Source organism: Blennius ocellaris (genome assembly GCF_963422515.1).
Source record: "Blennius ocellaris genome assembly, chromosome: 19".
In the NCBI taxonomy this organism is placed as follows: domain Eukaryota; kingdom Metazoa; phylum Chordata; class Actinopteri; order Blenniiformes; family Blenniidae; genus Blennius; species Blennius ocellaris.
Window position 1 is genome coordinate 17604357 of NC_137668.1, and position 144179 is coordinate 17748535.

At 41.7% G+C, this 144179-nt stretch overlaps 8 protein-coding genes across 8 annotated transcripts in view; 5 read left to right on the top strand and 3 right to left on the bottom strand.

Moving 5' to 3' along the window:
• LOC308144122 (regulator of G-protein signaling 20-like) overlaps window positions 1-3760 on the top strand; it is a gene marked incomplete at its 3' end in the record, with an annotated part of 5228 nt that extends 1468 nt beyond the window's left edge. The window contains exons 3-5 of the mRNA XM_080515169.1: window positions 2289-2372; window positions 2480-2714; window positions 3566-3760. Of these exons, the coding sequence (XP_080371295.1) occupies window positions 2289-2372; window positions 2480-2714; window positions 3566-3760 (514 nt within the window). The remainder of the gene's footprint in view (window positions 1-2288; window positions 2373-2479; window positions 2715-3565) is intronic.
• A 168-nt stretch (window positions 3761-3928) lies between these two features.
• Window positions 3929-10032, bottom strand: LOC308143839 (acyl-protein thioesterase 1-like). Its single transcript, XM_080514765.1, has 9 exons — window positions 9768-10032; window positions 9583-9614; window positions 9412-9477; window positions 8619-8666; window positions 8468-8538; window positions 8292-8365; window positions 7239-7340; window positions 6881-7057; window positions 3929-5373 (listed from the first exon to the last, which is right to left on the bottom strand). The coding sequence occupies exons 1-9, from the start codon at window positions 9834-9836 to the stop codon at window positions 5314-5316; spliced, it is 699 nt and encodes a 232-aa protein (XP_080370891.1). The 5' UTR covers window positions 9837-10032; the 3' UTR covers window positions 3929-5313.
• Window positions 10033-11397: 1365 nt separating this feature from the next.
• Window positions 11398-14248, top strand: mrpl15 (mitochondrial ribosomal protein L15). Its single transcript, XM_080515464.1, has 5 exons — window positions 11398-11548; window positions 11647-11804; window positions 12423-12588; window positions 13581-13704; window positions 13799-14248. Exons 1-5 carry the CDS (start codon window positions 11444-11446, stop codon window positions 14134-14136), a joined length of 891 nt encoding a protein of 296 aa, XP_080371590.1. The 5' UTR covers window positions 11398-11443; the 3' UTR covers window positions 14137-14248.
• Window positions 14249-44326: 30078 nt separating this feature from the next.
• Window positions 44327-46413, top strand: LOC308144041 (transcription factor Sox-17-alpha-like). The gene is made up of 2 exons (XM_080515046.1): window positions 44327-44830; window positions 45197-46413. Exons 1-2 carry the CDS (start codon window positions 44533-44535, stop codon window positions 46108-46110), a joined length of 1212 nt encoding a protein of 403 aa, XP_080371172.1. The 5' UTR covers window positions 44327-44532; the 3' UTR covers window positions 46111-46413.
• Window positions 46414-64290: 17877 nt separating this feature from the next.
• LOC308143885 (uncharacterized protein) lies at window positions 64291-72326 on the top strand (the record flags this gene model as incomplete). The annotated part of the gene is made up of 6 exons (XM_080514827.1): window positions 64291-64932; window positions 65324-65465; window positions 65861-66555; window positions 69232-69760; window positions 70187-72109; window positions 72316-72326. The coding sequence occupies 6 exons, from the start codon at window positions 64291-64293 to the stop codon at window positions 72324-72326; spliced, it is 3942 nt and encodes a 1313-aa protein (XP_080370953.1).
• Window positions 72327-73897: 1571 nt separating this feature from the next.
• Window positions 73898-85626, bottom strand: LOC308144337 (uncharacterized protein). The gene is made up of 10 exons (XM_080515434.1): window positions 85586-85626; window positions 78381-85005; window positions 78191-78290; window positions 77940-78021; window positions 77742-77850; window positions 76901-77032; window positions 75813-75902; window positions 75580-75723; window positions 75290-75474; window positions 73898-75189 (listed from the first exon to the last, which is right to left on the bottom strand). Exons 2-10 carry the CDS (start codon window positions 85002-85004, stop codon window positions 75021-75023), a joined length of 7635 nt encoding a protein of 2544 aa, XP_080371560.1. The 5' UTR covers window position 85005; window positions 85586-85626; the 3' UTR covers window positions 73898-75020.
• A 1424-nt stretch (window positions 85627-87050) lies between these two features.
• Window positions 87051-105375, bottom strand: vps41 (VPS41 subunit of HOPS complex). The gene is given in 30 exon segments (XM_080514754.1): window positions 87051-87333; window positions 87442-87521; window positions 87623-87667; window positions 87761-87860; window positions 88116-88252; window positions 88368-88508; window positions 88580-88634; window positions 88707-88844; window positions 88926-88976; window positions 89071-89112; window positions 89204-89348; window positions 89724-89851; window positions 89974-90066; window positions 90196-90277; window positions 91506-91624; window positions 91723-91838; window positions 91989-92118; window positions 92195-92292; window positions 93089-93155; window positions 93248-93394; window positions 93476-93595; window positions 95133-95198; window positions 96691-96753; window positions 97807-97881; window positions 99854-99907; window positions 99909-99932; window positions 101483-101574; window positions 101577-101589; window positions 104855-104893; window positions 105203-105375. Coding segments are annotated over 30 exon segments (2562 nt in total). The 5' UTR covers window positions 105224-105375; the 3' UTR covers window positions 87051-87252.
• A 2035-nt stretch (window positions 105376-107410) lies between these two features.
• The window catches only part of pou6f2 (POU class 6 homeobox 2), a gene marked incomplete at its 3' end in the record, with an annotated part of 73242 nt that continues 36473 nt past the window's right edge, over window positions 107411-144179 (top strand). Inside the window, exons 1-4 of the mRNA XM_080514946.1 lie at window positions 107411-107454; window positions 113252-113440; window positions 127597-127694; window positions 134254-134473. Of these exons, the coding sequence (XP_080371072.1) occupies window positions 107442-107454; window positions 113252-113440; window positions 127597-127694; window positions 134254-134473 (520 nt within the window). The 5' untranslated portion in view covers window positions 107411-107441. The remainder of the gene's footprint in view (window positions 107455-113251; window positions 113441-127596; window positions 127695-134253; window positions 134474-144179) is intronic.

The following is a 144179-nucleotide window of genomic DNA, read 5'->3' on the forward strand; positions in this document are numbered from 1 at the left end:
TGCCAGTTTATTCTGTAATCACTTTGTACTAGATGTATTTGATCTCCTTATTAAAGTGTTGTGTGTCAGTTAAATGCAGGGGAATTAGCAGAGGGGCCTCATGGAAAGTGCAGACTGCATCATCGACGGCGTGAGACACACAGGTCCTTTTTACTCACTGGTTGTAGTGTGGCTGGGGAGAATCACATGTTGGTGGCATCAAATGAAATCTTTAAACACTGAAGTTGGTAGGTTTTGGTTTTAAACAATACATACAAAGTACAAGAAAATACAACCTCAATGTACAATGTAGTGTCGGTGGAAATAATTCAGCTATTGATTGGAAACCCATTAATCCACTGAAGCGAATGAGGCTCCAAAAATGTAGTTAGAATACATAACTTAATAATAAAAGTCAGTGAACAGTGATGCACAATGCATTAGTGCAAGGGCTAAACACTGGATCAATCAGAACTAAAACAGCAGAATGGTCCTTTAGAAACACTGACACATATTCTAATCTAATCCAATGGAACAGTTATGATGATCACATTATAATTATGAATTATATAAACGTTGTGTTGTTTTTTTTTAACTACATTAATATGAGTGTATTTCGTCATTCATTCCAATTCAGTGGTGTTGCACAGCTGTGTGCATTTTGGAATGTATGTAACATCAAGCATGTTTTATCGATGTAAAATCAATTCTCACATTCTCATATAATGGCTTACTCTGTAAAGAGTTTGCATCTTCTCCCTGTGTGTTGGGTCGTCTGGTTGTCTCTGGTTCGCCCAGTGTCAGTGGGGTCCTGCCACCTGTGACCTGTAATTGGATAAAACTGTCTCGAGGATGGATTTCTGAAATAGAAACAAACAAATCAGTCAACTAATTGTGCAAGATTTAGCCATGAGTGAAACACAAAGATCCTTATCTTGTGTTTGTAGCGACTCGGCAGCATCTTTTCGACTTCATCCTCCCACTCCTGCAGAAGCGCCTCTGCCCACACAATCATCCCAGAAAAACACTCTCTTCTTGGTCCCGTGACCTGCGCTGGCCCTCATTGGATGGAGGCCTCTGGAGGGTTTCAACCTGTTTTGGAATTATCCAGCGCCTGTTTCCTCCGGGGACAAGCCAGTGTGTATCGAGCAGCGTGCGGATGTGTTAAGTCACTCCGTTGGGGATGAGTAATACGTTTTGCCTCTGCATCTATATGAATTCAATTTAATGACTGCACGGCTCCAGTGGCCGCATTCCCACGTGGCCCGTTCTCATGGCGGACTCTCACCTGAACCAATTAAGTCTGCAGCCAGCTGCTACTTCAGGTATCAGGAACATTTTAATTACGCACACTGGATCCCCTCAGGACGAGGTGGACAGTTGACATACTTTATTATTTGCCTAAAGCGTTCCCGATGGATCGGCTTGAATCTGCTGGGGGTTGTTCTGTCATTTCACACGTGTTATAAACAGCTTATGCTATAATGTAATGTAGGGCAATAGCTGTGTGATTGGTCGTACCTGCACTGCATACATTGTATATCTAATGTTTGATATTAATGAAAGCCTATGCATTATGCTATAAATGTAATTTTGTATAGGTTTCAAAATGTTCTTGTTGTCAACAAAGAGTGACAGACAGAGCCAGGACTGCACTTTAAGGTAAAACAAAGTCTCCAAACCGCACAAAAAGAAGCTTAATATGAAGTTACTGAGTGTATTTTTAGTTTATTTGTTGCAGGCAATTGCAGAAGCAGCTTTCCTACTGTGTAAAAAGTCAAGGCCGCAAATAGTTTTCCAATTCTGGTGTGAAAAAACTTGACCTGCGGCATAAGAGCCTTGAATTTGACCAAATGATGTGAAACCGCTAAATATGGTTTTGGCTACCATCTGCACTCGACTTCTTGTGTTGTGGTCAGATGGGAATGAATCATTTTAACCAATTGGAAACGTCTGGTTAAAAAATAATAAAATCCTGCGACCAGATAAATAAATTAAATAAAGAGGTGGGAAAGTTGCATCCTATTGGATGTCGAAACAATTCGCCATATTAAAATGCCAGAATACTTTGAGGCATATAGCAATTTATCAATACTCCAGTTCATTAAATGTGATTTGTCAGTCGGTATTTTTAGCTCGGAAGAGGTGACCTCAAGAGATCCTGAAGCTATTTAAAATGCTCAGCTGCAGTTTTCAGGTGGCAAAGCTGAACCCAGATGACAAGCAACTTAAAAAGCAATCGTGATCAAAGCTAAAAGCTAAACTCTCATCCTGGTTTTTTTTTGTTGTTGTTGTATTTTTCCCCACAGTCTGACTGTTCGGAGTGAAGACGAAACAATACAGAGGTCCATGTTTGAGCACAGGACAGAAGGAACCGCTAATTGTGAAGAAAGGTAATAGTGACACCTCCTCCAACACAAAGCTTTTTGAATCTTATTCTTATTTTGAAAAAAATATTTAAATAATAAACCTGTGTATACACTCCTGTTTCATTTCCAAGCCCAAAGCCCACGGAGGACGACGCGCGCTCATGGGCGATTTCGTTTGAAAAGGTGATGAAAAGTGCAGCCGGCCGAAGCTGCTTCAGGCAGTTCCTGAGGACAGAGTTCAGCGAGGAGAACATGATGTTCTGGCTCGCCTGCGAGGAGCTCAAAAAGGAGACAAACAAGACTGTGGTGGAAGAAAAAGTCCGTCAAATATACGAGGACTTCATCTCCATCCTTTCCCCTAAAGAGGTGAGCCACTCAGGCACCTTATTGACTCAAAAAGTATTTTATTGTTAAAAAGTGGAGCTGAATACAATAGATAAATCAAGGGTTGTCGGAAAGGTTTGGGACATTATCATGGTCCTATGCAGATTGATTGTCTTGTGCTGGTTTTATCCACATTCCAACTCATTTCTGGCCGTTTTCTTACCTTGACGTTTATTCAGGGCAGATTCACTGGTGAGCTCGAGCCTCCTCCTGGTCAACACTCTATGTTATCTGTTGAAATATCTCTATTGCAGTCGAGCATAAAATATTGCCCTCTGGCAGTGATTAAACCAACTTTACTAAGAAACTAAAATACAAATATTTGATGTGTTTTGTCCAGTTCACCAAGAGCTACCCGAATGCATTTAAACTTCACATCTTGATGTTGTGTTCGTCATAAAATGACCAAATAATGGAGATGTTTTATGAACACCCAATTTAAGATTGTGAAAAGATTTTCTTTATGTTTCGATGATAGCGCCGCTGTAGCACACATCATAATACATGATCATTTATCGCTTCAGAACAGAGGCACAATTTGTTAACTGTGGGGGATCGCCATAGCAGATCATGTTATCCACTCAATTTTATTCCAGAAAAATCCACATTTGGACTCAAATGCAGTTCTCATTTGACATGAGGCACATTTCTGTGCAGCTCCATATGGACTTTTGTTGCAATCTGAATTGAAACGTAAAAAAAAAAAAGATTTTTGAATAATTCCCAAGCTGATTTTCCTGTATTGTTGCATTTTAATTGAAATTGCTGCAGACGATCCCACGAGGTGTTGCTTCACTATATGTGTTCGGACTTAACGGTTCCTCCGTCTCCAGGTCAGTCTGGATTCCCGCGTTCGCGAGGTGATAAACCGCAACATGCTGGAGCCGACCTCGCACACGTTCGACGACGCCCAGCAACAGATCTACACGCTGATGCAGAGAGACTCGTACCCCCGCTTCATAAACTCGTCTGCGTACACGGATCTGATGAAGGACCTGGAGGAGCCTCCGCCTCCCACCGAGCCATGAAAGACTCTCCACTGCCACCACGATTAGCTTTCCGGCGCATGCATCCCACCCGACGGAGTTTTGTGTTCATGTTGGAGTCCTACTATTTAGAGAAAGACAAGACAGGAAAAAAAAAAAAAAAAACACTCCGTAAAACCGGTCTTTATCCAGCTGTAACTGGTGTTTATTTACCTACGATTAGCTTACCAAAACCCCCGGACAGACAAGAACAAATGCTTGGTTCGGCATCAGTTCCTTGTTGGGAAACATATCTATATTTTTATATATTCCCTAGCGCTTGACATTGCACTTTTCTACCTTGTTTAATGAGGGAAAGCATGTATCTGTGAGCACTGCATTTGTATTTAGGTATATTGTGAGCCTTAATGCATATCCAGTCCTTGTAGAGACTAGTAGGTTTTATTTAACGGTAACTTAAGGAGAAGGAAAGTGCCTTGGAATAAGATCTTCTACACTTCGCACCTTCGCTCGAACATGAAAAGGTGCGATGAGGACTTCACATGTTGGTGCTTTCAGCTCTTCTCAAAGATTCAAGTTTTTACAACTCGACGAGCTGATACCACGAAATAGATCTTGTCTGTGTGTTCTAATACTGTGATATTAGTCATATATTTAATTCTAAGCAAAACAGGGAACAATTAACTGAAGACATGACCATGACCACTGATATATTTGTGTATTTAAAGAGGACTTTGTGTGAAATAGCTGTTTGAATTCTCACAGATTAAATAAAAGCACAATCATATGTTGTTTTTGCAGTCTTGTGTCATGAACAGTCGCACAATATCTGGCTCTTTATGATAAAATTCATTACTGGATAGGTTTCATACATAATTTGCATAATACACTTCAAATCTTGAATGAAGTAATTTTGTGCACATTAGGCCATTAAAAAAGAAAGAAAACCCTTTCTGGGCTTCCTGTTTAAAATGCTAAAAATGGATCACGTGTTGCTGTTGCTTGCTTACTACTCAACAAATTCAATATCCTATTAATATATTTACATTTAAACAAACTGAAATAGCAGCAAACAAAAAAAATCCAAAAAGCTTGAAGCAACAGATATTTGGCAATGGCGCTTGATAAAATGCCACTTTACACACTAATTCCCTTGTTTCATCACTAGTACACAAAAGCATCAGTAATTAAAAAAAAAAAAAATTAACAACAGGCCATTTATTGTGAGACAGTAGGTATTAGATCATGATGTGTAGCCCTAATTAGTCATAATACATACTATTCCTGCAAGAAATGGCTTGTCGCAGTGGCATTTATCTTTACAATCGAGCATCTAATGTCACTCTACTGTAGCACTGAGGGTCGTGTGGCTCCAGCTCAGGATGCAGCATCGTCTCCGTCGTGCCTCCCCCGGCAGGAGGGAGGGGAGGAAGGGAGACACTTAGCACCCCCGGGTATTATCCAAATCTATGAGTAGCAGCGTAGTTTTAGTGTCAAGTAAAGTCAGTGGTCCTGGAGTCCACGCAGTCTCGCGCCGAGTGAAACCCCGAAGGACCGATGGTGCTGAGCGGGCGAGCTGGCGGGCGCTGTGCAGCTCATTCATCGCTGATGGGCGGAAGCTGCTTCTCGATGAATCGCTTGATATCCACCATTTCCTGCAGAAAGCACATAATACTGCCAATTACTGCCTCGCAGAAACAAAGTCGCAGCTTCACACCAACGTCCACGCTGATAAATGGAGTGATGACAGCGAAAGAGAAAGTTATTAAATGTTTTGGCCAAGAGCGATCACTAATATTGTCATAACGTGTTGAGAATTTTTTTTTTTTTTCTTTTTCTCGTGGATAGGATTTTCCTACATAGAAATAGATAAATGAATATTCACAGCTCGGGCAATAGCTATTGAAACAACTTGTTATATGTTTTATGGGAAGAAAAGTACAATATGTGCCTATAATTCAAGTGCACTTACATTTTTACTCATTGTAGATTTAACTTTTTTTTATCTATAGCACATTTTCTAGACCAGACTCAACATCCACCTTTTAGCACACATAACAAAACTCTACAGTTCCCAACTTAAAACACAATAAGAATTCTGTGTGCCATCAGTTTACTCCGGTCCTGACGATACAAATGCCGCTTCGTGTTGTGTGTGACCTAACCCTAACCCAATGTTTAAGTTACTAAGCTTAGAGCAACAGTATCACACAGTCAACATAGATTAAAAAAAAATACTTTAGCTGCACTGAATGTTCTTTACAACCCTGATCTGCTTTACGATAAAGGTGACAGTATATATTTTCTCTTTCATTAAAAAATGCGAACAACATTAAAAGGCACTGTTGCGTGAGGTACATTGAGACAATATGACAATGTAAAGTCTTGAGTTATGTGCTTTGCGACATAAGTGGCCTTTGATAAACACAATAAAACCACTTCAACCTCAAGTCTGCAAGGAGATTTAATACAAACGAAAGAGGTTTCAGCTGTCAAGTGCTTCAGTAATTGATGAGTTGGTTAATAACCTTTTTTATAAACCAATCTGTTCTAGCAGCTACCACAGTGTGGCAGTAATGATCCACCTGTGGCTGTCAAACTCTTTACAGAGTAAGCCATTATATGAGAATGTGAGAATTGATTTTACATCGATAAAACATGCTAGATGTTACATGAATTCCAAAATGCACACAGCTGTGCAACACCACTGGATTGGAATGAATGACGAAATACACTCATATTAATGTAGTTAAAAAAAAACAACACATCTGTCAGCACAGCAGGAGAAGCAACGAACAGCCAATCATTAGCCTTGTTTTGCTTCGCTGATGAAAGATCCAAGAAACAGAAGACAAGAGATACATAAGAGAAAACCTGACGAAAGAAGTCATCCAAAGTGTGGAGCACTTCACATTAAATCCACAAAAAAAACAAAAAACACGTGTGACCTTCAAACTGAGGCAGCAGTTTATATTTGTGTCCAATTACTGCTCATTAAGGATCAATGAAGCTCGTGACATTTGAAGGTCGATCCAGACGCGTTGCACTAACGAGAATGAACTTGAGGATCAACCTGAACTCAAAGCACCCCCAGCGCGCCGCCGTCAGAGCAGCGCTAAAAGTCACATCTATACAGACGTGACTGTCCCCACACCCACTCACCTCGGGGCAGGCGCTGTGAGGTAGACCCCGATAGGACTTGAAGGTGACGTTGGCAGGATTGACGAGGGTCTTCATCTTCTCGGCTGTCTGGCTGCCAAACACAAAGGGGACCAGAGGGTCTGCGTCGCCGTGGCACTGGAGGACGTGCATGTCCTTGTTCGGGCTGTTGGCAGAGGCCTGAGAACAGAGGAGATTAGGATTATTCTTCTTATCTAATTATCACAGATTATAAGGTGGCCGCGGGATAGCGCCGCAGCTCTGTAATTGCACACAGGTTTCATAGCCGTCCAAACTGAACCATTTCACCGCTAAAACTCTAGAGAAGTGCGGAGGCAGGCTGGTCCGCTCCAGCTGTTACCTGAGGGAAGGAGTTGCGGAGAGGGAGCCAGCAGCTCAGAGCGACCACTCCAGCAAGCTTCTGCTGAGTCGTCAGAGCCGTGTAGAGAGACAACGCTCCACCCTGGAAAACACAAACCGATCTTATACCACCAACAACCTCAATCGCATCTACCAACAGTAAAAGTAGCCCCTGCTGATTTAACAGAAGCTACCTATTGAACACCCAAGGCTCATAGCTGTCGGAAATGTGGAAAGTAAATGAAAGCGTTTCCAAGAATATTTGTGGGATTTACCGATTTGTTGATTAAAGATCTCAAGAGCAAAGTGCACACAGTGTTGGAGTACACAGCTCAACACTGCCCCCACAGGTCATCCGTGGTATTACTCTGTTTGCTATGCATCCATAAGCTCCCTGGATATACAGCAATTCGGCTGCATTTGACACAATTGTCTTGGAATGAAATGAATGAACTGTCGTGCTCAGTGAAATACCTTCAGTCTTTAACTTAGTACAAAAAAATGAAAAGTACACCATGTGCAATTTGATTCTAAATCTATATTCAGCTAAAAACGGGTTTGTGATGATTATGTAATATCACAATCACAGTAGTCCGTTCTATTTAGTAAGAGTTTTAATTTGTGCAAAAACGCTTTAATGAAACAAACCATATGTCAACATCAGTTTCCACCCTGTCAGTGTTGACTGTTGCTGTTTGTATTGATGTTTCCGGTCCTCCTCCGACTGCTCTGGTTCAGCATTCCAATGAGCATCTTTTAATAATAACATTCCGCATTTTGTTTCAAAGCTGAACAGCAACAGCACCAGTGTGGGCACATTCTGGTATAGAGCCAAACAACTTGGAGGAGGCAGTTTGACAGCTTTGCAGCACACTGCCAGAATAGCTTTAAGAAATTGAGAGGAAGCGCAAATAAAATGCCAATCAGAGAAATTAGGACATACATCATCGAAGAGTTGTGATTTTGACAGCTCTATGCATAGAACTGTGACTCACAGATTAAAAAAAAAAAAAACAGTTATGTAACATATCAGCTGTTCAGACGCCACACTTACCTGTGAAAAACCACCCAGCAGGATTCTGTGTGAAGGTATCCCATTCTTCACTTCTTGGTCTATCAAGGCTTTAACTGCAGCGAAATAGAAAAAACATGTGCTCAGAGCAGAGAGAGAGAGAACGAGGCCGCGCATTCCCGACTTGGGCTCAGATCGACACGATTTCACAGACGTACTGTTCTCTGAAGCTCTCTTAATACCACTCTCATCTTCGTTTGCGTCTGGCCTCAGCCCGTAGATATCAAACCTGAACGTTGACAAATGAAGGTCAGTGTTTTTTTTTTTGTCATTGTGAGCGCCACACAGACCTTAAATATCCTCACTCACCAAGAAGGCATGGACATCCGCATGTTCAGGGTCACAGGCATTGTGGGACTGAAATCAAAAGATGGACAACGTCAAAGTGTTACAGAGCTGCACAAAGCAAAACGGGTCAAACGCATTTTCACGCCCTCGAGTTGCTTTCTCGCAGAAACCAGGACATTCAGTGCTTGGCTGTTCAGATCTGGAGACCTTGACTTAAGCTGCGTCAACAACTATAGATCAAGTTTCAAGATAATCAACTGAATAATTAAAACAACTGTACATTTCATTTCAATACAACTAAATGTCTTTGAAATTGCATTACAGTGCCTTTTTGTTGTTGTATTACTTTTAAGGCATATTTGAAAATCTGTCCTTTTTATACTTGCGCTTCTTAATAAGGGGCCTGTACCAAGATACCTAATCAAATGGGTTCGGGTTCAGGTTTTTCTTTCATAACAAGAATATTGTCAATATGGTGAATGGAGTTCACAGAAATAGCCCTTTCCTGGCCATGCAAGAAGCTCAGCCACTTGGAGCAGTTTGGGGTTTAGTGCCTTGCTCATGTGCACCTTAACATGCAGACATATGGGGAATCAAACCTCTCTACCAACTGAGCCATTGCTCTGGGGCGAGAATGCTGACCTTAAATCTAAACTATCCGATGAAGCATTGTGTTTTGATTTTTGAGAGATGCACACTTGGTTTGCATTAAGTAACTGCCCTGGATTTTTCCTTGCGTGGCGTATGACTAAAAAGAAAATATAGCACCTCCAGACTTTATAAAACTTCCCTCAGATGTGGTGTACACACTTACGCATGAGGGCAGATGTATTTCACATGTGGTATCCTGATGCCCGCAAAAGCTTCTGCCCAGCCATGCCTACAAGACACAGGAAAACAAGAAAATGTTTAAAAGCGGTCTTCAATCATGCCAAGCACTCATGTTATCTGAAAGAGAGGAGAAACCAGGACGGACTGGACATACCCTGTGTCACCAAGGCCGTGCAGAAATATGACCTGAAATACATAAAGGCACCTATTTTACACAGGTGGGGCTCACGTGCGATTGCTGTTCTTTTCTGAACCGAGCTTTTATTGCCTGGAGGAGTCAGTGGAAGCTTTTGTGACAAACTTGACAAAAGCGTGCAGCGTGCATGCTGAATAACTCACCGCTGCGGTGGCTTTCCGGGCAGCAGGCACAATGGCAGGTAGGGGCGCTGACATGTTGTTGCCGCACATACAGCGCGAGACAGCGGGTGTGTACCGAGAAGTCAGCTCCTCACTTCAATCTGTGTCGATACTGAAAAGGCTGGACCCCGGACCGACGGTGGATGATGAAGAATCACCTTCTTCCGTCTGTGCTTCTTTTCTTAGTAGAAGTTGAAATGTGTGTGATCGATAACACACACTCTCACTCGCACCGACGCACGGCCGGATCACCCTACACCTAACACCGCTCTGACCAGCAGCGCCGAAACGCTCTGGAGCTTCGCCCCCTACCCGCCACCTGATTGGCTCTCACCGAGGGATGTCAACAAATACGAATCAGTCATTGGTTGGAAGGAATGTCAATCAATGCCGCTCTGATGACAAATGCTTCAGAACGGAGGTGTCAGTCATTTTCGTCCAAAGGCGTTGTACTGTAAAACCTCTTTTGAGGAGAACCAGATCAAAACAATTATAGTATAATGATAATAAATAACCACTTTTCCTAAACGTTCCTTTGTTTTTTCTTTCTATTTTTGAGGAATCCAGATATTTTGAACAACTTGAAACTTCTTTTTCAAAAATTTCACATGAAATCCTGTTTGCATAGAGAGTTCCACCAGAAAATCACTCCCATTCAACAGCTTTTGATGCCGATGACATTTCATTAATTTTTGGAACCGATACTCATAACAGCTATCAGAACTGATCATGCTGAAAACTTTGAAATAATTTGTGATGCAGGCATTTTTCAGTCGGGGTGCAATCCTTTTTCGTTGAGTGTAATAGCGTCCATAGAGTTGCTATTGTGACTTATGAAATAAAATACACTCATGGACATCTTCACACTTCCAAAAACAATTGATCAAATAACTTCTCTTCAATGTGAATATAAGTAAATGCTAATCAGCACAAAATGGCAAACATCTTTAATCAAATGGGTAAAGTTGAAGTCATAAGGTTGTTAAAAGTTATCATACTTGACCTTTGAGCATTAAAGTTGTCTTAAATCAGTTTCTAGCCCTGAAAATTACTTTATTTTTAGGCGCAGTCATTTCTCGGCACCACTTGTCGACTGGATAAGGCCCACGCTCCCTGTGTTTGATCACCTTGCTTTACTGTAGAGTGAGGGTTAGGGTTACTAACCCTGCTTTACTGTAACAGTTGTAGGATTTAGTAAATGTAGACAATTTGCCAATCATATTAATATAAGAAATGACCTTGTTTATTTAAAAAAAAAACACACACCATTATTTCCTTCATATTGAAGAAGGTCAGCACATTAGAATCTGTTCTGTAAAATCTATTGAAATGTTATAATTCATTAAAAAAAAGAATTATCACATTAAATCCGCATAATTCTGAGACATTTTAGTTACTTGACAAAAACAGGTCATCTTGATAATACGATTATCAAACAATGACCACAACCATTATTTCTATTTTAAATGATTCAAAAGAAAACTTTATGTCACTTTATTATCGCTACAATACTAAAACATTTGTGAAAACTGATAAAAACAAACCAAAAAACGTGAAACATTACCCCTCTCAATCAGAAATCTACTTCCGGTGTCCTGGCGTGTCACGTGACTTCCGTGTCCTTGGTTTGCTAACTTTGACATGTGAACATCAGAAACATGTCTTTCCCTAAAAAACCCGGCGGTAAAGCGTTGGACGTTTTGCAAGCTCTGCCGAGAATAACTTTGGCCAACCTGCGTCCTGAACCGGGAGCTCGGAAGGCGGTGAGTTTCAGCGGGGTTTCTATTTATTTGGACTTTAGCATCAGGCTGCTAACGATGCTAGCTGCGACATGGTGGTCTGAATGGGTTTTGCGTTGTAGAACAAACGACGAGGCAGAGGGCAGCACGGGGGCAACAAAAGCGGCCGAGGACACACGGGACAGCGGCAGAGAGGAACCCGGCCCCGGCTGGGCTTCGAAGGGGGGCACACTCCTTTTTATCTGTCCATCCCGAAATATGGATTCAATGAAGGGCACAGGTACGAAACTGACTACAGTGTTGCCCATGTCTTAAACCAACATGTTTTCACAAACAAGTCCACAGTATGAACTTGGTTTTACTGTTGTGCCTCCATGAACGCCTGATATTTCACTTTATTAGATACCAGTCACATGTAATGCATCTCCTGATGCTGCAAAAGACGGCTAAAATATAACTTGACACCACAGAGGCTGTGCAGATTCCTCATTATATTTTCTATTCATTACTCGTCGATCTATCTGCTTTTACTCTGCGCTGGAGTCAGGAAAACTGGTGTTTGAGAAAGCCTACACATGCATGTGAAGACCATGCAAACTCCACATTAGAAACACCCTGCCAGTATTTACATCCTGGTAGGCGAGAGCACTCACCTCTCTATCACCATGCTGTTCAGGATTTATATTTCAATGTCATACATTTAAATATTTCTCTTGTTCTCGCATTTTGTTTTTCTGACTTTGTTGTCTCTTTTTGGATTCTTTTATAATGCCTTTTTTTCTATCCAGTGCTGATCTCAGTGTCTTTCTCCATCATCTCGATGCATCAAACGTCTTTTGAGGCTTTTTCTAAATGAACATGACCGACTTTTCAATGTGTTTTTCTTGTCCCTCCTCAGTCGCCGTCCTCAGTATAAGCCTCTGACACTGAAGCGGCTGCAGTACTTGATCGATCTTGGCCGACTGGACACGACTCAGCCCATAGACCTGACCCAGCTGGTCAATGGAAGAGGAGTGACCATCCAGCCTCTGAAGAGGGACTATGGAGTCCAGCTCGTTGATGAGGTGATCACTTCATGTTTAGCATAGAGACTTATGAGAGAATGAAAAGACTGTATTCTCATTTTTATAGCTTATGCGTGTTAAAACGGTCTTTTGTTAAACAATAACTGCTCCATACATTCAGTGTCAATGAGATTAAAAAGGGCTGATGTATTATTACTGTCCTGCAAATATGTCAGGAGCAAATATGTTTCTCTCTTTGAAAGATGCAACAAAGTGCTTCATAGGAACTATTATTATGCAAGTTAAATGCTGACTTCAGTTCCTTGACTTTGCTGTGAGAAGTTTTTGGGTTTTATTTTTGTTTTTTCAGAAGTAGCAACTTGTTGTATTGTGCAGATCTCGAAGTGTTCCCTGATTGAATACTTCCTTGTATTTTCCACCTTGTTGTTTTTTTTGCATAACATGTACATAACCGCACCATTGTCATTTTGTTTTTGTTTCATCAAGTTCCTGTCGACAGGATACAGCATATGTTGTGTACCATTTCTATTCAGGTGTCAAACATTTATTCATGTTTCAAATGGCTGATGTACTCCTTTTCATATCAATCTTTTTAATGTAAAACAAAACATTAGAAATACATCTGAACATAATATTGAGAGGAACCTGAGCCTGATGGTGGATGTTGATGTCATTGTGTCATCACAAAAAAACTACAAATAATCTTAAAATGAAAGCAAGTTTAGTTTTTTTGTTTCCCCACCAAGGACAGAAAATTAGTCTCATTATTTCTCAAGATATGTTAAAAATCATCCTGCTTTCTTCTTATAAGAATGTGTAATACTCATAAGAGTAAAAATGACTTAAGACCAACATTTCTAAATAAATTATAGGACAATGTTTCTTTTGACTGCTCCACCTCTCAAGTCTGACGATGATCGTTCTTGTACCACCAGATGGCGCCACCTGACTACCGTCACTGTGCCTGACACAGATGATGTAACCTATTATTTTGCACAAGGTTCTGACAGAATCTGTTTCTCCTGTTCCAGGGCGCTGACATTTTTGCAGCAAAAATCAACATTGAGGTTCAGAGGGCGAGTGAAGGAGCCATCGCTGCTATTGAAAGGAATGGCGGCGTCATTACCACCAGCTTCTACGACGCGCTGAGTCTTGGTAACTAATGAGTCATAGATCTTACTCTCTCATCCACCTGGTAGGAGTTTAATCTCAAGTGTCTCAAGGCTTGAAAATATTCTCAATTTCACAGATATACTCATCAAGCCCATCCCGTTCTTCACACGCGGGCAGCCCATCCCGAAGCGCATGCTCCCGAGAGAGGACATGGTCCGGTACTACACAGCTGCTGAAAACCGGGGTTACTTGGCAGACCCGGAAAAAATCCAGCAGGCCCGGCTCGCCCTGGCTCAGAAGTACGGTTATACTCTGCCGGACATTTCAAAGGATGAACTGTATCACATGCTGGCCATGAGGAAGGATGCTCGACAGATCTTCTTTGGCCTGGCTCCAGGCTGGGTTGTTAACATGTCAGAGAAGAAGATTCTCAAACCAACAGATGAAAAACTGATTGAATATTACAGTTCCTAGTAGAAGAAATAGTATGTGTATTGTGATCGTTGTGAAAATACTGGAAGATATTCTCATTTTATATGAAAAAACGCTTTCTGTGTGCAGTCATTAAACTTTATCCTGAAAACTACACTGGAGAAATCAATGTTGAAGAAAAATATATTTATATGAATTTCAAACTTTTTTCATTGAGGTTAGTACAACTCAAACTGCTTCACATGAGTATAAAATGATCACAAAGAAACAATGAAAGTTTTGGGTGGCCTTTATTGGTACATTTTATAATTAGTAATATTGAGAGGAAGAAAAATAAATGACAAAAAAAAACCTTGCAATAAGTAAAGGTAAAATGCAATGAAAATAAAACTTTTTATATATGGAGTAAAATATACAAATAAAAGACAGTAAAATAAAAAGCAATAAAATAAATGCCTTTATTAAATGCAAAGTCAATAGCCAAGGTTCAGAGCAATGATTTAAGTTTTTTGGTACGTTAAGTAAACGTATACCAGTTTCTGTGCATTGTGCGAGTATTTTCAAGTGACTGACGTCCGGCAGACTCGTGTCGAAGCACAAGCGGCCCGTGCTGCATAATGGAAGGAACGTGAACTGTAACAGGTGAGGGGGAAATAAGGAAAATAAGATAACTCAAAGAATGAAAACAGGAAACAGATGCCTGGTGATGTGTGTTACTTGTGAAATGGGTTTCCTAGGCCCTAGAAGGGGAGTTTGAAATTAGTCATGGGCAGCTGTATCCTGGTGTAGACGTTCAAAAGATCCCTCACAGCCCCCTCCCCGAACCCCCACAACCCCCCTCCTCTTGGAATACAATCACAGGCAAACACATATGTTTGACTTTGCCCAGTTGTGCTTCAGAGACATCAAAATAATAATGTGTTATAATTGCCATACATTTTCATGTCAAATCTCACTTTCATGTGTACACCTCTCCGTGCAAAGATTTAGTGCCAGTTTGCACACGAGCAGAGGCATGGTCTTGTATCTGAACTCAGGATTACGCTCGTGTTTATTTTCTAAAGTCCAAATGGCACACTCACTATAAATAACTTGGTATTTCACGCAGATATTGTCTTAAGGGAGGCTGCCATACAATTTGCGCTGGTATAAAAACACTTTATCAAAGGAAGCATATGTTTGCGTGTGTGTGTGTGTGTGTGTGTGTGCGTGTGTGTGTGTGTGCGTGTGTGCGTGTGTGCGTGTGCGCACGAGACCCCAAGCATTGTGTTGCTATGAAATCACCTCTGCCATGTCAGGTCTTTATTATGCAAGAATTACAAAAAAGAAAACGCGAGTGATGCTCTAAACAACTTCCAAAATGTACGCCAAGAATAGTTTTGAATTTGGTTTATCTTGGAAAAACTAAACAATTCCAAGGTGAAATCCCTTCAGTATTAGTGGTCTGCTATAATTTGTTACACTTTGGTCAAAGGTTCCACTTTGATGACTTTGCTTACGGTTCCCTGAGTGTTTTCCTGAATCTCTTGAGTGTCCAATAAACTGCAAGAGTCGTGGATACATACACAACTCGGCCCTGCCAGGAAAACCAGCCCAAATCCTTACAGCATAATACTTTAAATAAATCACGCCACAGGAAAGAAACAGCACAATCACTGTTTATGGCAGAACTACAGTGCTTATCTTCAAAGCAGCAGATCCTTTTGAATTTCTAGCAGGTCTCAGACGAGCAGCGGCGGAGAAAAGCAGTGTGGGCTGAAAAGTTTTGCAGTAATGCTGCTGGACGTTTGCATATAGACGTATAGAGAGGCAAGAAGAGGGATTTGCTTCACGGCTTTAAGGAAGGTGTTTATGTGGATTCTCCTTCAAATAATCTAGTGTCTGACCAGTTCACACTATTCAGTTCAGACATCCAGGCCCGCCGGAGTCGAGATGGGCAGATTATTTAAAGGAGCCGCTTCTGACTGGTTTGAGGAGAGACACTCAGCGTGTCTCACAAGTTTTGGCCGAGTTTTAAATAATGATTAGGGCTAATTGGGCTACATGCGGGCCTTTTTCTCCTCCGTCTGCAGAGGACAGACGTGTGGCAGAAGTCTGGGATCGAGATTGGATTTACACAATGAGTCACGGGGAGCTGGAAGGCAGAGTTGACAGAAATGGCCTGCTGTGGCACCAAGGCCTCCGAAGCTCAGCTGTGTGGGCGCTAAAAGATGTGGAAGATGTATTCAGTCCTGTAGATAAGACTCTTATCAGTGTGGCGCACAATTCTTCATTTACAAAGAAAAGTGCTGTTTTAAGGTAGTCTGGGTCTGAGCTGGGCTGCTCGGTAGACAAATGCAACGCAATTAGAAGCAGTCTGATTACAGTTGAGGGTGGAAATACACGAGACTGAGAATTCAATGGGCATGCATCAAACACGGCCATCAACCCCAAAACAAACGGGATTGTTTCAAACAATTGAAGATTTCAGCCGGTGATTATTGTCACCGTTCAAAAATGTGTCATTTCTTTATTAATAAATCTGTCCTGGAGTCCCGAAAGCTGAAAATAATACCAGAGCAAAGGGCTTTCAAATGCAGCTGTTTATATAAACCGGTGAGGCAGAAGCACATGGCTTGACTATTGTCAAATGTAAAAAAAAAAAAGGACAAAAAAAAGTAGTGCTGCTGTTTGGGACGTAACACCGCCTGAGCCCGGATGGTTAAAGTCTGAGCTGTGTTTGAAGTCTGGGTGAGCGCGCCCTGTTATCTGAGCTCAGAGGTGGGGGCATCATTGTGTTCTGTTAATGAGGCTGCATTAAGCCTGTCTACACCAGGGGGCATGTAATCCTCTCAGGTGGCCTGACGTAGGGCTGGGCCGGGCAGGGCGCTATTTACACGAGAAGTGTGGGGCGGTTCGCACTCGGGGCTCCGCAGGCCTCGGTCTACTGTTGAATGTGACCAAACATGTGATTAAGATGTGAAGGCGGTGGTGGGGGCATGGGTCCCTGCATTGAATGGGTCTGATAGAGTATATCTTGATGCTGGCCTGCTGTGCCCATACAATACAGCACAATGCAATACAGTCCCTCGCTGCGACGATCGCGGTCACCTGAGACAACAGTATTATATCCTCTTCACACTTTCCAGCCATGAAACAATGCAGCTCTTTGTGAACGGGCCACTGTAGGATAAGGTCGGTGTGATGGCACCAAAAGCTTGAAGGGATACTGCGCTTCCCCGTCAGAGGTCAAGACACAGGCCACTATCCCGAAGGCTTCCTCGTCCTTCTGTCCTTCAAATAATAGTAAAATATCCATGATGATGATCCACGAGTAAATCCACGAAACCAAAAGTCGCCTGTTATATCTCCGAATATATCCAACATCCAGGCGGGATACCGACCAGAGCTCCGGTCATGCTCTCCCGTCACGATGTATTCCTGCAGGTCCCGAGTGAAAAGCTCTACCTGTGCCACCTCAGCTGTCACTGGTCCAAAGTGAGGAGGAAGAGAGGAGCGTCCCATATATGAGCTCTGTTCGGTACAATGGCACATTGTGATCAGAAAGCCACAGACAATCCCCATTCAGACAGCATAGTGGCCATTCACCTGCCTATTTGGACATGAGACAATGCACTGATACCGAGCTGACGCCTCACCGAGGGATTTAGCAACGGTGACCGGATTAAAGGGCATGTTCTCAGCTGTTATTCAATAAAGTCCATGGTTGAAGTGATAAATCGGTGATATTTAATCGTAAGTATTTCTATGAGATAAACACAAAAAAAGTTTGTGGGAGCTTACTGGCATTATAGGCACTTACCTAAACTAATATATTTCTGAAACCACATCAACTCTTCATTTATCATCTGTCCATCTTTTTTCCAACCACACAGTGAGAGGAGATCCCACAAAGGTCGCCAGGCCATCGCAGTGAAAACACAAAACAAAAAAACTCACTCACAACCGCCACACTTACAGTCAAATTGGTGTCACTAATTAACCCCAAGGCTTGTTATTTAATTGCAGGAAGAAAGTAGCTGATGACACTCTGAGCATGCACGGGGAGGACATGCAAATCTAAAGCCACATAAACATTAACCACAGTATTGGCAAAATGTGACAAGGTCTCTTGCATAAATATAGATACAATATGCCTCACAAGTATGCCGTCATAAAGATAGGAGACACACACGCACACACAAAACGAAACTAACGTTATTGTATTCACGCTGTGTCGTTCAAGCTAATTGATTAAATCCATTAGTGCTTTTCAGAGCGCAGCAAGACGTGCGTCCCGTTTCACACTGTGGATGTGGATTCCCCCCCCCCCCCCCCCCCCCCCCCCCCTCTCTCTCTCTCTCACACACACACACACACACACACACACACACACACACACACACTCACACTCACACTTCTCTCATCTACTGCTGGATTCATTGTTCAATATTCAATGCGCCCCCATAACTTCTATTTTGTGGTTTGTCGTCAACCTGCTTTTAATGTTTCATCTTCCGCTCAAAGTTCCTATGAGCTGCTCAGTTCCAACCAACAGAGAGGAAGGTGGAGGCGAAAAGACACAGATTTAATCATCCCTGCCTGAAATATCAACATCATAAATTGTTATTGAAAAATGAAACTTCCTGAAACAAACAGACGTTTATTTGACGGGTCAGTACTAAGAGCACAGTGAAAATAATGTACTTGTTCATTTTCCTATTTGTTAAACTTTGATTTGGAAAAAATCTGATCTTGAAACACAGATTTGCTCAGGTTTTGCAAATCAACTTTTTTTTTTCAAATGTATTTGTTTTATTCGAGCTTTCACTTTATTCACTCTCCTATTTATGTTGTTCTTAATCGCTTTGTTCTAATGTATTTAATTTAATTACGTTGTAGTTGTAGTAGTAGCAGTAGTAGTACTAATACATTAAGCACTAGTAGAAGAACTGCCGCAAAAATAGCTTCAGTCATGGTTAAAATAAATAAATAAATAAATAAATAAATAAATGATTCAAAACATGCTTAGTTAATTTAGGGCGAATTTATGTATTTTGGGACACTTTTCTCAATTACGGAGAGGTAGAGGTGTTTTGGTCTTGGAATGAAAATGAAATGACATTTTCAAGGCGACCATGATCAAAATTGAGAAGAAACGATTCCAATAGTGTTCCTTCCATTTAATGTTTGAGTAATTTTGGACTCAGATTGTCAAAGGTTGATATATTGCAGTATGATCAGATGGACAGATGTTCTCGGTTTTCCATGAGTTATGCTGAATTTGCCTATAATTTCGAAAGTTCGTTGGTTGAGTCGGTTGGTTTGGTTGCAGGTAGAATGTAACAATGTATCGTGTGCGATGTGTCGTTGATATCATAAAAAAAAAAAAAAAAAAAAACTTTATTATTAACTTTAATAGCTTGACGCTGATTGATTATCATCAAGCCAAAGCTCAAACTTATTATGCCATGAACTTGTAAATATGCATAGAACATGATTTTTCTTTTTTACTGTGTTGTAAGGTCTTATGTTATAATCATTTTTTAAATTACTGCCAACTTTGTATATTGTTCCTTTAACACTTCACGGAGCAAGTGTGCATATCTGCTAACTTCTTCATTTCTTCATGTGTCTTTGGAACTAACAATTTTAAATGAATGACAACCATATAATACAATAATTTTCAAAAAGATGCAGCTTGTGTGACATTTCTAGAATTTTTTAAACATGACAGGTATACTTCTCAAATATTGACACGCACCTTTGCTTTTTATAAGATCCTACCCCAAATAACTCGATATTAAAATGCCATATTTAATCAAAGTGCCCATAACATATGTGAAGATACATTTGAGAGAAAGTGCTCAATCCCTGTTACATATAATGCATTAAATCTGAGTACAAAAGTTCCGACAATTGAATTGATGTAAACTTCACTATGTTTTCTCTTTTGTTCTTTTCCAATCTGATGAATTGCTCATAAGTTTATTTTTCTTGTTTGATCTTCAGGAGATGAGTTCATCATGCCCCTTTCAATCTAAGCCCATCAGTTCTTTTGTGTAGAGCAAACACTCGTGGACAGTAATTGTGTCATAAATACGCCTTGATCACGTTATTTCAGTCTTGTTGTTTCAATGTACTCTGATAAAGTTGGTGGATCACCGATAAGAGCCGAGAGCCACAATGTAATTAGTAACCAGCCCCACTTTCTGGACACTTTGATGTTCACATATCACCTTACCTTCCTGCCTCTCAGGACAGTTGATCCCACTTATATCCAACAGGTAAAGGTATAATGTGTGTTTTTTTTTTTTTAATTGTGGTGATTAAAGGGAAAATGTCAACAAGCGTTCTCAGATATGCGCAAAAGACGCACGACAATATGTCAACACTTTAGGAAATGATCAGTCATCAAAACATTTTCAGATCACTCGAAAGGGTTTTTTTTCTTTTGTTTTTCAGACCCACTGACCCCGTGGGATCACTGATTTGGGCGTCAGATGACCGCACCAACCCGATAACACCTGAAATTCACACCTTGAGCTCCACTCCTCCTGCTCCCATTGGTGGAGCGTCCATATAAAGACTTATCCGTCACCGCCTAACCAGGAGGATGACAGTGGATCAAACCATCTTCATCATCATCACCATCTTCATCTGAAAACATGCACTTCAGCCATCACTCCCATGACTTCCAGCTCTGCGCAAACAGCGCATTCCTCCAGAACCAAGGCCCGGGCCCCGCCGACCTGGAGCGAGCAACCGAGGTGTGCTCCCCGGTGTCAGAGCCCTCCAGCCCGGTGTCCGTCAACTCGGACTCCTACTGCACCAGCCCCGAAACCAAGTCCGTGCGTCAGAGGGTCCGGAGGCCACTGAACGCCTTCATCATCTGGACCAAAGCGGAGCGCAGGAGGCTGGCGCAGCTCAACCCGGACCTGGAGAACACGGATCTCAGCAAGATTCTGGGTAAGAAATCACAACAGCGTGTGCGTAATGAATGTGCAGACCCACTGAATGAATCAGTAGATCACTCATGCCACCACACTCTGCAGGGAAAACCTGGAAGGCCATGTCTTTGGCTGAGAAGCGCCCGTACATGCAGGAGGCCGAGCGTCTGAGGGTGCAGCACACCATCGACCACCCCAACTACAAGTACAGGCCCCGCCGGAGGAAGCACCTGAAGAAGAGCTTCAAGCCGCAGCCCGTGGAGGCCTGCCTGCCACCGGCCTGCAGCGCAGCGCCCTGCGGCTTCAGCTACCCGCCGCAGGGCCAACAGCAGGCCTTCACACACCCGCACTCCCCGAACCTCTCCCTCTCCCGCAGCTGCTACATCAACAGCCCCGTATTCACGAACCAGGCAGCAGGCGGCTTCTCGAACAGCCCCGCCATGGTGCCAGACCCCCCCGTGCACCGCGCGCAGCCTCAGGTGTATTTCGACGCTCCGCACGGGCGCGCGCAGCACGAGCTCTTCAAGCCTGCGGGTCCTCTCTCTATTCGGGGGGCGTCCGGCATCCAGGGGGTCGTCCAGCACCCCGCTGCGCCTTCTCTGGAGTTTTATTTGGAGATGATCCAGATAGACACGCTGTACGATCTGGATCGCAGCGAGTTCGAGCAGTACCTGACTCCCGGGAGAACCAGCAGCACTAAACAGGGACCCTCGGTCTTCTGATGAGGGGGCTCCAAACATTTATTTATTTAAATTATGTATGTGCTCTTCACCCTGTTTCAAATCCTGTTTATTTTGTAAAAAAAAACAAAATTTTTGCTATTAAATAAATTGCATGGTGATATACAGTATTTATGTATTAATAAATGATCACATTTCAGCCTCTGAAGCTCATGTTTCTATTCACTTTATTTAATCGAGCAACAATAAACTAAAACCATTAAATTCGTAATGTCTAAGAATTTATGAAATAAATGACAATTTCATTTCAAATAGGAATTTTGATATTATTTTAAATTTGATTCTAAAAAATTATGTTTTATCCCAAAGCTTCAAAATCTCAAATCCTACATTTTCCCCTAAGGCAACATTTTATCACATTTCATGCTTTGACGTGGGAAACTGTGGGTTTATGGTCCATATGCAGCCCTGCCTGCCCTCCTTGTGACCCACAGGAGAGTCTGTGGGCCGCAAAGTTGAAAGTAGAAATGACCACATTTGAAGCTAGTATTAATTGCAATGATCACTCTAATAATGAAAACCTAATGCATTATAAGAAGGGAATGATCATACAATCATGCTCTTTATGATAAATATAGCTCAGATTCTCATTATTTCTGCTCTCTGGAAGAGAAGATGAAAGTTTTGTGACCTCTGGGATCAAAACTGCCACTTCCTACAATACAACTATTTAATAATACTTTGAAAATATGTAGCTATGGTATCCTAAAAGATAGTTTAGTCCCTTTGAAGGAATGGGTGCCATCAGAAAATCTTATTGTCCCAGCAAACACAGCAAATTAAGATTAAGTATCAATATAAATATCTGTTACATAAAACAATGCTGGAGCTATACTACCCACCCTTTGGTAAACAGTTTTATCGCCGTCCTCACGTCCTTCTCGGCTGAGTGACGGAAACAGCGAGGGCACCAGAGGCATAAACTTCCCAACTTCCTGCTTCATTTTGAACCATTTCACAAAGACTCTAAAAATATGTCCACAAATCAACATATCTCCAAACTCACTCGACGCTGGCTGCCAAATGTTTACCCATTTGGGAAAATGTTTACATCCCCGTCATATATTTTCTGTGTGAGAGTCTCCTGGTTGAACTCTGTGCTGAATGGATGTAAGAACACACAAAGCACCTATATCAATCACACAAAAATAATAATATCATCAATATGTTTTCAATATGGTTGGAATGATGAGACCAGCTGGCTCAGTGCCACATTCAAGTGCAGAGGCAGAAAAAACATGAAATCTATACTCTGATGTACATTTTTACAATAAAGTGCACAACAACCTTCACAGTATCTGTTCAGGCTGAAACCATTGCTGCTTTTGCCACATGCTGTCAGACAAACTAAACGTTTTTGGAAGTGAGTCTGCATTGGGCAGTGTTATGAGTCAGTGACATGGAACTCACATCTCATTACAAAATGAATGAACATGGGAGTTAAAGGAAGGACGGGCTTGTTTGGAGGAGAGGAGCAGAAAGCTGATGAGGAAAATGAAGAGACGCCTGACGCCACCTGAATGAGCGGAAGAAACCTGACGTCAGTTCAACTCCCTGGACAATATTACAAAACACATCCCTGCAATGTGAAATGCAGATAAACAAGGTGATGCAAAAATATGCAGTGGAAGATATTCAAACTAGGCGGACACTAAAATCTATCCAGAGTCCTTACATTTCCTCTTTAAGGTGAACTCAAGCTGTTGGTTCAGCTCGTTGTTTTTCTCATACTTTGGCCCCTCAGCAACAATTAATGAGCAGTTGCAGGAACTTCCTGAAGGAAAAACAAGGGGATGATATCAGGGTTTAAGGTAAAAATATCATTGGGGATGAACATCAGTGCAAATGGCAGCTGGGTAAATAACATTTATGTGTTGCTTTTATGGAACTGTATTCAGATATTTATACGTCTAAGCAGGCTTGGAAGATATGTAAACAAGAAAACAATCAAATGTTTCCCAGTTTCATTCATCAGATGTTTCAATGATTTAAATGTCTTTCCTCCTAAAATTGACACTTTGTGGGGCATCAAAAAAAAAAGAAAAAAAAAATCTGCTGGAAAAAGCATGTTTGAGCTTATCGCCACTGAGGAATGTGAGGCATCTCAGCATGTCAAACATGCTGTAAGTCAGCAGAAACATTCCTCGTCCATAAAATACTTTACTTGTTGGAGATTAAATATGCAACCGTGCCAAGTCTAGAGTCCAATATTGATGCAGGAAAAGCTGGAGTTTATATTAACCCTAAAAAAAGATCTCTATCTTGAGACATTCTTGAGATTTTGTGAGCTGTAATTAGAATTTGCTTGTCATACCTTCTTCGAGAAGGTCATCAATAGTTTCCTGTCCTGAGAGGTTTGGGTAAATTTAGGGCTGCTGTCTGCAGATAGTGCTCATCCGAGTATTATCCTGCAGGGACGTCTGCTCGGTGTGGAGCAAAGAAGGAAACTCAAACAGGAAGCGCCGTGAAGTGAGACACTCAACAGTTTCTTATCCCAAAGAAATAATGAAGTGAATCGAAGGTTCGGTTGTTTTTCTTTAACTTAGCAAACGACCGAGGCAATCACAGGAGCCCAGACTCATAAAGAAGAGGTTTGTGAGTGAATTAGAGGTTTCTGCCCGATCGCTTCATTATGAGTCAGTCTAACTTGGCGCTAACGGGGCCAATCAGATAACCTCATCAGACCAGTCGTGCATTAGAGGTTCAGCAGTTTTTCACCTGCATGTCTCACAGGTTTGACTCTTCAGCAGTCAAACCTGATAACAACAATAAGATGACGCCTTCGGCCGTCGTGCAGCACTCTCACACAGAGGACTGTTTAAGAAGGAAAACAAACTATACCATGTGAGAAATTGTCAGTAATGAGGTGCAAGTAATTACACAGTGTTTACTCAATAATGACAATTCAATTTACCTCACAAGTTTCAAACAGGGACGGTCCAATTTGAATGTTTCTGGGTGCTTTCACTAATGCAAAGCTGCTGTTGTAATTTTATTTCTTCAAGTTTTGAGAAATGAGTCAACATCCAACTGGTACAATAATTTGAATGCAGATTTATTCATTTCTGTCCAGGTTATTCTGGATCATCCAGATAGAAAGAGATAGAACATTCTTTCTGAACGACAAAAACTAGAGATGCTTGAACCCGATACTGATTTGCCGTGGTGGTTTAAAGCGCAGCGAATAGCCTTTTCGTATAGTTGTGAAATCTGGGTATAACTGATGTAAATATACATTTTTACTGGTAAAAGATTTCTCGTGCTGATTAAAAGAAGAACATTATTTTACATCGGTGCGCCTCAAGATGTATTAATAAATCTGGCTGTGAATTAAGGTTTTTGTGTGTAAAGTCTCAACATGGACAAAAATTATTACTTTAAGGAGCATGAAATGGAATGTAGTTTAATGTGCATAGGGAATGTATCATTCAGGCAACACAAAGCATAAAATGTGAATATTTCCTTTTCAACAAGATGACACTTTGCAAGCAACTAGATTTTCTGCACGCCGTGACGAGATGACAGAAAGGAGCCAATGTGCTGCTGATGACCTCAGTTCTGTTTCCAGCCAAGAGACAGACAGCCGGTGGGCAGCAGACAGATGATTACTGTAACAGATTCCAGCAGACACAGCGAGGAGAACAGAGCTGCTGGGTGTGGCCCTGTGACCTGCTGTGTGGATACAATACTCCCCTGTCAACAAACACACCGAGGATGATTAACCCAATCCTCAAACTGTGTGTGTGTGTGTATCTTTGTAGCTTTGATAAGTCTTGTGTAGAACCTTTATTTCAGATCTATTTCTACACATAAAAAAAAGTTAAACATGTAAAAGTAGGGTTATATTTGGTAAAATACTATCACCAGAATGCAGCTCAACTTATTCCAACCAGATTTTTTTATTGTGTGGAAATAACGTCACGCCTTCTTCCGCAGTGTCTCCTGGTGCTTCATGACTCAGTCTGGAAATATGTCCACTAAAAAAAAAAAAAATGAAGGCGGTGCATGTTTGTGTGTGGTGAAGGTGAACACATTTGAATGCCACAGTGCTTTGATGCACAGTTTATTTAATATCACTATTTTAATATTCTATCAAGGTGCATTTCCTTTTTTGTCATGCATTACGGTTATTCAATCTCCACTGACTTTACTCTGGAAATAAGAACAAAGCTGTGAGGAAGAAAAGCACGTTCAATATTTCCTTTTTCTTGCATTTACATTTTTAAAATGACAGTTAGTTTGCTGATCCCTCAGGGCTGTTTGCCAACAAGCATTTACATATACATTGTGCAAAGATAACTATGGCAGGATCATGACACCATTCAGAAATCAAACATTTAGTCTGATAGGTCTATTTCAATCAAGTATTTTTACAGAAAAGCTGTGAATTTTTTTTTTTTTTTGAGCAATGAATTAATGCAGTAAAACATTGACGTTAAAGCTGCTTAATTCACTTAATGATGGTCCATCTATTAGTCAATTCAGGGTAAACTCACAGAACCGAGGGGGGAAGAACATGCAAACCCCTGAGCCCGGACTCAAACCAGAGATTTACTGACTGTTTGGTGAAAGAACTAATCACAACATCATGCAGCCCTCGTAATGTTGCATGAAAGCTGGAATTTGAAATATCTGGTTTTAAAATGTTTTTTATTTCTAATGTAACACTTGATAATTAAATACACAACAAGCACGGATGGCAGGTTGAATTTGTGTTTTTTTTGTAGGTATTTTTGGATGGCCTATTTCCATGTTCACTGTTAAGAGAGAGGAAACCTCAAATCAAGTAAATTATAGGTTTAACCCGAGAATCAACAAAGCTATGATAACGTTTGCCAAATACAAGACACGTAAATCATAATGTCATAAGGCTTTATGACTAAAGAAATGATACTTGTGCGGCAATTACACACTGTAATGTGGGCAGTTAGCTTTGAACACTAACAAGGCCTGTAAATACACATTAGAACCACTTTCTCACTCCTTGCAACACAATGAATCATGTAGAAACACGGTCAAACATTGAATGCCAGGCTGGGAGTTGCATAGCTTCATTTACGCTGTCATTATGTGAAACTACACATTTCTATATGGGTGGTTGTCTATATTCAGCATGCACACATTCTCTCAGAGCCCCCCCCCCCAAAAAAAAGAAAGAAAAGCAGTGACCTGTATGTGCTTGTTTTTCACAACATTGTGCCACTTCCTCGCAATGATAACACAAGTGACACTGTGTCGAAGTCACAGTCAGTCCAACCCCTCTGGGTTGTTCTGTTCCTGGTCACTGGACACCTGTAAGTTTGTGTTGACGTGGCGTCTTCGACGCCTCGGCTGATTGACTTTAATCCTCACGGCTCACCGGGGTCCCTCAGCAGGTTGCGCACTGTGTGCATGAAGCAAGCCGGTAGCGCCTGACAGCTACGTATTGTGTGCAAAGTTGTGGCTGTAAAACCGCTTTGGTTATAATGCAGTGGCATTGTGTTTAAGGTGAGCGAGACCCCCATGAAGGGCCATAAGGTGTATGAGGGGGGTCACGGCACCAGTGCATTGATTCGAGCTGCAAGTGGCATGAAGAGTGTTTTTTGGTTCCTAAGTATGTTTGTTTTAAACACACACAGGGACTGATCAACCCACACAAGTATGAGAATAATTGCCAAGTTTCCCCGGCGTGACCGTTGGTTAAAGTTTTCTTTGCAAATATTAAGATCGGCAGGAAAAAGCTGATTCAACACCTCAAGGCGGCTGTGATAAAGATAGGTAGGAGAGAAAATACAAGCCCCCGCATGTCAGAAAAGTAGACTTGATTTGGAGCTCCTGCAGGTAACTGGGAGAAAACAGTGCATGCCTTGATTGGCAGGTTATTGTTGAGTCTGAGCGAGTGCTGAGGAAGGTTGAACCTTCTCTCAGGACGTAGCCTCACTTCCCTCACTCAGAGGCTCTCAGGAGGAGACCAGCATGCCTTTTAACTTTTTTTTTTTTTATTTGTGCTGTGTTTGTAAAGGTCCCTGAGCCGGGCTGCAACCTGTGTTATTCTTCCTGTGCTGTTTGCCCCACTCTCAGCTGGAAGGACAGGAAGGCCGATCTGGAAAACTACTTCATGTATGTCATCGGTGATTACAGGACGGCAGCGTCCGCTTGCGCCCGGCATTGGCAGCCTCATGCCCGGGCCCACAGGGCAGGAGCAGGACTAAATAATGGCCTCTCGTGGGGGTGACACGGTGCACCCCTCCTCCTTCAAGGCCTCGCTTCTGCTTTCATGCAAGGAACTGTGTGAGTCCGCGCAGCCCCGTCGGAGCTCTTCCTGTGGAGAAGCTGGACAGGAAGCTCCACCAGGCTGCCCAAGACGGCCAAAACCCAGCAACACTTTCAATTTCTGGCTTTTATGTGTGTAGTTAAAGCACAAAATCATACAAATGACAGATTCAACTTAGGTAGAAGCACTGCTGCCTTTTATAAACACTCAGTGAGGTTAAACTTGATTCTAAATGGGACAATTTGACTTCTGCTGAAGTTAATCAGTAATACAAGACAGAGGACCTTGAAGCTGTGGTTTTAGTAGAATATTATTGATTTTTTTTTTGTTGATAGGTTACTGTTAATTATTCATGTTCACATACCTTTGCCTGAAAGATAATTATACGTTTTCTTTTTTAATGCTAATTCTGGATAAATCAATTATCCACAGATGTCAACATTCTCCACGGATGTGAAGCCTTTATATCCTCTGTATGATAGAAAGAAAAAAAGACGGCAGATGACTTAAATTCCCCTGTTAGAAGCTAATTTCAATGTTGTGCTGCAAGTAAAACATCCTTAGTTTACTCTTTATGTAACTCTACAAGACATTCAGCATTTCCATCTAGAGCAACATGCAATATTCACAATCAAGCATCCATACAACAAGCAAACACACAAGAAAGACGACAACTGTGTGACAACAACAAAGTCCAGAACCAATACAAATGAGCGTCTTTGTCTTTTTACTGGAAGGCCTTCTTACTGTAAGGACTCTTCTCCTTCCAACTGTCCTACACTTGTGCTTCAACAATGTTAATTAAATGTACAACATCAGAAAGTAGGTTTCAGTCCAATACACCTGACATTTTGTTCAGTTGCTTCCTACTTCTGCTTACAAGAGCGGGGCCGCGCTCACAACAGGTGGCGTCCTCTTTGAAGTCGAAGAGAAAAGTGAAGCAGTTTTTTTTTTTTTTTTTTTTTTTCAAATATGATTTTTTTTTTTTTTTGGCAAGAGACACAGTAAAATATTCTAATTTCAGATCCCCTTTTCATTGCTTCCTCTTTCCCAGGCAGAGGACCCAGAAGAGCAATGCCGGGGGATCAGGAATGACAAGGCAGTCCGGCCTCCCATTGTACGTGAGCGTTTACTCAGCATGGGAGAGCAAGGACAGTGAGCCTACAGGAATACAATAGGCTCATATTTATTTACTGCTTAGTAGCAGCCAGGGAGACCCTCCCAAACCCCCCCCCAGTTGCTGATAGCAGCTTTACAGTAATAGGCCACTCATAAAGACCTCAGAGGGCAAGTAGAGGCTAGACTTGGCGGCTCTGCCCTCCTCATAGGACATCTCAAGGTGATCAAATGAGAAGTTTGGAGGCCATAGAGGCTGAGAAAATCCACGTGTAACAATAAGCAGCAAATATCATTATTGACTTGATTGTGCAACAGATTTCAGCAGGCACAAAAAGACAAAAAACACTCACATGGAAAACAGATCAAATATAGTATTCTACATTGTTATGTGGGTTACCATGTGTTTTCTTTTTAGTATTTTGGGGCAATAACATGGCTTTTATTGTGTAAAAACCACAAAATAATAGCGTGTACACACTAAAAGATGTTCCATCATAGACTGAGGCGTTTATCTTTCTTGGAAGGTACAAAGTGAAACCGAGCGAAAATATTTCACTGCCTTAAACAGAGTTTAAACTTCGTGGTTAGTGGTTGACACGCGGCCCTTATAGCAGGGATGTTTTCACTTTCAATCTGGTCTTTCTTTATGATAGTTGTAGTGTTCTTTTTTCACACCAATGTGACACAGTTCTGTTTTTGTTTTTTTTATTTAAAACATATGCATCTAAAATTAGGAGCAATATTTGACATTTCTCATTTATTAATATTTAATGTATGAAGAACACAGTGCTGTCCTTGGATTAATAAGGCAGAATTATTAAATAGATAAGGTGTACGACACATCCCTTGGGCAACAGTAAACTCTGTACAAATCTGTTAAATAAATACCAGCATGTTTGGTATCAGCGTCTCCCTTTGACTACTGTAAAAGAGTGCATGTGTGCATCACTGCAAAGATCTTTCTGATTTAGATTTTTAGGAAGTAACCATTGTTACCTCTGCCAGGGAATACAGGGAACTTGCACAGTATGTACACTGGGAATGAATAAGTGACCATCTTCAAAGTTAAAGCACAGCAGTTGTAGGATATCATGCAAACTCAATTTCATTAGATTTATGATTTTGCTCATTATGCCAATAATTTACTCTGTCGATGTGTTTAGGATATTAACGCTCTCTCTTAGTTCCTTAAATTCTGTTTTTCCATTTTTTTGTGCTTTTAAAATTTATTTTAAATAAACAAATGAACAGAATTCATTCTCTCTGCTGTAAGGTGTAATTCGTGTGGTATCCAGCAGATGGCTCCCTCCGTTTCTCTCGCAGAGAATAAAGTTCATAAACCATCTTTGACACTATAAAGCAGCCTGACAAGTATGAACATGTAATATAAATGTATTTATTGAGCGCGTCTTTGCTTCATACCTCCAGCAGAGCGTTAATACGTCTGCTCAGGTCTGCTCGCTGTGTCGGTGGACTAAAGGTCAAAGCTCCTGGTTTATATTCAAGCTGCTGGTTTTAAACACACCGTGACAGATGCTCGGTCGTCACTTACACTTGTTTCCCTCCTTGTTTTGATGTGAACTGAAAAATGCCTGGAAATCAACCGGACCACCGTCAACTATGTGACCTACATGACCGAGATGCAGGAGCCTCAAATAAAATTAATTTTCCGAGAGGCATTATGAGAGTGTGATTCATTGGTCGCCTTGATGCCCCATGTGGGAGTAATTGTGAGAGCGGGGCTGACGTTGAGTGGCTTTGATGCCCTGTCCCCTCCCCTCCTCCAATCCCTCAGTTTCAGAGATTAACTCAGACACAGGATTAAAATCTCAAAATAGAGAAATCCTTTTTAGATGAACAGGTTGATTAAAAAGGGGGAACGATGAGCGTGTGGTGGAAGTGAGCGACTCGTATTCTCACCTGGCAGCCCACAAATGGCCACGACTGCATCGGGAGCTTGTTGTTGATACGAAACTGAGCAATTCGAGACAGTCAAACTCTTTTTACTGACGAGTGACCTCTTGGAGGAATTTAAGGTCGAAGGAGTGATTCATCCGGTGAAATGACATCAGTGGTGCTTCAAAGTGTTTTTATGCTGGAAATTATGAGGGTTACCTGTATTTGCTTTCAGCATGAATCACATGGAAAACACACGGTCAGGCTGAGGGCCGATACAAGAGTGATTCCACTCTCGTGTGTCTTATACAGTAAATGGGAAGCAAAACACAGCATTGTGTCTGACTTATTTTTTTTTATTCTACGCAGCGTTCGCTGAGCTCACAGCCCTGCGTAGGTCAGTTTGATGTCTGAGTCCCTTATTTGGATTCAGTTAGAAGTGAAATCTTAATACACACATCGTATTTTGTTCTGTTTGAGTTAATCAGACATCATTTACATCAGACCAGTCGGATGTTTAACTCCTCTGCGTGCACTCCTGTGAGGGCATGAACTTTTCATGCAGGACCTTGAGTAACACCTGTTTTTGAAGGTGGGGGACTAAAATGAACAAGATTCAATGAGAAGAAGTAGTAACACAACATGAGCTGAACTCATTTGATGAACAAAGGTGACCTCATGCTATTTGAGATTTGCGTGTTGAATGGATGAATTTGACTGAACAATGCAAAGTCTATAAGAAGTTCTGGAGCAACGGAAAGGTGCTATATAAGTAAAGTTCATGCAAACTGTAGTGTCTACCCAGTAACTTTATATCATCCCATAGGTTCAACTTTAAAAGCCGGAACATAAAAATGTGGTATTTCTACATAAATGTGACGGATATGAGGCAGAATTATTTCTCATTAATTATTCCGTTCCATGTGCTCACGAACCCTTTGGATCACTGTTTCTGTGTACACTGGACGATCGCCCATTCTCGTCCACGCGAGCATCCCAGTGGAAGTTACAATCTCCGAGGCTGGACCACGAGACACTGACTTCACAGATGTTCACAGCTGGCACGAGGCAGAGCCAGAAATGGTGTGAAAGAACCTGGAGGAGCCGCCAAAGACAACTAACAACGACGCTCAACTTCACACGAGGTGATGAAAAGTGGATTATTTCACTGTTTCTGTGATCGAGCAACCCACGTATTTGGGCGCAAATTTGAATTAAAGTCAGTAACATTCTGGAAGCATTACTCACACTGATGCTAACAGACAGGGCGGCCGTGCTCTCGTCATCGCTGCGAAGCCTGTCTGACTGTGGGAAGCAGGTGTATGTTGATGTGGCCTTTCAGACCAGATTCGGTGAATCACTCACTTCCTCCTGGGCCTCAGGTTCCCTCTGTGTTTTCCAGCAGAGCTCGACCCTTTTCTCCCCACGACCCAGCGTGCATCACGACATTGCAGTGAATATACATCACTTCACTTTTATAATTTGCTGCATTTTTGTTTTCTTTTTTTGTAAACTTTGTTTTCCACTCTTCTCTCCTTACGTCTTTCTGTGTCCTCATCCTCCATCTCTACGGCTCCCCTCTCTCCTTCCAGTCCTCAGCTCTCTTCCTTCCTGCCCCCTCGCAGCTTCCTGCTCCAGCTCTTATCACTCCAGAAAACGTGACAAAGTCTCAGGCCAGTCGGACCAACACTAACTCCTGCAGTGCCTCTTTTTTTTTTTCCCTCGGCCCATCACTGCCTTAAATGGAAGTAGTCTGGACCCCGCCGGGGTCTGGGTGCACACAGTGGTGGGGGGTGAAGGGGATGTCACAGAGGTCCCCCTGTCACCCACCTGGGCCAAATCTGTTAATGGACTTATTTATTATAAACAATATAGCCTCTACTTCACAGCCTACAGACGAACAATAAATCTGAAGTGGCCAGGCGTGTTTTTATTTATGTATTTATTTATCTGGGAGGAAGCCGTGGGCACATTGGGACATTATCAACTCATTCTCCTCTGAGGGGTTTTCCTCCGGGCCGAGGAAATTGTCTGCTTTGATATACTCAGTAAATCTGTGCCTTGTAATACGGAGACTGCAAAAGTCCAAGGCTATGAGGCTGTGAAGTCTCGTCTGGTAGAAGAAAAAAAAAAATTATATTCGAGTTGCAGCTTATTCAATTTTTTGCTATATATATTTTTTTTTTCCAAACCAGATTAATTTCTAATGTTTAATTAATGACATCAACTTTTTCAATCAAAAAAAAAAAAATCCACCTTTCCGCAGAAGATGTTTATGAGAGCATCTTGACATATACGTACATAACTTGCAGGTTGTAATTGTTGCCATTCTATGACACTGCGCTGCCTGATCGAGGGTCTGCTCTGCCATGATAGACTCTGTGTTATTGTGAGGCCACAAGGTCATCTGATAAGACCTGATGCTCCGCGGCCTGCGACGATAACACACACTTCGGATGGCACACAGCTAAAAGAGCCGAACGCCCGAACGCGCAGAATGCAACAGTTCCCACAAAGGTTCAAAGTCCGCACCGTGTGCATTGATCAGAATATCTGGATGTCATTTTTCAGATGCAGATAGAAGCCTCCTGGGTCTCCATTGTTTCACACGCTGCTGCATGTCAGCACAGGTTGCAGGCTTTTGTCTGAATGCAGTTAGTGATGATATCAGGGGGGGGGGGACTTTCCCAGAGTTTCCTGATGTGACTTTTTCCCAGGTTATCACTGTGAAATAATCCCGTCGAGACTAATCAGGGAACAGAGATTTGTGGTTTTGATAGAGACGAACACTTTGATTCATGAAAGTAGAAACAGTTATGAGTTGTTGACATTCGGGGGGGGGGGGGGGGGGGGGTGTTTCCACTTCCAAATGAGTAATCCTAAAATGAAATAAAACTTGGCCTTTGTGTGCTTTTATATGCTCCAAATATTCTGATGATTTCAATGATTGTATCAGCAAAAATGATGTAAATAATGCAGATTTAATTGTAAAAGAAAACAAAATGACAAAAAAAGCAATTGCGATAGCTTCAAGCTCCGCCTACCCAGGTGACACAATCCCAAAAGTCATTTGCTTTGATTGTGGCCAATTTATGGAATTCACTATGTTAACAAAGTAATTGGCTAGGCTGTGCAAATGTTCAGTCAATTTAAAAACCATGATTCAGTCTGCCTCACTGTAGGGGGCAGTGCTGAGCACATTGGGTCATCCATGTACAAGTTGAGGTAAGACACCCTGCAGTCTGTGCGATCTGTTGTTGTAGAATGTGACAAAAGTCATAGATTCATCTTACAAAATAAATTACATATGCATGAGCATGGAAATCTGGTGAACACATGAAGACACACAAAGCTTGAAAGGATAAGAAGCATGTATGCATTTTTTTCTGAAACAATTGTCAGTATGCAAGCTGACCATTAAGATGGTGAATTCAAGCTCTTTACTTGAGTTATATAATTATATATACAAAAATATTATATATACACAAATATTTCTGATTCTGACTCTGGAAAAGTAAACTCATCACATGTAACTGGTGTGGCACACACCTATAACACAGGTTTCAGAAAACTACAACTCTTTGTGTACAGCGTAATGCATTGCTCCAATGATAATGGGATGATGCATTTTAGGATTGATAGAAGTGGTAGAAGAGTAACTATGTGAGGAAGAAGGACACTGGAGACGAGGGGGAGGACAATCCTGGAAGAAGAAGTACTTTGGTAACCCAACAAGGTCAAATGTGTTTCTCAGCAAAAAGGCCTGCGGATTTCTCTACTAGCAGGGAAATTATTCAGGGAAAATAATCAAAACAATATCAAACAATTATGTGTATTTTTCATAACGACCATCAATGCACTCACCTCTTCTGTAAAACCTTTCATACACATGATCAAATATAATAAAATTAACACTTCAGAAACTTTCACATAGTAGAGTGCCAGAATAAGATATAAAAAATAATTTTAAAGATTAGTTCTGACAAAAACCTGCACCTTCTTCCAATTTATCCTTCAAATCCATGCAAAAATCAGTAGAATTCATCATAATATCGATGGGAGTCCGTCTAGGGAAACATAATTCTCCCTCTACCAGGACTTTTTAAAGTTGGATTATTGAAATGTCAACCAGAAAGATTCTGATTTTAAAGGACTGGATTTATTTTAAAAACATTCTTGTAATCTGAAAGTCATTCCTCGCCTTTCTAGATTAAGTAAATACAGAGTGATAATGAATTGATCACTAACCCACCTCTCCATCTTCTACTCTCCATGGTATTGTGTGTCTCAGGACTTTATTTGCGGAATGAATAAAAACATCAAAAATCTGTCGTGCCTGTATTAAACACAGAAATTATTTAAGGTATTCAAATAAATATCGAGAGGCAATTTAAAGAAATATATATATATATGGCATCATTCAGACACAAGGAAATGCATAGAGCTTTACAAGGAAATAAAGGAGACACATTAAAATAATGCAATTAACATGGAAAATCATTAATCTTAGGAAGAAATGAGATAGACATTTTTTGAGGTTCCACAGCTGTGGCAGGATATTCATGAGCTTCAATCTCATCTTTACAGAGGAACCTTCAGTGCCAGTTGTTTCCAGACGCTGCATTAAGACGTTGCAGTCCGTCTCTGGTACTGGCAATCAATGAGTAGATATTGATGATTCGGACCATTGTGTGTAAATGAACCGAGGAGATAATCTCCATGAGGTGAACTCAGACACTGAGGGGTTTAATCAAACACAGAAAGCTCCTTGAAGTTTAAGATAGGCCAGATATGTGAGATAACATATTGATGAAGTGAACATTTCACTGCGACTGTCGTTTTCAACAGTCAGGTTTGATCTGATAGACGTGTTGTTTTTAACATGTGAACATCAGCATTCACCTTGCTCTCAATAAAAAGGATTTTTTTTTTTTTTTAAAGGTGAAAGTTATGTTTTCACACCTTTTTGTTATTTCTCTGCACACTATTGTTAGTGTGACACCCATCCATCTGTCTTGGGATTGTTAATGAGCATGATGGAACATTAATTTGACGAAAGACTTGATTGAGAGGTGTTTTTATTTTTTTTTCTTCTTCAAACTCAAAGAAAAGCAGCCTGACAGAAAATATGTGTGAATCTGATTAAAGGTGGGTCGGTTCTTCCTGTCAGCGGTGCTTGTTTCTATGCAGCGTCGGTGTAAAGGGAACAACGCAGGGAGGAAGCGCACACACACACACACACACACACACACACACACACACACACACACACACACACACACACACACACACACACACACACACACACACACACACGCACACACACACACACAGAGCGCATTTCCTCCATAAAACCACAGCTGTGTGAAAACAACACGGGGAGCATTCTTCAGCCATTACTCTCACTTTAACACAACGCAGGACAGCAGTGGTCTGCAGGGTCTGCAGGCCACTGTTGCCACTGCAACACACTTCACTGAAACGTCAGTTTCTGCACACTGGTAGGAAGCCTGTCAGGTGACAGCGTCATCATTATAACCGTCTTGCATCGGCAATGGAAGTTTAAAACTCAAAGTCGATGTTAGGCAAACAGTTTTGAGGAGTTTTTTTTAATACGACAGCTCATCAAAGGAGAAGTTGATGTGAGGAAGTTCCAGCCGTAACTTTTGGAGTATTTGTTCTGTAATCTCCAGAACGTTATTCGAGAGGAAAACGTATGAAGCAGAAGCCCATATTAAAACAAGCCTTGTGGCTTCGCGGCCACAGCAGCTCAGTGTCTTGTCTCTTATCTTCCTCTGAAGCTTCCTTGCTTACCTCTATTGATCCGGATTCCTCCTGGCTGCGATGTCACTGATGACATACGTTATTATTGATCAACGCGGGCCGCCTTGGGCCAACATGGCGTCCTGTTAGCACCCTCGGGGTATCAGCGTTTTGTTCTACGCTGGCGCGTTAGCGCCTCAACAAGGCAAAGGCCACACATGAAAGCATTCGGAGTGTTTGAGCGATCAATTCTCACCCTGATTGTCATATACAAAGACTTCAGTGTGTCCCCTCTGTTTCCACAAAATGCCAGTATGGGGAGTTTAAGCAGTAATTAACTCATTGGCAGTTTTTTTACTTCCATCATATTATTCTGATTGGTTTCCCCGGGAATGAAAGTGAAATCTCTTCATCGTGTCACTGCAAAACAGATTAGATGAAATCAGGGACTTCTGTGGGCGATGAGGTCAAATGCGGGTCAAGTTGTGCAGAGTAGTATTTATGTGGCTGGTGGCTGTCGGGAAAACAATAATGCAGCTCCAGAATAATATAGAATTGTTTCTTTCGGCGACTAGTATAAATCAGTCGCATATTTTGCTGTACAAAATCTCATCTGAGGCTAAGAATTGTGTCTGAAAATGTAAATCAATATTTGGGTATTGTTGGTATACAAATGAGCTACTTATTGCACAGCAGCTTTTCAAGCTTGATTAAATGAAGGCGAGGGTTGAAATATAAATCGAGTATTTTAAGTAGCTGGAGCAGTGTAACTTTTTTTTTTTTAATGGCGAAAAAAAAAGTTATTTCGGGCTCACACTCATGTGTCAAGGACAAACAGATGAGAATAACCCAAAATAGACATATCTTATCAGTTTGGGAATGGTCATAGCACCACTGGAAACAATGCCGTGGCAAGATGGGGCCTGAGCTTGACCCCAATAATGCGACGGGTCTGTCAAGAAACCTGGAGAACAGGAAGCCCACCGTACCTCTGTCTTCGTGGATAAAGTCATAAAAATGATAAACACGCGTTTCAATTAGCCTCCGCCAGGACAATGAGCGACTCGCCGGCGGGGAGGGTTTGGGCCGAGCCAGTAAAAGTGAAGAGATGAAAGAATCTGCCCTCCTGTGTGGCTGACCTCCCTGTTCACTTCGCTGAGGAAACCCGGGTTTTCCCTTTCCCCTACTTAACTAATGATGATTCATCAGTCAATCAAGAAGCTTTATAAATAGATTTTTGCCTCACAGTTGGGCTGGGATAGCAAAGTGCGAAAACAGATTCTTCCAAAAAAAAAATTTGATCAGTTTACCCTGGAAGAGTCTCCTGATGTTCAATTCTAGTTGATTTGCTGAGCGTGTACAGTCTGATCAATCACAGCTAATGACATTAATCATAGGGAAATAAAAATAGTAGCATTATTTACATCTATAGATGTCATATAAAGTTCTAAATAGACAAATATGGTCCCACTTCTTCAGTTCTGTGGCTCTAATTTTATACATTAAAAGTTACACTTGAGCCAACTAAGTGTGCTTCTACAGTTGATCCAACATGCAGGGGATGGAATAACAGATGAAGTTGAAGCTGTTGGAAATTTTAAATCAGAATGTGCATGTTACAGTAAAATAGTTATCATTAGTTACTGGATACTTTTTGAAAAAAAACTGTTGATTTATTTGATACTGCAAATAATCTTTCTACCATTTGCTTCAGAAAGTAATTCTTATTTTTACATGGCTGTTTGAATGACTTTTTTGTGGCTTTGACACATGGTGCTTAATGATTAATGACAAAAAAAAAGTCTGTTACCTCTTAAGCTTAATGTTTGTGTCTCTCCTCAAAAAATCATTTCCCCTGATACTGTTCAAATCTGTGGAGTCTCTGGATTTATAATTTTCCATAAATCTACTCACCACTCAAACAATGAGAAGCTCGCTTCAGTGATGATTTTCTAAACAATTTGCAAAGTTGAACAAGTTGGTTCTTTGGATCGCCGTTGAAGCAAATATCAAGATTTGTAAAATTTACACTCAAAATAAGGTTAATGGTGAACGGAGCCAGAAACACTTCAAATACATCTTTTCTTTATATCAATAGTTAAGTAGATAGTAGAAATGTAGAATTACCAACTCCTGCTTGGTTGTCCGCTCACAATAGTGCTTGCTTTACAGTGTATTACATTATATGTTAGATATTGTATTTTCATATTGCTGTAGCCTCTAAATGGCCTGCGAGAAACTGCAGCTCTATGGATGTTCTCAGGAAAGAGACTTTGATTATTTTACTTGTTGCTTCCGCTTTATTGTTGGCCGACCCCTGGCAGCGCGCAGACCCTGAGGTCACCACAACTTGTGGTGAAAAGTTTCTAAACATCCTTGCGCTTGCATGACTAAAGACATATTGAAGGTTTGTCTTGGACCAGAGCGGCAGTTTTGTAAATCATACAGAGAATGAGGGCGAGACGGAGAGATAAGGCGGATGCGCTCATCTCCAAACTGAGCGGCCGGTACAAACAAGAAATAGTTTTATCGCCGATGCATCTTTATGAGGCAGGATGGTGCTGCGGGAGGGGAAGGGGTGAACATATCCAAAAGCCCCACTCTGCCGAACGTGGACTGAAGCGGCCAATAAATACAAGGGGGCCTGAGTAGATTCCCACCTGATTCCCAGCAGATCCCTGACAGATTAACGCCTCTGGAACAATGAGACAAGAGCGGAGACGGCTTCCTCTGTGTCCCCGCTCGTCTGCGGCAGACAACATCCCAGTGCTACCCTTTCTGAGGGGTTGGGGTGTGTGCTCCCGGGCAAGGAAACTTTCCCAGCAATCCCTTGAGGGAGGCAGGGAAGCCAATACTACCAATAGAACATAAAAAAAAATAAGAAAAAAAAAATCTGTGTAAGCGCGTGAGCAGGTTTCACAAAGTGTGACCGTTTTCTCTCTTTGGGTAATTTGACAGAATTTCAAGTCCCCAATTTCTGTGTGTATTACATTGTAGCCTCTAGAAAAAAAATTAAAAATTTAAAAAACACGAACCGAAGTAGACTTTCACATCCTCCATGTGAGTATAATTTAACCACTTTAGCCTGAGGGTGATCTCTCATATCTGCAATCCGGTGGGGTGATTTTCAGGTTACCAAATGTCAACCAATGACGAAAAGGCACTTCATGAATAAGTGAAACTGTACTTTTTGCACATATTTCTCCTTAATGAGCTCCCGCAGAGTTTGACGGACAGCAGAGAGCGTTTCTTGAGTGACAACGTGATGCGACTCATTTTCAAGCAAAGGTGTAATTTCTATAAACAGGACCAGCCTTTGATAAGACTTTTCTCTCCTCCTCCTCCTCCTCCTCCTCCTCCTCCTCACTCTCGCACCCCCGTGATCTGATCTCCTCCTCAAACTCCTTCCCGCTCGTTCCCGAAACACCTCCCGTTCTCCAGAGGCAGGTGTTGGAGGAAGTCATAGTTTAATCACACGATACCGACAGATGTCTGTACACTTCTAGAAAGCTCCATGACTTTATGTCCTCTCCCCCATCTTCAACAGGGTTGTTGACACACAACACGTAAACAAACACAACTCACTATAATATATAAAACACTGCCATTCATCTGTTGCCATTTTAAAGGGGGGGGACTCAGGTTTCTAAAAATGTAATCTTTAATTACCAATTGTTTTAATGGCTGTAATGTGAAAAGTGTCACAGACAATTATCACCCAAATCTGCACTTCCCTTCAGATCTTACGAGCAGTAAGACCTCAAAACTTAGCGGCAAGTTTTCTGAACACTGTGAGGTATTTATCTGCGTAAAATACTGTGTTTTTTTCTTTCTGCAGAGCTAGCAGGGACTGAGTTTCAGGTGGCTTGTAGATTATATATGTTTTCACCAGATAGTAGAAAGATAACTCCAACTCAATGCTAATGTGGCTTTACGAGGTGATGAAGCCCATTCAGAGTTTTTTATGGCTTAATGAGCCCTAAAACCGCCAAGAAAGGAGTTCACATTTGTTAATATATACCAAAATAACGCATTTCTACATGTGATAAATGAGGATTTAAGAAGTTTCTGTGAGATTTGCCATGGTGAAACACAGCATGTGAAGATATGAAAAAAAAACGCTTCTAAGAAACATTAAATGTTGATTTGTGCTGCATTTAAAGTAAATATGTTTGCTGTGGTTGGGATGTTAAAGGTCAGGTCACTCTACGATAGCTAAGTCAGCAGTTTGATAAATCTCCCAAAAAGTTGCTTCCCGATTTCTTGTCCGCATGGTTATTTGATGACCATCGTCACACACATGTGCATGTATGTATGCAAGATTGTACACAGAGATTTTTTTTAATGGCGTAGAAGTGCTGTTTATGTTGTATGCAGATGAGAGGTGGGAAACATTGTGGCTGAACCAAAAGTTCTGCACAGCTCAGCTCAATAAAAAAAAAAAAGTATTGTAAGAGGAACACTCACATTCATTTGATTTATAAAATTTCTCTGTGAGCAGCGCAACCAGTAAAAAACAGTCAAAGCACATAGGCCAAAGGAATAGATGCTCAATGTTGCTTTAATGTCACAAACAAAGCATTTTTTGAAATTATTTTCATACCTGTCTCACTCTCCTGAAGCAGTCAGGTAACTAAAACTTTAAAGCTGTACGTGCTAAAATATTTTTACAATAAATATCTCCACCTTTTTTTTTTTAAGACATGTGATATAGCCGAAAGGTTTTTAAACTGTTAGCTGACTCCACAACGGAGGCGCAGTTAATTCAAGACGGGGAAACATACCACATTACTGAACTTAATGGAAATCACATCGAGTTGTCTGGATTTGTCTACGTTTGCTGTGAAAACAGTTCACACACACAACTTCAGGGAACAATTCTCTGGACGTCATTGAAGACTCAATGGATGGAATATACACAGCAACACTGGTTGATATTTTAAGAAATTAAAGGACTGGAATCAAACAAAACTGAGTGAATGATTCAAACTGATTGTCAGAGAGACCCTCTGCTTCAGTGAATACAATACATTTCCAATTAATCAATGTAAGGTATGAACCTGAATACCTGGATACTTAAAACACAAGCACCTATTTAGCAATGTATTGTTCCAACTTTTTGGCTTGTTGTGCAGCTCGGGCCTGTAGCAGCTCGAGCGGCTCAGGGGATCAGCGCAGAGTGCTAACATATATACACCTTCCGCCCCTGTGATTTAAACTAACACTGCTGCCTGGCAGTGCAGCACAAAGGAGCCAGCAAACACATTGTGCAATTCCCAAGAAAGCCACCCACAGACATTTATACAGTGAGACTGGCGACCAGCAGCTCGGCCGCGTTTCAGAACTCGGCTTCGGAAGGCGGACAGTTTGTGCCGCTACGCCAAGGACAGGAAGTGCTTGCAGAGGGACGGGAAGTGCTCACCGCTGCAGTAGCCGAGGCTGGAACTGAGATAATGCCATTGTGTAAGCAAGCCAAGTGACCTCTCCCTGAGCGCTGGAGTCCAGAGGCTGGCGTCGAGAGCCCTGGCCCCCACCCAGCCCCAGACTCCCCAGGCACGGGGCGGGGGACACGGCGGAGGGACAGACATAGGGGGGAGGGGGGGGGGGGGGGCTGCATGAGGCGTGTCACCGCTGCTTGTCCCCCTCACCGCCAACTCCCCTCCTCTGGCTTGACTCTGAACCTCACCTTGTAGAGGAAATGTGGCTACGACTCCAGACTTTATGACTTCTCCCATCAAAAGCCAGGGTTTCTCACTCCCACACAGAGAGAGAGAGGCGACCAGGGCACGCTCGTATCCACACCCATGTCAACACACGCATTCACAGGGACACACATGCGAGCACAACATGCAATACCCCCCCCCCCCCCCCCCCCCCCCCACACACACACACACACACACACACACACACACACACACAGCACAGGGTCCTTCTTTCTCCATTCTCTTAGGGGGGGAAAACCCTATCAGGTCATCAGTGGTAAAATAGACGATGACAGTATTATGGTTCAGATCCTGTCCCATGCACCGCTCCGGCTGGACCCTCCATCCAAAAAAACGCCCTCCAACCAACCCCTAGAGGGTCACCCGGCATGCTCTGGAGTCCCTGCTGGTGTCTGCTCGGGCCACGCAAAGGTTGCATAAGCATCTCTCATATTTCTGTCAGCCGCTTTTGACGTGTCAGGGAGATCGTCGACCGCAGCGAGATGGGAACGGTCCGAGAAAAGACGGAGCTGACAGGTTGGGGTCTGCTGGCCCTGATAAGAAGCCCTGCGGCCTGCGGGTGATGTTTGGATTTCTGGCCACAAACAGGGGCTTCATTCTCTGCTACGTAAACACACCAAGTCTGGATATTTGAGCAACAGGTTACTCTAACCTTTTCACTTGGAGCATTTATCCTGATGTGCTCCAAAAAAGGAAACACACTCTCACACATTTCTGGCACTTTACATGCATTTCATGAGAGTTAATAAAGTTTATATTTGATTACTGGATGATGTCATATAGCCTTAGGAGTGTGCCTGCAGCTCAGTGAGCCAGGCCAAATATTTCACCTCAAGGAGGGACAATTGGAGGGGGAAGGAGGTAAAACTGTTTTTATTTTGAATGAGGCTTATTAACTGTTTTAATTGCATGAAATTACACAATAAAATTAGATTGAGACTTAATGAGGTAAAATTAATTTACTTGAAAGGTCCTTACAGCTCCTTTGAAGGCACTGGAGTTGACTTTATCCAAGTGTTTTAAGTTACATTTGGCAAAAAATTATTTTTGAGTTCTGCCCTTCATTGACGAGCTCTCTTGTAAAATGAGGCGAACCCACGGATGCCCCACGTGACTGAGAGCAAATTTAGTCAACCAGCTGTTTATTTGATTCGTTAACATGGCAGACAGAAGTCTCCAAGAGAACATGCTTTGGCAATTGAACGACTGCATGGCACAAAAGCGCACCATAAAGTCGTCACGTCCTCCGCCTTGTTTATTTAAGCTTTTTGTCCACCCCCCCTCAATCCCATCAGATTAAAACCCTTTGTCCAGAACTTCTCACGTCGTGATGCAATCAAAGAAACTCTGCAATCAAGAGTCAAGTTGGAGGAGTGACCACACGCGCAAACTTTGATTTTCATGATTTTGCTCCCAATACACATACTGATGATCAAGTGTATTGCAGAGGTGATGAATGAAAGTGGATCAGTCTGTGGGCCCGTGTTTGATGATTTTAAAAAAATGTTACAGATTAAAAGTTTGTAATTTATACTTTTTTCTCCCAAAACAAGATCATTTTCTCACTAGAGTTTCCTCAAAATGACGAAAAAGACACATATGATCTTTGAGTTCTGCGCTTATTAAATTACTCAGTTTCTTCCCTCAGATGCGCTCACAGCTCCAAACAAGGGTGGGAGGCGGGGTACCGTGAACTTTTTTTTTTTTTAACACCTTTGTAGTAGTGGGCACTCCCTCCACATGGTGATTGGCTGCCTGCGCGCTTATAGCGCAGCAGCGACCACAGTCTGTGCTGACTTGTCGCTATCGTTCAGTCCTGGGAGTAGCAAATGGATGCAGCTTATTATTATTCACATCAGAGCAACACGTATTTTGTTTGAAGCGATTTTGTTTTTTTGTTCTCTCATTTTTTTTATTTTATTTTTTTTATTATTCCCGTAATTTATCCTGAAGCTGAGGTCGGTGGTCGTGCGCTGCGCCCCGGTGGCTCTCCAAACCCTCCCAGCCGGACAGAGATGAGTAGTCCCGATGCGGGTTACGCCAGCGACGATCAGACCCAGGCAAGGTGTGCGATGTCAGTCATGATGCCTGGAATGGGACACTGCCAGTGGGCCGACCCCCTCAGTCCTCTCGGGGACGCCAAAGTGAAGAGCGAGCCGTGCGCGTCCGGCTCCGGCGGCCAGAGCCGCGGGAAGAGCGAGCCGCGCATCCGACGGCCGATGAACGCGTTCATGGTCTGGGCGAAGGATGAGCGCAAGAGGCTGGCGCAGCAGAACCCCGACCTGCACAACGCGGAGCTCAGCAAAATGCTGGGTGAGTACACGAGTAATACACTTTTTACTATTATTATTATTATTTTTAATATTTTAACTCTATTTAGAAACGTATTTACCAGATGTATAAACTTGTTATTACTCGCACTCGCTGCTATTTCCATATGGAGCAAGTTTTAATCACTCATTATTAACGCGTCTAAATTGTTATAACCTCCCAGGTATTGTTGTGACAGCAGGTTACATCTTTTTAAAAGTTACCCTGTCTGAGTTGAGGTGCAGATGTAACCTCCAAAACCTGTCCCTGCCCCCTAAAATGGCAACAGGCTATTTTAGTGTGCATCACAGGGCTGCGGTAGGTATCTGCTGACATATCACTGATGTGCACTCTCCTCTTGACCTGCAGGGAAATCATGGAAAGCCCTTCCTGTCACAGAAAAGCAGCCCTTTGTGGAGGAGGCCGAGCGGCTGAGGGTTCAGCACATGCAGGATCACCCAAACTACAAGTACCGGCCCCGGCGGAGGAAGCAGGTGAAGAGGATTAAGAGGCTGGACTCTGGCTTTCTGGTCCACGGCGTGACCGATCACCAGGCCCAGCCGATGGCCGGGGACGGCAGAGTGTGCGTGGACAGCCTGGGCCTCGGCTACCACGAGCACGGCTTCCAGGTTCCTGCGCAGCCGCTCAGTCACTACAGGGATGCTCAGGCCCTCGGGGGCCCTTCTTATGAAGCCTACAGTCTCCCAACGCCCGACACCTCTCCCCTGGACGCTGTCGAGTCAGACTCCATGTTCTTCCCTCCGCACTCACAGGAGGACTGCCACATGATGCCCCCATACCCCTACCACTCCCAGGCCCCTGAGTACCAACCGCAGGACGCCCTCACCAACCACCACCACCACCACCACAACAACCCCATCCTGCACCGGCACCCAGCGTCCGCTCCGGAGCAGCCCCCCCAGCCCGCCGTCCTCCCCCCCTCCTACATGGGATGTCCCAACCCCCTGGCCATGTACTACACCCAGCACTGCAGCCTCCCGAAGCGCCACCCCGGCGGAGCTGGACAGCTCTCCCCTCCTCCCGACTCCCACCCTCACTCGGCGGACGGCGTGGAGCAGATGCACCACTCGGAGCTGCTGGCAGAGGTGGACCGCAGCGAGTTCGAGCAGTATTTGAGTTCCTCTTCGGCGGCGCGCGCGGAGATGACAGGCTTGCCGTACGGGCCACACGAGGGTGGCATGCAAGGACCAGACAGCCTCATATCATCGGTGCTGTCAGACGCCAGCACAGCTGTGTATTACTGTAGCTACAACAACTCCTAACCTCCTGCCCGCCTGCAAGGACACATGGTCTGACCTCAAATCTCTGTGGCTACATTTGAACTCAATGTTTGTTTCTTTTCACTACAGACACAGGGTGCTCATGAGATTTCTTTTTTTTTTTTTTTTTAATGCAGCTTTAAAGTTTTTGTACTGTACATGTGGAGGAACAGTTAATAAAGCCATCAAATGTTTTGATATGAACACTGGTTTTAACATTTATCTTCCTCTCTTGAAGGAATATGAATTTTTTTGTGTGATACTAAATATTGTACAGTCACTATTTTACAGTTTATGTATATACTGAAGGTGTTTTGTTTTTTTTTGTTTTTATACTTTTGCACTTTTGAGAAATAAATGTTTGCAAATAGTCGTGTCTCTTGTTGCATGCTCATTATTTATATTCTTCTAAATACGCAGACAATTATAAAGCAAGGTTTTCAAATTCCATCTCTTTGGTATAGAATTTTTCCATTTTCTAAATTGGCATTCACAGGTAATATATATTCTTTTTTTTTTTAGAAACAAGTTCATATTATAAAAATTCTTTTTTTTTTTTTCTTCCATGTGGCACAACGTTCTCGCTCATTCAATGTTTGCTCTGTTTTATGCGGTCCAGGCTTGTTTTTCATACTCCCACATGGAGCTGAATGGGCCGCAGCAGTGGCTGCTCACCTGGAAGCGGGGCGGCGAAGGTCGGTGACCCGGCTTCCTGACCCGGACAGAGTGGAGGTAATCTCAGTGTCTGCGTTGTGCATGGCGCCTTGTTTTCGCAGCATGCGAGCACAGTTTATGCTCCGGACATCCTGTCTGTAAATGGCTTAGTGTCTTCTGATTAATGCGAGGCCATTTTAAATCGTTCAGTTACACCTAACGAACAATGGTGACACATCATTTTGTGTATTTGCACAAAGGAACAAGAGGAATCAATGAAAAGCCATCCTCCAGCTGTGCATAAATAACAAAGCAGTGACATCGGGTTTTATTTCCGGGTGTAAGCTGAATGACTACGATATATTTATCCACTATTGCTCATGTGTTGCTTCCACCGCAATCAAAGTTTGCAGATATAAATCTCAACTACATCAGAAGAAATATTCAGGCTAATTTTCATGTATTTATAACTCAGAAAGAGTGCGGTTTTATAAATAGAGGTTTTCCCTATTTTAAAAGGAAGAGGTTCTTCTCTGAGGGGTCAATCACCCTGACCCCACCATCCATTTTTAGCACTTCAGAGGAAACATGTTCCAGAGGTGTATATATTCACGGGCTTTGTTCATGCTGGATTGTTTTTAAATGTTCTCTAATCTAGAAGTCGACGTTGGACCTCAAGGTAAATACTGGCGGCTCTTCCCACGCTCGTGATTTATGATGTCATCTCTTGTGGATGAACGACAACAAAAATAATCCCCCGGTTTCCCCACTTCAGCATACATTTGGACTTTTGTTTGTGATCTAAATAAGTGATGTCTGCTCAGTGGGCGGCGTTGTTGCATGTTCAGACTTCACCTCTGGCTTGTTTGCCCCCGGGCCGTGCAGCAGGAGCCACAATAATTGTTGTGAATGTGTCTTAATTCAGTCTGTGGCTGAGTGGCGGGTTTATCCTCCCTGTTGTTACGGCTAATGGCTGCATAACAACAGGCTCAGGCCGCGATCCCTCAGGCATCATCGGGGTGGGGGGGGGGTCACCTGCACAGACCCCCCAAGTCACCCGTGATATGATCTCCGCGACGCTAATTGACAAGGAAGAGCCCAATGAGTGAAACGTCCAGACATGGGAAAGTGTCGAATAACAAACTGTGGTGGCGTCTGAAAGTGTTTTTGTTGGACTTGTTTACCGTCATTTGCATGTTGATTAAGTTTCAAAGAAAAAACTTTTTCCTTTTTATTATCAGACAATGTAAATAATATAGATCTGGCCATTTCTGAGAAAAATATGTAACTGATGTAATACAATATATGATATATATGATATAATAAAAACCAATTCGGAGCTTCACAAATGAATGAGAGAAACGTGAAAAAGAAATAAATGAGATGATCAAGGCACACCTGACACCATTGGATAAAATAAGCTCATAAAATGGTAAATGACATGAAAGAAAAATAACAAAAAGTCAAATTAGTATAGAGGAAAGTAAATTGAATACTCTGTAGGAAAGTAAACCTGTACAGTAGGTTTACAAAACTGTTGAAGTTGTGAGACTAAAATTATATGATCAGTGCACCACACTATAGGTGAGATTTAAGTTTATGTTTAAAAATATGTTTTATGTACATATTTTATGTGATTAAAAAAAACTTCTATACTATCTTATTGTACATTGTATGGAAATTATGATGTGCATTCAGAACTCTAAACTGCAAATGCCAGTCCATTTTATTTTAAAAATTACGTTAAACATGCATATATTATTTCAAATGCGTCCGTTATCATAAGATAACATATTCTTAGGAGTAAACAATTCAAGTTTTTGCGGAAAACTAATTTGGAAACAGTTAATTTTACACACTATAACTTGGATTCTTGCACATACGTTCAAGAAACAAGTATTTTCCTGATGTATTTGTACGTTTTTCCTGATAGTTACAGCTGAGATGTTTTTCAGAAGCTGCAGCATCAGAATGCTTCCAGGTGAGAGTAAGAAATGTGGTCAGAGCAAAGGGAGCTCAGCTCAAAGCTCAGGAAGTCAGAGATTTCATGGTGTTCCAGCAGTGTACATCTTATGTGTGTTTGCACACACATTCACTGTGTGTGTGTGTGTGTGTGTGTGTGTGTGTGTGTGTGTGTGTGTGTGTGTGTGTGTGTGTGTGTGTGTCCTGGGGCTCTGCTGCCAGCAGTCTGCGGAGAGCCACTCAGAGATTACAGCAGCGCAGCAACTACATTAACACAGCAGCACTTAATCACGGCACTGCCATAATCTCATCTCAGGTAGCTGCCTTACACACACACACACACACACACACACACACACACACACACACACACACACACACACACACACACACACACACACAGCTGCCTCATTTACCCACAAAGTACAGCGGCAATTTAATACAACAAACCCATAAGATCAGCTGTCGGCCGTAAACACAAGTAAAGTTCAGCCGGAGAGTTGAGAGTCAATATATTGTCACACGACGACGCTGCATAAACGTAACTGAATAAGCAGTGAGATAAAAGAAAACACAACAAACACTACAGCAGCCCACAAACTCAATCCAGGTCCAAGTGATTATCCATAATTAATATGTCTCTCCTGACCTTAAAGCCACTCGGGGGAGCAAATGAAAAGGCAAGACAAATTGGTTTGTCATTATTGATGCAACTGGAATTTGGATTGTGCAAAATTGGCCGTCAGTCAACAAACCAGTTGAGCAATTTCTTAACCCTTTGAAACTGAGCTTTATGTTTCAGGCCTCTCCTTGAAGATCATATTCCTGCAGTGAAAAGGCTGGGTTTTTTTCCTGTAAATATAGAGAAATATAGTGCTTCTTTAAAAATGTGGCAATAGGGTTGATGGACTGATTATTTTATTTACTTCTGATGAGTGATGAAGTTGTATTTCGACAATGCTAAAATTGCTGACTGTTGAGAGTTTCCTATTCAATTTCAGGAGTTATTAAATTTTTACATGAGTGGTGCATGAAACTTGTGGTTTTTCTTCTGCTGTTTTTAGTGATGAAGCGGAAAAATAAAGAATTACCAAGAGTTTTGTCCAACAGTGAATCACTTCATCCCTCTGTCCATCCTTCCGTGTTTCCTTGACGTAAATCGGAGTACCACAAGAAAATGCAAAGTTTACACTGAAAGGTCAAAGAACAGCATCACTAGTTGAGATCTTTTGCAATACAAAGTTTGGATTCTACGGCTGTGGGAAATATATTTCACAGCATGCTGAGTCAGCTCAGGCAACATCCAAAATCCATTTATCACCAACACGATGGGTCGCAGCACTATAACACTGTAGTATCACGGTGCAACTCACAAAGAGTTTGAGATTTTAAGAGTTTGCTTATAGTGGAACTCATACTTAGCTACAAATCAGATGATACAACTGACTTCGCTCTTTTTCAATTCAACGATTCCAACTGAACTGAACAATTTGAGATTATTAATCTGCATGGAATTCCTACTTATCATCTATGGGCGATTTTAAAATCTTTTTCTAATAAATATTCTTTGACTGCAGATCATTTCTAAGGGTGGAAATTAAACAGAATACTTTTTACTTGCGTATCTTTACCAGTAGCGCTTCAACTTGCAATGGAGTACAGTTTGAGTAATCTAATAATAGAAGCTTCAGAAGCCTCTCCATCTCTGACATAACTTTGCAGAGATTTCCCATCAGCTGCGAAACAGATAATTTATGGCTGATAAATCTTCTATGATGAATAGATGAGTGTAACAGGTAACAGATTATGATGCGTTGATGGAATAGAAAACGGATACACTCAATGAATTCTCCAGTCATTTCCATGTCAGTCAGGCTTTTATGTAGGAAATATAGATTCATAAAGGGACTTTTCGACTATTTCTGAAGTTGTTTTATCTGACGATCAACTGATCAATTGTTTAAAAAAAAAAAGATGTAATAGTAAATCTGTCCAACAAATAGAGCAACAGATAGAGACCGTGAGGGCCCTAACTGATTAAGTCATTGATAGTAGATTGCAAATACAGCATGTGAGACAGCTGCAGGAGAGGGTGTGTCCCCGGCCTGGAGCAGAGCTGGTTGCTCGTAATCCCAGGCATATGCTGTCCCTCTCTGGCCTGATCGCTTTTATGGTCTCTGCCTGTCACACCACCGTCCAGTTGTGCTCCCACTATATATAGTTTCACAGATACAGTCAATCTCCACTCAATGCTGTGACTCAATAGTTTATTTTTCTTCCAATTCCTGCTCTGATTTTGTTTCTCTCTCTCTCTCTCTCTCTCTCTCTCTCTCATTCACACATACAAAGCTAAAAATAATCTTTGTCTTGTAAATTAGATACATTGAACAGGTATCCACACGTTTTTCTTTTTTTTTTTCTTCTTATGGCGCAATGTCGGCTGCTGTGTCAAAATTCACACAGATTTTTCACAAATGAGTTTTGAAGTATTTTTAAGGTGCAGCATTATTAGAAGGTGTAACAATTTGGTGCAACACTTTTTTTTTCTGTCGTTGCGGAAAACGTCACTGTTTTATGGATGTGCTGTGGCGGCGGCGCGCAGGTCGCCCTTCACTTGCATTTACATTGTGGAAACTTTACTTTTGCACATTTTTATGTAGTTGCTTCCATAAATGGAACTCAAGTTTTCATAATCGAACATCCAAAACAATTACAAATATTTAACACAGACCGACCACTGAACATAACACCTAAAATATGACAAAATCACACATTTTGTGAAATTCTGACTCACATGTAAAAGTGATTTCTAAAGAAATTGTACGGACGCAACTGAAGTTTGTTTGACAGCGCGGCTATACAATGCTCATTGAACTACAGGATGTACAACATTGTTAGACATCCAGATTGTTCTGCTTTAAGTGATGTTGCAGTTGCAATAAGGTGGGGGTGAGGGGGTGGACGAGGGCGATACACACCCCCGTCAAATACAACAGTGACAAATGAGCAACGCAGAAAAAGAACGAAAGAAGCGAGCAGATAGGATCTGAAGTGTTGCAGCACAAACGATTACAGTTAAGACAAACACAAGCCTGGATGGATAGGAGTGATTATAAAACGCTGGGCCGGTGCCAGGGAACATTTTTCAAGCAGGCTGGCACATTTGTTTCACAGTCAGGAATTGACTCAGGGAGCTGAATCAACTCCAGGCCTCTCCTGATCAGCTCGGCACTCTCCGTTCTTTTGTTTGAATCCCCTTGTGGCATTCAGGACAATTTTTAGCTCGCGTCCAGGCGGGCAGTGAGTATAAGATGACTGCATCAGCAGTCAGTTTCCTCTCCACCGTGTTTTTCTTTGGGAGGCTAAAAGGTGTTGGCAGAGTTTGGCCTCACTTCTTAGGTCTCGTGTCCTCTCAGGGTCGCTCTCGGCTGTGGACCTCCCTTCTTAGGAAACGGGCGAGGAAAGTGAGCAACGGCTAATGTGTTCTGAAGAACAGGGCCGTGACTCAACACAGTTAGTGACTAACTTCAATTAGAAATCTATCAAAAAACCTCTGACAAAAGAATGACAGCAGGATACAATTCAAATACAATAGAACACATCCAATGACTCCACAGACTGAAGGCAAACTATTCAAATTGAGTGAGATCAAATAGATTTTAAAAGTACTGAAATGCTTAAACTGATTAATGCTTTATTATTGTGGCGATATAATGTAAAAATAAAAACAAAAAAAACCATGATAAAGCAGTAGGAATTTGTATGAATTTGTAACTGCGACACTATTAAAAAAAAAAAAAAAAAAAAAATAGTATAGTGAAATTGCAGCTAAAGAGAAAAAAAATTTAAAATAGAAAAGTGAAGGGATTTCATGGATATCACGTTTGCTAAAATGAACTGATTTTGTTTCCCTTAAATTTAATAAATATCTATGGTTATCATTTGATAACAGTTACAGCCCAATTGACCAATGAACTGTGCAATGGATTAGGAAAATAAAAAATTGTGACAAGTAACCAATAAAACAGCTTCAGTAATGGACTTTAAGAATTGAATGTATCAAATAAAAGGGTAGATAGATTGTGAATGAAAAAAAATGAATGAAACCAAAGCTATGGTTAAAAACAATATTAAGCTTTTTTTTTTTTTTTCAATTGACTTTAACCAAACCATGGAAAAGGAGGAATATCCCAGGCTTTGCAGAGGCATACAAAAAGATAAATGTGGACTATTGTCTGTTGATGTTTTCCTTCTTTCTTTCAGTCCATCTTTGAGTCTTCTGTGGAGCACCTGTCCCCACTTCCTCCCTTGGATGACTCCTGTTTGCTTCATCCATGAAAGATTGTCTGGGAACATCCTCTGTCCGGGAGGAAACCATGCTCTGTGAAAATCACACCACTCGTCCCATTTTGGGAATCACCGGTAGGACTTCCTAAAAAATAAAAATACATAAAAAATAAGGTCTAAATAAAGCAGGGTGAGGGCCCGAGTGTCGTGACCTGGGTCAACTGCTTCTGTCTTCTCATTGTATGTGTGTGTGTGTGTCAGGGTGGACGAGTGTGTGTGAGCAGCTGACATGTTGTCCTTGTATGTATTTTTGTATATTTGGTCTGCAGTTTCAGCATTATTCAGCACATCTGGTTGTAGATAAATCACTGTGTGCAACACTGAGCTGAGGCCGTTCGTACATAAAAGTTTCAGCAGGACCATATTTTTAGATAAATGATAAAACAAAGTAAACACGGAGCACGACAATGTCTAGACGGTGATATTTTTCAGTGACACTATCAGTCAGAACGCTGTCTCTGACACAGGAAGAGTATTTGTGTTCATGTTGTTGGATTATGAACTTCAAACAAATATCAAACACGTTTCCACAGAAAAAAGCAAACAGTCCACTTCCAGCTTCCCCGGGAGCTCGACTGTGGGTTCCTCCGTCTGCTGGGGGCAGAAACAGCCTGTAACACACACACAAACACACACACACACGCAGAAAATACCTGAAATGATGTCAAGTGAAACAATGGTGAAACTGTAATCATGTGTATCACTGCTGTGAGTGAGTTGTAATGTCAGTTGTGGCCAGCAGGGGTCACCTGTGCACAGGACTACATGAAGCTCACTGTCACGTTGAAGGTTTAAAACTATGAGGGCAACTTAAATAGTCTCACATGTAAAATGAAGCTTTTGTTAAATGTATAATTTTATATCAATACATTATAATGGTTTTATCACTGTTGTGAAATAATGAGAATTCATGTTGGCATAATTTATTCAATCATAAGAGCATGATGATGATGATGATGATGATGATGATGATGATGATGATGATGATGATGATGATGATGATGATGATTATTATTATTATTATTATTATTAAGATCTCCATCAGTGGCTCGTGTTAAACAGTTATCTTTCATCTTAATTGGTCCAGAGCAGCACAAAAGGTAGTGTAGTAACTTGTTGATAGTCACCACCACAAATCTTTTATACTTTCAGTATGAAGGATGAGTACACTCTAAAGAGTGCACTCTTTTTTGTCTCTTTTTCAAAAGCAAGTAAGCCAACCTATGTAGATAAATAGGGGATTATGGTTGCTTTGCAGCAAAAGTATTACAGGGGACTTTATTCATCAATTCAAAGACATAGAAAAGCTTATATTTACAATATAGTTTTCTGATTCTAATGGCTCCATATATATATATATATCAGGGAATAATACTTATATGTTATCCTGCAGTCTCTTTAATACCTTTTAAATAAATATTTTGGAAACACTTTACAACAGAGGTCAGGAACCTTTTTGGAACTGAAAGCATTAAGCAACATCAAGAGCAACTTATTAGAAACCTTCAAACAATTTCAGGATCAAATCATGTTTGGGCTGATCTCTATTTTTAGAACAGGACTACTCACAAGGCCCCGGCGGGCTACCAGATGCCCGCAGGCACCACGTTGGCTACCCCTGATTTAGACCTTCTTTTTTTTTTTTTACACTATAGATACCAACATGAGATTGGTACTCATGAAAATCCGCAGATGAGTCCTAAGACAAAAGTTCAAAACCTTTAAATGTTCAGAAATCGGTGACTGTTGTGACAACACTACTGTTGTGATCACATTTAATCATTCTTGTATGGTTTTGATATAAGTTACTGTTCTTGCTCTGCTTTGTTTTGTTTTTATATTTAATCCTTTTTTGTCCAATAATGATGATTCAAATCTTTCGACAAAGATACGTCACACCAGCACAAGCTTCATACACTTGGGCATTATAGGCGACACTCTTTTGAGCCAAACAGATGAATTTCATGCCGACACATTTTCATTTGTATCGTAATTAGAAACGGAGGTGGTTGTTCTGGGAGCAAATATAAGAGGCTGAAGCAAGGTGAGGGCACGTGAGCCTGCTGGGAGTGTCGTACGGATCCAGGTGAGGTGACGAGGCCCAGTAATCCCTGACAAAGACCTGCTGTGGTCACGCACAGCCTGGTATTTTAAGCTCCAACGCTGCTGTCACTTTCACCACCTCATGCCTCGCTGAAGTGGAGCGATATGGGAATATTTAAGTCCTTACAAACAGCAGACTCCAAACCCTACAGTTAATATTAAACCGAATGCACAAACTAAATGTGAAATATGAACATTTGAAGTGATGGTTCATTTAGTGTGAGCAAGCGTAAATATCGTGAACTGCCATAAACCCAGTCACTCAGTTTTTACCGACATCTCCTCAACATTTATCTACTGTAGATTTTTATCTGTTATAACAACATGGACAGAAGTTTGCAGAACTCGAGAAAACTTGAGGCAACTCATTGCACCAACTTCTATGAGATGCAGGCAGTCGTGTTGGTTGATGCAATCGATGTGGACGAATTTGGGTCATAATGTCCTAATCCAAACATTTGTTTGTTTACTAGTTTATAAACCAAACATTAGCAATTTGGTTTACTTTAGCAACTCCCCCCCAAGCATTTTCAACGAAAATGAAATGAATGAAAACTATAGTTCAAGTTAACCAAAAATCAAAAGGGAAGAAAATGACAAAAGGTAAGTCAATTTTTTTTATTTAGATTAATTTGAGCCTGCAGTACTTCATTGATTAGCTTGATTTGAGCGTTGCGGTTTACAGTGTTTATTCCCCTGCTACTTCTGATCTCTCAGATGACATACTGTGCTCGTGATGCAATGTTTTGCGCAGCTCAAAGTTGGAGTCATTTGGGATCTGTCGCCGCATAAATGGCATCACATTCTTTTTTTAGTGCTGCAAACAGTCCGAGCCATCTGGACGTGCTACTCCGAGCAGGAATCTGCCAGCAGTTGATGGAAACGTGGCGCTAAGTCATCTGAATATTGCATAATTTTTTTTATAAAGCTGACATCACATCCTGGTTTTGTCCTGTTTCCTTGATTGTGAAAATTAGATGGAGCCCTCGGTCATAAAAATATGGACAAGCAAACGATTGTTGTGCGGTGTATTGTTCAGATTTTAATCTGCGCTGATAATCATGGAGAGTTTCCCTTTGCAGCTGCTATCTGTCCCTGTGCTGTGTGAAATTCTGCTCTCACGGAACACACACTATGGCAAATGGCTAAAAACTCCATTTTAGCTGAAATGTTTGAGACGCAGACGACCACATGCTTGAGTTGAGAGGAAAAACATAAGAAATTAAGCTTTATTTAATTTCACAGCAAATGAGCCCTTTGATCAAGCTCCACTACTGCTCTCCCATCAAAACTATTGTTCTTCAAATGTACACAAAGAAAACACAAACATCTCTCTTCTTTCTGTGTAAAGCGTAACAATCAAAGGGTTAGGGTTAGCTGCAATGCTACACAGATTACATTGATTTATTTACATGTAAAATGGCTCTAAAATTAACAAAACACACAATATTTGAAATTACAAATATCAATAAACACCCTATTGGTATTAACCTCATCAATATTCAATTTAATTGGATCAAACTGCAGTATTTCAACACTTTCAAATAAACTCTCAGTTAAAAGAACAAACCTATTTGCAAGAAACATGCAGATAAAACAGTTTGAATATTAATCCCAACTGTGGGCATACTCAGCAGTGACATAATTTTAAATAGAAATGAAGTATATTACATTGTGTGATTTCTGAGTTGTCAAAAACTACAACATAAATATCTGCAATTGGTTCCATACAGGCCTGTGAACAATGTCACTGTAAGGCCATCATTTCAACGCACCATATGATAACTGTTTTGGAAATAAAGAAAAGTAAAATTTGTCCTCAACATGATGTAAAAATCATTACAAGATAAAAATAAAGAAGCTTTAGAGCGACGGATATTCATTCAGAATTCGTCAGTGTGTTTGCATGCGGAGCTTAAGCTCGACTAAACTGTTTAATGGGACTATTGTGTTTGTCCTGGTGCACGTGTTTGGGAATGTGACTGATATATGTTTGAAATTAAATGCTCTTTGTCAGCTTGTCAGGACTGAGACACTCCAAGTCGACGGACGACAACAAAGACCAGAGTAATTTTCAATTCTCTGAGACGTGTGAGACCTTTCCCAGTCTGATTACCCTGTACACATGCAGGACTAGAGTCACTTTCAGTCGTACTATTTGGTGTTAGCCCTTTGCTTACGGTCATATGTATACATGTACTGAAATTGTTTAAGTCGGACTAATCATTCTACAAAAAAAAATAGGCGTCATGTAAATATAATGACAGTCAAAGGATTGTTGTACAACAGAAAAGAGGAAGAGCAGGTGAACAAACTGAGCTGTTTTCGTTCATATAAAATAAATCGTCACCATCATTGATTGATATTCCTGATCTTACAGGCATCACCACTGAAATTGATGAAGGAGGTTTTTGAACCGTGAGCCGCCAGAAGATCTGATCTCCAGTCCGACAGCGGATGACTCACATCCTCCACGTCCCAGAGAAAGTTTAGACCAACGCAGTGAGTCTGAGCATGTTTCCGTACAAGTCCGAATTTAAAAAAGGGAGAGAGAAAGAGGAGGAGGAGGAGGGGGCAGAAAAATTGTCTACGTGCACATTCCTGTGTGCATGCCTACTGCCGTGAGTGTGTATGTGTCCACTGTCGGCCCACGGAGCAGTGCGTGTGCCGCTGGCAGCGTCTGGAAAGTCCATTTGAGCGGCGGTCAGGATGCCAGTGTCTCAGAGAGGGAGGCCGCCTGTCTCGCCCTCTCCGCCGCGGTCAGCCCTGTCGCTCAGTGGCTGACCCTTAATCAGAGGAAGGTTGTCTGATGCGAGCACAGACGGATAAATCACTCCTCACCCCGGCCCGCTATCTGGGATGAGGGTAGCCAGGTTGTCCCGTCAGCACACTGGCCCACGGCCCGGGCCCTCCAAAGCTAACAGCCATGTGGTTTTTGAGCCCTTTGGTGAAGGAGGTCCCAGCCCGCCGTTGCCCCCCCCCCCCCCGGAGAATAATAGTCTGCATTCTATGCATATCGGTATTTATATTTCTGTGGAGGGGCTTGCTCCGTGATATGCTGCATCTTCCTAATCTGCACACACTGAAGAGACACACACACACATCCTGATCCCCCACTGTGCGCTTGTGTTTGTAAGTTTTTTTATCAGAGGATTAAATAAGAAATACAATAAATAAAATATTTCTATGAGTGATTTTTCCGTCTACAATTTCTTTTCTCTTTCAGATTTCACAAAAATAAACATTGTGAACTTCATTCTGTACATCACATCTTTTCTTCTGAGCTCCTTCAACAATTCCATTTGGCATTTTTGTAAAGACGTGTTTGTTTGTAAGACGCCACAAAAAAAAAGAAAAAAAAAGATTTGCATTGTTAAAGCCAATAAACTACACGCTGGGTTCAAACCTGGTTTGTAGCAGATGTTGCAAATTAACACAATATGTCTTATCTAAACTGACCAGTACACATCAACAAAACAGTTTCCGTTTAAACCATTTTACCATCAATTAATCGTAACTATTGTCTTATTGTTTACATCAAGGTTCAATCTTTTTGAACCAATCTACCACAACAAAGTTTCAAACCCACCAATGACAGAAACGACGCATCAATGTCGGTGGAACAGCAAACCGACAGACAGGTTATTCAGTTTTACCAGTGTCCTCTCTTTAAGTCATCCACGTCATCAGGAGTACCGGTACTTTAATATGTGAGTACTCTGCAGGCAGGTGGAGTAAAATCACAAAAAGGCCGAAAGTTCACAGATCAAGTCAGCGATCGTCACTTAAAATAACCCTCTGACATGTCGTTGATGCACACACATCCACATATGCAAAAATAATACTGGCTAATGTTAGTTATTCTGATAAACTGGTGAAGCCAGACCGGTTTATTCATGTCACTGGCTAACCGTAGAAACGGAAATGGAAATTCGAGACATAGAACAAGGGAAGTTACAAACACTTGCATTGAATGTTGATATAAAATGATTAACTGATCAATGTAAAATTCCGCGGTGGTCACCAGGTCTGCGTTACAGTGCAGACCAAAACAAAATGCATGTACTTTATGTCAGGATGTTTATTTTCAAATAATTTTCAAGCAGTTGCTTTTCAAATACAAACATTATCGGTCTCACATTGAGTACAGCTCCTTTTGCTGATAGCAACAGTAATGTTTCTATCAAGAAAGCAAATAGATGTGCAGACGTCATCCTAAAAATGAGATTTTTTTTGTGTCTTGCTGTTCTAACCAGGAAAAATCTATTCCTTTATGCCTCTGTTAAAATATAATATTAAGCACCTGCAAACAATACAAAATATTTACTTTGTATATAGCAAGATCAATGATACAAATAATAATAGCAATACAATTGTACGATAATTTGTATACTTAATTAAACTTTTATATTTACTGTCCAGGGGTCACCACAGGAAGCGAAACTCGCTTTGCAGGCTTTGACGTGCTAATTTCCCTCGGTAGAAAAGCTCACGGGTATTTACTGTGAAAAACCACTTCAAGGTTTTTATTTATTTGACAGTCAAAGCAAACAGTCGTCAATAGAAACATGCATCGAAATAAAGCGCAAACAACCACTCCGTGCCCCTGATTGTGACGGGCGGGAATTGTGGTCAGTTTGAGTGCAGCCTTAATTGAATAATGGCGATATCAGTAGATGAGTGGGAGTGCAGAGTGATTTACTGCACAGTGGAGCACGCTTATCTCTCCCTCTGTCCCATGCAGGAAACACTGGGATGTCACCAGGCAGATTAAAAGCTTGGCACAGCTGATATGGAGCGCTCAAAATGGACAGGGTGGGGACTTCTGACTGCTGTGCAATGGGTTTTGGAAGGGAGGGGGACGGGCGGCAGAGTGACCTTACGAGTCCTGCTTTGGCAGGGATTCATTCAAAATGTGGGAATTCCACTGGAAGTGAAGAGGAGGAAAAAGATGTCACATCATGCAGCTTGAATGAACTCTTTCGCTGGAGGCATATTTTTGTCTCAACCTCTGCCAAGCCACATTTTTCAATCTGAATGCCCCCCCCCCAAAGGAAAACTGGAATTTGCCAACCTTATTTGTCATATTCAGTGTTTGAGTGTGAGGTGTGAAGAAGAGTTCATGAGAGGTTGCATTTGGAGGATCAGCTGCTCTGACCTTTATTAAAGTTTGAAAGTGTTTTCGCAGTGCAGCTGGATCGCTTTTAATTGAATTCCTGACAGCTGCAATGCAAAGAATTTTGACCCATTATTAGTAGGTGGTGGTATTCGTATCAACATTTTAAATTGGCCATGGATAAACTGAACAGGGAAACACCAACATTCGGCTCATTATTCAACTTGAACCCACATTGAAGCTTGCAGCTGATGCGAAACATCAGCGACCATTAAAATAAACTAATACAAGTACTTAACTATGATTTATACAACTACTGGTTACGACAAAATTGTTTAGTCGATATAGATACGCTGGAAATGACAATATGTGTAGGATGTAACTCTACGGTTAGGGTTTAAGTTTAACCCTATCCATGCTGGCCACATCTGCCTTGAAGAACTTGACAATTGAAATTATTAGGTCCCTACAATAGAACATCAGTTGCACTCGGTAGTACGATTTTTCTGTATTTTAATACAAAAATTATTATTATTATTATTATTATTATTATTATTATTATTATTATTATTACTATTATACCGAAGACTTTTTAAGCAGGAGCTGACTTGAATTGAGTCGATATGCAGACTGCAGCGAGGTGTTTGATGGTAACACGGGGAGAGAGATCTGGAGGAGCAGCTGCATGGAGAACGCTGGGACGAATATAGAAAGGGGACAAGGGCCAAAACATATCACACATTTTTTCCCATTAACAGCATAGGTTTGAATCTAACTTGGCGCCAATTAGTTGCAGTATAGGCACAGGGGTTTTAAAAATAGCATGCGGCAGGGGTGGCAATACACCCGGAACGCGTAGACAAATATCTTCGCCATAGCGGCATGTGATTTCACATGTAATCATGTGAAGGAAAAATAACAGCATTTGCATCAGCAGCTGGTTTGTGATAATTCGGTGCCGCGAAAGGTTACGCGACAAATGGAGCTTTAGACATTTGTTGCTTCTACCTGTCACGCCGTGAGCGCAGAGCTTCGGCTCGGGCCTATTTTCAGTTCGATTCGGGCGTGTTTGGCAGGATCGGTGCTGCTCTATCAGCGTGACAAGCCAAGTCTTTTTTAGTGGGGGGGGGGGGGGGGGGTCTCTCCGTTCTTCAACATTTGCTTCTCTTATCTTTGCAGTTGAGGTTTGGAATGAGGGGCATGCAGGCTTCGGGCCTACCTGTTTACGCAGAGGGCTTCCTCCATTGTTCCCTGCACCCCCCTCCCAGCTTCCTTTCAAGGATTTTTCACATTTTTGTGCTGGTTGTTGTTTTGGGAACAGGTCGTGTGGGCCTGGGATCATGGGAGCCTCCCGCTGCATTCCTCATTCTCCGTCTGGTTGGGCTCACCAGGAATTCTTTCCTACAGCACATATCGTGTGTTTCGTACACACCTGAAATATATTTGCGGCAGTAAACTAAACAGTATGACAGGAGTGTCGTCGCTTCATCCCTTTATACGGAGCTGAAACCTGATCACTTTTGTATATTCCTGTGATTCCTTCACTTCAGCCCCAGGGTTACTGTGGAATGAAGTCATCCCTCGAACAATAATCCCTTTCACTACGGAAATAGATTTACTTCAGTCCAGTTCTGGTGCCTGTTATGTAACTCATGATAGTTCATGGTTAAGGATATATGTGTGCGGCTAATGCCCCAGTAATAGGGTTGAAACTAATCTACTGAAGTCCACTACCCTTCTAAACTTCAGTGTACCTCTTCAGTGTTCCACCAGATGTATATTTTTACCGGGACATAAAAAGGTTCTGTTTGCTATTATAAGAACGCTATTTTTAACTCCACTATAAAACTACATATGCAGGTCGATTGCACAGAGTTCAAGCAAATGTACAAGGACAAAACTAATCTCTGATAAAAATAAAATAGTAATCTGCTTCCTGTTAATTTGGAGGTAAAGAGGTGAATGAAAACAAGAGCTCCTCTCCCAGGGTCCTGATAATGAACAGCCCCTTAATCCTCATTACCTTAAGAGGCCCACGAGATTACAATCCTGCACGAACACTACAAGTGAATGCCAGTTCACCATCTGCTACAATCGGTGGAAAACACTCTTCTGACAGTTTAGTTTGTGCTTCATGAGAAAAAGAGCGTATGAAAAAAAAAAGAGTTTTGACAATAGTTTTAATTTGAGTAAGATTTTTGAAGAATTGTTCAGTCCCGTTGCTGTTTTCCCAGTTTAAAATATCTAATACATACCGGTATTTGTAGCCTATTTCAACATAGGAATATTTGTGAAATAGTTTAAAATCTTCAATCGGTTGTGAGATCCCTGCATGCGACTGTGTGACACACCTTATGGAAGAGGATTTCCAAGCGTTGCACTTGCAGTGGAGATTAACTCTGAGCAAAGATTAAGCAAATTAAGCACGATGGAGTCTCCTGAAATATACTGTTGCTGTGCAGTTCGCTCAACAGCAGTCATGGTGTCGAGCACTGGATAACATTTCATGGATTTCTTTTCAGAACGTTTGGGAGTTTCCTGATGCCAAAAAAAGGTGAGTTGTCTTTGAATTTGTTGTCCAACATGTTGTCACTGACGGCGTAGCTGCAGTCGAATCGCTAACCTGCAGGTATAATATCTGTGTGTGAGTGATCATCAAATGAACCATTGAACCTTATTGGGTTGTTGATTGATTTGCTGTATTGAAAATGCAAAAAAAAAGCACAAATGTTGCTATAACTGCGACTATCTCAAACTAAACCTAAAGACCTCTTTTCAGAAAGAAATGAAAAGAAAAGAAATATTACACCCATCTGAAACAATTAAAATTTTGACAGTTTACTGTTTTAAACTTCATTTTACAGGTGAAATTCACAGTAATTCAACTATTCAGATGTATGACTGTTAATTATTAAAAGCAAATTGAGGAAATAAACTGTAATCTCTTAAATTGTCCCGTGTAACACTCAAGAAATGTGAGACAAATTGATTCATATATTCATTAACATATTTAACAGATGAGATTCAGGCATTTGAGGATTTTCGTGCATACACTTTGGTATCAGTTGCTGTGCACTGCTAAGTTGTTAAAAATCCAGGTAATTGGACAAGTGATACGACACAGGTGATTGCTTTCCCAGAAGTTAGGTCACCTAATGTCTACGGTCTCACAAGGTAAACACCATATGCTTGCCAGGCATCACTCAGCTCTTAAGATAGATATTTATATATATATAAGTATAGCCTTGAACAAACGCTTATGGTGTTTGTGTGTTAAGCCGACTGTTATTGTAAACAAGCAGCAAAAGGAATTCGGAACATTTCAACTCACAGGAACAAACAACTTTCAAGAAGATAAATCATATTAAGGCAGTTTTGATTTTCAAACTTGGGCCAACGTTTATACTAAACTTTGCTCTTCTTTATTGCGCTTTGAGCTCTGCTATTTAAATGATCACACATCATTTTTAAAATAGTAGGAGAGGCATTTTATAAGCTTGACACATTAATTCAACATTTAATTGGAGATGAAGGGTAGATTGTTTTTTGAAAAGTTGAAAAAAAGCCCATGTAGATTAAAACATCATAAAGCACACAGGGATACTCTGAAAGTCAGCAGCCTTCAGCTGACAAACAGAATCAACGTGTGGCTATATGACAGAAACCCCCCAAAAAAGAGTCCAAATCAGTGCATTATTGGATGAATACATCTGCATAGATTTAATGGGATTCCAAGCAAGTAACACACAATGTGTAAAAGAGCTTGATGATTAGTGATGGGTGTCACATTGTGAGGTTGTCATGTTATAATTACTGGAGCAGCTCAGGTGTACTCCTTCCCCTTAAAATAACACTTTGGAGAAACTGTCTGTGCTATGATAATAGCTAACCGAAATCTAATTCTACTCTGTAAAGTTGCAAAATACTAGAAAGACAATGCTGTTCTCGTTAAAGTAAAATATTGTTTTAATCTTTTTCCTCAATGCAGCCAGCCAGCAGTGATGGATGACATGAGGCTTCGGAGGATTCCCCCTGACCAATCGTCAGGGAGCGGGCACAGTTTTGGTACACTACGCCACCCGAGCATTGGTGACCAGATCTTATCAAAGCGGGTCTGCTTCTACAAAAGTGGTGATCCCCAGTTCAACGGCCTGCGCCTCGTCATCAATAACCGCACCTTCAAAACCTTTGACGCTCTTCTCGACAGCCTCTCGAAGAAGGTCCCCCTCCCGTTTGGAGTAAGAAACATCACAACGCCACATGGGGTCCACGCAATCAGTTCTTTGGATGAACTCGAGGATGGAAAATCCTACATTTGCTCCGACAGACGCAAAGTAAAACCCATCAATCTGGCCACGGCCAGGAAAAAGCTGCCACCCTGGTACCATGCCAGACCTGTGAGCTCCCGACGTCAGACAGTGCAGAAGGCCAGATCCTTCCCCGGACGGAGTATTCACAAAACACAGCCGGCGGTTTTGCGCACACCAAAGAGGCTGCTGGTTTTTCGCAATGGAGAGCCTGCTGTGAAACAGACTGTGGTGCTTCATAAGAAGACTACACCCAGCTATGAGTCTATCCTGGAATATATCTCAGAGCTGATGCAGTTCCATGTGGTGAAATTGCACACTCCTGATGGCAAACGTGTGAGTGGGCACTACATTTTGTTCAGTGACACAAAATAAAACTGTTATACATGCATAATAAATTACAGTACATTTAAAAAATGTCTTCCTCTTGGTGTAAAATTATTGTTATCATTATTCAGCCAGAGAAGACTTACTCAAATACCCAGAAAGGCTTTCTGGGATACTGCACTGTATTAGTATTGCCGAACTTTAAAAAAAAAAAAAGTATCTGGTCATACATATCACACATTTAAGAATTCATTTTTTGATTATACATACATACATCAAACCACCTTTTAAAATTGCTTTACCCAGATTAATGTTATGGATCTCAATTCACAGCACTGTTTTAAGATAGAAATTCAGTTTTATTTGAAGGAGCTGTTGTCTAATTTTTTTTCTACTGCAGGTTGATGGACTCCCAGGCTTGATTTTGTGTTCGGGGACCGTGGTGGCTGTAGGCAGGGAGCCTTTCAAGCCTGCAATCTACAGGGTACTGAAAACACCGCCTGCAGCAAGGCAGCACACCAGACGACAAAAGTCTTTGAACCGTAAGTTTTTCTACATGTCAAGTTTTTTTCTTTATTTTATTTACTTGATGAGAAGACTTCATAGACAGTGTCTGTACAATGGATCTGTATCATTATGACTAATACAAAGCTGCTCTGAACGGATAAACCTTGGGAAAGCGCTGAGGTAATAATATTGTATGTAATACTGTAGATGACCTATATACACTGTCTGCATGGCTGCTGGCTATATGACTGCTCAATGAAAGGAAAAAGTTGGACTACATTTCTGACGGTTCTTTTCTTCTTTTTCCTTCTATGTTTTCTGGATTCGCTTTGTGGACTGCCAACTTGATATCTTCTCGCAAATCTTGTATTTTTTTGTTTTCTTTGCCACTATTTTTGCACCTCTTTGGCTCGTTTGACCAACCCAAAAGGCAAAAAGAAGTCAGCATCATATGGTTCAGACTTGAGGAATATTTCTTCATCTTCTGAGAGATACATTGTTGATCAGATTCACAACACCATTGCTGGAACTTCATATGGTTTTCCCACCAATCCCACTAAATCAATTGAGTTGGAGTCCAATCGAATACTGGACTCGGTTGCCGAAACGGACGAAGACAACGACCTTGGCGATGGAGTAAAGGCCTGCTCGCTTCCCAATGAAGACGACATTGAGAAGTCCTTCCGGGTGAATCAGGATGGCAGTATGACAGTAGAGATGAAGGTGCGCTTGACGATTAAAGAAGAGGAAACAGTCCATTGGATGACAACTCTGAAACGCTCTTGTGTCGCCAACCAGCTCAATGGCACCTCTCTGCCAGAAGCCGAGCCAATGGAGAGCGTCGGCTCACTTAATTCAACATCACTGGATTTACAAAATTCTATTGAATCTTCTAATGACAGCGTGAATAAGGACAAAACAAAAGACAACAATGATGAAGATCCACCATCGCCGAGCAGTGAAGCTATCAGTGAGAGCTGTAACGAAGAAGATGAAATCAAAATCCAAACAGACATGGTTTATCCAAGGAGAGGTCCAACTCCAGGACACAAACAAATCAGCAAAAAGCAAACTTCTGTAGAGAGCATCAAGTCAGTGACAGCCAATGGGATTCAGGAAGACATGGTAGGCTCTTATTCTTTCAGAGAACAAACTGAAAATGGAAGAATGACAGAACAATATTGCATGGTGAAGCAGAGTAGCAGTAGACCAGTGCCCAAACCGAGGCGACTCGGTTCCGTGGAACAGTACAGTAGAAATGTGTCTCAAGTCACATCAGAGGGGATGAGTGAAGTCTTACAGATTGAATCCAGTGGAGAGGAGGTCACTGAAACTGTCTTGCACATTTATGAACAGCAGACTTGCCAAGACAATTTTCTGGCCAATATTTGCCCCCCTTATATGTCTGCTTCTGAAACCACCTTCGGTAGGCCGGCTACTTCAGAAACTGGACGTCTTTCCTGCACTGAGTTTGAACCAGAGCTGTGTCGACCCTCAACTGCCTCCGAATCCATTAGCATCTGGAGGACTGAGAGCATGTCAGGAACGTCAGAGTTAAAGTCTCCACCACAGGAAGGTGGTGTGAGTAAATCTTCAAATGGACAGAAAAAATTCCAGAAGTCCGCAAAAGGCCAAGTAAAGGTCCACCAAGGAGGGGCCAATAAAGATAGAAGACTGTCCCCAAAACATAAAGTCATCAAGAAACACGTTTGGCGGATTATGACACCAACCAAAAGACAAAATAAGAAAGCTGCAGGTGCACCTGAGAGCCAGCGGAAAGCAAAAACTTTCTCAAGTGCTGGATTCATAAAGAGAATCTACGGAAATAAATCTAAATCAACGAAATCCTTGAAAAGTCTTAAAAAGAGACCAATGCAAAATGGTATTGGAAGTGTTTCAAAAAATAGCTTGCCTGATGATACAATAAATAATATTGAAAACGTACCATCAGCATCACATGGTTACAGGAATGAGAGACTTTCTTTTGAAACAGGCAGGATGGGTCACACGTCCTCTGAGCTAAGCCAACCACGAGGAGTACTGATGAGGCAGACATCAATGCATACGGAAAAAAAGAATAAAAACACATCTTATAATAGTAACGCAGGCCGCACACAGTCTGCTTTAGGCTCTACCAGCAATTATACCAAAGAATATGTGGAGAACTGGCTGGAGAAAGCTCACCTCAACCAACAAACAGAAAACACTGGATGTGGAGTGTCTGAAAATAAAAAAGACTTGACCACTGAGCCAGACGAGATCAACTCTTTTGTGGAGACACTGAAAACAGAAACGCACCAAGCTTGTGAATCGCAACCAGGTAATGTGCTGAGAACATCTGTCAAACTAAAAGTCCAGTCATTTGAGAACAAATCATCAAGTTCAGCAGTGGAGAAAACGGCTGGTAGTCATAATATGGCTGTGAACCATGCAAAATCTATAAATACCGACAACAGCAGGAGCTTACGACAGACACAAACAGAAGATACAAAGCCTCCTCCAATGAATGGTATCGTTCCAGAAACGCTTTTTGAAAGTGAAAAGGAAAGTAAATCAAATCCTGTCAAAAACTTATTTCAAAACGCCTCACCATCCAATACTCTGTCCATGGATCTACCGCCACCACCTTCATCTGCTGAAATTGCAGCGCTATCAAACCCGGAATATTTCATGAAGGATGTTTCATCAGCTGCCAGCAGCCCATTATACAGACTGTCATCAAGAACAGATACTCATTCAGCATCAGTCAGTTCTGACGAGGTCCTTTCACCCAAAGGCAATGCAACAGAAATCACATCATCGGTTCAGGCCAATAATCCCTCCGACCAAAAAGAAACTCCATTACCAAGAGTTCCATCTATTAAAAGAGCCCCTCTCGTCAGTAATCTGTCTTTGGAAAGGAAAATGTCTCTCAGAAAGGCCAGTCTGGATAAACACACTTTAAGAAGCGATGAACATACATTACATACCACAGTCAACACAACAAGCGGTGATGTTCCATTAACAAAGACTGAACAACCAATCAATACATTACCAGAAGAGACGCAGCAGACGATCTCAGATCTGATTGGCACTCATTCAAGCTGTACGTCTGTGTCCCCAACGAGTTTAACATCAGAAGAGAGGCTGTCATCAGCCAGCATCTCATCAAGTGAGACTGTAGTGTCCAGCAGTCGCCGTTTGAAAGAAGCAAACAATCTAAAAGGGGGGTCTTCACCCAAGCCATCAGTGAAAAAAGTGAAGCTGATGAGCAGTCCATCTCCAGAGAGAAAACTGCTAAACAAGAAGTCTCCTGTTGAGCTGCTGAATAGCTCTCAAAAGTTATCACCAGTGCAAAGTCGCCCATCAAAAAACATTCCTCCAGATGTTGGAATACAACAACGTGCGACACCAAATGCCAGCCCCTCTCCTGAAAGGAAACAGAAGCTTTACAAACCAAAACAGCAGAGGAGACTCTCTCCATATTCTCAGTCTCTGGATGTGGCGTCGCCACCTGTCAGACACAAGTCAAGTAAAAAGTTGCTCCTCAGAAGTCTGTCCTTAGAAAGCCCAGTGGAGGCAGCAAATAAGAAGCAGAAGAAAGTTTTACCAGCGAGAATAAGCGAACAATCAGCTCAATCCGCTGCTGAATTGAATAAAACATTGATGAGTGATACACCGATCGTACTGGAAGCTGATCAGAGGGGAAGCCAGGCTGCCCCTGTGGTTGCAGATGAAGAAAACTCAATGACAGTCGTGCAAATAGTCCCACAATCCTTAACCACTGCAAATCAGCTGAATATGAAACCTGTCCTTGAGAAGATTTGCTACTCAATAAAGTCAATCAGACAAATCACGCAGAGCAAACGTCCATCATGTCTGGAAAAGTCCAACAGCCTGCCTGACTTCTCTTCTCACGTGGCCTCTACTTTTGGATCCTCATCGAAAGCTCTTCTTGCTTTCTTGTCTGTCATGACCCTCAAGGTAGGAATAACCGGCCTAAACATGGACGAGCTGAATACCAATGATGTCAGCTGTGCAGAGGCTTTAAAAATGATCGATTCTCTCACTGAAATAGCCAACATCGAAGATTCCCACACACTGAAAACTAGTTTGGCAGATTTACAACAATCAACGTCCAAACAGCTCCTGCAGAGCTGGAAGGGCTTCCAGGAGCTCAGTGACAGATGCAGAAGTCGCAGCTCAACAGCAAACAATTCAGAGCAAGAACTCGTGACTTCGGCCAGTCCCGACCAAGACTGCGACTTTGAGGAAAGTGTTATAGATGAAATCATGGAAGGTCTTGACATCCCCGAGAAGCTAAAAGTAGAGCTGGCATCTCTTTCAGTGGGTGCAAAGAGTGCAAAGGCAACTCAAATATCTGAAAGTATCATCAAAGAAAACTGTGAGGATTACTTGAGCCAACTTTCCACTGGAGATGCTATTAATGCTCCTCAGGGTGATGAAGTGAATGTGGATGTGAGGTCCATTATTAACAAATTCACACACATTTCCCAGCCAGAACAGTCTTCAATAGGAAACCTTCACCTGACAGAAAAGTGCAAAACAGGTGATCAGTCAACTAAAGACATTGACTCCCGACAGAATACGACCAAAAGTCCACAAGAAGTTCCTGAAGGAAAGCAATGTGACAGTAAATCTTTTGTACAAGAGAATTCCCAGTCATGTAGAGAAGTGGTTAATCAAGAAAATCAGGAAAAGCCCGAAGAAACTTTATCACAAAAAGATAGCTGTCAGAAAAGGGCATCTGTTCCAGACACACATGAGAGGAAAGGGTCAGTGGAGGCTGAAACTGTGGAGGTGAGTCTAGGAGGGAAGAACACGGTTTCCAGCTCAGAGAGTGAAAATCAGCTTACAGCGGGAGTTAAGAGCAACAGCTCAGATAAGGAAACGCAAAAGCTCAGCATGGGACTGAATGTTAGCGTTGAGGACGGTACAGAGACCTCGGATGATGTGGAAGAGTCGTCGTCAGACGAGGAGCAGCCAGAGGTTGAATTTAAACAGCTGCAAGTGATTGTAGAGGAAACATCTTCTGGCATTGAGGAAGAGGAAGATGAGGAGGAACATGTTCATGTCAAGCCACAAAATAGAGAGCAAACAAGCAAATTTAACACGTTGGAGGCTCTGGATGAAGAAACAGAAGAAGACAATGTTGGCTCAGGAGATGAATATAAAACATACATCGGTCAACAGTCTAAAAGTATCGGAGGTAATGATGAAAGCATTTTATTAGAAAAAGATTACTCATATACAAGAAATGACAGAGAAACAAAGGGCTTTAAGTTCTACACAGATGATGATAGTGGTAACGATCACAGAAGCTGCGAGGAACATGTAGACGAGGATCGACCGAAGCTCAAAAATGAACAATTCAGCTGTTCAGTGGAAGAAGAGCTGAGCTACGAGGACAGAGAGTCCAGCCCAGACGAAGGGAAAGTCCATATGAGCCACACGCAGGAACGTGCTACGACTGAAAAACAGTCTGATATCATAAAATGTGAAATTACAATGGAAAATGAAATGACAACACAGTCCGTAGCAAAGAGAGTGATCTTACTGGAACAACAAGTCGCCGATTCTCAGAAAAGGACATTTTCAACAAGAGGATCTGCCAGCAGACACTGCTCACAAAGAAATGCCCCTATTGAGTCGGAGGAGGAATCATCTTCTGAATCGCCCACGTCTCTTCACGCTTTCTGCACCAGATCGGCTCCCCAGTCGTCGTTGTCCTTCAGCTACGACTCCGGTTGCGTAATCACCACAGAGCCCGAGGGCAGGGTGAGATCCATCAGGGAGATGTTCTTAGCGAAGAGCGTCACGGACATCCAACCGAGACGAGTCCCGAGCCCACAGGCCTCCGAACTGCTGGAGAACAGAGGCGAGACCTCGGTTAGCGGCGGCTATCAGACCCAGACGTCGAGCGAGCCGTCCACCGGCGAAGACGACTCAGCACACCAGTCCATCGCAAAAGGCTTTGTGAGGAGAACAATCGAACGGCTTTATGGCAAGAAAGAAGCTAGCCCGAGTGAGGAAGCGTGTGAAAGACCTCCTTCTGCCCCAAAGCAGAAAAACAAAGAACATTCAAGCATTTTCTCTTCCTTCCAAACGGCTCGATCCAAAGCCATGTCTGAATTATCTTACTTTAACTCCACCAACGCATTGGACACCCTGACAGAAGCAACCAGATGCATTGCTTTTAATGCTCAGGTTGGGCCCGGGGACGGTGTTCCAATTGATAATGGACGGTGGCTCCTCAGAGAAAACACACTCATCAGAAAGTCCATTTCTGACCCAGTTGGGATCAACAAAACCTTCTCAAACGCTCCCGAGGGGGAGAAGGTATGCGAAAGCACAGAGGAATTCACTCCATATTCACTCTTCAGTACCAAGAGCGAACTGGAAGACAAGGCAAAGTCTTTTTCGGGGAAGTGCACCTACTTTTCTCTGCCCCACTGCACTGACTCTGATGCCGGCCAGGACGACGTGAGTAGAGACAGCTTGAACGGCGACGCCGTTGTCGAGGCGAAGGACGAGTCAGAAGACAGCAAAACGCGGGCGGACAAGAATGGCAAGCTTCCCAGCGTTGGTCTTTCTGACTATAAGATGATGGACAACAAAGTGCACCCGCTGACAGAGCCAGCGCCTGATGCTGAGGTTGTGGTGCAGCAGCCGGGGAAAGGTCAGGGCGCTGTCAACAGGCGGCTTCACGATCCTGACATGTTGGACTTTCTGTATAATTTTTGTGGTCAAAACTGTCCAATCCTATAACAGTGTGTTATTGAATTCAACAAGGAGAAAAAAAAAAGAAAGCTAAACTAAGATTTGCTACTTTTGTTGGGGTGCAGTGGACTATATTCTCTTTGGTGCCTATTTTTGTTGCCATAGCCTTGGTGTGACGCATGAAATAGATGTCATCTCATTTCTACCAAATATCACATGGGCAACATTATTCTCACAGCAAATTAATTCATCTTTATTCTAACGTCACATTTTTAAATTACACACACACACACACACACACAAAGAGCAGCTCTCTTCTTGGTCTTATCGGTTGCCTGTCAACAGAAGAAGCACCCGGAGCATTACTGTAATCTCCCTTTAAAACCTTTTAAACAGATCAAGTCCTCACAGATGTCAGGCAACAAGGCCAATCCCACCTGCACCGCATGAACCAGTCACCTCACGAATGGCCTGGATTCATAATGGTGCTGTTTTCTTACTGTCAACAAGTGGCGCAACAATATAAAAACAGTTGTTTGCTGTTGGTAGAAACTATCAGTAAATATTCTAGTTACATATTGTATATTGATGTCGACCATGTAAATAAGTTTTGTTTTGTTTTCATTACACAATAATAGATTGATTTGTATTTATGGTTGTCATTAGGATACAGTTTTATGGTTTACAATGTGGCAGCTGACATTTCTATGTTTTCATGTGTAAATAATAAAAAGAACATGTGTTTGCACGTATTGCCTTTTTTGGGGGTTAGAATTTGTTTAAGTGATGATAGAGAAGTAATTTTTTGTTTCACTAAGGTTTAATGGTGGATCTGTTATAACTTGTTCCAGGAATATAAACTCCTGGTTTGGATGCTTTCTTTAGAAAGCATGATTATCGTCCACAGCAATCAAAGGACCAGTTTAAAAAAACATTTTGTTCACTGCATGAAGTGAATCCAATCATTTATAAGCAGAATATTAATATATTATAATTTACTGTACAAGTGCCAGCATTACTGTTTTGCAACCAGTTTTTTTTCTTTAGAACTCAGCTTAAAAACTGTGACTTAACTACATACGGAAAAGGCCTTCAATACAGATGGTTTTATTACAATCACAGATTTGATCTATCCAGAGAGCAAAGTTAATGTTTAAATCAGATGTCGATCAGCTCTTCTGGAACAAAAACCACGACAATATTACCTGATTAATGACTGACTCATCAGTATCAATCACACGGTACAACCTTTGGTTCATTGAGATGACCGATGTCACTCAGAGTCAGAAGGCCAAGGTGGACGTTGTGTGCGAGACACCTCGGGAGGCCGTTGTTTTCTCTTGCTGATTAGCATCAGATGTCTGAGGAGGAGCGGCGACCTCTGTTTTCTCTCCCTCTGTTTGAGGAAGTATTCGTGTTGTTCTAAGGTTGTTTTGTTTCTCAGAAGTTGCCATCGAGCTGGCCCGTGTTGTGACAGGAGCGTTGAGGAATGCACTAAAGAGGGGAGTGTTTACATCTCCGACTACAAAGTCAGAATTATTCCCACAAACTATTTCAAATTTATGATCCGCTGTCTGGTTTAGCGGTTTGTACTCACACCTATTGGACCACTAGATGGCAGAGGCCATCAGTGTAAGAAAAACAACAAGAAAGTTGAAGTCATTCAACTGCAGCAAAAAAAAAACCTAACAAAAACTGTTTAAAAGTGTTTATTTAAATAAATATTTACATAACAGCTTCGTATAAATCAAATTTATTTGTCTTACACAACACATCTCTAAAAGGAACTGCCTTGACAAGGAGGAGAAAGAAAAAAAAAAAAAGAAAAAAGGATGGATTACAATGATACTGTTGTGTTGTAGCCGGAGGCAAAAGGTTCATTTCGATCCCTCAAACTGATCATTGAGCAATTATTTCAAAACAAATGCTGAACCTTCACTCATTAACATATGGGCGTTAATACGTTGCTCATCTTTCATTAGAAATCTTGTTATAGTTATGCATAAATCTACATGATAATTTCATATACATTTTAAGTGTTACTAAGGAGTAATAAGGCTGATACACTACACTAACAGAATAAAAGGCCACATGCTGTTTTGAGGAACATATGGCTAAAAAGTAAAGAAAATAAATCAATATCAAACATTATTCATTCAGGCACAAAGCAAAAGACAGCCTTGGTGAGCTTTAAAAAGACGCCACTCCTACGGTATAGGCTATAATGCCCTGCTAAACGGAGTATAGTATATGGCTCGGCCTGGAAAACCAGCACTTCAGACAAAGTGAACACACAGTTTATGCCTGAGCTACAGTTTCAACTCAATTAACTCTTGTAGATGGACAATTTGAAATGTTACATATATCAACATAAATCGGAGACCAGTGGGACTGAAATGGAAAACAGTCAACTGGAACTGCTCAATGGGAATCGTGCAGTGGCTTTCAGCAGTAAGAAAAACGAACCGTTATTGTAACAATAAAATGAAAACAAACTCTAAATCAACCTTTTCTCCAATGCAGTGATTTGATGTTTTGTTCCTCAGGGATTTAACATAAAAACAGTAATACACGCAGTGTTTACTATTGCTGTCAGGTCATGCTTGTAAACTCTATACTTTAACAAAACCAATCGTTTAATCAAAATGTCTCAAGAAAATATTATTCTTCTCAAAATACTATGCAGAAAGGGATTAAAGGGTGAATTAATAACATTTTAACAACACTGTGTTGTTTATCATCCTGAGATTTAACCCAATGTGTGATCTGTCCAAAGAGTAATTTACAGTTTGTGTTGTTTGTACACAGGTGAGAATACAGTGGCAGACACTGCGTGGCGTGGGCGGGTCCCCCGGGGGTGAACAACACCATCATACCGCGCCGGTTTTGGGCTGAGGCGGGCGAGTTCCACTGACAAAGTTATACACCAAAAACTGAGACGTGCCAAAGTATTTAGTGGCGAAGAGTTTCCCGTCGGGGGTGGGGTCCGAGAACGCAATCTCGTCTTTGCTCAGGTATGAACCATATATGAAGTTATTCCTGTCCAAGAAAAGAAAAAAAGAAGAGGAAGAGAGAAACATGGGTTACGGTGGAGTTGCTTTCGGGCGATGTATTGTGGACGGCGATCGGCTGCACTGACCTGAGGCACTCCAGCAGGCGCGAGGCGATGCCCTGGCGTCGCATCGTGTTGACCACCCAGATGCGGCTGATGCCGCAGATGGCCGGCTCCGCCGTCGTGGAGCAGCACCAGGCCCTCTGCCGTTCAAACATCACCTTCTCCCCCTCTGAGCCGTCTGGCATGGGCTCCTCAATCACCCTGTAGCCCTGCCAAGCAAATACACCCGTCAGCGTGTTTAAAGTAACGAAGTCACATCGCAAGTGTGGGGGAGATAAAAACTCGCTGGCCGATATCCGGCGGCAGCCTTGTACCTCCTGTATATGCTCCGCTATGAGACATCCAGCCACTTTCTTGTCATTGGAGATGAAGAGGAAGGTTTTGGTCTGAGAGGGACACTTGGTCTCCACCTGCTGGAAGCCCAGGTCATTGTCCACCATCTCCCGGATCTCCTCCACCTTCAAAACGTTTGTTGTACACAGTTTAGAAGCTTGAAGTGATCTACATGAAGGAAATATGCAACTGGTGAACTGTTCCGTCCACACACCTTCTTCAAAGCATATTTGGGATCATCTGGCAGGACGAGGATGATTTTGCCATCAGGATACTCTCCCAGAATCCTCTCTTTTTTCCAGCCCTGAAAAGAAGATAAAGTACATTTAAATAAACTACTTTATTATCTAATGGGGCGTTCACCATGTCACTACTTACTGTTTTGTTTTATTCTAGTGCTGAGAAAAGATAAAAAGTTTAAATTGTGATTAGTCACCTGATTTTCTTCGATTAAATGTAATAATTGTGCATTTTTATTCCCGTGATACTGCAGCATGAACAAAAGCTTACCAACCAAGCATTGAACACATTTTAACAGTTCAAAATCAAAAAATAAAACCAAGGTAATGCGTCACTTCTGGGGCATTAATGTTTCATATACCGGTAGTTCTTTGTAGCAGGAACGTCTCCGGAACTATGAGCAGAACACTGCATTGATCATACGTCAAGACGTTATATTTTCCCTTGAAGTTCCGTCTTTAATTCTGGCATAGGGCATAAAATTTTAAAGTACAATTTAATCAGAAAATATCAGAAAGATCAGATAGTTTTTCCATTTACAATAAAAATATTACAAATTTCAGATGATTACTCCAGCTTCATCTATGTCACAAATGTCTTTTTGCTATTATAAAAACATTCCCACTGAGTGAGGACAATGTTTCTAACAATCAGGATGTGATCACGCTTGAAATGAATCATTTCAACACAGAATTGTGTCGACCGACTTTGATGATAGTGGGAAGTCTGAACCAATCAGTCAGAGCAGACGTGCTCGTCTGCCAATACCGAGGAGAAGTCTGACTGAATACCTGCAGCCTGACACGAACCTATGTCTCCCCATATAGAACGCCACGCTACCGTTTCACCCGCCATACCGCTGCCTGCCTGGAACTGGAAGACGGCCCACACTGACAATTTCAGGTGCTTTTAGTCATACATTTGTCAAAAGGTGTGACGTTCATGCTCTCGGCTTTCTGAATCATCTAAATCAAACCCCAATGACGCACTCTGCTGTTCATCCCAGTGCATATAAGGGAGAGAGGCGAGACCAAACAAAAGGCAGACAAGATTTACTCTCACCACATATTTGACGGCGCTGATGAACTGGTTGTGAAAGAGGAGATGCTGAGATTCGTCCTCGGGGTTGGCGGCGGAGTAGAGCATCCCACACACGCTGCAGGCCACCGCTCCAAAGTGCTTCTGTCCTGCATCCTATGAGACGACAGGGAAAGGCAACATCACCCCTCAACTAGAGATATACAGCTCAGATTTTCTATTGTGACCAGTGGCAGAAACAACATGGCAGCTGAGTCACTATGTAAACAAACGGATTCTCGACAAGAAGGTCTGAAGTTCACGACTGTCTTAATATCCACAAAAATCACTCGTACATCCTTTAAATACGACTTGCTGATGCTTCTATCCGGAGTTTGACACAAGACAGTTAAGTGGATGTTCTTTCAAGGTGCCGGACACCAACAACCCTCTCCTGGTAGTGAATATACACTCTATGGCTTGATGTTCAAACCAACCACAAGTTTTCTTTGTCTCGTTTATATTTAATGCAGTTCACCAACGTGTGAGTTGCTTTGCATTTGTCTTTTTTGTTTGTGTTGTTCTGATTTGCTTTTAGAACTAACCACCTGAAAATTAACAAGTGAGATTTTGACCCGTTGCCCTGTTTTTGTTCCACACGTATTCTTTTTGATTGTCATTTTGCCCAAACAATTTTCAAGTGTCAAACATTTTTTTTCTGTGACGTTCAGCTCAGAAAAAAACCTGAATTTAAAGACACATTTCAAGCCACACTTCATAATAAAAACAGCATTTTCTCTTTGAACTCATCATTTTCACGTATTACTTTATACTCTTTGGATTTCTCAATGACTTTACAATATAGGACTTTGATTATTCCACTCACAATAATAGTTTGGGTGTCATCTTTATCAGCCTCCTTCAGTTTCTTGATTTCCTTTTGCAGACAAGCGTCAGACAGTGACGTCTCGCCCTCCTGCTGCTTTGTTGCGCCGCTGTGATGCAAAAACACACACAGATTACCAAAGACTGCCAAATGCTGAAAGGAAAAAAACATGTCAACGACTTAAGGAAAGCTTCTTACTCCTGACTGTGCTTTTCTGATGATTGCTCTGCTTTCTTGACTGTCTCAGCCTTATTCTCTGTGGAGGAATCAGCAGGGCCGACTGTTGAGAAAAAGGAAAATCATTACACACCACGACACTTCGGTATTTATATTTTTTTTTTGCAGAACGCCAAAGGAATTGCTATATCAGTAACTTGTTATATAAATGACTTTAGGCAGGATGAAGAAAATAAGACTCATGCAAAATGTTCTGACATATATCTACATACCTGCAGACTTTTCTTCACTCTGCTGTGTGTCAGTCGCTACCGAGTTCACGTCAGAGGGAGGTGAAGCGGTGGCAGCTGATGGAAGTGGACCGGATGCATTCTGTTTTTTCAAAGAGAGATGATGATGAACTCCTGAATATTTCTGCGATGCACCGTGAGATCGACATATAATCATTACTTCCTGACTCACCTTGGTTTTGCCCTCTTCCTGCGCGGGGAGACTTGAGGGTTCCTGAGACACTGAAGCAACCTTGGAATCAGGAGTAGCGAGCTTGGTCTCAGATGTGGCTGAAGCAGCAGGCGTAGTGGCTGGAGAGGCCGTGTGCTTCAGCGGTGCCACACTTGAAGCAACCGTCTGTGACTGTGGAGAGACGGAAGCAGCAGGCTTGGACTGGCCTGGAGCTGAAGCTGGTTTGGACTGAGCCGCACTCAAGACAAGAGGCTTAATCTGAGCGTTGGCTGATGAAGTGGGTTTTGATGGAGCTGTGGTCGTTGTGGTCTTCGACTGAAGGGGGGCTGCAGCCGGAGGTTTTGCTTGTGCAGGCTTCATCAGAGCTTGAGGTGAAGCGACAGGTTTTGTCTGACCTGAGAGGGTGGTTGGAGCTTTGACTGCCGCCTGGTTTGCAAGACGCAATGGAGCGGCGGATTTTAATGGAGGTGTAGGTTTGGACTGAGCCGCAGTGGTTGACTGGAGGTTAGGTCGAGTCTGCTGTGTGAGCCTCGGATGCACAATCTTTGTTGGGCCTGCAGGTAATGGGTCATCATCCAGTTCAAAATCATCAAAGGAATACTTGGGCCTGGGTCTGTATGGCTTGTACTCGATGATAGACTTTGCTTTTTGTGCATTAAGTCCGTTGGGCATGGGTGGAGGAACTGCCGGGAGAGTCCTCTTGGCTGCTGCTCGGGTCACTTTTGGTGCAGGCACTGGAGCAGCTGCTACTTTAGCAGTCTGAGCTTTGCTTTGCCTTGTACTTCTACGGTTTTCAGCAATAGCAGGCTCTGGTTTAGGTTCTTCAGACTTGGTAGTTTTACCTTTCGGGGATTTAGTTTTTGAGGCTTCTGTATTAACGGGTTCTGCTTTAGCGGGTTCAGTCTTGGGTACTTCAGGTTTAGCCGCTGTGGCCTTAAGATCCTCTGCTTTGGGAGCCTCAGCTTTAGCGGGGGCAGGCTTGCTATTTGTAGAAGAAATCAGAGGTTCCTTTGATGGAACTGTGGCAGGTGCGGTTGCCGCGGTGACCGAAAACAGGTTACTGTCAGAAAACGGTGCTTGCCAATCAATGCCTGAGAACATCTGACTTGCTTGGTCAGACTTCAGTTTCTTCACTCGGGCCCAAGACATTTTCTCTCGCTGAAGCTCCACCTGCCTCAATCTCTGATACCGAGTCAGTTTCTTCTTTTCATGCGCTTTCAGTGGCACGGTGATCTGAGAGACAAAGAAGCGCCTTTTTTGCGGCTCTGCCGGTGTCTTGACTTCAGCTGCATTATCAGCCGCCAATGGCTGAACTGGGGGCGCCTCCTCTACAGGGGGAACTGAAGTGGGGCCCCCTTCTGGTCGAGCGCCAGTTGCAACATTTACAGCGTCTGCATCTTGTGCGTTAGCGGGCTGCTGGTCTTTTTTGCTGGCTTCACTCCGACTGGCGGAGGCGGAGGCGGCGGCGGCGGCGGCGGCTGCTGCTGCAGCTTGTTTTTCTTCCTCTATCCTCTTCAGCAGCATGCTGTCTGTGGCGATGTCCTCTGCGATTTCCTGACAAAGGGCTAAGAGATTCAGCTGCTGTCTGTTTGCCGTTCTTTTAGCCGCGGCCGCTTTTTGCTCTGCCAGAGCTGCAAGTCGAGCTTTGGTCCTCGCTTGCGTGTTCATTTCCTGTTTCTTGGGTTTTTCTACCTCTTGGGCCTTTTCAACATCTTCAATCTTTTGAGCTGTGCTGTTTTGCTTCAAGATGGTGCCATTTTTACTTATTTCGTTTGATTTTTCTTCAGGGATTTCAGCCGAGCATGGGCTCGGTGTCTCCTTTGGTTTTTCTATTATCATAATGTCACTGTCCTTCTCATCCACCTCTTCAGCCACTACAACCTCATGGCCAATCTCAATATCCTGCAGAATCTGCACGTCTTGAAGGTTCAAATTCTCTTCAGCATTCTCAATTACCACATTACAGTCTACATTTAGGTCGGCATTATCAGTCTCCATCATGTCAGAGGACGGGGGCTGGTCATAATTTTCAGTAGTGGACAAAGGATCTATTGTTGTCTCATGGTCTAATAGTTCCCCTGATTTAATCGATGTTGCTTCTTTGACCTCATCAGTCGGCTGTACTTCTGTGGCGATTTGCTGGGAACCATTTAATACAGTCTGATTTACTGCTGCACCCACCAATGCCATGTCTGGACTGACCTCCTCCGACAGCCCAGATTCTGTTGCAGCCTGAGTGACAATATCAAAGTGGAGTTCACTCCCTGGGACCGGTTCTAAGATGACGTACTCCTCGGACACACTATTAGTCATCTTCTCTGTAGCAGCAGCTGTAGCTGTAGTGACTGCAATGTCTGCGAGCTCCTGAACTTCAGCCTCCTCCTGCATCTGTTCTGAAATCCCTGGAGCACCGACATTCTCTGGAAAGCCATTTTTTTCACTTTTTTCGGTAGCATCCTCTGACCAGCCACCTGGTGCACCGATTCCATCACTTCGAATGACCTCGGCTTCTTTCACACCCAAAGTTGCATTACTTTGCTCCAACTGTGCAGGATCTGCAGTCGTTTCCAAACTGACAGTTGGTACTTCCACTGTAACAAGTGCTTGGTTGTGTGAGACACAAACTTCCTCCAGCAGTGGGTCAGTTGTTTGTGTGTCTTCAGTTACGAACAGGGCTGATGTACCCTCCTCCATTTGTTGTGTTTGAATATCCAGTACAGAAATGGCATGATGCATCTCTGGAGCTGTAGAAATCTCACTATCACCATGATTACTCTCTGGACTACTGATGGGCTCGTAGACGATCTTGTTTTCATGAAGCTCGACCTCTGGTTGATTTGCCGTCTTAATCGGGTCTTCTGGTTCCTGAATTACAATATCAGTGTGATCTGCTTGGCCACAAACGAAAACAACGCTTTCAGCTCCTTCACCTTGTCCTTCAACATCACTAATAGATTTATCAGCTTTGACCTCAATCATTTGCCTCCCCATTTCCTCCTCTAACGCAGAATCTGCCTTTTCTATTGATCCACTTGTCACTTCAAAATCCCATTGGACATCCACAGCACTGGCCTCCACCTGTCTGTGATTTTCTATAGTTTTCAAATCACAAATGGGAAGTTTTTGCGTTTCATCTGATAAGGCGGTAGATTGCTCACTGATTTCTCCAATAATTAAGTGGTTATGCTGTTGGGCTGCTGGATGACACGTCTCCCCTGACACTGCAGTGGTTTCCATATCAGTTTGAACCTCTGGAGCATCAACACTTTGAGCTGTTCCTTCTTCATCACATTGCTTTTGCTCACAATCTTGCTGTACATCACTGACAATGACGACTTCACTCACCACCTGGTTGGCTTGGGACTGTAGTTCCTCCTCTGATCTTTCATCGGGAATCTCTTCAGGTGTTACTGTTTTGTCGGGGTCCAGTTCTGGTTGATGATCAGCAGCACTGATGTTTTCACTGCTTTCTTTGTTCTCGGTGTTGATAAAAACTTCTTGTGTGTCAGTGTTGACACTGAAGTCATTGACCTCCTGCCCTGTTTGAATTTGCATTTCCACTGTTCCATCACAACAGTCCTCTGTTGTTTCTGGTGCCTGAATTTCCATTTCTGATGAACTATTAGTCGCACTGAGATATTCGTCAATTTTCTTTTCATTGCACTCTGCCGTCTGGATACTCACAGCTTCTTGGACGTCGTTAGACATCTCACTTTCAGGTTGAAGGACACTCTTGCTCTCCTGGTTTTGTGGTTCTTCTACAGGTGCTGTGCTAGAAACCTCCTCTGATGTTTCATCGCCCTCCATATCTTCTTTATTTGGACTTTTCTGGCTTCGTATTTCCGGTGAGGGGGCTCCTTTCAAAACCTCCATGGATGATTTAACTTGCATTTCCATTTTGATGTGATTCTCCTGTACAGTCACACATTCCAAGTTCACCTTGTCTTCGTTACTCACAGTTTGACAATTTTCAATGTGAATATCCTCACATAAATCATCTGCAGTGTGTGTCGCGACTTCCAGGCTTTCCTGACTTTGTGTTTCCATTGCAGGAGTGACATGAAGGCATTCCACTGTTGTAGGCTGTCCATGCGCTTCTGTCTGGCTTTTCTGTATTTCAATACTTGCTGATGACGGCAATTCTGTTTCAGTTTGACACTCAGGCACAATCTCATCATGCAAGTTCACATTTACATCATTTCTGAAATTTCCTACCCCATCAGTGGTGGGTTCACTGACCACATTTTTCATCTCGCCATGCACTTCCACTCCCAATGCATCGATACAGACCTCCTCTGATGTGACTGCAGTCTGTATTTCCACTTCTGTTTGAGCCACAATAACGGCAACGCATTCAGCATCCTCACTGCTGCCGCAGCTTGTAGAAAGCAGATTTTTGGGAAGTTTATCTTGTATGATTGTGACACGTTCGCCGTCCTCTGCTCTCTTCAGGCACTGCATTTCCACTTCAGCTGCAGGAGGTGAAACCGTGAGCGCTGCTAAAATGTCTGGTTCTTTGTTGCATTGACCATCAGAACTACTGGCACAGTCAGAAGTTTTTATGCATTCGGAATTATTCACTGGAACAAGAACTTTAGCAAATATAGGTGTGGTAGGTTCGCTGACCTCCTGGTTTCCCAACCTTTGATTTACCAAAGGAGGTTCCGTGTGAGAGATTTCTGATGATTCTCCACTCAGTGTTTCCATTTTGTTTAAGCTATCGCCACCGCATTCAAAGTTCACAGCGTCTTTGTTTTCAATCTTTTTATCATTTTCACCTTCATCCGTACAATTATGTACAGATATGCTTGCAGTAGGTTCTTGAACATCCTGCATTTTTGGACTTTTTGGGTCTATTGATATTTCCTCCGAGGTTACTGAAGCCTGCAGATCTTTTTTGATTTGGTTAGTTAGTGTACTGGCACAACTATGTTTCTCATTTGTCCCAACTTCTGTGTTTGTAAAGTCTCTCTTACCCTCACAAGGCAGGTTTACAGTGTTGTCATACAGTTGGTTGGTCTCAAAATGTTGCTTATCCACTTCAGGTGCCATGGGCTCCACTTCCTCTGTGGTGCCTTCAGGAAACAGCCCGTCTCTCTGGCTCTGCTCACAACTGGATGTCGATGTTTCAGTACCAATGTCAGTCGTCTGAGAGGAAGGGCTAAGACGTTCTTCAACCAAAACTTGTTCACAAGCGTCGGCCTGAGTGGAGAGGACACCAGCTTCTTTTTGGTCAGATTCTTCAATCTTTTCTTTCGTCGTGTCCACATCGTCACAAGAGCTGCTGACAGAATCCGTTGCCTGGTAATGTGGCTCTGCTGGTTTTGATTGGTCCTTGAATGTCACTTGAATTTTGACACTGAGGTCTGTTTGAGGCTCTGGATTGCCAAAAGCTTGTGTTGTCATTTGTCCATCCTCTCTACAACTACTTTGTGGGCTACTACTCTGTTCAGATGGAAGAAGCGTCTCTTTTGACTGAACGTTTTTGAGTGAAACATCACTGCAGGCTGGAGAGGCTCCTGCTGCTTCAGAAGATCCCTCCTTTTGGTGCTCACCTTTATCTGTGTGACAAATTATATTCCGCTCACTTCCTTTAGAAACGAAGTCGATAGTTTCAGTGGTTCTTGTTTCACTGCTCAGGTCTGCATGGCTTCCTGCTGTACATACCGAGTCCTCCATCTTCTCCACTTGTTCCTCACTTCCATGGCTGGGAATCCCATCTGCAGTGACGGAGTGTAGTGTTTCCACTGACAATGTTTGTATTTTATTTTCTACCTCCTCGGGCGGTGATTTATCATCTTGTCCATTTTCCTCAGCTGTTGATTTCATAAAGGTTCCCTCAGGTGATGTTTCTGATTCTTCAGACAATGCTTGTGTTTTATTATCTACTTGCTTTTGTCCTTCCTTGTTCATATGGCCCATATGTTTATTTTCTTCAGGTGCAGACTCTGATATCCCTTTAACAGAAATGTCTTTTGATCCCTCTTGTACTGCACTATCTGAAACGTCTTGTCTCGCTTCTGCAGAACCTTGGCTTACATTTACATTAGCTTCATCGGTGCTTTTAACAGACGGTGACTCGGAAAACATGCCATAATCGTGATCTATCTGTACAGGGTAAACAACAGCAGGTGTTAAACCCTGGCTTGTATCCTGCACATCAGAGGACAAATCTTCTCTTCTGTGTTTGGCTTTGTTTGAATATTTTCTCATGCAACGGGCTTTATCTTCATCATCCCTTTCTCTAAAAAAGTCAACTTTACTACCGTCGCTACTGAGCTCATCGTCAGAGTCTGTGGAGGCCGTTCGCTTCAGGGAAGCTTTGGAGTTGGCTTCCTCTGAAGGAGCTTCTCTGCAGGAGGCACTTGTGGGTTTCAGGAGCTTGGCTTTTTTGACAGGTGGGTCAGAAATGGTTTTGCTGGGATCCTGTTCGGGGTAGTTTGCTGGTTTAATGACACCTTCCATCAATATTTTTTTCTTAGTCCGTGGAGTTGAATTTTCAGTGATGGTTCCTGTTGTGAGGGACTGATTGTTGTTTGCTGGTGTAACCTCCTCATCCTCTTCCAGCTTCCTCATCTTGGTCTGGGAATCCTGAGGAGTTGACGGTCTCTTTGGGGCAGGCATTCTGTGGAAACAGATCAAAAAAAGCTATATGAAGCCAAAACAAAACACAGGCGCAAAACTGAGAGAGATGCATATTTATGCTCACATTCTGCATCTTGTCTAAAGCATCTACTCGGTGAAAAAAACAATGCATCCCAACTAAAACCCCACGCGTATGCATTCAGGACTAAAGCATCAAATCACAATAAACATGCATCACTTGCTACCTGTTTTCCTACAAGCAACAAAGCTCGCTAACGTCTAACATAAACAGTGATAAGTGTCGCTGTCGAGGGTAAACACGACGTTCCGCTGATCAGCACATACGATTCCACTTCAGTGTGATTTCTTTACCGGACTGTGTCTACAGCGGGAGTTGGGCAGACAAGTCAGAATCGGTCAGTTCTGGAGTCAGTTGTGGAGCTACGAGCGGCTAACAGTGATGGGAGCTAAGCGTTAGCAGCAGCCAACTCGCCACAAATGAGCGAACCGAGAGTCAAAACAGCGGCTAAACACGCCGATCCGAGGCTTCGCGAAACGGCCCGCGCCGCGTCAATGTCCACGAAAACATGAAGACGCGACAAGTTGCCAGACAAACTCACTTTGAGGTTTTCTTTTTCCAACAACAGCTGTTTTTTTTTTCTTCCTGTGAATAAAAATTAACTGTACTTCCGGAAGGGAACAGCGGATGTGACGTTGCGCGCCTCGAGGATAAAATGAGGGTTCTAATAATGTTTTTTTTTAAACAATACAAATGAAAAAAGTCTGATATTAGCTTCGTTTGTTTTTATTTTGGTTCAAATTAATGCGATGAATACAAATGATATCAGACTAACGTGCAAAAAATATAAAACAATGCTTGAGCCACATATTTTGTTCAAAACATTGTAATACATATTAAATCACAACTGTAATTAAAACAATAGACATGTTAGTTAAAACATGCAAATACATATATGCATACAATTACTAATAAATATTAACATCATTAAATAACATTTTTGAAGTAGATAAAGCTGTGTAGAGGATGACAGATTATTCACAAATCAACAATGAGTTTAAAATGCAGCAATTTTTCATAAACCTATCAATTCAGAAATGTGGTATTGTAAAATAGCAATGACTAAAACAAAATAGCAATGTACTCAAAAATCAATATGCTGAAAAAAATGTTACTTCATTTATTTTGAGTTCCATTTAACCATGCTTCCCTGTTCAGGGTCGCAGGGTGCTGGAGTCAATCGCAGATAACTATGTGCAAAGGCAGGGTACACCCAGGACAGGTCCCCAGTCCATCATAGGGAAAATACAGAGACAGACAACAACAGACATTCATACTTAGGGGTAATTTAGGGTTACCAACCACCCTCACATGTATGTTTTTGGACTTGGATGAAACCAGAGCACCTGAAGGAAATCAGGGAAAATATGCAAACTCTACAAAAAAAAAAAAAAAAAAAAGCTCCAGCCAGCATTTAAACCCATGATATTTTTGGTGTGACATGAGAGCCCTAATTATTGACCACTGAGGCCCCTCCATTTAACCATTAACTTAGATTTAACCATTAAATTAAAGTACAGGGCTGCACTGTGGTGTACTGGTTAACATTCTTGTCTCATCATTGCTTCATGGTACGAGTTCATCATGATCGGCTTTTCTGTTTGGAGTCAGCATGCATGAGTTTCCACTGTGTGTAAAAAAAAAAAAAAGCATGCCTTTGAGGTTAATTAGTGACTTATCAATGTGGATGAGGGTGTGTTTACCATGTGGTGACCTGGATGATCTGCTCAGGGTGTACACGACCTTTGTCAAGCAGTTTCTGCACCCTGTGACCCTCGCAAGGTTTCCCAACTCCAGGTCTTGAAGGCCGGTGCCCTTGTAAATATAATAATGGCGTATGATAGGAATTTTTCAGCTTGTGGTCAGATCAAGACATTCTGTTTGCTGATATCTTTGTGTACATCATTAACTCTGAATTTTACAACATGCTACATTGAATTATGGAAAAGAGTTGAACACAGACCCGACAGTTTTTATGCAATTTTATTTTGCATTATCAGTGGCAAGCGGAACAAACACAGCACTTTTACAGTTATTAGATGTAAATATATAGAGACAGTCCAATACTAGTATTTAGCATTTTTGCAGGTGCACAGTTCCAGACTGAGAACATAATATCCACTGATCAATACACAGCGGAAGCAAGAGAAAAATGAGCTAAAAAAAAAAAGAGCATTAATAACACCAGTGCGAGAAAATGAGCGGCAGCTACTTTTTCATCTCAAGGATTCCACTTCCAGGTCCTCGCTTCTTCGCACTGCAGATGTTACAGAACTGCAATCCATGAAGCTAAAACAAAACAGAGGAAGGTGCCATCTGTGAGATTCTCAGGAAAAAAAAAAAATATAATATGAGGGTAAAGAGCAGTTTAAAGAGTGATGTGCACATGTTACTTACTGTTGATGGAGATGGTAAACATTCTTTGTGAAACATGTGTCTGCAGTGAAACACCACCACATTGAAGGGTTTGGCCATATCTGACACACAAGCACAAAGCCAAAAAGATTATTAAAGAACAAATTACAGACGCTAAAAAAAACCCCAAAAAACATTCACCTAGATTCATTAATGACCCTACCTGATGGTAAAATTGTGGCATGGCACGACTCGCAAATGTTCTCTTCTGAAGAGAAAACCAGAAAAAAACACAAAGTTGACATAAACATCTGCCAGTTATCTTTAAATAATGTTGTATGTGAACTAAAGCAGGACCGACCATCAACACGGACTCCTCTCATCTGCGTCCGATGCATTTTCTGAAGGAGGGACAGAGAGTCGGCCACCAGGATCTTCTTGCATCCTTCTCTCAAAAGAATCTATAGAATAAAACGTATGAACAAACAAAAAGTTAATACGCTGCATTCTAGCTGTTGTATAAGTATGAAGTATGAAAACATTCCTCCACTTTGTCTACCTGTACCTTTACTCAAACTTAACCCACACTCATTTGAAAGTTGTTGGTTTTGTGCCTGTTTCCTCCCATAGGAGACGCCAGTATTAATGTTTGAATTGAAATGAGTGCTGATTTTAATTGAATAAAATATGAGATAACTCAAGGCATCACGTCTCACCTGGAGGTTGTAGTCCTGCAAGATTTTCACCAGTGAATCTCTGAGGTTTGGGATCTCCATGCCCTCCTTGATGCGGTGGATCAGCAGAATGGGATCAACATGGGTGCCAATATTATTGAGGAGTCCGGTGATGAAGGCTGGAATGAGACACAACAGTGTGAAAAAAAAAATTTCAAGTGGCAGGAAGTGATGATTAAGGATGAGTCAAAGGTTTGCTTTGCAGGTGAATCAGGAGAACACATGGTGTCGTACGTGGCTTGTCAATAGAGTAGGAGATGAGATCCTCCCACAGCTCGGCATCATCCTGCTCTTTAGCAAACTCAATGGCCTTGTCCACATTCTCCAGCTCCTCCATGATCATCTGCAGGGCTCTCCGACAGTTCCCCATCCGGCCTGAGGGAAACATGCTGGATTACTTTCCCCTGCTCCACCTTGTTCAATGGGCTGTTTACGTCAACACTCACTGAGCAGGAAGACTGTCTCTTCCACAAAGTTCCTCTGCTGGCAAATCTCGAGAGCCTGCGAGAGAAGAAGAAGAAACTGAGTTTCCAACATTCTGGAGGCTCCAAAGTATGATAGGATGATACCGACCTTTTCCAGCGGGCAGTGTGTGCTATCTCTCAGGAAAGGTAAGAGATTTGGTCGGTCATATTCGGCATACAGGCCAATCTGTTTCTCGTGGTACTTTTGTCCTTTGTGGTGGTCCCGCTTGAACAGTTTGTGGAGGTACTGCGTAGGAGATTTCATGTGATGTGACAGCTGACATTGTAACTTGCGAGCTGAAATATTAAGAATTGGCTTTTCACTCACCACATGCAGCAGCTCAGGCCGGTTTGCAAGTTCCTCCACCACCCTGTCTATCTATTGGTAGAGTGAGGAAAATGGCATCTGTGACAATTGCTTCAAAATTAAAATGATAGTAATAATAATAATGATAAAAAATGAATGCACTTACCGACAGCTTGTCTTCATTGTCAAGAAGCATGTCAACTGCTTTCTAATATCAGAAATTATTCAGTGTTATTAAAATGAAATATGTCCATATATGTACAATGTAACTAATGAAGGAGTCAGTGGAAAGTTATTACCTCTTTGTCGAAGTCCATGAGGAGGACGATCTTGTCCTCTATGGAGGAGAAGAGGTTGTGTTTGTGGATCAGCTGGTAAACATCTTTGTGTCTCAGTCTCAGGTAGATTTCCAAGGCTCTGTCGTACCGCTGGTCGTACGTGTATCTGAAATGGCATTAAATAACTTTTAAATGAGTGCTGTCCCATACTGATTAATCAGGATCTGAGCAGGACCCCAAGCCCTTGTTTGACATTTGTCCCGGGCAACCGAAGACAATATTCTCTTCCAATGTTCATTCAGCTGCATGATTACATTGCAAACAATATTAAAAAAAAAATAGTCTTTCACCTCAGGTCTGAATGAATTAAGTAACATTCCTATATTTTCCATTTGAAAATACAAGTGGAAATTCTGAGACCAAGTTATGAATTACTTCACTACTTTGCAGTTTTAGACCCCAGGCTCAAACTTCAAACAGGCCCTAATAGGCTGTCGATGTGCAGAGCTTTCAAAGGAACACACATGCTGAGATCACTTACAGTTCAGCCAGTGTAGTGAGCAGTGTGCTGTTAGTGGGGTCTCTCTTCAGGTGATCTGTGACGGCTTGAACAATGGCCATGTTGTTGTACAGCTCTCCAGGCCACTCTCGGATCAGCATGGCGAAACCCTGCGCAAAAACGGAAAAAAAAACAACAAAACAAAACAAAAACAAAAAAACCAAAACATTCATCCACTCATCAATGAATACTGGAATCGTTAAAGAAACACAGTGACCAGAAGACCAAATACCTCATAGTCAGTTTTTAGAAATTCGTGCAGTATCATCTCATAGATGGCCGGTCTGAGGCGCAGATCTCCTCTTGGTAAATACTGACTGATGGCCTGAAAAAAATAAAACACTGTAAGAGACTGGAGGAAATCATTACGGAAATACTGAGTGATAATTTAAGACAGTTTTTCCACACAGTTGTGGTACGGAAATGTGTTTACTGGACACCACTTTGGGCCTACCTTCAGCTGCCCGATGGTCCTGAACCTGTACACTTCATTCTCCCACAGTTCCATGTTTTTCCCCAGAACCTTTTGACATTTCCTGCATTTAACAAACAACCTTGAAATCAGTCAAGCGGTTCAAAGAAGATGCTTTTTGACTTTGTTTGCAGTGGACAAGCGCACAGCTGAGTAGTATTACTTACTTGATCAGTCGTCATAGATATAAAGATGGAATGAGAAAATTTACAAAAAAATAAAATAAAAAACTAATGCAAAGGTGAGTTTTTGCCCACAGACATGGAACAAGTGTAAAATAAATGTAACAACTCAGGGCAGACTCGTAAGCTGATAGACCGTTTTTCTTCAAACTGTGTTGGTAGAATAATCACAAGCAAGAGTAGCAAGGCTTTTTATTTGCAAAATCAAATTTTGCAAAAGTATTCACATTCTTTATTTAAGCACGAGTACAGATACTTGAAAAGATTAAAATTGATATTTATTGATTTTTTTTTTTTTTGTAGATATTCTGAAGCATTCCTTGGAGGTTTTGTGTGACAGTGTCATGTGCACAAAAATACATGCACACCAGCACACAAACACGCAATTGTAATATTGTTTTTGGACGTTGATAAACCAGCAAGAACACAGATCACGACTGTGATTAAAAAAATAAGAGGTCTTTATGTTCAACCTCTCTTCATGTATCTCGACCTTCTAAATTTGTCAACTTGTGCAGCTTTAATGTTTATAACGGTTACCTGCACTGATCATTTCAGTCCAACTGTGAAGCGTCCTTGTGGAGAATAAAACAATAATGGGGCAGTTTGATCAATACAAGGAGGTGGAAAGTTCAGATATTTGTGTTCAAATGCGGGAAGGAAAAAGTAAAAAGGAAAGTAAAAGGAGAAAAATAAATAAATACTAAAATACAGATCCCGGTACCGGCAATATGTGGCCATATCTCGTCGTCTAATTGCATGTTGCGATCATTTCAGCGAAGATAAATGGCATTTCTGGTCTTTGACATGCGATAATAGTGTAAAATTATTTAATCAAGTCTGAACCTAAAGTCCAAAACACACAGGAGATTGGAAGATAAATCTAAACTGTTGCATGTCACCAGACATTCGAACAAGATGGCAGCCACCACACAGTTCTCTATTCTCAGCTGCTACAGGCTCCCATCCAGCAAATATCCTACAATTGTATTTTCTACTTCTGAGATTCATGTCAACGATGAAGTTATAGTGCTACAGCAATGGGCAATAAAGTCTTTCCTGATTCAATCTTTATACAGTTTCAGATATCTCTGTCCATGTCAATCGTACCGTGCAGCGCTGTCGTAGTCTCCTTTCTCCACTAAGTGATTGATGTACGCCATTCCGATCTTCTGAACGTCGTGCCTCTTTATGTTTTTGAAGCTGATCTCTGCAGCCATCAGCGCTTCCTGTCACAGTTAAGCACGCAGCAACATAACGTAAAATCAAACGGTTCCATGGAAGGCAGTGACCTTTAGCAACACTCATAAAGCTCAGCAATACCAACCTCATATTTCTTCTTTTCAAGCAGCCAATCAATATGGTCATCCTGGTCTCGCTCTTTGGCCACAACAATGTCTTTGGGACTGATGATGTAGAAGAGCGACTCTCCCTCTGAATGCTCTGTTAATGAAAAAACATTCATGCCTCCGCGTACTGCACATTAAAGGCTGACATTTGATAATCGATGCACAATGAAATCTGAATGCAGTAAAGGGTTGCATGACATTTCTCCCAGGGCGTCTGTTTTTTTTTTTTTTTTAACGGTCTCACCGAGCCGATAGTCTCTGCACTCGTTGTCCTGGAAGTTGCGCACAGTCAGCGCGTCTGATGAGATCTCCTCGCAGCTCTCGGGGAGCGGCTGAATGATGTCGAGACGAGGCCGCGCACGAAACTCCTCATCCTGAACACGAGCAACAAGTGAGAAGTCGCGTTCCTTTATTCTCTTTTTAATAGAAATTCCCATATGTTGGGGTTACCATGTGCTCCGGGTTCTCCTTCACAAAGAAAAGGGTGACGAGCTGATCGGCCAGCGGGGCCAGGCCACTGATGAAAAACTCGGTGTCAAACGCAGACACTGAAAGAAACGGAAACATCTTTGAAACACTTCAAACTGTGAAAGAGTAAGACGGACGATATAAAGGGAAGTGTGGCGATTTTGGGTGAAGAACATTTCATGCATGGCTTTTCTTTTCTCTCGTCTTGTGGTTATAACATTGTAATGCTCATTTTACAACTGTTTTATATATATAGCATAAAACGCAAGCCTTCACATGAAAAGTAAAGTACAAAGGCTGTATTTCAGTTATTCAGGCAATTTGAGTATTTCAAATGCACACTGAACACAAATTTCTGTGCTTTTCATCATTTGATGTTAAATATGCATATTAACTAATACCTGCGTGTTGATTGTGTGTATTTTTTCCACCGTAGCTGCTCAGTAAAATGTTGAAAAGTAGATACGATACCAAAAATCGAATTTTCATCCGAATGTGTTTTCGTGTTGCATCATAAAATTGGTCGTTAACTTTAAGTAACTAATAAAAAAAAAAAAAGAAGTCTGGCTTTGAGCCAAACTGCCACTTTAAATCTATCTAATGCAATCTGGCAGCTGAATAAGATGCTCCTGCTGTTAATGTTCTGACTTGTGCTGCAGTCGGTTGAAATCATGTACATTCATCTTATTTTTACACATTAAAGTAACAAATTCATTTGATGACATGCCAGTTAAAATAAAAATATTTTTCTTAGTATTGATTACGTTTACTTAATCAGGAAAACTTAACTGGGTAATCCACTTTCTGTGCCGACTTCCTGTTGTCTCCTATAGGAAGAAAACCTGTGAGATCTTGACAGGTGGAGTGCTTTCTTACCTATTTCCACATAGCGGCTGGGCAGATCTCTCATCTCTGTGGGATTTCGCTCTTTTACAACACAAATCTGAAGAGAAAGGAGAGACAAGGAAAAGTGGTAAAAACTGCAACAGATAGAGCTTGTGATAACTGGCTACATGAGCAACAGACAAAACAAACCTTGATGGAGGTTCCCCAGCCCACTATCAGTGTGGTATTGTCCTTCCAACACAGGCTGCACGGGTACATGTCGGGTCTCAGGCTGACGTTATCCCTCAGCACGTTTGTGATTCGCTGCTTCGTGCTAATGTCGTAAATCTTTACTCCCTAATGACATTTTCAAATAAAGACAGTCAATACAGTGCATCGGTGTGAATGAAGGCATGTGTGCTCGCACTCGAAACTCACCACGTTGTTGGCCCATGCGATCAGGTTCGCTCTCCACTGGATGTTTGTGATCGTGCCCTCGCCTTCGTGGAGAAGCGAAGTCCTCCAGCGATTCAACCAGTTCCTTTCGTACAGAAGCAGCTGAGACAAACAGAAGTCACAACATCTCAAGTAAAGTGGCAATTTACAAGTGCAGTACTGCGGTTCCACAAACAGAGGGCAGTAGATGAACAGCACATTGGGAAGGAACAAGGAGCTGGCTGCCTGGTGAGCAAGTGAAGGGATCCTATACATTTAAGTCAAACTGCAAAAATGCATGGTAAATATGATGTACTTAGATGGGAAATGAATTCCACTGCAGAGGATTATAAACACAAAATCTGAGCTCAAAACCATCACGTACATTGACAGAAGTACGTCATGTTTCGGAAGCATTTGGCTGATACAAGAGCTAGAAATAGTGTACAAACAATAAGGAATGGATAAAAATAGCTTGAATTACAATCAGAATTTCATCCACCTTCTGTTAAGATTCACTTATGTATTGCAGGTGTCATGCATAATGTCAATTATAGTGACCAGCAAAAAACAAAACTCTACTATAGGTTTAAATGGGTTTGCATTACCTTTTTCTGTCACCTCATATAGAAGTACAAAGTAATGTCTGGCATCAATTCTTAACCACAATGCAGTGTGGCATTGACAGCCTCGGCGCTACTTCATCAATCGCAGTTTAATGTTCAGGCCTTGCTCTGTACAAGCTGCAGAGGACAAAGCCTGCCATTCACATTCCCTGCATTGTTACTGTCCTTACTACATAAACTGACACAAAAAGCCCCCAAAAAGTGCATAATATTACAGAGGAGGCCAACAGAAGGTTGTACAGGCTCTTTAATTCAGCAGTGGGGCTATGTTAATAAACAGTTTGCTCTACAAAGAGATGATATGACAAAAGAACTGGGGAGACAAAATTGAATTTCCTTTGACAGGATGTGGCTCCCGTCGAGGCTTATTGATTTTCATCACAGGCACCTTGTGGAGGCCTTCACAACTTGGAACTGAGAGGAATCAGCGCCAATTGAAAGAAAATGGCAAAGTAACACTAACAATGGAGTTTCACGGAAGAAGTTTTCCCTCAGCTCTGTTGTATAAATGTCAGTATACTTTATTTATAGATGGCTAGGCAATGACGCCACATCAGTACAGTTTATAGTTTTGTTGCAGGCGGGCTTGCGATGGGTAACTGGTTTTACTTTTTCGCACAAACAAAAAGACAAATCTAACGCGGAATGTACTTTTCACCTTGTGCAATGACATACCTACCAGAGACATCTTCCAGGAAAGAGATCACTGTATACGCCCGGAAATCCTAAGACTATGTGCCCTCTTGATAATGACATCTATTTGCTGTGCTTGTGAAGCATTGCCTTTCAAACACTGTTGAGCGAACAGCACTTTGTGAAAATGGGCAGCACTCCCGAGAGCACTCCAGCAAAGAGACAGAAAAGTAAGAGCCTTTCACACCAGACAAAGGTCTGCGCGTCGCCTTCAGCTGAGCCAAAGCGAGGCGCTTTGCCGGACTCCGTTTCACCCGGACACAATTAAGATGAATTATTGCGCGCGGAAAGATCCGTGATTAAGAAATGACTGCATGAATTTAAACACTCGTCAAACATACCTTGTTGCCCCCGGTGACAAACTGTTTGTAGTTGGATTTGGTGAACTGAGGATGTAGCGCAACCACCTGCGAAGAAAGATCGGTCAGGATGAGGAATCCGATTCATCTTGATGTCACAGCACATGTTTGCCAAAAGCAGTGTAGGCCCGGGCTTTTGTTATGGGTGTGTTCACACCAAATGGGCTTGGTTTGAATTAAAAAAAATAAAATAAATTATATATAGTGGTGTGACGGCTCTGTTAGTGCTGCACTATGATCATGTGATCCCTGTTGTGCACCATGAACACCTTGACTGAGGTTTTACACTATTTCTCAACATATCTGTTGCGTTAAAGTTTAATTACAGCACAGAACCACACATCGCCTGTGTGCAGATTCTTTAAGACTTCATCACACACAACCACATACACATACACACCAATTGCCAATTATGTGTCACTATACATGGGTTTTATTTGGACTATGAGTAGAAACTGAAGTATCCTTAGAAAATCCACACTAAGGAAGAAAATGCAAACTCCCTATAGATATAATAAGTACAAGTACAACTTGACATTTATGTCGGTCACAATATCTTCTTTGAAAAAGTGATCAACATGTCTGGAGTTTGTCACACCAATAAAGTTTTGAGCTAAAATAACCAAGCAAATAAACTAAAACTCAAAATCTTGGGAGTTTCTGCTCTATGCTTTGATATAAAAATACTGAAATGAAAACCTGAACTTACTGAAAATGTGATGTGACTCTGAGGTGACGACGAAAACTAAGCAAAACCAACACAGTAACTTGCAGTGGATGCATGCTGTGCACAACAAAGCCAGATTTTACAAGCATGGTTAAACAGTCGACCTCTCGCTATTTAGAAAAAAACCTGTTAACCCTGAATGGGCAACATAAGGCAATGAAGTGTAAAGTTATTGCTATAGAGGTGGGTGGAGCTGATTTTCCTCAACTCACATCTAAAAATACAATCAAATTCACAAGCTTATCATTAAGAGGAAAAGTTTTGCTAAAATGTGTTTCAAACTTGACAATTTCAGACCTTTCCAGAATCCTACATACTTTACATTTGTTTGGCATCTTATAGGCAAAGATTTTTCATTTACACATGTATTTGCAAAAAAAAGAAAATCACAGTATTTTCTTTGCATTGACTGATAAATGTATAAGTATTTGTGAGATGCATGTGCTCAGAAAAATTTATTTTTGCAGCAATAACGTGGAAGTTATTTTCGTTTTGCTGTTCAACATACATGTGTCACACATGGCTCTTCCATTGTTTTATGCCTATTCTCAAAACTAATGTGAGTATCCACAGACATGCACACTAAAAAGATTCAAGTATTTTTTCCCTCCTTTGGTCAGAAAGAGGAGAGAAAAGAGAGAAATCTCCCTTAACCGTGAACTCATTTCATATAAATGTCATCAAGCTCTTCAAAACCCCGATAAATACTTATTTCAATCAGATGTGCTGAACAAGGAAAATATCCACATCTTTATTGAGCGCCGGTGTGAAGAAAACTGTCAAAACACTCCCAGACTTTACAGTGAAACTTACTTTTATGGGACAATCGAAGTTCTCATGGAAACCCTCTCTTGTATAGAGGCCAAACACTTGAACCTGAAACAGAGGCAAAGGCAGCAGAACAGCAAGCAAAGGTGAATAACTCTAAATTTCTCCTTTAATTGCTGCCTCTGCAACAATCGGAGGCCAGCGGGGGGAAGTTTGGTCAGAAAAGACTTTGATTGGCTCCACACCTCTCCGCTGGGTCACCAATTAGTGGACAGGTTGATTCTTCGAACCCTGCAGGGTTTAGAACAGAAGTCCTAATCTTGGGCTTGACTGCAGCCTCAGTCGGCTACAGTCCACTCTAATGTACCATTAGAGCACATGACACCCACTTTTTTTTTTCTCTTTCTCATCTCTGGCCAAAAAAAAAAAGAGAAATGTTTTGGAGGCGGGGGAATAAAATAGAGCCCTGATGCTATCGCTACTCTTGAACCGCACCAGTGATTAAGGATTAAGTTAGATTTCAAAGGATTAACAGCCAACTGAATTGGTGAGGGCAAACAATTGCTGTAGCATTGATTTTAATTGTCTGCTCTACTTTTTGTGCGACAAGATCTTGTTTTTTCTGCCACCAGAGTGTTAGAAGTGGGTGGGGGAGGGAGATATCAGAGAGCATATCTTAACTGCAAAATCCATGAAGGATGGTGGTAATGATGAGAAGAGACAAGATAACAGCAAGGTGGAGAACATGGAGAGGGTATCCATAGACAGCTGATGGCTGACTGACAGCTCAGCGGATCTGAGTGGAATCCCCCCCCCCCCTCCCACTCTTCAAAATTGTTACAAGCTTTTTATAAATTCCCGCATCATGAAAAAAATATATGTGTGCGTGCGGTGTGAGTAGATATGGCGAAGATAAAGCTCTGGGTTAATGCTCTGATTGTGCGAGAAGTACCTTCTGAAAAATTCACTTCCAACACCCCCCCCCCCCCCCCCCCCCCCCCCCCAAAGTTCCAAATCATTAGCATAAAGTTCAAGGCTGATATGGTGAGTTTTATATATGAATCCAGGGCTGAATAATGAAAGATGAAAAACAGTGATTGGTGATTCTTTGCTGCAGGCCCAAGGATCAGTAGCCAGCGGTGATGAGCGGAGAGATCTCACCTTCCCATCCTCGGAGCAGATGCCCACATGCTCTCCACTCTCATCCAGACTGATCTGGTTGATCTTCACTGAACTCTGCGGAGACACAATATCATCACTTTTTTTTCTACACCCCCCCCCTCTTCCTCAAGAGGTGAGCGAATATCTTTGTGGCTGGCAAAAAATGTTGCTGGCTGACATTTTACCCCAACTAAGTGAAATGCCAGCAAAAGCTAAAGGGGATAGAACGAAAAAAAAGTGAGTGCGTAACAGATGCATGGTCCCATATGTGTCAATGCGTAGTGAGTGCATTAATACTGGGAATGTTACTGGCTCCTTCAGTGCTGGTGCTTTTACATTTTGGGCTCTTAAGATAAAAGGATCAGCCAAATGGCATACATTACAGCAAATATTACCTTACAAATGCTCCTAAAAGCCAGGTAGCATTTTGCTGTGAAGGTAAAAGTAAAAAAAAATAAAAAAATAAAAACCTGCTATGCTTATCATATATTTATTATTTGTTCATAAAGAGTACATAAATATAAAGGTTTTTCTTTTCTAACCAAACGTGTAAAATTATGATCAAAAATATATAACCGATGTTACACTGGTTCTTTGTTTTGACCTGGTCAGTTTTGATAATTCCTGCTAATTAAATCTTTATTAAAAGTTTTCACATTGTACCAAAAAAGTGTAAATGTAATGAAATGGACATTTACATTGAAGTATCTACTTTTCGGACTGCAATGGTACTTTGACGATCATTGCTTGTTGAGTACGTCACTTTCTAGTATACTGTGACAACAATCTGAATTTGCTAAGATGCGAGTCTCAGCACCGTGATGGAGAGCTTATAAGTTACTATAAGACTGGGAGTATACACAATTACAAAATAACAATGGGCAGTAAACACAGTAGAAGGAAATGACCGAAATGTTGCAGGTACTTAGTTTTTGCCTGCTTTGTTTTGCTTCATACATGATCCAAGCAGAATATAAGCAACTTTACAAATAACATCAATGTAAACGGCTGCTGAATAAGGGTGAATAACAATCTTTTTTCAATGTGTTTTTTAGCAATACATTTTCTACCAATTTTCTTTTTTAATATATGGTGCCACATTATTTTTCGAAACATGCATTTTTAAAAATCAGTTTGTATCTTGGCTGATTATTGCATTGCAGTGTGATGGCGCGAGGCAGCATCTCGCTAAGTGGTGAAAATAGGCTTGGCGATATTAATGCAGAGAGAAATTGAGGCGAAATAATGCAACCAGCGGTCATTGCGTAACTCCACAGTCTGAAACCAAACTCTTCTGTTCGGGAAAATGACGTGAATCATCTGAACAGAGACGACCTCCAGAATCTGGGAGTGGAGAGGAGGAACTGGCCTGCCAGCAGCCCCAACCTCACCATACTGAGGCTCGCGTTTGTTCAGTAAACACATGGTTGAAGTATCGGTGTGTCTTCAATCAATTCAACAGCCAACAGTAAAGAAAAGCTCTTTGACATCTGCAGAGAAGTACATTTTTTTTTTTTTTTTTAAATGGACACAACCAACATATTAAGGTCTGCTGCTCATCCCACAAATGCATGCTCTTTATAAACATGGTGCCATTGAAAGGACAATAAACAGGTCTCCCAATGTTTAGGATTTATTTCCAATAAGCAATGTTATAACAAAGAAATAATAATTAAAAAAAGACAAATATTGTGCAGTTTACGTTCATTAACATGCAGTTAGTTGACTTCAGCATCGTTCTACAAGGGAATGATCGCAATCCCTCAACTCAACCTTTTACAACATTTAATGTTGAAACTACAACCCAACTTTGTCCGGGGAGTCTTAAAAGGTTATAAACCGAAATCTGTAGTCAGGAGGTAAATGAACGTATAACCAAAGTTATTACATTTCACCCTCTGGTGATCATCTCATGCCAAAATCGAAGGCTAAAACTTCCAAAAACATGAGCAGTTTCAGCAAATTACGAGCCGACAGCCTGCTAACAAGACAATGTACCTGTAGGTGTGAGGGATGTAATTATTGTTCGCTTATTTAATGTACTCACAATTTCAAACTTCTGAGTTACATTTCCCTGGATGTCCAGCAGGAAGACCTTTCCCAAAGTGAGTACCTAGAGCAAGAAACTGACAGCAGACACATGCATTGTAAATTAGACCAGAAGACAATTAAAACCAAATAAGGAAAAAAAAAAAAAAATGTCAGGAAATTTTTTTTTTCTTGTTTATAGAGGCTGTGGGAGAGGATAAAAAAATATATATATTTCTGGAGCTGTCGTGACACAGGCAGAGTGGGGATTGGGTGGGCTTGGAGGCAAAACTGTGAAATTGCAGGGGGGGGGGGGGGTGGGGGGGGTGGAAAAGCCCTATTTATTAAAGCAGACAGTGTGAAATGGCATTTTTTCCCTCGCTTAAATTAAATGCTTAAGCATAATAAATGCACTGTACATCTGACTTCTTCCCATGCTCCCCATGCAACCCAATCCCCTCCCTGCCCAGCGCACAGCCATTATTTCGACTGAGCAGCAACTGGCTTCTGTGTTTTGTGCTTCAGCAGAAGCGTGCAAGTGTGTGTGTGTGTGTGTGTGTGTGTGTGTGTGTGTGTGTGTGCGTGGGTCCACTGGGACAAAAAATTATAGAAACTGTGGGCTTTTGGCATTAGATTAAGTGTGTGTTCTTCCAGCCCAGCCCCTGCTCCATGCCCTCCTCCTAATCCCCCTCCCTCCTCGACCAGCATGTGGATGTGCGGCGAGCCCACCATGCTTCAGTGCAGTCTATAATGAAATGCTTATATTTACAGGCACAGCTGAGCATGTCAGACAGAGCCCCTGCAATCTCCCCAAATAAAATAACCAAAAAATAAATAAATAAAGGGTTCAACCTTGTGAGGCGGAGCGACTTTTAAAGGGATTTATCAGAATGGAATTGTTCAAATGAAATTCCGATTCAGACACTTAAAATATGAGGCAACATAAGGCAATATGTACCGTCGGCAGGTTTTAAGGTTGTGGGAGTTTGCCGTGGCGGATGGTGCGGGGGGGGGGGGGGGGGGGGGGGGGGGGGGTGTGTGACCGCACAGGTAGCTGGATGGCAGGAGGTATATAAGCAAAGAAATCCCAGGAAAAAAAAAAAAGACAGTCAGATCAAATTTAGAATTTCAGCAAAGCAGCTTCTTGCTGTGGCGTGGCGGCTGTTTTGAGGTTTAGAACACAAAAAGAAGGGGCAAACCCTCAAAGCACAAATAAATAAATGAAAATCAATAGTGGTTTAATAAAACATCAGGTGGGGAGACATAACCGGGTATGACTTTTGCTCTGCTCAGGCGTGCATGTGTGCAGCCGGTGCCACGACGATTAACCATCTCGCCGAGAGTGGCCCCCTTTAAAAATACCAACACTGGACAAACAAGAGGAGAGGAGTGAAAAATGTGTAAGAGTGGGAATAAAAGAGGAGAGGACAATGTGCCTTGTGTCTTTTCATGCACCTCCCTAAGAGGAAAAGCAGGGGAAGGTGAGAAAAGAATGGCCTGCCTGCTCAGATTGAACAGAAAAGATGAAAACCGAGTCTGAAGATGACAAACGTGAAAACCTGTACGCAAACAATGTGAAATCTCTTCTTCAAGACGGGGCGGACTTGAAGCCGAAATGTCCTCGCAGGCGGTGCATTAGTTGCTCTACCTTGTCGTGGACGGTCATACAGCTGGCTGCGTCGTTCTGGAGGATTTCCGTCACGCCGTTGGAGAGCCGCTCGTACTTCAGCTTGGGCTCCTCTCGCTGTCCTCCTCCTGGTGGACAAAACAGCCTCTCACTACGGCGTCTTCCAACAGGTATTCATTTACAAAAAGGGTCACCTCGCAAACATCCCCACTCACAATGCTTTCTGAAAGCAGTCGATAAAATGGTCTATGAAGTGCACTGAAAATATGCAAAACGGGGGGGGGTTGAACAAGTTGTCCTCAAACTACATAGAACTTCAAGAAGAAAAAGTTCTGCCTCGACTCAAACTTTTTCTAACCACTGCAGACCGATGTTTTTACAAGCAGGTAGAAGAGAGTGACTGGAGTTGCAGACATGACGGTTATGTTGCACTGATTGAAGCTGCCGATGGTAAAGAACTTCAACATGGTGTTGATCGGGTTAGAGTTAGGGCTAGTAGTTAGGGTTAGTAGTTAGGGCTAGTAGTTAAGGTTAGCTCTTTGTGCTCAGTCACTGCTCATTTTAAAGACTCAGCGTACATGTATTTTTAAAAGTAGGACAATTTAGTAACACTAACCTTATTTTTTACAGATTCTTAGTATTTCACCAATTCTCTACATAATATATGATGTCAAACACTGAAAAAACATGTCTAGTCAGGGTTGTACCTAATAAACATTTTAAAACATCACCATTTCATGATTTTATTATTATTATTGCAGGTAATAATATCAGGTAATTATCTAATATGATAAAATAACAAAATATCAAATGTATAATAATGTCCAGAGAAAAAAACCCCAATATACATTTTTAAGAGATTATTGACCTAAAACCATGAAAGTATAATATAAAATCAGCACAACAAGGTTTAGTTTTTGCATTGGAAATAACAAAATAACTGTCAAAACCGTTACCTATTAATTTAATGGTATTTATCAATGTACTTACACCACTGCCGAAGGAAAAAGGAGCATTAGAGGGGTTCCTTCATAGCATTCAGCAGCATTCCTATGATTCCCAGCCACAGGTAAGTAATGTGTAAATAATCCATTTTGGAAGCCTTGTGTGTATATAAGAAGATATATGCACAAGGACAAATTTCCATTACCTGGCATGAAATTCTGGATAAAACAATTTCCACCCTTTCTTGAGACCCTTTATCCCCAGTGAAAAACACAAATTTAGTCTTTTCATAAGACAAACTTAAGCTTTTCTGTGTTGCACCTTCCAGCATGAGTCAACATTTGCGGCCAGTCACAGCCTGAATATTACTCATAATTCAGTTTATAACCAATGCTGCACAGTCTGTGGCTGCCCAGAGGGTGCATCAACTCAAAACATTGTCTGCCATTATGTGCTACTGGGTTGGAGGTGGGGGACAATAGCGTGGAAAAAATGTTATTTTCAAAAACAATCCTTTCCCACTCAACAACGCCATATCTAGGCTATTTCCTGTGTATTCTGGTTGTGAGATTTCTGATGCGAGGGCATTTGTCACGGGTTTCAAAGGCGTATCAAACAACAAAGGCAAACTTCATCCCAAAAGAAAAACTACCCATTTCAAAACTTTTGCCATCTCTTGTAAGTTGCTCTCTGTTTTGTCACCGGCTGAGCCGGCCTTTATGTTATAACCATTTCAGCCATTTTCTTTGGCTATTGTCAGTTAAAAACCCTGGAAGGGTAAACATATACTGAGGACTACAGCTACTGATGTTTAAGGTGTAAAATAGAGGGCAAATCGCCTTCTAGATTGAAAAACGGCAATAATAATGAATCACCCTGCCACCTGGCTTATACACTTTTTATGTCTGTTCAGACATGAAAATTTAACAGAGACTATTAAAAATAAAACATTCTGCTTTTAAACACAGCATAATCTTTCAACACATCTGAACACTGTTAGAGACGATAACACTCTCCCTCTCTACCTTCCATACATCCATCTTTTATACCCTCGACTCACAGAACAGGGTCACGGGGACTTGTAGCTGACCCAGTGTAGGACATAAGGTAAACTGCTCCCTGGACAGGCTACCAGTCCATCACAGGGGGACAGACACGGGCACACGGACACACACACACACACACAGTTTAAAGTCCCCAAATTAACATGCATGTTTAGAGAAAAGCCAGAGGACCAATAAATATAATGCTACAATTTAAAAACTAAAAGCATTCTATGTTGTCCTTATTCTCTCCCAGATGAATTTCATCAATTCACATCTGGCTTTAAACAGCTTTCATCTCTACAATAAGTCTACTAATCGTCAGAATTTCTAGTAAATGCCATGTTTGATGCGGCTTACAGTTAAACATGACAACTTTCCTCCCGACGGAATAAAACCAGCATCAAGACTGAGCAAAAAAAAAACAGGCTTATTACAGCATTATGTCATTTTAAAATCACAGTCGTCTAGCCAAATTACAAAGATGGTGCAGAGCATGCCTCCGACTTACAAGAGCCACACTTTTGACAAATTGTTCGCCTGCTCATTTCTTCTGCGAGCAGCAGAGTGTACAGCAAACAGGCCCCGGCTGCCTTCATCCAGCGAGGCTGCTGTCAGACAGGTAACAGCAGCAACGGCGCAGCAGGCACTAAACCAGCTCCTGTATATCGCACCATTCTAAGAAAATAATCAGCTGTTTGCAGCCACTTGGAAGAGACACACCATCCCACAGCCTGTGGAGTTGTTTTCCTGTGAGTGTTTGTGTCCTACAGTACTCAACCCAAGGTACACACAGAGCAAACAAGATGTAGGCGCTCTTTTGATTTACAAGCCTGGAATTTTTCTACTTCACTTCGGCTCACTCTTCCTAACTGTTTTCTTGGGAGAGGTGCAGGTGTCTGAAACAGCCTGTCCTGTATATTTCATTCTATCCTCTGCTCTCTATAAAGTCTAATTCCCCTTCCTGCCAGGCTGATGTGTAATGTGATATTTTATTTAGCCCATGTGTGATTCTCAGACGCACAGGTGTACTGTAAGATGCCAGAGTTGACTCATAATATTGATGGATCTCGAAAGCTATCTGTAATTCATGAGTGTTTGACACCTCTCAACACCTGACAAAGATCCTACAGGGATCAAGCTATGTCGATAGAGCCAAGCCGTGTAATACTGTACTTTCAGTAGGCACAGAGATTTATATAACTTCAAAAATCATCCAGGCTTGACAGAATAATACACATACTGGACCGTGACAGCGTCATGCTGCTGGAGCTTGTTTTGGATCAACATGCTGTTGCAGATTTCTTACATTGTCATCCTCACATGAACTCTCTTTTGCAAGAAACAAACAAACAAAAAGAAGTGAATAGTAGTACAGGATTTAAAAATGTCTATTTCTTCTTACCTCAGACTCATCTGTGAATTCCTCACTGGATTTTCTTGCCTAAATGAGAAACATGGGGAGCTGCTTCAAGAAATATAATAATATGCTTTGTGCATTAGAGTAACACAAAATTCTATTCATTTGAATTCACGACTCAACATTTATTTAGACAGTAATTAGAAACAGCAGTCATGTTGTGTATGCCACAATGCAAAACACTGACTCCTTGACAACAGAAACTTTAGTTAGCATATTATCTCAAATTAGAACGCAATTGACAACAGTCACGTTTGCACATTTAATGATCCAACTTGAAGATGCTCTGTGGAAAACAGCAGGAGTCAGTTAGCTTTAGCATGATGAGCTTACCTGCTCATCCATTTCCGCCATTGTGATATTAGCGATCGTTGATTCCAAAACGAATATGTGAGTAATATCAATCCATGTCTAATAAATATACGTTAAATCTCCGCTCACGGGTCGGCGCGAGTAGAAAACAACCACTTTTGCGCTGCAAAACCTGGATGTTTGTTATCGAAGCCTGCTCCCTGTCATGAGTTAAATCACGTGACTAAACATGAGCCGCGGTGCATTGTGGGAGTTGAAGTCTCACGAGGCGGGTGCGCGTGTGAGCAACAATTCATCAGGTAAAAGCGTTTTTTACTTTGTATGTCTTCATGTTAGCGCATATTTGTCTACACGCACTTTTACCACGATTTATTTCTTAGTGAGGAATAAAATGCCAATTTGAAAGTTGTATTTCTTTTTTCTTTTTACACCGCGTCAATCACAGGTGTGTATAACAACAAATCATAATTTCACAGACGCTTCACGACACTAAATGTAATGATCTGAACGTGTGCCAGCTATTGTTAATTGAAGCAAGACTATTATTCTCATAAATTCCCCCCAAATGGATGAAGCAGCTGGTTACAGCAGTGATTAAAACTTGTTCAGAAACAATGTAGAAAAGGTTATATACTGAAGTACTGAGCAACTTATTGAAGGCCACACACAACTTTGACATGTAACTGAAAGACACATTCACACAGGCCAAACAATTTAAGAGTTCATATTTCCATTTACAGACATGCTTTATTACAAACAGAACATGCATGTTATATTAGATGTTGCATGTCATGAAATAAAGTGAAAAACAATGCTCTTCACTGTGTCTCTGAAAAAAATGGAACAAATGCATGATTATCTCTGTGTGTAGTTTAAAGTGTAGCCAACGTCAGTATTTTTTAAAGTATTGCTGTCATTAAATGCAGAATCAGCTGTTATTTTTAAAGAAATGTTTTACTACCAACATCAAATGTGCTATATACTTTCTACCAGAACAGAGTGCCAGTCCATTACAGGAATCCATCCAGCCATCCATTCATTAAATATGTTTTGTTTGAAATTAAATATTGAATTAAGACTACCCCAAACCATTCTGTTTAGATTTAGGTAATTTGATGAATACAGATTTCATTTACCTAAATGAAATAATGATAATTATATGATAATTTCATCTCTGCTGTATGTCATGCATATTAGCACACTTGACAATAAAGCTGACTTTGACTTTTGACTAAACATGGAGGTATATTCTTCTAATATAACATGAATATTATTCCTTATTTTAAAATCTGATTTAATAGGCAGATTGCCTATTTGTGCCATGCCATCAAAGATAAAGGTTTGAAAAAGACTCAAATCAAATTCTAGATATTAAACCCATGAGAAAGTGTTGAGGTCCATAATGGAGGTGTGTGGTTGTGCCTTCTTGTTGAGAATTGAATTCACTGAATATTTGTTTTCCTTTGTATTTTTTTCCTCTTTTTAATTTGCTCATTGAGATTCTCATTTAAACTATGGGCACAGGATACACAAAGGTCAGAAGAAGCTTTACTTTTAGAACGATGATGCAACAATAAACACCTAAATTGTGAAAATCATAAATACATGAAGTCGCTAACACTGACACACTGACATTCGCATTTTTAAAAAGGAAAAACTAAACTAAAACCAAAAACAAAGGTTAATGTTACATTACATAAGGCACACACCAAATTTAGGTCTGTGGGTATGACAGTGGTGAAGTCGTGACGTAACCGTGTGATGTACAGCTCAGTGGTCATTGTGCATATTATGAAACCTTTATGATACTTCAAATCTATTTCACTAACAAAAATTTTGTGAAAGTAACTTGAAATAGTTTTAAGGACATTTTTACACTTCTTTCATCACTTTTATGAATATAATTTAATTGTATGACAGGCTGATGTGAAGTTATTGCAAGAATTAAAGGTATTAGACTTGTTTTCATGTAGAATAATGTCTACGGTTTTAATGCAAACTGTGTTTTATTGGAATAAATATAGTTGTGACCAAGTAATCCTCGAAAAGCTTCAGAAATACTCATTCATAAAGGAGAAGCTTCAACTATGGAAAATACCACTTGCAACAACTTTTTATTCAAGTTGTGATAGTACGTGATGTATGGTATTCTTGTATATTTTCAGACATCCTGAACACGGTGGCTAAATGAACCCCTCAGATAATGGTCGACTCCCATGACGCTCCGTCACTCTGCTGACAGCCGCTTGCCAGAGTCCAGATGAATGCCAAAGGTATGATTTGCCTCTTCTTTATTGAGATTGTCTCACACCCCCATCTCGCCTCATCCATCCTCGGGAGATTCCTAATGCACTGATACCAAGAGGGAATAATTTTTTTTCCCCCTTTACAATCTGCTTAGCAATGATTTATTGATTGCGGCTTCCACCCTCACAGAGAATTACCGATCCTTTTTGGGAAATAAGATTTTCACACCTTTCATGAGTGTGTATGTGGCGCAGGTCTCCAGAGACAGTGTGAGGGGAAACTGACTTTGAGGAGCAGCCGTGTGTGAATCTCTGTGGTGTCACTCCGCTGCTGCCAAAGCTACGTCCAACGGATGGCCCAGCGAATCCGTGCCTCTCTACACATCACTCTATAGTTTTGCATTATTTATTGGTTGATAAATACAGTGTCCTCGCTTGATTTCAATATTCCTTCAGTTGCCTTCAAACCATTGATACGAACACTTTCATATCATAAGCATGCAAGGGCCCCTCTAAGGTATATGTATGCATTTCATAGACAAAAAAGGAAAATAATAAAAACAACCCTCGCCTTCATAGGAGGAGTTAGATTAGTGCACCGAAAGCTTTGATGCTCCAGAATGTCAGCTCGGTGGATCGATCTCGCAAAACACACACACACACACGCACACTCACTCACACACACACACACCTGACCAATCAGAGGCGTCTATCTGTTGTGGACCTGCTGGGCACCGTGGTTTACAAGCTTCAAAGAGCTCCTTTTAATACACTGCTTTGATAGCCCTCAGCCTTCACTGACCCACCAAGTATCCACCGGGGAGCGTTTTCATGGAGTAAAGAGGGATAACTGTTGATCATATTAATGAGCGAGGGGAAAGAAAAATCAGCCCAAGTTCACTCGACTACTTGTACCGCTGACCCGCTTTTCTCTGCAGAGACGAGGAAGATGATTTTAAAGATATTGTTCTACAAACTCTCTATTTGCTTATAAAATTACAGGAACTCATAACAATAGTCGGAGGCTTTTGCATGGAAAAATGGTTAAATTGTCACTGAAGCTCTAAGATTTCACTCAGTCGCTGAGAGGGGAACAGTTTGGTTAATAGCCCTAAGGGGGAGACAAATCATCATCTAAACCACTTTAAACATCTTTGACTTGGGATGTTTGGCCTGTGCGGCACATCTACAGAAAAAACACATATACTATTTATTAATATTAATTAATACATTAAAGTTATTGATTGTGGTTGGTTTGCTAGTCTGTAAACAGAGTTGCATTTCTGTAATTAGAATGCCGTTTGAGCTTTTTTTTTTTTTTCATTTTAAAACAGCACTTCTTAGAAAGACTAATTCCAAACCATAATGTTTAGTTTAATTCAAATAATGAATTGCTCACTTTAGTTCGTTATTCCTGGGAAAATTAAAACACGGATGTCAAATGAGATTGTATTATCAAAGCAAACCTTAATGGATAAAATGTAGTTTGTGTTTGCTTGTGCATTGAACAGCTTATTACAGCCTATCTAATTTAGGCTATTTAAAAATAAACAACTGAAACAACAGGGGAAAAACAATACCAAAACAGGAAACAATTGAAAGACAGATCAACTCGGGTAGTTTTTAATTAAGGACCGTGGATCTCATAGCTTGTTAGCAACATTTTACCCAAAATCTTTTGTTGATTTCTGTTAAAAACTGGTTAGAAGACATTATGCTGTTTAAAAAAATAAATTAACCTGGTAAAACAAATACTTGATGTGATATTAGATTAATGTTTAAGCACACAAAAAGTCTGAAAGTGAAATTCAGTGTTTTAGTTGAGACTATGAACTTTCCTAAGCTTTATAGACTTGACGGATCCAGTTTAAAGGTCTGCTGGTCTGCTGAGGCTTTATTTTACACAAACACAGGTAAAAAAATGTGAATATGCATCCCTGGCAAATGGAAGGGGTCCTGAAGCTCATAAGCAGTGTCCTAATTCAATGACCTGATACTTATTCTGAGCAGGTTTTCAATCTGTAGTCTTTGCTCAGTGGGAATTGAGAAACCTGAGGATACCTGAAAAGCGTCTCTATACTAAAAAAAAACCCACAAATGTACATTTTTTCGGTGTAGTCATTTTACACTGGTGTAAAAAGAAAAACAACTGCAGAATGTAACACTAACCACACCCAAAATAAACAGCAAATGCTGAAAAACCACAAAAATACACAAAATACCTAAAGTTTCGTGCGCCACAAATGATGAATTTTCTTAATCTGGAAGTAATTTTCTCAATAGCTACCATTTCATTTAATTTTTCCCTAAAATATTTCAATATGATATAAAACAGATGTGCTAGCTTTGCTTGGTTTTAGGCACCTATCGATCTTAAAGGGAAATATCTTCAAGCTGCTCCCATGTATAAACAAAGAAAAGGCTCAAACATCTGAAACCAGTAAATGTTTGCTGGCTTTGTTTCGCCAAAATGATCAATCAAGCAGAATAACCGGTGCTGATTGACTAATTGATTAACGCACTTACCAGCTCTGCTGCTCTGCCTCCCCATTCAGCTTCGCCTGTGCCCTGATTTTCTTTATCCACCTACAACAGCCATTCAGTGCACTTTCATACAGCGTTATCGGTAAAAGCCATGCGTCGTTTAATAATATTAAAGAACAGTAAAGAATATAGATTTTTGTGTGTGTGCATAGATGTTTGCACACCATCTGCTGCCTCAGTAATGAGGATAAATCACAGCTTTAATTATTATTAATTCAGATCAAATGTGTTTAATTCATCTTTATCTCATTTATTAACCTGGAGTGTCTTGAGTGTTTTACTGAAACCCCTCATCCAGCAGTCTCTCACCCGAGGACAGCTCTGGTGAGACCACCAGCTCTTTTCATGGATATCTGACACTCGGGACTGTCTGCTCGCCGCCGACTCTCCAGCCACCAGGGGCATTTCGTAAGCGGGCGGCAGAGGGGGGCATCAAGTGCTTTTTCTTGTTTCTGCAACCTGTTCCTGAGCTGTGGCCAGTCTAAGTGAGCAGAGACGACAAACCTTTTCCTCCTGCCCTCTCACGTTCAGACATTCAGCAGCTCACATTATAGTTTTAATCAGCAGTCTGAGGTTTAAGGGAAAAAAAAGAGGAAGAAGAAGAGATGAAGTTAATCCGTTACACATCAACTGCTTAGAAGCAGTAATGTAATTTCTTATGGTAATTTTTTTTTTTTTTTTTTTAAAGATATCCCTTTTTATTATGTAATTTTGGCAATAAGATTAGATTTATCCTATTATGTGTAATGATATTACTCCTGTCAGCTCAAATTAATCAAACCATCCAATTTGGGGGCATGATTGCGTATAAGCAAAGCTTGCTGTTTTGTGGTAATTAACAGCTGTGTGAGATGGTGAGAGATGTGTTGCCCCCTTATCCTGGAGCCTCAGAGGCCAGGGGAAGATTAGAGCTCTGATCTCATTCCCAGCACTTGTTTGGAGTCTGTCAGGAAGAGAAATGCCAGCATTAGAGAGGTACCGCCACACTCCTGATATGATGAAATAAGGAGAAAAGGGGAAAGGGAAAAAGATGGAGGGATGGACAGAAAGGACCCTGCCCTTCTCTGAAGTGTCAGTGGCTTGTTTATTCTATTTTTCATCGTAGCTGCTGGGGCAAAGATTCCCATTTTTCCTTTATCCCCCCCCCCCCCCCCCCCCCCCTCCACACACCTCCTAACAAAAACCACTGCTCTCATTTTTTATAGGTCTTGCAAACTCTCATGCCCCAGTGAAAATTACATTGTGAAACGGTAGAAATTTCAGGGCTGCCTTTGCTCTCCGCTGTCCCTCTGAGCTTTCAAACAGTCAACAGACTGTGAAGAATAAATAATAAAAAACTATTGATTATTTTGATGACTGCAAGATTCAATTAGGTATTAATTTTGCCCTCCAGTGGACCTATCAAGCAACTCAAAGGAAAGGAGGCAGGAGGTGGGGGTGGGTGGGGAGTGGACCCAGATGCATGCAGAGTGTGGCCAAGCTCAGACAGAGGGGAAAATGTGTTTACCTCGGCGGGCAGAGGGGTGCATTGATGCGCAGTGTCCCACATTTAAGTGCCCCACAAATGAAGCCCTGATGACTAGTGACATTGTTACCAGGGATATGAGTATTGACCAGTTGGCGCACGTGTTTTTTTTTTTTTTTTTTTTAACGACAGCTTAAACTACTTTTATTGATTAACATTTTCATAGATTATCATGTGTCATATCAAAGAGGGCAAATTGCTGTGATGAGCGCATTAAAAAGGCCCCTCTGGGTAGGAATTCATCGACCACTACAATGGACATGAGTGGTTGGGGGTGGGGGGGGGGGGGGTGTAAGATAAGACCCTGCTTTTCTTTAGTGTCTGTGCCCGCATGAGCTGGTCACCTGTCCCCCGCACAGACATATTTGGGTTGGACTTGATTCATAAATACGAAAACGGGCCGTAGTCCTGCTGCTGTGCGTCGGGGCTCTGCAGCCTGAGGTGGGTTGAACACTGTCTGAGGAGCTTTCCAGTGAGAAGACACAAGGGGGAAGAGACAGAGGGAGTGAAAGCGGGAGGGAGTGTGTGTGTGTGTGTGTGTGTGTGTGTGTGTGTGTGTGTGTGTGTGTGTGTGTGTGTGTGTGTGTGTGTGTGTGTGTGTGTGTGTGTGTGTGTGTGTATACGAGAGAGAGAGAGAGACAGAGAGAGAGAGCGAGAGAGGGAGGAGGTGACATCTCCGGGGCTTGTCTTAGGAAGCAACCTTGGGTTTGAACCTGCAGTGGCCATTCATATACACAAACGTAGAAGCGGCTACTTCTGGTGGTGCAGAAAGCATGTTGTAGCTGCTGTTTGGCTCATTTCAACATTTGGACTTTCTGAAAACTCTTCTTTTTACTCTTTCACTCTGGAGCTGTGTCGAGGTAAGCAAAGTTATTTTTTCGCCCCCCCCAACAGCTTTTTCAAAACTTTATTCACGCCTCAGTTGCGTGCAAGAGATTCATAGAAACCGTCATCTAAAGAGCAGCTGATGTATACATGTATTTTTGTCTATAAGGATGGTTTTTCAGTTAATTTTCCACTTTTTTTCTGAATCCGCTCTATTCTCAGATAATGCGACATAGATGTTGTTCTCTTCTGCTTCCATGTGCTGGCAAAAATATGAGAATAATTGGGCAACAATTTTATTTGGGAGCATCAGGGATTTCATCTCTCGTTTAGATCAGGCCGTCGTCTCGCACTGTGCTGCGAGATGTCACCCTTGATCTCATTTTATGTACCCCGACTATGTGTAAATTGACATAATCAGTGGTGTGCATTTTCACTCATCTTCCCCCTTCAGATGTAGAATTAGATTTATTTCATTTATTTATCACCCTGCAGCCCGTGGACCCTCTTTGTAGACTGCTGTCAGCTTAGTGTTTGCCGAAGATGAGGCACATGTCAGGTAGTAATGAGCCCTTGGAGATGGATGTATCACTGCTTTAGGACTGCAGGGTATAATGGTAAAGCCACGCCATTCGTAACAGTTCTTCACCAGGCAGCAGCCGGCAGTATCAGCGGGGTAGCACCAGCCTCAGATAAAAGAGGGAGCTATGGAGAGAGGGAGGGAGCAGGAGAGAGAGGCAGAGTGATGAGTGAGCGATAGAAAGGAGACGCTGGGCAGGGAGAGAGTGAGTGGAGACACAGAGAAGGAGCCGGCGAAGGGTGAGAAGCTGAAGCGCATCTAACCAGGGGCATTTTCCTCTCTTTTTGTTCCCCCCCCCCCCCTCCCACCCCCCTCCTCCTCCTCCCTGTTTCCCACCTGGGCTCCCGCAGCTCCGCTACAGGATCCGATGATTACGGGGCAGCTGAGCAAGCCGCTGCTCTCCCTGCGCAGCGACATGAGCGCGGCAGAACTCCGGGCGGACGACAAAGCGGCCAGCCCAGACAGCGATCTGAACGACGAGCCCCTGCTCCTGCCCTCCGAGGCCACGGACAGGGAGGGCACTCCCAACAAGCTTTACGGTAAGTCCGCTCACATCCTTCCCCTCTCTGGGATTGTTGGCTGGAGGGCTGGTCTCGGGCAGCAGGTCGGGGGGTTCCAGTGCTGGGACAGGTGTCAGCAGGGTGCATGCAACAAGCTCAGTGCAGTGATGAAGAAGTTGTTGCGTGGCTTTTCTCGGCTTTGTGTTAGTTGGGCAGTTATCAAGATGTGTCATCCACCTCTTCAGACTTTATATCCTTAGAAAAGCACTTGATTTATAAAGTGGGTAGTTGAATGTGTATTAACAGTGCAAGTAAGTGAGTCTTTTTTTTTGCAATGTCAGTCGAAAATACTTTTGTTAAAATGTTATTTTAAATGCAGTGATGATTTATTAGTTTTTCATATTTCATGACAGCATCTGTCAGTGTGTTTTCTTTATATCTAATCTATTTAAAGTTCCTCAAATTTAACCTGTCAGACTATTTTGCTTCTCATTCATCTTCACTGACTTTGTACAGTCAAATACTATGTTGACTTTACTTCATTTATACACACTAACTTCTATATGTAAGATCTAATCATTGATGAAATTAACAGCACAACAGTCAATGATGCCCTAGCGTAATGCAGAGTTAAGTTAAAAGCTGTGTCTGGAAAAAAAAATTCATCTTCAGCACATTTGATGAAGCAATATTTGTTCTACATTTGCTGGTGATGTTTCTTTTTATTGTTTTAGTTTTTGTATTTTTTTTTTATTTCAGGTCGTTTAAGTTGCAAATTATCTTCTAAATGAGGTAATTTCTTTGCCAGCATGAGCATTATTTCTGCAGTTATCGCTTTAATTGAGTGCTGAATGCTGACACTGTTGTGTTTGTGTCTAAATAAGCGTGCTTAATATTATCATTATTATTATTATTTTTATTATTCTCATTATTAGCCGTTTCAGTCATGTGGACTGATTCAATCATTGGAGCTCTTTATGAATCAATAAGCACGATAGAAATAATCATTTAGCAAATTGTCTAATTATCCTTTGTAATAATAAAAAAAGTAATCTTGCTCTAAACATTAGTTTTATGTTTGAATGCTTCCAGCAAAATGGCAAAAAACAACATATTTCTGTTATATGGCACTGTGAAGTAACTGCAGATTTAACAGGTTTGTTAAAGAGCTTAATGAACTTGAATTTATCAGGTTATTTTTAAGGACGTGATCTCCTCTTAGTTTTATTATTTGTCAGTTCTACTCATCTCTACATGCCATACTACTTCCAGGATTTTTCTTTTCTTTTCATTATTTTGTTTTTAATTGTAGCAAAAACATTGCTTTCCAAAAAATAATGTTTCTTTTTAGAGCAACAAACATTAAAGGTGCAAAAAAGACAATGATTTGCTTATCATTTACCCTTGTGTCAAGTTTTATTATTCTCATTACGTTTCTCATTGTTTGATGTGGATGCAAGATGACAAGTGACAAAATCCCCCTGTAATGGCTTTAGATGTGGGTTTTGAATATTTATACAATCTTCGGTGTTTTTCTCTGTTTGTTTTTCCCTTTCTGAAAGTTTAACTGCATTTGTGTCACCTGGTGGAAGTGTATTAATGTGTAAGATGTTTTTTGTGTATATTTGTTTTGTGGTGGTTAGAAATTTAAAATGTGTCTCCTGTACTTAGCATGCAGAGTTTTAATAAGAATTGTTCAGGGAGGATAAGTATGTGTGAGTCAGCCTGACATCGTGTGCTGTGCTGTGGAAGTGACAGAAAGTATAGTACAGTGCCTATAGGCTGAGCTCGCCAAACATTTGTGAACAGAATAAAATAGGAATTTGGAGGAGGGAGAGCCAAATATTGCTCTCAAACCTAATCAGCGTGAGTTCAGCTGTCTTTTAAATCCTTATTTCAAGAATAACCTGAGGCTAGTCTTCTAAACAAGGACTCCGTACTGCAGGATTTGTCTCAAAAGTGTTGCAATTTGGTTTAATAAGCATCAAGTCTTTCCTTCTTTCTTCCTCTCTCATCAGTTTTGACTCCTCTCCTGTTTCTCACTCATTTCTTTATTTCTGTCATGCACTTGGATAGCAACAAACTCTTTGCCACTTCTTTATATTCACAGCTATTTACTTCCGGGCTTTTGTGATTGAGAGATTAAATAAAGCAGGCATGGTTTTAGTCATTTCTGAGACTATGAGATTAGGAATTGCGTCTGTTTTCTGCCCAGTCAATGCCGATGGTTTGTCATCGCTCTAAATGTGGCTGGCCGGCGCTGCTGCGGGGAAACTTGTGAATTTTGGGGGATGCTTTCTCTCTGGCCGTTGGCGAAGCCCTGGGCTGCGCCAGCAGCAGGTTCAGTTTGGGAGCCGCTGCCCACATGACCTGTCAGGGAATGGCGAGGAGACGTGGCGTGTTCGTGTCTTTGCTGGAGGGTGGGGGGGGTGGGGGGGTGGAGGGAGGAGACAGGGAGTGGGGTGGCGGTGGGGGAGGGTTTTAAAGACGAGAGACTCAGCATTTCTTTTTCTTTAAATGTTTCCAGCCTGAAGGGAAAGGTGTGGCGCTCGCGACTGGTCCTTCTCATTTCTGTACTTTGAAGAAATGACGACGGTTGTTGTTCGCATTTGATAAATTGTTTGAAGTTGTGGTGTCGTGAGTGATTGGAGTTGACAGTTTATGTTACTTCCCCCGACTTGAGTTCGGTCTGTGATGCTTCTGGAAAACCAGCTCAGCTTGACGTGTTGCTATTAATGTGAAAGCTGGACGGTTAATTTAAGTCCTTCAAAAGGTGCTGCTTTCACACAATTAACCAGCAACCAAGCTGTTATTACAAATCGAGAGGGATAAAATGAACATTTGATACAACTGTTACATTTGATCTATTATTAACAATTTGTTGTTTTCTTTATTGTAGGTTTTATCAACATCATATTACAACATCTTTTAGTTGTATTTGCTGTGAACTCTCATGGCTGCAGAAAGAAATACATTTGCAAGTCGCTGTTGTATTATCGACACGAATGCCACAGTTATGAGAACAACCCTGAAACGAGCCTTTAAACTAGGCTTTCCATTATTCAGTGGGTTTCTTTATGTGGCTCAGCTCTGGTTAGAAACCACAATATTTAGATTCTTGGCATTTACTGTGGGTAAAGTCGCTGGAACCGAAGGTGCACTTTGATTCTTTACATTCAGAAGACACTTTTTGTACTTTTTGTACTGTTTCATGCCTCTTGTTTTATGAAGATCGCATCAATAAGTTGTTCCAGTTTCTCGATTGACAGAAACCTCACACACCAACATGAGTGTCACACACACTGAAACCACACGCTGATAGTTTCAAGGAAATGAGACTTTATTTGCTCTCCTAGAAACTTGATATTACAGTGTACACACACACACACACACACACGCACACGCACACACACACACACACACACACACACACACACACACACACACACACACACACACACACACACACACACACACACACAGTGTCTTTAAAAGTATTTTTTTTTAAAGCAGTTTTTTTTGCCGGCGCTAAAGAGTTATACACTCTAGATATAAAGCATAATAAATATTGATCTCCTGTCACTTCATAACCTGATGATATCTATCTATCCCAATAAAAGTTATTTTTTTCCATGACAACATTGAATAATTGTCACTGATTATATGTGATATATACATTGTTGTGTTTATAGCCTATCAATGTTTTGTTTTGGGGGTTTTTTCTCCAAAGTTGACATATAACTTCAGTGTTGGTGCCTAATAGGAGTTTGTGCCAGAAGGAGAAGTCAGTGGGACACGATGACAGTAGCGGTCATATTTGTCTACAGTAAATTGTCCACCTTCTACACCCACCACATGCTTACTGTTGTGGTGAAAGGGTCGTTCTCCTAAAAGCTTGCCTGTGCAAATAGTCTTCCACTTCAGGTAACAGGGGCTACGAGGCACCACAAACATCCTGCTGCCTTGTATTTATTCCAAGTAGAAGTGGACATTAGGTGGGAAAGCTGTGGTTAGTAGGGCAAGCAATTTTTTTTTTTTCAAAGGACGAGATGGTGTTGGATGCGTACAGTTTCTGTCTTCTCTTCTCAAGCAAATCTCCCCCTTTCAGACATCAACAGACAAGATAATAAGACACTCAGAGCACAATTCCGTATTATATTCAGCAACCAAAGGCTCATCTCTTGTCAGTTTGCATTTACTCTCCCAAGGATGTGACGCTTCTATCATCATGCTGTCAAAGAGAGCCTGGCTGGAACGACAGGAGCACTCATTTCATACACTTACTGTCTACATGAAATGGTCTGCACTTATACGGATTCTGCCAAAATGGTGGGACATTTTCACAAAGGTCACCTAGAGACCCCCCTCCCCAAAAGAGCAAAATGAATCTTCATTGATTCCCGGTATTGGAGGTCAGTCAGAACAAAAAAAATCCTGCTCGGATGCTGCATCTGCCGCGACGTTGCACATTGCTTTTATGTTGTTGTTGTTTTTTCAGGTGTATTAGGATTCATTTACACTCAGACTGACCACTCCATTCCTCAGATTAATTTCCCTTGAACATGTAAATCAGGTAGCACATGAGAAAGGTAGCTGTAGCGCTAAATCAATTCTTCAGTGCAAAAGTTTCTTCAACTATTGTTGTGTTAGTCTAAATAGGATGTTTCCCAATTTTGCATTTAGATCTTAACTTTTGTCATGTTTTATCAAACTCAAACTCTAACAAAATCACAGTATGCATGCTTTTAAAGTCCTGCTAATGGACGTCATCATCTTCACTAAATATTTTAACTTTTTCAAGTGTTATTTCTAACCTTGTTATGATAAGCGCCACTTAATTCAGTACACTAATGTGTCAAATATGAACATACTTGGTGATACTTCTATGCTGTGCAAAGGAACAAGCGACTGTCTTTCCTGCAAAACGACCTTTTTCATACACACACGTAATCTCTCTCACACACACACACACAAACACACACACACACACACTGCTTCAGGCATGAGTTCTTATTATTTTTGTGTAATCAGCTTAGTGAGCAGGATACATGGTGGGATAGCCTGCTTACTGATGCAAAGAGGCTCGTAATGTTGTGTGGTGAGGTTAAGTAATAAAGTGGCGCAAAACCCAGTGCTGAATGAGCGATGCTGAGTAAATAATAAGAGTGGATAAAGGACCGAGGGGGGAACAAGTCTCTCCCCAGGAGGTGGATCTCATTATGGGGATTTCAGCTATCTGCGTAAACTTGAAAACAAGCTTAATGCATGCCTATAAAGCAGGTGTAATACATTTGCTAATGTGCCCGCAGCGACCATGGCTCCGACGACACAATCACTGCGTGTTGTGGAGGACAGGGCGGGAGGACGAGCGCCAGGCGGACAACTTGTTTATGTAGCAAACATCTGCAAAGGTCGTCAGGTTTCACGGATGCTTGTTTATGCAGAAATGACTTTGAGCAACACATAAAACTTCACAATAATGGACAATGTATTTCTCCCCATTGTTTGTGTGTTTAAAGTTAAGATTATTTATTTATTTTTTGCCACGACTAGAAATAAATAATAATAAAAAAATAATAATAAAAGCACATTATAAGTTGTATAGGCAGCCAGCTGGGGAGAGAATAAATTGAATTTTCGGTGTGCATCATTTTTAGTGACACACTTTCTTTAAGTTGGAAATTCATTTTCAAAAAAATGTACATGTGTATCATGCGCTCCATAACCAATATCAATAAGCCTTTCATGTCGGGCTAACAAAGAACCATCACATCTCCTGGCACGGACACGGTTGGTGTTGTTGAGAAGTAATTGAAGCTGCAAGGGTCACATTTTCGGAATAGAAATTACAGTCTTGTCTTTGACTTGTGTGGCGTGAACCAGAGATGCATCCCACAGCCCTCGTGTCCTTCACAAGCCTTTATTATTTATAACGCTCACTCTTTGAGCAATGACCAGTACTAATGCATAACCTTCTGTCCTTCTGGCTGATTCGCTTCCTTTGAAACCAAAGATTGAGGCAGGAGAAGTGGGTGTTCGGTGGATGAGGAAGGGGTGTGGGCTGGCAAAGGGGGGGGGAGCGCAAGTATAGGGCAGTGGAGATCCAGGCTATCGAGAAGTTATTATGTTTTTTTTCCCTTTATATCTGAGGATGTGGAATAACACTGTGATGCTTCTTTTCTACAGAATAGAGTTATGGGCTTCAAAGCAATACTATTTCCTGACGTCGCTCCTTACTCTATTTTTCTGCTTCACCAGAATAATGTGCTGGGAGTGGTGGGGTGGGGTGTCTCTCCGATACATGATTATATGCTGGTTTCCACATGTACCCACCCAGGCCTGTAAATATGACCGTAACCGTTGTAATACAATAGCAACTAATGCAGTAGATTTCGCAGAGAAACTAATTTCGAGATAAACTCTGTTTAAGTGAGGTTCAGTGGAGGTAAGATATACTGTCATGCTGCCCGTATCACCGGATGTTATCCCGTAGTGATTGAGCCTCTGCCGCAGCGCCGCTGTGATCCATTGTTATTATAGCTCTGTGACAGAAGGAGCGGGTGAGGTGGGGTGGGGGTGGTGGTGGTGGTGGTGGTGGTGGTGGGGGGTGTCGGGGGGGGGGGGGCTTTGGGGGGCAAAGGGTAGAAAGTGGGACATAGGCAGCATTAGCGCCGAATCGCCTGGGGGGGCTGAGGCTGATGTGTCAGGCATGACATGTGGGTGTCTTGTCCTCACACACACACACACACACACACACACACACACACACACACACACACACACACGCACGCGCACGCACACGCGCGCGATGCCAGAGTGTCCCTCACACCCCACCGGCTACTTCTTAATGTCCTGCAGTTGACCAGATGCAACTCAAGTTAGACAAAAATAGAACGAGATGATTTTACCTCCAAATGTTGATGCAAATTCTGGTTGATCAGCAAGTATGTAGCAATTATATTTTGGGGGATTATTGATTTATATGTTGATATTATTTGAATTAATCATTGATTCTATAAATGAGTAGAATAAAGTCGATCACAGTGTACCTTCAAGAACTACATGATTTGTTCAGTCACTTTGTAGAAAATCTAACAACCATTTTGAAAGTCAGTTTTTTTTTTTTTTAATTGAAGGCTAAACTAAAAACATGCCAATCTTTTTTGTTCAAGGCATCTCAAGCTGTTTAAAACAGCTTTCCAATTTTCTGACCTTTTAAAAACCACAAATATAATTGAATCGTTGAGAAAGTGATCATGAACATCATTCACCAAATCAACAAATAATTACTTGAAGATGTATCTTTATATTGCTTGTGTTAACAAAACAACTTTGGTGTTATCACCATATTTAGCTTGCCAACATTTAAAATAAAAAATAAGTTGCACATTTTTATGAATGCCTGAAATCAAGAGATATTTTACGTTTCTTCAATATGACAGTTAGCCTTACTGTGCATCTACTCGTCTTTGATAAATAGCTACAGTCTTACCTTCAGTTTAATGTAGTAATGTTTTGTCCTCGTTAAGTGAAGTCGTCATTATATCTTAAATAGCTGTACAGTATCTTTAGTCAATGACCTAAAAAGCAGTGCAGGATAGAAAAATCCATTACGGAGTGATCATAGGTAAATATATAGTCAGACTGAATGTCCAAATATGTTAACATCATACAACATACTACCAAAATTAAACCTTGACGTGAGCCTCTAAATTTTAGTTGTTTGGTCTGCAGGGTTGTGGGTTTGTATGCAGACAATATATAGATGTCAGACAGAGTGAGGGGAAGGCCTTTTTTCATCACAGGGTTGTAGGCCGCAGGCAGCAGAATCCTATTTACAGCAAATATCATTTAGGTAATTTAGAAGTAGGAGCAATGGGGAAGCAGGCATCTCCTAAAAGGCTTACAGCTCCCTAAAGCTAGTCTTCATCTCGGCGTCCCACCTTTGCTGATGGCCATAAAAGGATGAAGAATAATTTGGATTGTTATTTGCCTCTTTCAACCCTGAGCTAATCAGGTTGACATTGCTTTGGGGATGAGGACGACGCTCCAGAACAGATGTGCTCATGTGCAAAGTGTACCGAGTCCCCTGTGAGGAGGCAACACAAAAGCCCTCTTTCCTCCTTTCTTCTCCTCTTCCTCTTCCCCTTCTCCGTCTCCCCTCTCCCCATCACACCGTCTCTCCTTCTTGACCTTTGAAATGGGCATTGCCTCTTCTCACCAATTTACCTCCCTCTGGTCCCTCTTGTGCTTGTGCTGCTTCCATCTCCACTTCACCATCAAGGGAGAGACAGGTAAGAGCTGCAGCAGAGCACTCTCATGTCAGAGAGCCTGTTGGCGAAGACCTGTGGCCACGAGCGAGGGGTTGAAGAGTCACAGCGCCACATCCTTCGCTGCTTTGACTATGGTTTGCATGCAGATGCACCATCCATTTATCACATGGAGGGTTTCCACAACGAACTGAAGTGCACTATTTTGTCTTGTTTACATTGAAAACATGCTGCCAGGGAAGACACCCATTACTCCATTGCATCGGTTTCCCCTTTGCTTGTCCTTCTTCTTCTCTCCTCCGTCCTCTGAGCCTTTGCTGTTCTGCTGGTGGCCTAACAATCTCCTCAGAAATAGTCAGAGAACTGCTGAGGTGTAAAATCCTTTCTGTTCGGCGCACTCCGCAGCACCACCTCCTATGTAATTCCCTAACTCCATAATTCCACTTTGTGCCAGAATAATGAATGAGATAGACCCCCCCCGCCCGTTAGGTCTATACCCTTGTGCGATGAAGAATCTGGCTTTAATGTCGAAGGCCCAGAGAGATTGCGGTGGCCACTTCTCCCTCTTGCCCTGTGCTGTGCTCTTAATTAAGGAAATGACAGCTCTCCTCGCAGTAGCAGTCGCCATAATGTAGCTAATAGTGTTACAGGCAGACACTCAAAAGTCCGTCTCTGGTGATTTTCTATCCCCAGAAACACTATTGACCTATCCCTTGCAGCTTCTCCACCCCAGCCTCTAAACAGAGTATTACTTCCCTGCAGGTCCAGAGGGAGCCATCAGACTAAGAGCACCTGGAGTTATTGGCAGCAGATTATGCCCTGTGTTATTGTTGAGGGCTTTGGTGGGAGTAATGAAACACTAAGCTGAATCACTGGTGATTTGGGCTCTGTTGCATTCTGCAAGGAGTTAAGTAAATCACTATGGAGCTCACAGTGCATACTATGGGCTGTTCTTTTCCACACAGCACTGCATGTAACATTACATTTTTTTTTTTTTTCGTTCCACGTCGCTTTAGATTGAACAACGCAAAGTGAAATGACCTGACTTTCTCTAAGCTCGCTGCAATGCCACATAAACTTTCCAAGTGGTATTAACAAAATCAATGGACTATCTGGCACAATTGGTTGTGTATTGATGGAATTAAACCTTGTGTATGATGTGGCTTGTTGTGTATCTGGGATCATCCTTTACGCCTCAACAGCTCACAGATCCTAGCGTAAATGGTTCGAGTGAACAAAAGCAGCACATTTCTGATGATGACAATATTATTATTTGTCGTGGGTTTATATGTTTACCACCACTCCAGAATGTTCCACCAAGTAGACAATTAAAGATGTGATTAACTTATAATCTTCAGTCTTTTTAAATGTGGAATTATTTTCCATGGATTAGATTTCAGTGGGAAAATGATTGACATCATCTTAATAGCAAACACATGCACTCAGCCAGACGTTTTGAAAAGAACCATTATAAAAATGGGGTAGGCTGTTCATTCTGAATAGCCCGAATCGTTACCAGGCCTCTCTGGTACATTTGACAACTTACATAATGCATTTCCACTAAAATAGCTTAAGTGTTAAAGCTTCTTTTATGGGCAAAAATTGATTCATAAATGCACTGAGGCAAAAGCTAACGTGAACACAAAGCTTTCAATAACACCCATTTTATACAGACTGTCAATGTATGAAGCGGTTGCATTAGACAAGGTGGCATGCTGATTGCTTTATGAAATCCAGGCTAATTGTTTTGTGGTAAAGTCCTTGGGGCACCCTGCATTAAGACAGGCCGAATGAAGTCAAATAAATATAGCTCTTTGCCCCCCCCCCACCACAACACGCGCACACACACGCACCAGAGAGGCCTTCTGCCTTGTGTGGCATTGAAAGTCGCTCCCCAGTGGCCACTTTGGTGATCAATGAAAGAGAATTTATATAGTGGTGGATATTGGCAATATTTCCATGCCATAAGTCACATCAGATTGCACCCTTTGCCCTGCAATAAATGTAATTATTTAACTAACATAAGAAGCATTTTCACTGTACACTTCAGCCTTTCACTGTTACATAGTTTTTTTTAATTGATATGACTTCTTTTTCTTAAGTACTCAGTGAAAGCAGGCATGTGTGCTTTTATAAGTTTGCTTTTGTTACTCAAAGGCATTTAGGCTGTTACAATAGCAATTAATCTGCAGAGAAAATTCTAAACTGAGATGTAGTCTGAATGTCCCAGATAAATGTGGAGCTATGTTGAATGTGCGTCGCTTGTTCTTTCATCCATTTGGCCTCTTCTTTCATCTCCGCTCACATCAATACATCCATTCATTCCATTTTATCCATTGTGTGACCTGTGTATAATCACAGCATCAAAGGACTTTCTTTCCCGTAAAGGTTTGATCGAGATATCCATCCCCCCCCCTTCTCTATGCAGTATTAATCGCCATCTGGAAATCCATTTAAGAATCATTCACATTGGATAAGTAGATTTTTTTCTTTTTAAAGAAAAGAAAAGAAAAGCAAAACGTGTCCAAAGATTCCAGTAATAAAAAAGAATTGAAGATTGACTCCCCGGGTATTTCTGCTGTCAGCTATTTAATTTGGTTAAAGAAATTACACAAATCCTTTGGGGGAAGATGTGCATGTGTATTTATTTATTATTGATTTTTCCTCTTGCGATAAATATGTTAACGTTACAGATATTTGCAAAGGGATGAAGCCGTCTAAGTTATTGTGAAGTGATGCAATGAAAGGAATCGTTTCTCAGTAAGCCCGCCACACTGTTTATCAGATAGAATACATTATTCACAGCCAATATCTTAACTACAGTCATCAGCCACCCTCTCTGCAGCGTATTGATGACTTTATAGAGTCTCCTTATTTCATTATTAGTTGAATATCAGTATTTAGCTAATTGACTTTGTTATAATGGTAATTGGATAATTCTCTGGCATAAAAGTCGCTCAGTAGCACTGCTGGGTTTATTAATGTTATCACAGTGTGGCAGCTGAATTGCTTCTGAGATTGTTGGAAAGTTTGACTCACAGTAAATGAAAATAAGACCGTTTCAAGTCTAGAGAGGAGAAATTGCTTTAATTTGATAACATCCAACCTGAGAATTAACTGCTTAAAGGCAATACCCCTCAAGAAATCTGGCTTAACGATTATGATATTTAGTCACTGCTTTTGTCAACAAATTTGAAAACCAACAGCAGATTGTGATGATATCGCAGTTTATTCATGCGTTTGTATCGATTTAAACACATCCACAAAGTACTTCCTGTGTGTTCGGATTGATCTTAATTCCACATACTGAGTGCACAGGGTGGGGCTGAGCCCGGCGTGGCCTGTAATGGGTGAAATAATTGGTGAAAAGAGACTCGCTTGTCAAAATAGTCGCTGTGTTGTGAGGCTGATAAGCGAGAGGATGTGGACCTTTATCGAGACGCGGGGCCATCCAGCCAGAGGTGGAAACCAGCTACAAAAGCAGGCTTCCCCTTGGGCTTTCACATCAACCATCAAATGCTTGAGGTTCATTTGTTAGGTCATGCCATTCACCAATTATTTGGATTTTATGCAAAGATGAAATGATTTTAGTTGGCGGAGGGGAGTTTTAAATGCACTGCATAAATATACTTGACAGGCAATGAGATCTTGCTGGCAAGGCTATTGAATGGCACGTTTTGTATGAAGCTTTTATGAAAAGGCTGGAAACCACTGCCTGCCCTGTATGTTTAGCAAAAAAGGAAAAAGAAAAAGAAAAACCTTTTCAAGCATGAATAAAAAGACACAATACATCTGGGATTTATTCTTTATTTAAAAGCTGTGATATTCCATTTAAAAAAAAAAAATCGATTGTACAGTGGAAATGTGATTACATTTTTTTTTTTAATTCATAGCGAGCATTGTGTGGTTCAACAAGGTTTTGTGGCCTTCAAATGCATTTCCACATGGGTGGTTTGATTTCATCTACAAAATCCATTTTGTTCAGGGAAAGAGTTGTTGTGCGACGGGAGGACAGTACATTAGAGGAGGCGTTTTGTTAACTTCATGTGGGGCTTTTTGTATTTCGCATTTAAAACAGGTTATTAAATTACAGATGACGCCACACTCGTACGTACATTGATCACACGTGTGCTTTTTAAATTGGTGAGTCAATTCTTGCCGCTCTGGTAAATTGACTCTTTAAGCATGAAGAATAGGCATTCCAGCACATTCCCAAGCCTTTCCATTTCAGATCTCAATAAATGAGGGGTTTTACTGATGCTTTTATGACAATGCCTTTCACACTAACGATTCTTTAAGTATCAACAAAGAGCTTTTTAAGCATAGATTTGTCTGAAGTATAACATCCATCCATCTGCTATTGTGGTTTATCGAACTTCAGGCTTTGGGTGCTGGATCCAAGCTGACTATGGGAGGAGCCATAGCACAACCTGGACAACTCGCCACTCCATCACAGGGCAGACAGAGAGTAATTCACAATTACATTCAACACCTACGGACACATTTACAGTCTCATACAATTGAACTCATACCAGTACGAGACCATGCACAACACGTTTGTACTAAATGAGCAACAGTCAGCACACTGGGTTTCTTTAGGACAGTGCAGGTGTTGTTTGGTCGTATTCAAATGTTTCAGCATGCTCATTGTTGCATACGTGTTTGTTGCATAAAGTGACACTTTAAACCAGTCGGAGTGGCTGCAACAAAAACCACAAAGATCCACCAAGTAAAACTACCTGAACTGTAGCACAGAATTCAGATCCTTTTGAAATGAAAGGATCAAGAAGAGGAGAGGTATTGTTTCTATTTTCTCCAAGTGTGGAGGAATTATCACAAGCTTCAATTGGCGGCATGAAAGAAAATTATTATCAAAGTTGAAACACAAAAACCACGGAGCAAGATCAAGATGTCAAACTGATAAAGTACATTTTTCACGACGTTTTACAATGGAAAAAAGAACGCAAAGGCATTATTTGATGAAGACAATCCCAAATCAAAAGATTTAAACTCCTTGAAAAAGCGCTTGAAGGCCAATCACACATTTTGTTAAAGTTGAGGCTAATATTGTTCAACTGGAATCAATGGGAGGCCTGAAGATTCTTTTATATTGTCACTGTGGGACAGTGATGGAACTTGTTTATTGTACTTTTGCAAGAATTGGTTTTAGGCCCTCACCTCAACTTATTTAAAACACTTTAATGCTTCTGAGCTTTCTTTTCCCAGTCTTTCTGTTGACGGTGATGCAAAGTGCGATTTTGATATGACCGAGGTCAAAGTGCGATGACCACACGACTCATCCAGCCCTTTCAGGGTAATCCTCTCTTTAAAAAGTGCACTGCTTAGATATTCTGCGAGATGGCGACTGCTATGATAACCAATCGTTGGTGCCCTTTATTTTCCCTGCAGCCATCAGCAAGCTTATTATCATGTCCCTGTCTGCTCCGCTCCTCTCTGCCCTCATAGCAAACAGGTCTAATTGTGTCTCATAGCTGCAGGCTCAGAGCGGTGGGAGGGGGGGTGTGTGTGGGTTTAGATGAGTGATACTCAGTGATGTAAATGGCTGAATAATATGGCCCCAGCGTTTGTGGTGAAGCTCTATCTCTCAGCGGTAATCTAGGCCATCGGGGACCCGACAGTATGCATCATCCCCCATCAATGAGCCTCTCTGCTGGTTGGTAATTTATTCAGTGCTACGGCGGTTATTGATAAAGCACTTAAATACAAATTCCCCCTCCTTTCCCAGCTGCCCTCCTCGGCTCCGTACGACACTCGGTGTTGTAATATCACAGCATGGTCTGTGTTGTCTGTTTATCTACTTATGCTGTCTGCGTTGATCTCAGGTGGACTCTTTGTTGTCTCTCTTTTTTCTTTTTTTTCCCCTCGCCGCTTTACCACATGGATTTCTGCTTGTTGCTCTTTCAGGAGCTCGCGACGGATCGGTTCAGTCTGATGTCAGCAGCAGCCCGTCTGAACAAAGTCAGCTGGGTCAGTCCCACCCGGGATACCCCATGGGTCCACAGGTGAGTCAGAGCTTAAGGTAACTCCCTACTTTGAATGTGTTGTTAATAAGTAAGTATTAATAGTTTGACCTGTTCTCAGTTACAGAGGAAACGTTGTAGTATGGAGAGTGTTATAATCTAAGAGAATTTCAACTTTACTAGCCAAAGTTAGCAGCTATTCATAATTAAAAAAAAATTAAGGTGGAGAACACATTATCGCTGTCATATTAGGTGAACAAGCCACATAACAAAAACATCCTCAGGGAAAAGATTTGGAGGAGATTAACAATCAAGCACAGTTTTAGTCTATTCTCTGAGATTATATTGCCCTTTTTAATCATTTATGCCCACTTTAAACAACTATGCACACAAAGGAAAGTATAAATATAGGTCCAGTGTCTTGTAATTGCAACTTGCAAGAGAAAATACATTTTCAGGTGCTTTTAATTAAACTTTCAACATTCATGTCGTGTGAAGGTCTGCTTTTCATACAAGGTTACTCTATCAGTCCACTGCAACCTTTCACTGTGTCTCCAGGGTTGTGACAACTGAGTTGTTTAAAAGCTTCATTTTAGAGTAAAATTAAGATGTGTGCATTGGAGTCTCATTGAAAATCTCAAACCCGGTTCGTTGCATTGTGTTGGTTGCAGTCGTCATTTATTTAGTTCATGCGCAAAGTGAAGCAGGCACACTTAATGCCACAGAGTGAGCCTTTTCCAGTTAAAATATGCAAATTGTAAACTATTTAGTCATCACACATCATCTTCAAATGTAATTGAGTTGTGGCACTAATGAGCTGACAATACAGGCCTTGTCAAAACAAGCAGGGCAGCAGAGAGCCTGAGCCTGCAGCCCTGTTAATAGCTCAATCAGGCATTGTCCTATCTGATTGGATTTATTGGCCTGGTGGCTCGGCGGTGTTTAATGAACATCTATCTCATTAGTGTTGCTCAATGTCACCGCTGCAAACACACACGCACGCACACACACACACACCCACCCACACACACACACACGATTACGCACTCTGGCAGAGCATCAGGTTTCCTCCACCCTCTTTAATAAGGCCATTCTAGCTGCACTCAGTGTTACTCAATGACAGTCGGTCCTCATCAGGATAGACAAAAGAGGAAACATGAGACGCGGAGTAAAGCCATTCACTTTAGTGGCGCAGGTTTGCAGAGTGAGAATTCCCCGGTGAACAAGTCAATCTGCTGTAAGTGGAGATAAAAAATGTGCTTAATTAAAAGCACTTTCTAGATTACACATACCCTCGCTGGTCAAAGCTACTATTTTGGTAATAGATAAGGAATAAACACAGAAAGGAATGCAGGCAGCAGTTAGAGCCTGAGCCTCAGCAGGCGGCTCTCAACAGTCACCATCTAATATATTAATGCTGTCAGTACAGTCTCTGTGAAGCTAACACTTTTCAGAAACAAAGGCGCTCCGCATGCCATACCCAATTCTCTTGTTCCAGGATCAATATGTTTTGATAGATTCTCGCTCCAGAGCCGGATATTGTTCGAACAACCATTATCCGATGGTAGTTTACCCAACATGAATCTACCTTCCTTCTGTTTCCCACTTGCAGTTAGGATGACAAAAGTCGGCTATCTGGGTGATTATGGGCAATTTCTCAGTGCCAGAGCTGCCAAGCAGATAGAAGGGCCTATTCTCCCCTGATGGGCAGGGAGGCTGGGTACTAACATCCAGTCCTGAGTGGGGCTGCTTCCCCATCCAGAGCCCAACACACAATCCAGTGTGTGTGTCTGTGTGGCCCCTAGGAGACCACTTCTCAACACTCAGCTGTCAGGTCTGCCAAGCACTGTACAGCAGCACCTATGGAGTGGAGGAGCGGGTGTATGAGGTGAAAAGGCAAAGGGTGAAACTGTTTATGCATCTGGATGAGTGATGCTTGGGTATCTTGGAGCAAACGTGTGTTACATGGCAGCAAATTACAGCTAATTATGTTCACAAAATGTTTCTCTTATCTTAGATTTTGATGTGTGCATGGAGAGGATTCACACCTCAGACAAAGATCATAATCAGTTGTAAACTGGCACAACAAACCGAAACACCAAGAGCTCTTGCATGCTTTAAAGGGGAAAAAAAAAAACCTCCAGTGTTTTCTCTTGGCAGCTGCCTGTGTGCCTAACAGCTGCCTGCTTCTCCAAAGCTGCCTGTAATGATAAATAAATCAGGGCTCCATCTGATAATTGTGGGATTGTCTTTTAATGTTATTCCCTTCTATGTGAAGCTGTCTTTGCTGTCAAGCCTGGCAATCTCATTTTGTTTGATTCAGAGATGAAATGTTCAAAGAGCGTCTTTGATTATGTGCAGCTTCGATTTGAGATTAAATTTACTTAAAAAAGCAAGATTAAACATATGTCACTTGCAGCTAACAAACGCGTCGCCTTTGTTAGTGTCCTTTGAGGATTCTTTGAGCCCTCGAATTATTAATTCATTTTTTAAAGTTAATGGCAAATGTCATTTTGAATGCTCTCAGATGCGTCAGATTGTCACTTGTTATGCACTGCCGCTGTGTATCAAAGCAAATGTTGTGAAAGAAGAATCCTTTGCAGTGTGTGTGTGTGACTTCACCCTGCAGCAATATTCACCCCTTCAAGCTTTTTGATTTTTGTACCTTTTAGCAGCGCGGAAGCACAAACAGGCATTAATTTGTTTCTGAGCGCAGATATTTTGGCCTGCTACCTTCCCCGTGCTGTGTGGCTCCAAGCCCACGTGACCTCGTACCTCTTAAAGTGCGATGTACGTCAGAGCGGGTGCAGGCGTCGCGCACCATGCAGGGTTATCACAGTGACACGCCTGTCACCCAAGAACACCGGGCTCCAGGGGAGGGCGGGCTCCTCGCACCAGTCAGCCCGCTCTGCATCCTGCACAAGCTGCAGACACACCATGTAAAACAGAAGCAGATAGCTGACAATTGGAGTTAAAGGCTTGTGAACTAAAGTCGCAGCCAAGGAGTCAACACAGTGTAGCCAGGCTTACCGCAACAACCTCTAAAGCAGCCACAACAGACACAACACAAGATGACAATGTACCTCTATTCTTCTGTTTCAAATAAACCAACAATTTAGTGTGCTTGCATCGTCACGATTGCCTTAAAAAAAGCTTAACTCAAACAAATGACACCTTTTTTAATCAGCAGGTCTACCTGAAACCATAATACCATCATAATCTTAATTGTCACAAATATTACATTAAAACTCTTGAGATATTGCAACTTTCCTACGCCAGCATATTTTAAAAATAGCATTAAATTCATAAATGAGTATTAACACCTTTAAAACTCATTGTCAAAGTCTTTTATTTTACTAATTAATCTTTTTGGCCCAGCCAAAACTCCTGTTTCTGCTGGCAGAAGAGATCATGTTGCTTAATCCTATCAGAGTGTGACTGAGAAAGTTTTATTTAGCCCAAACCCAAGAATAGTTATTTTGAAGTTGCAAATTTTCTCTATTTCTAGTTGATTTTTTTTCTGTGTTTGTAAAAAAGAAGAAAAAAAAACATGAAAAACGTTCCTTGACTATTAGTTTGGTAGGGCTGCTAGCATTATAAGGAAGTCTCCTGAAAAAAGAGACTCGAGATTTCTACTGTTTTCTGCATGTCCCTGCTATAACACAAATCTTCCCTCTTCTGGCTCAAAACTCTCGATGAAAACTGTGTAGGTGTATTTCCATACCCACTTCCTCGGAAAACACATTTGAAGTGATCTTCTCCTGTGTAAAATATCTCGGAGTGATTCTTCTGATATCATATCTTCCCCTCTATGGGTATGACTGCTCCGATTCCACTTTAACTAAAATGAATGAATGGATACATGAAGATTCGAGTGATGTGTTACAGCTCTCATCAAAAGAGTAAAGTACTGCTACCTTTTTTCTTTTTTTTAAGTGATGTGTATTTCAAGCACATTACTCTGGTATTTGAGGGATGTGTTCACCAGGATGGTAACATAAATCACTCAGCATTTCTGTGAGGGGGAAAAACTCTCAGCGCTTTCACAAAGATGGGGTCGGATTTCTGACGGTACCTGCAGCAGCAGCAGCAGCAGCGGTGGGTTTTTGCCTTGTCTGTGTGTGACACGGCAACGCACTGCGATCAGCCTCCAAACAACTGCATTCATCAAAAACATTGATTAGTGATGAAGTGAAACTGGTGACAGCTGCTTTAACACTTCTCTCGTCTCAATTAAACTTGTCAGGACGTAGAAAACTGTCAGACTTGATAGTTTCTTTTTCCTGTACCTCATTCTGATGTTTGATTGTGTTGAATAAATATTATTTAGCTTATTCAAATGTAGGAAACAAATATTTAAAACTGTATAATAATGCATTTAAAATACATTAAAGACATCGGTAACTGTGTTTGACTTGAAAATGAAGTGAAGCTGATAAGATGTTGTTGACATCATTGAGCATGATTCTTTATTCAGCTGCGATACTTTACCGGGGTCCCCACCACAAGTCATTGGAATTTGCACTGTCAACTTGGCCAGTCTCTATACTGGTGTTGTATTTTTTTTTTTTTTTTACCTCCATGCAGAAGTTATCACTCCAGTAAAAAAGATTGTTGACCACAAGCGTGGAACATCCCATAGATGCACTAAGGGCATAAACATGTAAACAATATGGACAAGTCAGAGCTGTGCATGAACTACACATAAAATACACTATAATCATATATTTCCACTTATTATTGCGAAAGCTAGAACATTTAATGTAAATGCACATATTTGTAAACACACGGTATAGATTTGATACTGCAAATACCTGCACAGTAGTCACCATCCATATTGAATGAAAGTAATTGATGTGGTTCGACAAGATACATTTGGTATGGTGGGTAAATAAGTTACAACATGTTCTCACACAGTATTTGCCTTCCGCGCTGCATTTACTCTCAGTCATGTGTAAACTGAGAAACATCTGTGAACTGACTGAATACAAGGCGTAAAACCCAATTTATGAGCGTATATTGGCACACAAATAAATAACTCACTTTCATTTTCTGTATTGAACAGGGAAGGTAAAATTGCTATTGTGGGTAAATTTAATCATGCAATATTTCTTCTCTTGAACTGACCCTGCTTATCCTTCAGTTATAGGTCAGCAATATGAGGACAATAGTTCACTAATAAACATCTCAGTGTATGTGTTTGTATTTTCACCTTGCTTCCAAATCAAAAATGGAAAATCTTCATTACGGAGACGGCAACAAAGTACACTGAACAGAATGTGTTGGAAAAAATATAGAAAATGTAAAAGAAAATAAATAAATAACGGTAGACACATCATCCCACATGAAAACTATTTTCTGGGAAATCAGATGCTCTTCCTGCTGCAATCAGGATTCAAACTCGTGCGCCTCCACACAAGGTCAAGTCGAACCAGATGCACCACCAGGGTAGACATATTGCTGGCATCTGATATATTAGTGAAATGATTTGGAGCTTTATGCACTTAGAGCTACAAAAGGCCTCAAGACAGTTGTCAATGACTTGAATGTCACCTTATTAGCTGGGCAATCAATGATTGCTTGGATTGCTGCGCTGCTAACACTTTTCACAAGAAATGTATCTTTGTAATTATGTTTTACTCTGCATACTGCACAAGATGTCACCTTAAAAGACTTTCTCTCCCTTGATAATGATGTGCTGCAGTGCTGCGTATTGTCGACGCTCCTGCACACCTGATCAAGTAAAGTGCTTCATAAGCACTTTACACACTTAAACATTGAATTTTGCTTCATTTAAAGAGCAGGCAACACACATTTAGACTCTTGGTCATCAACTCGAGTTCTTCTCATCTAAATATGCACATGAACTAAATCTAACATGCACAAAGGCTGTGAACAAATCATGTAGACAAATGAGCAATTATGCAGGCAAATCGAAATCAACATATTGTGACCACATTTTTAAATATGTTTCACGATTGTTTTTATGTTTTTGATGCAGAATCTTTCGTCTTGTTTTCACTGACCATACAAACAAACGTTTAAGTCACATTGTTAGTGACAACAGTTATATGGAGTTAGATTCTGGCTTCAGATAGCTAATTGACAGCTACAAATTAAACGTTCTTTATCTTTTAACTCAGTTGTGATACGGTGTTTTGATTTTGAAGTTTGTGTTAGTGACCAAGTCTCAATTAAAAGCTCACAAGATTAGTTCTCTGGTGTAATTTCTACACCTGTGTGATAGCGTATTGCTTTTGGTATCAATTAGATTATCAATTAGATTATATAGAACTGCGTTCAAAATCACTTCAAAAGTTCATGATAGGCTCTGAAAATGATGCGCTGTAGTTAATGTTGGTCTCTCAAGCATTCAAATACATTCAACTTGTAAAGAAAACAGTTTTTGGATAATGGCAGGAGGAGTTTGTTTAAAATATGTGATGAAAAATTATTTCATTGTATTTTGTGTGTGTGTGTGTGTGTGTGTGTGTGTGTGTGTGTGTGTGTGTGTGTGTGTGTGTGTGTGTGTGTGTGTGTGTGTGTGTGTGTGTGTGTGTGTGTGTGTGTGTGTGTGTGTGTGTGTGTGTTCGTTCTCCAGTCTCTCCTCGTGGCCCAGCAGCTGGCCAACGCAGTAGGTGGCGTGATGTCCGGAGCAGCGCCGGGCATGAACCAGCCCATCCTCATCCCCTTCAACGCCGGCGGTCACCTGGGCGGGCAGCAGGGCCTGGTGCTCTCCCTCCCCACAGCCAACATCCAGAGTCTGGTGGCTGCTGCTGCTGCGGGGGGCATCATGACACTCCCCCTCCAGAACCTGCAAGGTGAGAAGACACGGGGGCAAATCAGACATTTTTCACACACATACAAAAAAAAAAAACTTATGATAAGACGACGTCGCCACAGCAGCTCTTGAAAAGGTAGAGTATTTCAAGAAGAAGATTCCAAAAGCTGATGGATGTTTAAAAACAGCATTGGAATTGAAAATCCATATTCGCATGGCCACGTAAAACTGATGAATGTGTTTCTCTATTATACATGATGATTCACGGACCCAAGACAACAGAGACTATTAGTAATACATGAAGCAAATATTGCTCCAAACAAGAGTTTGTTATACATTCACCCCAAGGCACGGGACAGTGTTTTTTTCCTAATAAAAGTGCTTTACAGAGGTCTCGACCAGGTAAGAATCCTTAAGGGGTTTTTGTATCCCAAAAAGCAGCTATCCTCAACGTGCCCAGAGGAACAACCATATTAATTACAGGTCAGCGTTTTGCAGTGCAGCGCAGAAGCACTTTATGTCTCTTTCCTGTGCATAAGAGTGCACTGTACTTCACTCTTTTTTTTTTATATATCTCTTTTCCACCTCATCTGTCCATCCACATGGCTGTACTTATCCTTGCCTTTTAAAGTTTAATGCCCAAGTGTTCTCTTTTGATCATAGTTGTAAATGGTTTTCATTTTAATGTTTAAAACATTGTCTCTTTTATACCATTAGATTGAGGGATGGATGGGGAAACCGTCAGTCATAAATCTTAGATGAGAGAGCTGCACTAATGTAAAAAGATGCCAGGCCACATGTAAAGCAGTGTGTTTTTAGGATGGAGATTACAATAATGCCAGTGCAGCACAAAGTGCATTGGAAGGCTCCCTTCATGTGTGGAAATGGATGGACAGATGCCCTGAGTGAGGAAATGTGGAAGTAGAAGCCTAATGGACACAAACATGCATAAATAACAGCAGCCATCGCTGTGGGCAGAGCTTTTAATAAACCCGCATCTATCCAGCGAGCCCTTCAATGTATCCGTCAGTAGTGGACGATAATGGGCCCAGCAGGCTCGTCTGACTCACACTTCAACAGATCCTCCTCGAGGCTGGTGAGGGACAACCCAGAGGCTCCAGCGATCTGATGAACTGATCGACAAACACACTGTCGGGGTGTCAGAACACCAAAACAAACACCTCTCCGTCATCCATATTGTCCAGTACCAAATAAACCAACAGTCTGAATTCACTGTGCTGATAAACATTCCCCAGCCATGAGAGATATGGGTAAAAAAAAAAAAAAAAACTGTTGTGGAGAAGTGCCTCTGTGGCAGATCTTTTTTTAAGTGTGTGGACTGACAGACTGCGTGTTCGCACGTCCTCTTATCTGAAGGGGATGCATTGAAGGGACCTCCGTGGAGAGAAAGTGACACAAGTCACGAGTGAAGCTAAATGTCTTGACTGTGTCCGGGCCCCTCTGGCCACAGAGCGCTCCTCCACTCTCCCCTGTCTGAGTTCATCACGGCTCCGCTGAATGAGGCCTGCTGGCACAGCACCTCTGTCAGACAACTGCAGCTCTGGCCTATTGCCCTCGCGCCCCCCCCCCATCACCTCCCCTCGCACCCTCCGGGGCTCCGGGCCTGATTAATCACACATATAATACAGTGCTGCGCTGTCGCCGGGGAGCGGTTAGCTCATTTCACAACCTCGGCAGAGAGTGTGCTTTACAGCGCTCACACTGCTCGCTAATTAGTGTCAGATCAGACACAAGACAACAGTAAGGAACAGTAATGAGACTCTGAGAGAAGCCCAGCCAATGGCTGTGTTTAAATGTAATGAGGCAGCTAATGACCAGCTAATAAGGCCGTTTGTCTCGGTGAATGGGCATTTTAGGGTGGAGGAATGCTACACTTTAATCTGAAGGACTCTCACAGCCTGGAAGCATTAAATGAAAATAAGAATTTAGAACCCAGCATTTTTTTGCATATTAGGCCTTAATGTGGGAAATTATCTCATCATCTCTCGTCTTTATCCCGTGTTTTGGTAACGCTAATCAGAGTTTTCCCTGTGAGGATGAACGAACTGGCTGGGTTTCTGCAAGCTTTCGGAGGGCAGCTCTCTGCGACTGTGATGAATAACTATCACTGTAATGGGGTTGTGCTATAAAGTTGGAGCAGTTGCTTAAATAAAACTGAGCAGCATCTTGTGGCAGACTCAGTAAACACAGGCACCAGTGTAACTGGTTATTTGTCAGAATGATTTATGCCTGCAAACATGCAGTAAAAACAAATTCCCAATGAAACTAAACAAGGGAGAAAGTTATCTTTTGTGACAGAGTGTGCACAATTCTAGCTGACTTCACAGAGGCAAAAACTAGGTTGGGTCATGCTAGAGGTCCGTAAATATGACGGCTGATGAGAATTTTTTATTTTTTTAAATAAACATACATGAATTTCACGTTTTTAGATGTAAGTATTTACAGCTGCTGTAAACAAAACAACCACAGATTCTTGTCGTTGGATGGGATGCTAACTTTCTGCTGCATTTTTAATAGGTTTCATTTCACCTGATTTTATAACAAGCAAATCATGATTACCATACTTGTAAAACTAGTTGTATCAAAGCACTGTACATGTAATGCTCAATGGGAGGAAACAGAACAAAGTCCCATCTGTCGACTCCTCTCCTCCCTGACTCACTCAAAGATAATGCAAGAAGCTAGTTTACTGGAGCGCTTTCATATTAATAAGCATATCCCATCTTATTTGCTCTCAGCAGAAAGCCAGGCAGCACATCACATCAGAGAGTCGACTTCTAATGGTGAGGTGAGAGCATTGTTCCTCTGTACTCGTCCGCGGGAAACACAAAACAGCACTCAAGCTCCCTGATAAAGGTCGGCATCCCACTCACCTGCGGTAATGAGACCCCGTGTCAGTGCCAATCAAAGGCATGTCTGTCGTTTTGATGAAAACGCGCGGCGGTGTCGTTCGCAGGTTGCGGGTTTTGGCACGGTACAAATTAGGGAAATCACTCTGCTCATTACACCACCAAAGGGTGGGCTCCTGGGGGTAGAGCCAAATGTTTCCACACTAGTTAGACATGTCAGGCTGCATCTTTTCTGCCTCAGCTGACTGCTGCTCCTTTAAGAGGTTAGCTCACCGGGCCGGGCCACTGACTTAACCTCTGTCTGCTCAGGGACTGCCTCTGTGTCCCTTTACTCATTACATTATCAGAGCTGGAGAGTTTCAGACACCCGTTATGGGCTTGTTATAAGCCACACTAGTTGCTCATTGTTTTTCTCCTGTATCTTTTTATTTTTTTTATTTTGTCAAATCATTTTGGACAAAGAAAAGAGAGAAGCTGTTGTCTGTGTGAACATCCGTGCCGTGGCAGTGTCAATTCAGATGACCGATTGTGTCCACTCCACAGCTCCCCGCGTCAACGTCTGCCATTTAAACACAACGGAGGCCAAACTCCTCTCTTCTCCCTCATCGCTGTTTAATTTGAAGTGTTCTCCAGCAATATGTATTCCGCGTCGTCCTTTAATGATTTAACTTTGCTGTGGTTGTAAGATGATTCACAGGGGAGAGAGCTGCATTAAATAAATAACAGTGATAAAATGTAGACCTCATACATTTCAAAGCTAATGCAACTAGCGGTGCAATAGGAGCAGCTGCACACAGTCCTGGAGCGGTAATTTGATTGATTTGTTGTGACAGCAGCCAAATAATTGAGAGTGAGAGGTGCTGCTGGAGATGAAGCGCAGGCAGAGGCAGGTTTGCCAGGCAGTCCCAGCAGATACGGCACCCTGGTTCTCATCTCTGCCATTGATATCTGCCAGTGGTTTATTGTTTGTCTACAATAAGCAGCTTGGAAGCGTGTGGGGTTACTGCCTTTGTCACAATTTGGCAATGGAAAGAAGAAGGGGGGGTGGGGGGGGTCACCAATCAAAACACACAGGAGAGCAACGAGAGGGTTAGAATCAAACACACAAATTTACGCCCGGGCTCAGGTTTGCTGTACATGCAGACAAGCGCTACGCGCACTCCCATGAGACTGATTTATACTCTGACGTCTGTTTTGAAGCTGAGATGTGCGTAAATTTCACCTCCCGCTGCTGCACTTGTTGCAGACATGCTAATGATTTGTTCTGAATTCAAGGTACATGCTTTTCATAATTGTGCAAAACCAACAGCACAAATTACCCACCGTGCATTTTGATATATATACAGTAGGATTTTTTTATTTTTTTTATGTGTCATCAGACATTTTTTTCCTTGTCTGTCTGGTAAGAAACAGTCACACTTGTTTGTCTGAACCTTCTGGCTCTTGACTCCTATTTTGTTTCTGCGGATGGTGGCCGTGTCACTCCGGTTCAGCCATGCCACAGGACAGCACGCTGCCACAGCCTGGAATAGCAAGAGAAGAAAGAAAGGGAGAGCGAGGGGGGTTGGGGGAGGACCGGTCTTTATGGTGGTTTGGAGGAGGACAATAATACTGTTAATCAGATGTGGCTGTGTCTGCTCCTCCACAGCAAACCCTGACATCTGCCCTCGCTGGTAAACACTGAGGGAGGCTTTTTTTGCAAAACCTCCTGCCATATACACACAGTCTACAAGGCAGACTCTCTGCATCACACAGTGCCTGTCTGCGCTGTGTGCACAGGGGAAGGGGTGGGGGGGTGCATTTATTTTAATGGATTTTACTCAAGGTGGCAATCAAGCAATGTGCAATTGGAGGAGGATAGTTTGCTGAATTAGGAGCTTGAATTACAACCTGGCAAATTTTTCTGAAATGAGCTTCCAGTCACGGGACTAATCACAAACATGCAATTTTATTCCATTTTAATCCAGATGTTTGCCATTCCCCCGGCTCCTGAGCGAAAAACAGATTACCCACTGGCTGGTGTAATTAAGTTTTTAAATGTGAATCCTCCGAACACTGCTGGGTTCATTTAGCCAAATTAACATTCATTTGCCAAATATTGGATCTGTTAAAATAAAACCTCCATCATCTGAACCTCTGGAATAATTTGTGCACTAACACTCTTAATTAAATCTTTAGTATTTAATAATCTACCACGTATTGATTAAATATTCTGAGCAATTATGCACAATTGGCAGAGTTCATCTTTTCATTATCAAGCAGTCGCCTTGGTGTTGCTTTTGAGTCGACCAGTCAATTACCAGGCTTCGGTTTCACTGAATTAGGAAGTATTGAATGCCATATAAATTACAACACATAATCACGATTTGTTTTCATGATATTTCAGCACTTGTGAGGCGCACCCAGTAAATGCCTTGACCGCCTGGCCCCGGAGTTGTTTTGTTGAAATTACGTCTCACTTTTTGACTCCCTCTTCCGGCCAGACCGTTTCCACAAGATTTGCTAAAGGTCTGCCATATTGCTGAGGTGCAATTCAGAAGCTTTCAGCAACAATCTGTAGTCAAGCATTTTAAATGAAAATTGATTTGTGATTTACATGGTCAGCGAGGGGAAAATGAACTTATGAAATGTTGTAAATGAAATATTAGACAAGGTGCAGTGGGAGAGAGCAGACAGAGATGGTAATCTTGTGGAACTTGAATTCCTGCCTGGCAGAACTGGGTGACATTTTACATTTATCTGTGTTCTGCATGAGTTGTAATGTTAATGGTAATTTTATGGGACTGAACTGGAATGAAAATGGTGTTATCAACGATTGCTTCAAATGTGGAATTGTGTAAAGTAGCACAGCTGCATCCTTTATTTCCCATTTCCCAGTAATGTGAGTTATTGCATGATTTGTCCTCTGAGGTTGAATGTGTGTATTCAATGTGTTTTTTTTATCAGCCTGTGCGACTCAACGCATCTTACATCACACACCTTTGTGACAGAATGAAACACTGGTGTGCTTTGATATTGCTATGAATGCCATATTTATCGGTGAATGTTTCTCACATTTCTTGACCAGATCTGTGCTGTTCTTGATGATTGCCTTCATATCGCAGGTTTATGCTTTACATTGTCATTTATCAGGCCTTAAAAAAATGTCCTGATATAAATCTTCAGGATACCTAAAAATTAAGGAATTGAATCCCAGAATGTGATTGAAGCATATATGAACATATATGAATAAACCTATGCATGTGCCACATATACGCGATATAATCTGTTCATTTGCACTTTAAAGCACTATAAATTCTCTGAATTAGATTATTTAATAACAGGATTCATGTAAAAGATTGGTTACACACTATAATGTACCTATGTCCTTCTATAGAAAGTAATAGTCTTACGAATTACCCATAAATATGATGTGCATCAATCCAGGACACTGACTGATAGGAAGTCATGCTTCATCAGTTGTAAAAGGCAATATTTAACATTAGCACTTCTCTCAATATTTAGCATAACTATTCAATTATATTTTCTATAATTATCCTGCAATTGCAATAATTATAAGAAAAAGAAGAAATGCATGGTCAAATACCTGATAATGGGTTAACTGTTAATTTACACTACAGTAAATACATCATCAACAAACTTGCACAACCATTTTCAGATCTTCATTTTATAACTGTTTATAACATTATAATCTAAACTAACATATTATCAATATAGGTCTATGGTGGACTTAATAATACAAGCAAATCAATGTAGCATTACGCTCTAATCAATACTACTTACGCTGCGCCCAGATGTTTTAATTTCGTTCGATATGTTGTGCAGTGAACGTTTCCCATTCCCACGCTGGCCGTGAACAACACGTATGGATTTTCATAGAGCTCGCTCTTCCGCGGTCGAGAAAGAGAGAAAAGAGGCAAAGAAGTGAGAACAAACAAAAGTGATCCTGCAGCAGCAGTGGAGAAGCTGGTGAGAGTCCGGGAGGCGGCCTGGATCACACAGAGGTCATTTTTAAACACAGCTCTCCAGTTCCCCGCCTGTGAAACCAAAGCGTCCGCGGTGACATTTTGTCAGCAGATGGTGTGGAACCAAAGCCCTCGCCAGCGGGGATGTCTCAGCTTTGCTAAAAGCTATCTGTGGTTACTAATTGCTGACCTGGGCCTAATTACCTTAATTAATGGCGGCGGTATCTGGGGGCCAGATTTGTGGCGGCTTTTATCAGTATCAGTGCAGCTTAAAAGGTCCCGCAGGAGGCCTGAGCAGCGTGTAAGTCCCGTGGGTGCTATTTCTGGACTAACTGCAGACACATCTCAGATGGATCCTGTGGCATCGGTATGGGGCAGTGTGTTTGGAGAGAGGTATCTGTTACTTGCAGATCACAGGAAAGCCTCACTAAGTACATTTGAGGCTATGGAGAGAGGGTGTGAGGGGCGGGGGGTGGGGGGGGGGGGGGTCTGTTTTCTTTTTTTCTTTTTTTTTTTCCGCCCTGAACATATTTTCTAGTCTTTTCCCTCATATGCGAGGCCGTTTCCTGAATTACACCGCCGTAATTCACAGTGACAAAGTAGACTTAGCACCTTTTTCCGCAGACCATGGGGGGTTTTGTTCAGTGAGCTCTCACTGTGAAATTAGCCCTGGTACTTTCATTTTCCAGCTGCAGTGAAATGGTTAAAAGACACAGATCAGCCAGTATGAAAATAGAACTGATTCAACAAAATCTGTTGCTTCCCCCGTTGCTTGCTCCTCACCCATCCAGCAAAAAAAAAAAAAAAAAAACCTCCCCCTCCTCTATTCCCCCTCTCCCAACCCTGCTTTTCTTCCCCTCTCGCTACCCCCTCCCACCCCCACCCTTCCCCCAGCCCCGTCAGGCACCTTGTCCGCATCCGAAGAAGGCTTGTAAGTTTCGGGTGCATACATTTCTTTTGATGATATATTGTCCTGGTGCGGAATTTCATTTACTGCCGCTGCCCTTTGCTGAACCTGTTGCTAGTCAGTGAGCACGATAAGCGTATAAGTAGCATGCTACTTCATTCATCATACATCGTTCTGGGCTCTCAAATATCTCATATGTGATTCAGGAAGAAACTACTAAAGCGGCACAAAGGATCCCACCAGGATCAGCTGAGGTTCCATTAAACGCTGTGTACAAAATAGAGCACCCTTGGTATGTGTTATCAAATACATATTTCCATTGTTACATCTACAAAACACTCATTTCATGGTGTACACATTGTTTATGTAGCTGAGGAGGAAAAAAAACGTATCTCTGGCGCAGTGCTCATGTTGTACATAATTCCGTTCACATTGCATTTTTGAATGCATGCATTTTGAAATCTGTTTTTTCCCTCAGTCATAGTGGCTGCTCTGTGTTGTATTAAACAGCATTAATAATCACAAGAGGCTCAGTGTCACTCAGAAGTCTCCACATCACTAAGGCAGACAGTGTTGTGCTGCTGGGCATGTTGTGCTGTGTGAAAGTGCTTACACGCTCCCTCAGACAACCAAAGGGAATAATTAAAGACAGAAGATGGAGGCAGAAGAATGGAAAGCAAATCCCATTGTTTGGGGTTATTTCATCCCACTGAATTTCTTTTTCTCACTTTCTTTTGCTCTCTTCTCACATTCCTCCCCAAATGCACTGTGGGTATGTGGCACGTTATCAAAAGCATATGTAAGCGAAGCAGCGCAGAACAAAAGCCCTATGATGTCCTCCTCATACCCACATTGTCTTTTGATTATTCTACAATCATTTTATATCTGTGTAAGTCGGGAAGGAAGGGAAGGCTTAATAACCCCATAATATACAATACTGTAGCGACTCAGAAGCCACATTGCAAGATCTGTTTTAGACGATTTGAAAACAAGCTTGCTAAGTACTCCTTTGCTCCTTATTTTTTTTGTGTGTTTTTTAAATATATATATATATATCAAAATGGTTTAATTCTTCAACCCGCCAATATTCACGTTGGTACCAAAATAATCCACAATGAAATTCAAATTTAAGGTGAACTAGACTATTAGGGCAACTCTACTCCACTCCATTTCTGGAGCAGTAAATGTAGCCCCTCAATCTCTCTCAGCTTTTACTGTCAGTCAGAGAGCACTCAGTCATCTCCGTGCATCAGGCCCGCAATATTGATTTTTCCACCCACTGAAACAGCCGCATGAACATAAATTTTGCATGAGGCTTTTACTCGCGGCCTCCGCTTTGGTCTGACGACACATGATGGGACCATGAACACGCTGTAATAACCCAGTCTGTCCTGCCAAGCAGACAGGCTTCTCTCTTTCTTTCTTTCTTTTTTTTTTTTAGCTTGAAGCGAGGATGAGGGGGGGGGGTTTACAACACCTTCTGGACTCTGAAGGACAAAAGCGAGGGACCCCTCACTGGGTCCCATAGAAGTACAGTCTGTATTTGAAATGAGACTAGAACGTGTAAGAGGAAAGCTCTGAATTTGTACATGAAATGTACAGGATTGTATATTGTGCTTTTTGGTTTCTTTTATGTCAAAGGGAAATATAAACCAGTACAAACTGTATGAAAAATCAAGCATATTTCTCTGCTTCCAAATAATGCTTGCTATTCTCTTGTTGTCCTTTCAAGGGTTTTTATTTTAAAAGTCCAACATAAACAAGTTTCCCCCTGTATTTATTTTTGAAGCAAAGCGAGACCAGACATTGTTATGCATTGCACACTTAACATAAAAACATTTTTTTTTTACCACGAGGGATCGTCTTATAAATGAAATTAAATATTGCCGTCAGTGCTTGAAACATAAAGCTGCAGACTCCTACAAAGAGGCAGAAAAACAATGTCCCTGTACAAACTCTCCGAGGAATAAAATCACAGTGAAAAAACACCAGATCTCACTTTGC

What these genes read in the sequence shown, in the direction of transcription:
- LOC308144041 (XM_080515046.1), top strand. Translation starts at nt 44,533, where the DNA reads ATGAGTAGTCCCGATGCGGGTTACGCCAGCGACGATCAGACCCAGGCA. An exon ending in GGAGCTCAGCAAAATGCTGG is followed by an intron (nt 44,831 to 45,196) that starts GTGAGTACACGA and finishes CTTGACCTGCAG; the next exon opens with GGAAATCATGGAAAGCCCTT.
- mrpl15 (XM_080515464.1), top strand. Translation starts at nt 11,444, where the DNA reads ATGTCTTTCCCTAAAAAACCCGGCGGTAAAGCGTTGGACGTTTTGCAA. An exon ending in GAGTCCAGCTCGTTGATGAG is followed by an intron (nt 12,589 to 13,580) that starts GTGATCACTTCA and finishes CTCCTGTTCCAG; the next exon opens with GGCGCTGACATTTTTGCAGC. An exon ending in CTACGACGCGCTGAGTCTTG is followed by an intron (nt 13,705 to 13,798) that starts GTAACTAATGAG and finishes TCAATTTCACAG; the next exon opens with ATATACTCATCAAGCCCATC.
- LOC308144337 (XM_080515434.1), bottom strand. Translation starts at nt 85,004, where the DNA reads ATGCCTGCCCCAAAGAGACCGTCAACTCCTCAGGATTCCCAGACCAAG. An exon ending in ATGACACCCAAACTATTATT is followed by an intron (nt 77,033 to 77,741) that starts GTGAGTGGAATA and finishes GTCGTCTCATAG; the next exon opens with GATGCAGGACAGAAGCACTT. An exon ending in CGCCTGCTGGAGTGCCTCAG is followed by an intron (nt 75,190 to 75,289) that starts GTCAGTGCAGCC and finishes TTTCTTGGACAG; the next exon opens with GAATAACTTCATATATGGTT.
- LOC308143839 (XM_080514765.1), bottom strand. Translation starts at nt 9,836, where the DNA reads ATGTGCGGCAACAACATGTCAGCGCCCCTACCTGCCATTGTGCCTGCT. An exon ending in TGCTGGGTGGTTTTTCACAG is followed by an intron (nt 7,341 to 8,291) that starts GTAAGTGTGGCG and finishes TGTGTTTTCCAG; the next exon opens with GGTGGAGCGTTGTCTCTCTA. An exon ending in CTCACAGCGCCTGCCCCGAG is followed by an intron (nt 5,374 to 6,880) that starts GTGAGTGGGTGT and finishes TGCTTTCTGCAG; the next exon opens with GAAATGGTGGATATCAAGCG.